General features: G+C 40.7%; 8 protein-coding genes across 10 annotated transcripts; 2 read left to right on the top strand and 6 right to left on the bottom strand.

Annotated features, from left to right (window-relative positions):
- Positions 1-9506: 9506 nt before the first annotated feature.
- apobb.1 (apolipoprotein Bb, tandem duplicate 1) lies at positions 9507-25460 on the bottom strand. The gene is made up of 29 exons (XM_034527831.1): positions 25406-25460; positions 24293-24325; positions 24067-24179; positions 23830-23975; positions 23564-23711; positions 23288-23440; positions 22762-22886; positions 22563-22648; positions 22010-22454; positions 21794-21908; positions 21565-21711; positions 21265-21476; positions 20944-21139; positions 20676-20855; positions 20386-20589; positions 20113-20280; positions 19811-20016; positions 19395-19577; positions 19181-19311; positions 18862-19072; positions 18599-18771; positions 18159-18313; positions 17956-18065; positions 17494-17867; positions 11237-17266; positions 11033-11144; positions 10919-10942; positions 10596-10782; positions 9507-10502 (listed from the first exon to the last, which is right to left on the bottom strand). The coding sequence occupies exons 1-29, from the start codon at positions 25458-25460 to the stop codon at positions 9507-9509; spliced, it is 11418 nt and encodes a 3805-aa protein (XP_034383722.1).
- A 10242-nt stretch (positions 25461-35702) lies between these two features.
- Positions 35703-48347, top strand: hpcal1 (hippocalcin-like 1). 2 transcript variants are annotated; one of them, XM_034527542.1, is made up of 4 exons: positions 35703-36000; positions 41644-42114; positions 46111-46216; positions 47647-48347. In XM_034527542.1, the coding sequence occupies exons 2-4, from the start codon at positions 41737-41739 to the stop codon at positions 47742-47744; spliced, it is 582 nt and encodes a 193-aa protein (XP_034383433.1). In that variant the 5' UTR covers positions 35703-36000; positions 41644-41736; the 3' UTR covers positions 47745-48347. The 2 variants fall into 2 exon arrangements, with proteins under 2 accessions (XP_034383433.1, XP_034383432.1); XM_034527541.1 differs by having other exon boundaries at positions 41641-42114; positions 47647-48158.
- Positions 48283-58171, bottom strand: pdia6 (protein disulfide isomerase family A, member 6). The gene is given in 14 exon segments (XM_034528168.1): positions 48283-48950; positions 49681-49763; positions 49766-49776; positions 49899-50057; positions 51174-51246; positions 51406-51490; positions 51867-52007; positions 52745-52859; positions 53356-53480; positions 53584-53690; positions 53991-54117; positions 54749-54841; positions 55323-55417; positions 58147-58171. Coding segments are annotated over 14 exon segments (1311 nt in total). The 3' UTR covers positions 48283-48878.
- Positions 58172-58215: 44 nt separating this feature from the next.
- On the top strand, positions 58216-59783 carry LOC117727306 (potassium voltage-gated channel subfamily F member 1-like). Its single transcript, XM_034527540.1, is given in 2 exon segments — positions 58216-58266; positions 58268-59783. Coding segments are annotated over 2 exon segments (1491 nt in total). The 3' UTR covers positions 59708-59783.
- A 12456-nt stretch (positions 59784-72239) lies between these two features.
- On the bottom strand, positions 72240-73272 carry LOC117727738 (leucine-rich alpha-2-glycoprotein-like). The gene is given in 5 exon segments (XM_034528167.1): positions 72240-72296; positions 72298-72408; positions 72411-72529; positions 72532-73021; positions 73024-73272. Coding segments are annotated over 5 exon segments (1026 nt in total).
- Positions 73273-74051: 779 nt separating this feature from the next.
- On the bottom strand, positions 74052-75169 carry LOC117727458 (leucine-rich alpha-2-glycoprotein-like; the record flags this gene model as incomplete). Its single annotated transcript, XM_034527788.1, has 1 exon — positions 74052-75169. A coding segment is annotated over one exon (996 nt), but the record flags the coding sequence as incomplete, so codon positions are not given.
- Positions 75170-77517: 2348 nt separating this feature from the next.
- Positions 77518-104868, bottom strand: LOC117727562 (rho-associated protein kinase 2-like). Its single transcript, XM_034527935.1, has 32 exons — positions 104472-104868; positions 99965-100046; positions 99190-99290; positions 98539-98676; positions 97328-97588; positions 96495-96639; positions 96236-96374; positions 94512-94603; positions 91767-91926; positions 90514-90601; positions 90305-90384; positions 89775-89823; positions 89552-89687; positions 89136-89227; positions 88661-88907; positions 87441-87547; positions 87082-87241; positions 86618-86778; positions 86119-86303; positions 85854-85923; positions 85609-85712; positions 84754-84940; positions 84295-84388; positions 83904-83998; positions 83427-83615; positions 83127-83295; positions 81906-81973; positions 81716-81804; positions 81052-81130; positions 80644-80911; positions 80219-80498; positions 77518-78372 (listed from the first exon to the last, which is right to left on the bottom strand). Exons 1-32 carry the CDS (start codon positions 104565-104567, stop codon positions 78369-78371), a joined length of 4215 nt encoding a protein of 1404 aa, XP_034383826.1. The 5' UTR covers positions 104568-104868; the 3' UTR covers positions 77518-78368.
- Positions 104869-106726: 1858 nt separating this feature from the next.
- On the bottom strand, positions 106727-118807 carry LOC117727020 (sine oculis-binding protein homolog). 2 transcript variants are annotated; one of them, XM_034526971.1, is made up of 7 exons: positions 118477-118807; positions 115664-115793; positions 115163-115357; positions 114221-114372; positions 112823-112918; positions 110734-112650; positions 106727-108756 (listed from the first exon to the last, which is right to left on the bottom strand). In XM_034526971.1, the coding sequence occupies exons 1-6, from the start codon at positions 118567-118569 to the stop codon at positions 110743-110745; spliced, it is 2574 nt and encodes an 857-aa protein (XP_034382862.1). In that variant the 5' UTR covers positions 118570-118807; the 3' UTR covers positions 106727-108756; positions 110734-110742. The 2 variants fall into 2 exon arrangements, with proteins under 2 accessions (XP_034382862.1, XP_034382863.1); XM_034526972.1 differs by having other exon boundaries at positions 110734-112629; positions 118477-118716.
- Positions 118808-139983: the final 21176 nt, after the last annotated feature.

Below are 139983 nucleotides of genomic sequence, written 5' to 3'. Positions count from 1 at the left end.
GGTATGGCATGAGCCACCTGGGCCAGTTCAGTGGTCTGGGGGTTCTTCATTAGGACCAGATATGCAGCAATACGCTTTTGCATGGGACTGGCACTGTCCAAAAACACCTGCATGAGAACCTCTCTGCCCTGTGACCAATATACATTATTATAATTAATATACAGTATAAATATTTATTCCGATAGTTTTTCAAACCTTTGAAATAGTTTAACTTACCTCTTCGGGGACGGGAGTCAGCCTGAACACTTGGATGGCAGCCTGCTGCACAGCTAGAGAAGCAGCAGGTTGGTTCACACACTGGATCACAGCAGATCTGAGTGCCGGACCAGCAGATACCAGAGCTGGAGCCATGTTTCCAATAACCTGGAATCAAAGGACACATTGATATTGGGCTCGTTGGTGTTGGCAGTCATTTCTATTTTGACTAATAAGGAAGGTTACCCACTCTCAACGTCAAGAAAGTGTCTTCCTTATCACCAGAACAGTCACCCAAATGGGCAGCCATGGCCTCAGCAACAGAGTAAATCTCGGGGATAAGCTTTCCCTCAGCTTTGTAAAACCTGAAAAAAAGACACTTAGAATCAAAAGCCTGTCTACCTTTTTTACATAAAAAGGGGAAATGTTTGTTATTCAATTGAGACTCGTGATTAACTTCACTAACCTTTTGACGACATTGCTCAGGGCATACATGATGGGCTTGCTGGTCTTGTGTTTGGCCATTTCGAGCATGTCATTGATCAGGAGGGCAGAGGGATTGGACACGAGTCCCATCGCAAAAACACCGGCATCTACCTCGAGTGAGGAGCTGTCAAATGTCCTGAGGATCTGCATGATGGCGCTGCTACACTCAGGTGTTCCACACTGGGCCAGAATCTGGTAGGTCAGGAAACGGCACACAGCGAGAGCCTCAGGAATGGTGGCGCTCAGAGTCTCAGTCGTCATTCCACGGACCATGGTGACAAGCTTGTGGAAGAGGTGGGCCCTCCTCTCACCCTCAATCTCGGGCAGAGTGGCCAGTTCTCTTAGGAGGTTGAGACCTGCATCTTTATCCTGGATAACACTCTTGTCCTCAACAGTGTCCATGTGAAGACCCTTGACAATGTCACCTATGTTACACAAGTAAATGTTTGCATTGAGCTGTTCATATCTTAAATTCCATTTATTATAATTTCCCCTAAATAAACAATAATAAAATAACAGCGGTATGAAGAGTAGCCTACTTCGGTCAAATTCTCTGTCGTTGTGAGCGGAAACCTCAATTAGAGTCAGTTCTTGCTTACCAACATTGGTAACTCCATATTCTCCCCTATGGAGACAACACAATGTCGAAAAGCATCATAAATTCTTTGAACAAGACGTATCAGTTTCTCCACCTACACAATGAAGCACAGTAAAGAGTCCAGTTTGAGGTTGGACTTACTTGTGAGAGTAGGGAATGATGATGTGCTTCTCTGTGCAGGACCCAGAGGTCATGTGTTTTTTCTCATTGTCAAACTTGTAGTTACAAGTCTGGGAGCTTCTGACCATCTGGGCAAGAGGGTAGTGCTGATAGACAAAGAATTAGGTTAATCTGCAAGATTTTTCTTTTATGATTTGAACAATGTTGTCGATGTTAAGGGCACTAATATTAATACATTTGATTTATTAAGTGCTTTTCTGGACCCAAAGCTCCACGAGTACAGTGTCCTTTAGACAGAATTAGTACAGAAATTTGTTTTTTGTTTGTTGTTGAGTCAGTGAAGTTGGACAAATCGGGTCAGCAGTGTTGCTTAATCGAAACAATATAATTTGTCACAATTTCAAACCAGACCACCAGATGTGTTGCTTGGATATCTTACCATGCCAGAGATAAGCGCCAAGGGGCTGGTGTGTTCCCTCATGGGGCTAAACTTGTCACATTTGGACAGGTCCCTGTTGAGGCTGATGTCAGTTGCAATGTCCTCTCTAGCGTTGATGGAATAACTGGTCTTGCAATTTCCATGAATAGTGGGCTGAAGAAAATATTAAAAGAGATATTGATATAATTTACTTGCCATCACCTTATTTGTATTGGGTTGTAGGAAACAGTTCTCACATGAGGACGGGAAAGTTGTTTATTTTTATAGCATACTGTAGTAGGAGACTTACCATATTCTTATTCATGTCTTCTTCTAGCAGAGGCACAGCCAGGGCAGAGATGATACCCCTCTTGATGTTCAGGATTGTGGTTGTCTCACCGTCTTCGGGGTACAGTGTCACATCATACACGTCCTCAACCACAACCTTTAGAGGATACCTACAGAACATGTGTTTCATTTCATAATGTGAGTTCATGCAACTGGATGTCTTGGATTAGAGAAATTGTTGCTATAAAGTACCTTTCCATTTCAGCAGCAAAGGCATCCGAGCTGGCTGCAGGGCCGAACACAAGGTTTTCCTCGGCGTCCATGTCGACCACCTCGTGCGGACGATGAAACTACAAGTCTGAGGTACTTCAATTTCAACCTGTTTTAAAAGATGTTTTTTAGTTGCTAGATAAATGTTAAATGATAATGATGTACATTGAATTAATTAATAAAACATAGAATTATTTAATTTAGCCGTCATAGTGCAGTTTATACCTTTCAAATGGCCTTCGGTCCATTCTTCAGATTTGAAGCACCTTTGATAGAATTCAAGGACTCAGCTTTATACAAGTATTCATACTTGTGGTAGGCTTTGTACCTTTGGTTTACTGGTAGAGAAGATAATTATTTTATATTAGATTTCAGTATGCTGCATGTTCTCTGAGGAAGTACAACTGGTTCGCCTCAACAATTTCGCAATAATTTAAAAAGTCCTGCATGGATAAGATATCATATAGTGTTTTAATAGGGGGAAATTGCAATAGACCACATTCACAGTTGTGAATTTAAACATATACTTTATGTCAAAAGGCTTTTATTGTGAAGGTAAAAACATAACGATTAAAGCGGTATGTTCTGCCATTGTGAATGTGTGTGAATGTATGTGAATAAGCGTATGTTCCCAAATTATTAAATACCATGTACTTAGCGGTTGCTTGCGTTGTGATGTGCTGCTTACCACAAATCTATGCATGAGCTTGTGTCAAAGTTTAATTTGCATATCATCTCAGAATATATAGTCCCAGTTGTAGATTTCTTGAACAGGTGCAATATAATTATGTAATTAACATTTACATTTTGTTCAGATTGTGTAATTAACTTGTGAAAGTACTGTAACTTACTCAGGCAAGTTATCTGCTCTTCTTGGGCATCTGTGAAGACAATCATGGGAACATTAGAAAGTTTCCTAATGCAAGAAAGATATTTCACTTTGTACAATTCATGGCCTCACCATTCTAAAGCATCATGTACATTTAAAAAGACACTTACAAGCCAATGTAAGTGTGGTTAGCAGCAGGGAAAGACAGAGCTTTGAGTACCCCATCATGGGCTCTCTGCAGCTCTCCTTTGGACTCCTTTGGTGAGAACTCAGACGAACCTCCTCATTGGCCTTTTATACCAAAGGTTCTGAGGGGGGGTTGGGGGGGATTTACATACATTACTGTCCTGTCCCAGCTCCAAAGTCCACTCTGTACGCATAGAGGGACAAAGGCAAATAGTTTCATAAGGCTTTCCTCTCCATGAATTGTTCAGTGACAGGTCTAACTATGTATAATAACTACTCATTCTGAAAAGTAACAATATCAGATCATAACATAACACCAATACTATTTTGTACTTTGCTTCTTAGGTGAAACATTAATATATAGTTGTGACTTTATTAATACCTAATATGAAATGCTAAAGAGACACCTTTGTAAAGGTTCATATAAAATCTTCATCAGCACATTTCAATCGACTTCTAAGTTCACCTTTTGCATGAAAGACATCAAATTCTCGTCATGTTATGCCTTTAATAAATAATTTCTTAAGCGGACTTAAACCTCTAATCTTCATGATCAACAGACGATATTAAAGATTTAAAACATTCACTTCATAGTTTAAAAAACATTTGTATTATAATCATACAGTTACAATGCTTATTCATAAGCATAACTGTCGAGTTATGCCCCTTGGCCACTGATAAGGAGCTGTAACACGGAATTCAACAAGTCTTGTATCAAGCATCTTGTGAAAGCAGCTGTGGACTACAGTCTCTGTCCACTGTGTTGGCAGGTTTTACATTCTCTGAACTGGCTATCTTATTTGGATAAACAGAGTAACCAGTGGATGCTATCTCAGTTCACTCGCTGCTAGCTGTGCACTGCTGTGATGCTTAGTTCAGCTTTTTTGTCCATGTTATTAGCTGTTGTGTCTATTTCTGCAGACGTACACAAGAAAAATGAAAAAAATATTCCTACACATAGGAACACATACTTAAACTAAATCAAAATGTATAAATGTGCTAAAACCAGACCACATATTTGATGGTTAATGTAAAATCCAGCATAGTTTACATTCATGTTTACTAGTTTGCGGTCGTATTCTTTGCCGTTGCAGGTGCATCGCTGCATATCTTGCTGTGTTACTGCCAGCAGTAGATCACTGGGCAATTGGTAGGACCTTTGTGTTATCTGTGCACATGTGACCAATATGAGGAAATTAAATAAGAAATACTTTGAGCCACAGTCCATTTTAGAATGTGAACTTTCCCATCACACATCCAACAGACCTAATAACTCCAATTTACATACTACAACTACTTTCCCCATCTGCAGCCCATAATATAAGCTGACTATGGTAACACTCATGTCAATATCGGACTGAGGTTGCATGTAAATATGAAATAATGATGGAGAATTAACCTCTAGCAGCTATAGCCAGCGGATATCTGGGCTGTTACGTGTGTCGTTGCTCCGCTCTCTCTCTCTCTCTCTCTCTCTGTCTCTCTCTCTGTCTCTCTCTCTGTCTCTCTCGCTGTCTCTCTGTCTCTCTCTCTGTCTCTCTCGCTGTCTCTCTGTCTCTCTCTTGCTCCACCCCAATTGACTGATTGGAGCTTCAGGTGAATAAAAGGTTGGGGAAGCCAGCCAGACGACCCTGTGGGCCCAGAGACGACTACAACCTGTGTGTCGGTGCGTCTGTGTGTGGTCGGCCGGGAGCTGTCGTTGTAGGGTTCATAATGTTGTAAATATTTCCTGAGTATCGTCGCTTCCTCACTTTGAGGAAGTAGTTCTTGTTTTGCCTTTTGATTAATAAATCACCTTTTTGTTTATCCCTTTGTTGCCTGTGGGTTATTGTCCCCAGGGTAAAGCTACACTTATTGTTGCTCCCCGTCTCCCCTAGACTTCAGTCGGTGAACGTAACATGGGCAAAGACTGTTTTACAAGTACCCAAGCTCATTTTAAAACAATAAAAAGTAAAATCATCGTCATAAGATAGCATGTGGGTTTTAGAGATTGCAATATGAATGCAAAATCAATTCAAAGAGATTAGTTTGGACTTTAAGCCAGGGTAACTAAAATGAACCTTACATAAACACAGCTTTAGTATCACACCAACTAGTTTGAACGTATCATTGTTGACTTTGCACCCTAACTTAAGAGAACTTGCATATAGGTTCAAAAGGCTGCAGAACGGGAAACAAACATGATAAACAACATATCACTATCGTTTCTACTTTCCCAGCAAAGTGTCCCTACTTTTCAACCGCTGCAACACAGACGGTTTTGTCTTCCACTTTCGAGGGCTCTCATTAAAGATTAATTCAAACACTCTGCTAGTATTGTGTTTATAAACTGACAACATTGGATTTTTATTATTTATTAGAACTCATCTTCTCTCAATTGGCTCACAGGAAATACTCTGCAATGCCAGAAACCTGAAGAATCCATAATAACCATGCATTAACCACTTATTTTTATACTTCCCGTACCTCAGAAAAGAAGAGCTGGTCAAAATCCATTTAAAGAGGTAAAGACTTGTATGCAACTTTATTTTTAGACCAACACGTTCTGGCCCGTGGAGTCCACACCTGGCGGTTGTGGTGGTGCTGATGAGGCTGATGGAATGATGAGTTGGTGAAGCTGATGGACCAGCGAAGACTGGGCGGAGATGGGGAGGTGGAGGGGTGTGTAACAGCAACATGAATGAACTGACAGTCATATTTAAAAGAGACAGCAGCAAGATGATGATTATTGGATAGAGGAGACCAGCTGATTTAAATAGCTGGTGTCACGATTGACAGCCCGAACAATGACAAGTAAATAAGGAGTATAATGTTTGTAAAATGAGAATAATGTTTAAATTTAAATAACTTATTATGTGCCTGAGTGTGTAAATAATTATGTTTGATCGGTTAAACACTTATTTTATTCTTATTTATATACTAAAAGTGGGTTTTCTTGTCTGTTACCTCATGTAGGGCAGTAATATTATAATTATTTTTTAGATTTAGATGTTTTATATGTTTATTTTACGAGGCAGCACACATGTTATGGATATATTGTCAAGGACCTCCAAGCTCACCCCACCCAAAAATAATTAGGGGAAATATTAGTAATCAAGAGCAATGTTTGTATAATGCTAAAAGCACATTGCTCTGAATTCCCATTTATAACATCATAGTGTTTATAATATCATTAATGAAATAGGGTGATAACAAACGTTTTTCTTCACATACTGAGTCAGTGGTAATTTGTATTTCCATGTAAACCGCATGCAAAACTGCAACGCCTGTTCACACACCGTTGCCTTCATTGTGTGCCACAGACAAGACTGACCTCTCGTGGACCCTGAGTAGAGTGCATGAAGACCTTCCATGGACAGAAAAGGGAACAGACAGCTGTTTGCCTTGAAGTGCAGTTTTAGGACTTGAGCATGTTCCCTCTTCACTTGCTACCGACATTTTTTTTGGAGTGACAAAGTGAAAGTGTTGATGATGACGAGGTTTGAGTGGCTGTGTGTGAAATCTAAAGCACTGGCACAAAATACAACATGCAATTGTTTTAGTAATCAGTCCATAAGAGTTGTGCCATTTGATTATTTTTCACTCTTCAAACCAAAAGCACGCACTATACTGACATTTAGAACGTGTTGTGATTAGCTTGAAGGTTCAGCATGCGGTTTTATAAAATCAACCTATTGTTTCACAAACGTAAATTTAAAATCCGCTCTAAAATGGAAGTACGATGCGGTCACATCCTTGTTCAGGCAAAGAATAAGTTAAATAGCACTGAATAAATATAGTTATGAGCATACATATTCATAATATCTGATAACAATAGTCAAAATACATGATATAACATGTAATACTATGGTTAGATATCATATTACTTCCGAATTGCTGGTTACCTGCTGAATTTCTTTGTAGGGTCATAGTGTATTATGATTCCCATATTGTTAACACATGAAATATATGATATTTTTGGGGATGTGTTATAATAACTCTTAAAATGCATTATTATGTGATTATAATATTATAATGTATTACAACTATTGGGATTCATACTTTCCTTGCAAAAAGTGACATCATAATGTGTTACAATTATAGATATAAATCATAATAAATATTCTCGATTGATTATAACTATGATTATACAGTGCTATAAGCACATTATAACAAGTATTATATAGACATAGGAGTCATAGAAAGTGTGTGACACAGGTTCAGAACATGTATGTGCATATTGTTCAGCTCTCAGAGTTCAGGTGATGCAAAGTATGACCAGATGGCCTCTGCCCGGGGTCACGAATAGGCGGACCGGGTCCGAACCGAGACACCGTTGTATCTGGACCCTGGACCTACAACCGATAGATGATTAAAAATTATTACATTTTGATGGAGCACTTCTATTTTAACCGGCACAGCTTTTCCAGCTTTTCCGTTACTCAGCAGTCCAGGAAACAAAATGACTTGCATTGTAAATTACATCACGTGATGATACTCAGCCAATCAAATGTGTGTAGTATGATAAGAATCCTGACTTGAGTGTGATATACACAGATGAGCGAGACTGGAGGAGAGGACCGAACATTAGGAATAGTACGTTAGTCAGAGAACTTATTTTACATGGCGAAATGTAGACAGCGAAACCAGAGCCTTTAACCAAGAATGGATACAGTCTTATAGGTTTATTCTTCCCAAAGGCAGTTAAAAAACAGTGTCTCATATGTTCAGTAACCTTGACAATTATTAAAAGCGCTAATGTGAAACACCACTACGAGAAAAAGCACACATTCTTTGAGCAAACGTACAATACTCAAATCCGAAATGAAGGCACCGAATAATGAACGATCTAAGAGCCCAATACGATCAGAATCCTAACACATTCATTCACTGTCCAACAATGATGTTAACGGAGACAATAGAGATGAAACAAGTGATTTTATTAACCACAGATCATGTCCTTGCATACACAATTTCTATAATCATATAATATCTTGGCTTTTACATCTGAATTCACTGAATTTAAAGCTACAGGGCAAAGTCAATAAGTTAAATTCATTTTTGTGAAATGAAATACTTTACTTTAAGAAACATTTTTCAAAAGCTTTCTGTAATGATTTTTTATTTTTTTTTAATCCAGCCTATATTCTAAATGAAATAAGAGAAGAACATTTTTTATTATTAAAGTATTTATTATTTATAATTCATCCAGTTAAATTTGAAAACTGACGATAAATATTGTTGAGATATTATTCACTTGAACTTTCTTTATTTGATTTGACAGTCAGTTGTTGACTTCATACAGACGTTGATAGAACTGCTAGGCTACTTCAATAGTTATGGGAATGAATCATAGTGCAAGTTAGACATTATTGTGGTTTTCCGGATGACATTTTCTCGAACTGGACCTTGTTGAATATTAATTCAATACGCCTGGCCGTAGCTATTTTAGGTTGGATCGATATGTCTGGGCCCTATTTATTGTAGAGGAATCAATGTGTTGTCTTACCAGCCTGTTTGTATGTAGATGTTACTGCTGTATTCATTTATGTTCATTGTCTGCTCTGATTTTGTTTTTAATTATTTAGTGTTGTATCATTTTTTTAGTGATGGAATTAGCCTCACAGTGTATGTGTATATTGTTATTATGTGAAATGTTGTGTCCGAATTGCTGATATAGACAACTGATTGACCTATTGCCTATTTAGACGAGAATTGTACACATTTGGTTGACAATGACAACATAAGCATATAGAATACTGTCTAATTAGTCAGTTTTGAATATCTCAAAAGTACCACTCAATTCTTGAATCATGGCGCTAAATAAATTTTGTGACATTCATCCAAACTTGTAACATAACAAAGCAGGAAATCAGACATTTACAGATCGCATTAATGTATTTTATTGATGATTTTCACTCTTTGCAGGAAGGTGAGGTAAAATGTTACATTTTCAATGTTTATACACAATAAACCATCTAAATGAAAATGATACAACATGTGCTTCTGTTGAACTCATTCTTATAAATATGCTTGAAGAGCAAATTGTCCATACTCCTTCCAAGTAAGTGTTTTGAACAGATGGTAGTATTTCCTATGTATCTAGTATTTCTTTGACCCTTGTCTGTGAGGAGTTCTCACTGCAGGAATGGAAATGGAAGGTCAATCTCAAGCCTACCGTCACTAACTTTCATGTAGGCTTGAGTCTCATCTGAAGCTTGCTGCAGGAAGCCATAAACAGTGTTATTGAACTGGTCCACTAAGTAAATGCACATGGCCATAATGTACTCAAATGAATTGTTGAGCTGCTCCATATTTAGGGAAGTGATCTGGTCAACAATATTCTTTAATCCTGTGACAAGGTTACGGAAGACAATATTGATGTTAATGAGCACTGCGTCTAAATAGTCAGACTTGATAGAGTCAACAAACCCCTGAGATTTCTCAACAATGGCATTTAGGGTCTCACCCATCTTCACTAGCATTGTGTCAAGACTCTCCATATTTTTCACAAAGTCTACCAGTTCATCAAAGATGTTCTTGATAGCTGATTTGACCTGATCCATGATCTGGGCTCCAGTGATTGCATCACCAACTGGCATGCGCAACTTCACACTGCTGATCTGCTCAACAAAGGAGGTGTAGTAGACCTCCATGTTGGCAGAGATAGTGTGGAGGATCATATCTAGGAAAGCAGCAATGCTGCTGGTCAGCTTTTTCAGCAGCACAGGGAGAGTGGTCATCTCATCAGACCCAGGCAGTTTAAACTGGGTTTCCCTCAAGACCTTGACAACAGCATCTAGCAATACCTGGACAGACTTCTGGTACTGGACAATGATGTTCCTGAAGAAGATTGACAGCTGGCTCATTTGAGTGTCATAGTTGATTGCAGCATTATAGGCCTCGTTGATGCGGTTAACAACAGAGTTCTTCAACTCTTCTATGTTGCTTGTGATCTGGTACTTGTCAGCAAACATTGTGAATTTAGAGAGGATGGAAGGTAGTCTCATCTTGAGTTGATCAAGGATTACTTTGGGTGCCTCCATGTTGTAGGCAATATGCAGGTTCATCTTAGCAGCATCTTTAGAAGATGATCGGATGACCAACATGTCAACATCAACCTCTGGGGCAGACTGTTAAATAGAAGAAAATATTATTTTACCTATATTTTGATTTTGATATTTAGTTTTCCATCGTATCAAAAAGGTAATGTTAGTGATACTCACAGGATAACGCCCATATAATCTTGCAGTCATCTGAGATGGGACTCTGCCATTGAACTGAAGGCCCAGGAAACCAGTTGATGGGGTAGATACTGAGGCAGTGATACCATCTCTGCGAGCAGCATAACGAAGGTTTGCATCAGTGAAAGTAGGACTGGTGATGTCCACATTCAGGGTGTGGCGAGAGTAACTGTTAGAGAAAGAAAGCATTAAAAAAATAAAGCCATGATTAATTATTGACCTGATATTTAATATGAGATAATCTGAATCATACACATTAAGTTAAATGGCCAAGACGAAAATGTTACAAAAAAAAACATATTTACCTGTCATCAGCCTGGCGCTTTCTCCTAAAATGTGAAGAAAAGCAAATCATTACTTTCAACTTTGAATATAAGTAATTAATCAACATATTTTGAAAAACAAATGCATAATATTACCTCAAGGCTTGGGTAATGACATGATTGACATCGATGGTCATGTCAGCGTGTATCAGGGCAACTTTGCTGACCATGTTCAGAGCTTCACTCTCAACGTTTACAGTAGTAGAAGCTATTGAAGCAAATATTTTGTAAGATTTAATGATCAACAATGCTTGCAAAATAAAACAGATAAATGTGTTAAGGGGAATTTGATCAACTCACCATCCATGTCATATTCAAAGAGCACAATGACAGAGGTGGCAGATGACTTTAAGGTGACTTTGAAGACAGGAGCATCACCCTCTACTTCTGCTGCCAGTTTTGTGGTGTACAGTGGGCTGACAAACGTGCCATTGGCAGAGATCTTCTGCTTTGTTGTTGTCACCTCAACAACAGTTTTCTCAAAGATGCTGAAGTCACCCAGGCTGCTTGGCTGAGACATATCAATCTCAATATCAGCAGTCAAGGAAGAGGTTGGGACAAGAGTAATGGTAGCCTGGGCAATATGCTTCCCCATGGTGTTGAAATTGAATAAGTTTGCCTCGTTGTTGCCAGTATATTTCAGCACTGCATACACACGGGTAAGGGAGGCTTCTACAGCAAGATTCTCATTTACATCCATGCCAATAACTTTGGTGGTGCCTTGGTTAAGCTTTGCATCAGCAATAATCTTGGAGGTGACGCGTATTCCATCATTATTCAGATACAGATTAATGTCATTATCCAGGACTCCCAAAAGTAGATAGTCTTCAAGCATTGTACCATCCATGTTGGCCTTAGCAGATGACTCAATGGAAACATACTTAAAGCTTCCCTCCAGCTTCAGACTGTGGTCTGCCTCGGCCTTTCCAACAGCATTGATCAGAGGGAGGTTAAAGTCTCCCTTTATCCTCAAGGTGGAGACAGCATTTGCTTTGGTTTTTGTGTCTGCAACCAAATTTTGGTTTGCCTCCAGGTTGAGTATAGGCAGGGTAATCGTTGCAACAGTAGCCACAGATAGAGCAGTTTCAAAGGTCTCAGTACTCATGCTGAGGGTGCTGTCATGAGTGCCTTCAATGTGAGGATTTTCAAGGGACAGGGAATTGGCCAACTTGATTCCTCTCTTGGTGGTCAGACTGGTGGTACCATCAAGTTTGGCTTTTAGTCCCTCAAACACAGAGGCTGTGGTAGCTCCCAGACGGAACACAAAGTCATCCTCAGCATACAGTCCAGAATTTACATTTAGATTAATGATGGCAGACTTGAAGGACAGCTCTGTGATCAGGTTACCCACAGAGGGAATCTGGATCAGACCCATCATATCAACAAGGGGGGCAGCCTGGCTTTTCTTGTAAACAATCTTGGCATCCATGTCAACAGACTGTTCAGTGGTAGTCAAAATGTTCTTCAATCCAGTCTGCTCATACAAGTTCAGATCACTAATAGCTGGAGTATTGAAGTCAACAAAAGGCAGGTCTATCTCAGGAATGTTGATGGGTGATGTCAGGAAGTCAAGGTTGGCCTCGCTTTCCATTGCAACAAAGATGCCAGCCTCATTTTCATTATTGTCAACAGTGAAGTTGTAGAATATTTTGTACTGATTAAGACGAGCCAGACTTACAGTATTAATATGTTGGCTGTTAGGTTTTATGGTGGCTGAGTAATCATTCTGCAGATCTATCTTTGCAGTCAGAATTTCAAAAATGTCGACCTTGGCATTTCCTTTGTTTTGACATTCAAAGTTAAATTCAACAGGACGGACTAAAAGGTTGATTCCATTGGTCAGGACTCCAGTGACTGCACCATACAGTTCTGTGTCATGGTTTGCTTTCAGTTCAGCCTTCATATCATAAAGGTTGGCATGTCCAGATGCCACAACAAGGCTGTTCTTAATGATTGGTGCCTCTGCCTCATTGCGGATATTAAATTTGAAGTAGGAAAGGGTTCCAGATTCAGCAGTAATTTGCTGTTTCATCTTTAAGAGGGTTGAGTCTGTGTCACCTGAGAAAGTTAGCGTGGAAATGCCGGGAGTGAGTGACAATTGCAAGTTGCTCTTGTGAGTGCCATCCTCAGCATTGAATTTGCCAGTGCCTGAATTGTCAACTGTTAGTGTGAGGGTGTAGCCATCTTGGCGAACAATTGCTTTCTGAGTTACAATGGCTTGACTCCTGACATTGAGAATTGGAAGGGCCGCTACATGTTTGTAAGTTGTATCAAGTGAGGCAGACATTCCCTCTTCCATAGCAATAAAGGCTGTGTTCATGAACTCAGCAGTGTAGGGTGTAGTGATAACCTTAATTGTAGTTTTGCCTTGGGCCTGGGCTGATTGACCATAGAGAGTTAAAGATGCTTGATGATCAACACCAAGAACAAGATGGTTGAACTTTAGAGTCTCAGCAAGGACAACACGACTCATTTTTGGGATTGCAATACGAGCAGTGGAGTCAAGTTTGTAATTAAGAATTTCAAAACTAGGACATGTGGCCTGGGAAGTAAGGAATCCAGTGAATTGAGGTGTCATTTCACTCTCAGTGGAATTCTGGAACTCAGCAGAAGTCTTGATGGTGTAGATGGGTGTTTGGAATTTGACCTCACCATAGAGTTTACCAAAGCATGGGACCATAATCTGATTGGGAATGGTTGGCAGTGTGATATCAGGAACCTGGAGAGACTTGACAAGCTTTTCTACTGGAAATTGTGGGATTGAAGGGAATGAGATATCAGGAAGGCTGATTTCTGGGAAGGACATCTCTGGCATGGAAGGAAGATAAATCATTGTGAGGTCTCCAAAGAAAGCATCTACATCAGGCATTTTGATCTCAAAGTTGACAATGAAATCAAAAAGTTCAATGATTCTCTGCATGATGTCATCAAAAGCAATTGTGGTGGCTTTCACAGTATATAAGCCAAGGATAGTGAACTCAGGGATGTCCAGTTGTGATGGGACTTTAAACGTTTTAAGTTCATCCATGCTGAACTTCACAGAGGGCACAACAAGGTCAGTGAGAGGAATGATGAAGGATGGAGTATTCAACTCACCTTTCTTAAGTTCAATACTAAGGCCTTCAATGATCTGCTGAATCTCGCTGATGATTTTTTGTTTAGGTACCACATGCTTAATCATCTCAACAGTAATAGCGAAGATATCAGTAACAACAGTGATGACTCCAGTGTAGCACTTGCTCACAAAGTCCAGATAAGATGTAATCTCCACTTTGACATCCAGATCTGTAATTTTCTGTTTCATGAATTCAGCAAATGTCTTAACGCTGTCAAGCACAACCCAGTCAATGGTGTCCTTTACAGATTTTAAAATGTCAGCAGCTTTGATTTCTCTCAGCTTTTCCATTAAGCCACTGACAGAAGATAACACAAGGTTGACAAAATCTTTTGTTGCCTCAAGTTTCTGGGGGATTTCAAAAATTCTGATCAGCTCATTCACGTAAATTGTTTCATATGCAATAATATTATTAGCATAATTCACAAATTTATTATAATCCAATTCCCTCAGATTTTGCGCAATAATTTCAATACACATATTCAGGTGTTGAATACTATCCTTAACCTCTGTAGTTTTCAAATAGTTAATAGCATCCCGAAAGACTCCCATGAATATGGCAGGGATGTCTGCGTCCTTCACCATGTTTACCAAGGCCCTGATAGTTTCCTCAATTCTGAACTGCTTGATGAGCTCAACAGCCTTTTCCAAGACAGCCTGAACTTTTTTGTCAGCCTCAAACTTACCAATCAACTCCCTCATCTTGGCATAGAATGTGTTGATCTTACCTACAATGTCAAGGTCCTGAAACATTTTCTTAATATAATCTGTTATGTCGCTGAAAATCTCTGTGGGCATTTGACTCACTAGCTTCTCAATACGAGCGTTCAAGTTGATGGATGAAATTACCTTCTTCAGCTCAACAACACATTTCTGCATGTCAAATTTCTCAATCATGTGTTTAATCTCATGCAGGATACTCACTAGGGTGGCCTTGAAATCATACTTGAAATCAATATCACGTAGGAATTCAATGCTGCTGCCACTGAGCTTGTCCAACTGAATCTCCTCGATAAACTCCCTCACGGTATCAACCACATAAACAACCATTGCCTGGATGTCATACTCCTCATTAATAGCATTCAGCTGTTCCTGGATCTTCTGAATGAGGGTTTCGGGCAGGGTGCCACTAACAATAATCTCTTTTACCAGTCCACCAAGGTGTTGGATATAAAGCGTAAGATTAGCCAACAGGTTTCCAACAGTAACCTTCAGGTTTCTCAAAGATACTTCCACATCCTCCATGGAAATGACATAATCTTGGGTAAAATCATTGAAATACTGCTTCAGCTGAACAGCCTTGCCTTCGATATTCAGGTCAGAAACAAAGTCGCTTACATACTGGGGAAATGCTTCTAGTTTAGCCCTTAGCTCCTCATTGTTGAGGTAGTTTTGCAATACCTCTGCAACATGCACAACAGCACTCTTTATGGTTTCCAAGAAAGCGGGAAGATTTTCCATCATAGGGAACTGAATAATTTGACTGTCTGTGTTCTTGTCATACTTGAGAAAGGAAGAGATGGTGAATGGCTGGTTCTCTGTGGATTCTGCATTGAGCATGTTTGTGAGGATGGTACCAGAAACCTCAATTCCAGTTCTCTCAGCAGTGTTGTAAACACTCATATCCTGATTAAAGGCATGCTCATTCATTTTAGACTTCATTCTAAAACTGGTCTTCTGCTCTTGGAGTGACATAACAGTATCCATCTTGTTATCAAACGTGGTCTCAAGAGCAAAACCGGTGTCTAGCTTCTGGTGTATTGAGGCTCTGCATTCATGTGAGGTAGCAAAAGCCAGGGGTTGTGCTTTAAGGAGGAACTTGCCATAGAGCTGGGCACTGTGCTTTCCATACATGGTCATGTCTCCATCAGCATTGAAAATGGCATCAAGGTTGACATCGAAAGGAACAATGCTGCAACGAATGGTGTGGTCGAAGCGCATTGGCTGTGAGTTGAAGCGGGCATCATTGGTAATTCTGGCAGCAAGACCAATAACTTCAAGCTCGGTGTTGTGACTCATGTGCGTTCCCAAGAGTTTTCCAGTGGTGCTGCACTTTGCGTTTGCCGTCATATCAGCATAATTTACCTGATAGGTGTGCTTGATCTCTTCCTCACCATAGATGGCTTTCAGGCTTCCAGTCAGATCCATCTTGTAAAGCTCTGCCTGCAACTGAGCTTCATTATTGAAGTTGGCTGACAGAAGTTTCAGACTGTTTTTAACATTTGCAGCGGCAGTGTAGGGTTTCATGTCAACGGTGATATCATGAGTGTAAGTGACATACTCACTGGCGGCGGCGTCAGCCTTTGAGTTGAAGTCAAGGCTAGAGGGAGTAATAGTCAGAGTGTTGGCATTATCAACCTTGATGTCAGACATTGCAGCCTTGTTGGTAATGGATAGAGTAGCCATTGAAGCATCAACAGCAGCGTTGAAGGTGTTTTCTAAGGACAGGGGACTCTGGAGGGTGGTGGTTCCGCTTGTCATCAAACCTTCCTCGTTCATTTTCAGAGTAGCCTTATGAGTAGCCTCATTCTCAAGGAGCTTCATGGTGGCATCGCTGTTCATAGCCAGACCATTGACATCAAAAGAGGCAGTCAGCAGAGAATAAACACGGTTTTCAGAGTAGTCTGCATTTGTCTCCATTCTCATGTGGATTTCACCAGCACCAGCAGAGGATTCAGCCTGGTTACGTATCGTCATACCAAGAGCAAGGGCATTTGCATCACATTTCAGTGACAGCTTGCTGTCTTTAAAGGAAAGCTCAGCAACATGGGTCAAGGTGTCTTCAAAGGCATTGGTGTTAGACACAACTGATAATTCACCATCGACAAGAGTTGCTGCAATTTTGTTCTGGGCCTTACCAATTGTGGAGTCAAACTGAATAGTAGAATCAATATTTGCTTCTGGCCTGAATGGGAAGATGGTGAATGACTGGGATGAAATGGTCTTGCCATACATGGGTCCAGCCGTGATCGTTCCCTCAAAGTTGCTTGATGCAGAAATGTCTTCAGTGTTGATTCCAGTCATGCCATTGTGCTGGAGTATAAAATAAAGACCCAATGGGCTTGTGGCTTCAATCTTGCTGCTTGAGTTCAAATTGATTTTATCTGTGATGGTTACGTCCTCAACAATACTAATCAGGACGTCAAGGAATTTATGTTCGAAAGAGCTGTTCAATTGGGCCTTGATGGAATCAGTGGTGGCCAACATCCCAGAGCCTACAAAAAGCACAAAAGAAGAACAGGTGAGTTATAGTTTGATAACAGATATATTTTTCATTGTAATACTATATCCAAAATTATGTCAAATGTTTTCACATCAGTACAAGTTGAAAACTGCAACTGAAAACTGTTGTAAGTAGGGTGAACAACAACATAATTTTAATCGTATTAATAAATCAATTGATCAAATCCTGGTTTTATGAATGATATTTACTATGAAATACCTTTCATCTTTATTGAGAGGATGTCAATTGGTGAGGTTCCTTTTATATCAAACTCAGCTGAGTAGCTTGGTGTTTCCATAACATTTTTCCCAGCAGCCATTGAAGCCTCCATGTCATACAGGTTGCTCTTCATCAGAGTTGAGACCTCAGCTTTTCCAAAAAGAGGAATGGACAAAGTAAAGCTCTCGGGGACAACAAGCTCTGGAATTGGAATTTCCATGGAGACAATCTCCAGTCCAAAGTGAGGTAGAGACACACTAGGTGTGGTCAAAGCTGGTGGGAAGTTAAGCTGTTGTGTTGACTTTCCTCCAAGAAGTAGAGGGATATTAATGGTGAAGTGCTCATTGTTGAAATGGTAGACAGCCGTTGCCTCACTGTTATGAAGACAAAAGTCAAATGAATAAACGTCAGGATAAAAATCCTGTGTCTTTAAACATTCACCTCATAGTTTTTTTCACTTACGTATTCAGGAACAGTGTCTCTGGCAGGGAAATCTCAGGCATATCAGGCACTCTGAAGCGCTGAATGTAAGGGATATCAGCACCGTACTTTTCCATGTAGTTGTTTGCTGCCTAAGAAAACAATAACGAGTATTTTATTCATTCTCAACAAAAAAAATCTGAACTGAACAGAAACTGTGAATGTTTTAAATCAAAGATTCATACCTCCACAAACATTTTGAAGATGTGACGGACTTTCATGTCAGTCTGCCCCACATGCGTGTCAAGAAGTTGGTTGCCATACATCTCAACCACATTTGGCAAGCTGGTGGTGTCAGTGTTCACATCAGACTTAAACGCAACCTCAAATTTGGTGTCATCTGCAACAATAGAAAACAATGAATGGAATCCCTAAACAAGAGGTTATATTCCTCTAATTACCAGGTTATGCTTAATCTGCCAATAAAAGTACTCAATCAAATGTGGCATTTTATCTTGGTACAAAACAGCCCTATATTTTTGGTCCAGAATGTTAACCATAATTCATAAATGCCAAATGTAGCTCCAGTTAGGATGTTACCCAGGTCTAAATGCACTTGTCATAAAAGTAAGCAACTATTAAATGAATTTGTATGTAATATTCTGCAAAATAACTGAAAAATTACCATATTTCATTGCAATTTTCTGCTCAGAGTTTGCAGCCATGATCTTGATTTCACTCTTAAGCTCCAATTCTAATTCCTCATCACGTTTAATGTTGGCTGTGATGGTGGCATCAGCATCTATTGAGGGGACAAGAAGTTGTACTTGCAGCATACCCTCCTTCATGGCCTTCAGACTGAAAAATGTGTCAGTAAGTTACCATACAATCAATTGTGAAGGGAGCATTAATGTTAATGTTAATGAGGATTTATGGTTGATTTCTTACTTGGCACGGCCAACCAGAGAGAGCTGAGGGATGTTCTTGTTTATGAAGTCAAGAGAGATAGAGTGAGTTCCTTTGCCCTTGGTGTTTCCATCAACAACACCCATCCTGAGCCCAGCCTCCACATCGTAGTCAGGGACTTGGACGTCAGCTGTGATGACATTCTTTCTTCTGTTATATTTCATGACTGCTCTGGCTTCGGTGGGCTCTGAACCTGTTGTGGACCAACACATATATTAATATTACTCCATACACCTTGTGTTCTACTTGAGCCACTAAGAAAATGGAAAGGGGTTATTATAGTGTACATATTATACTTTACCTTCAGCCCTCAGAACAAACTTCACAGAGTCAACCTTCTGCCGGCCCTCTTCCCCCTCCTTAAGGAGCTCATAGGCAACAGTGGCTGTGTACTCAGTGACTTCCCCATTGGGGTGGAGTTCTACAGCAAATCTATGTAGATAATTCAGATATTTAGCCAATATTGATGAGTAATTAATTCTTCCGAGAAAATGATGTGCTGGTGGTTTGCTCACTTGCTGTCTCCAGTGATGGGAAAGTATGGGGCGGTGTCGTGAGAGAAAGCATCATTGTACTGTAGAGCAGTGCAGTATTTCATTCCAGCGAAGAAAGAAGTGCACTCTTGAACATCAACCTTGTCCATCACCATTGGGGGGATGGTCTTCACCTCTGATCCAGTCACTGCCACCAGGGTGTTTCTAAATGGTAAAAGTATAAAGGTTAGAATGCAGCTTTAGCTGTTTTAATCTATATGTGATATGAAATGAAATTGTTGCAATCCACGATATAAGATGCCTTAAATTATTTGCATGAGGTCATAATAACCAAAAGAAAAAATGCTGCACTTAAGCTATGAACATGGCTGTATTCAACCTTGTTAAATAACATCATTACTGCAGTTACATTACAACCAAAGGTGTAAAACACTTACGTAATTTTGATGAGCTTAATTGGACTCATTGGAGCAGGGATGGTCAGCTTGACATTGTCACGTTCCATGGAGATCTTGGCCTTGAGCCCACTTTCATGGAAAAAGTTGTTGTGCATCTCTAATCCAGAGTTGACATATTCAGGGATGTAGGACCCAAATTTAGATACAAACTCAATACTGGCGGAGGGCATGAAGGTCACTTCACTCTGTATGGACACATGGGGGAAATGTAAAGAGTTGTGTTGATGCTATTTATTGTAAAGAAATATTGCTGGAATTTAAACACATTTGTGAATATTTACCATGTCACGAGCAACCTGAAGCCCACCCTTGATACCAGGGGCGAAAGTACCAGACATTGTAAACCTCAGAGGCAAACCAGTGGCCGTCGGCAGGAATAATTCATTGTCCATGAAGATGTAGTGGGCAAAGATTGTGTTGTCAGCCTTGGTCATCAGTGCCATCATGATCTGTGGCAAATGAAGATACACATGGGACATTCAAATCATAGACAAAGAATACTAAATGAAATGATTATTTGATTGTCAACAATGCTCTTAAAAAAAGGTCCTTACATCAGTTGGGAACATCTTGAACATACTGTCAATCATCATGGCAGCAGAGTAAGCCATCTCCTCCATTTCGTTGGTCCTCAGATATCCCAGCTCATTTCCCAAAAGTCTCAGATAGACCATTGCTTCGGGAGACTGTGCCGTCTTCAATTCCCTCACGAGTTTGTTGAGATTGCGTCCGATCTCCCTCATCAGGTTCTGGGAGGCCTAAACATGGATGTTCACACTTTCTTATAATATCTTTCCCTCACAGAATAATGTATCATCATGATTACATTTTTTTTAGTCAGTACCTGTCTCTTCATCATGTCCTTCTTCAGAGCAGGGAGCATGTTCTGCAGAATCTTATTGAGTCTGAGTGGCATGTTTTCAGAAACAAAGTACATTGTCTTCAGGGCAGTGTCGGGGAAGAAGCCATTCTTTCCAAACAGTGCATCAACGGTTGGCTCAAATCCTTTTCCTTCCATACCAATCTGTAAAAGTGATACATTTGTCACAACTCAACCTACTAAACATGTTCCTCAAAGCAAAATTTGGATGAAAACAGTTCAAAATATGTACCTCCATCATGTCGATGTCATAGCCAAATGCCTTCAGAGTCATTTCAAGCATGACCTCCTTGGGCAGATAATTAGTACCCTCAAAGATCATGTTGCCCTCCACAGACCCGATCTTGTAGTTGCGAGAAAACTTGGTGGGGTCCATTGTGGGCCCGACCTCATTACCCTGCAGGGCATCTCGAATCTTCTCTCTCAGTCTGTTGGAAAGAATAACATATTACTGTTAAATGTCTGATGGTGATCAAATCAGGACTCATACTCACCATGTTGTAAGACAACACATTTAAGAAATATAATATAAATATAACTTTTTTTGACTTACTCTTGGGTCTCTGGCTCAGTTGAGGACAAAATGTTGGTAGTGTGGGAGATCACAAAACTCTTGACTTGTTGATCCTGCTCATTGGGTATGGCATGAGCCACCTGGGCCAGTTCAGTGGTCTGGGGGTTCTTCATTAGGACCAGATATGCAGCAATACGCTTTTGCATGGGACTGGCACTGTCCAAAAACACCTGCATGAGAACCTCTCTGCCCTGTGACCAATATACATTACTATAATTAATATACAGTATAAATATTTATTCAGATTGTTTTTCAAACCTTTGAAATAGTTTAACTTACCTCTTCGGGGACGGGAGTCAGCCTGAACACTTGGATGGCAGCCTGCTGCACAGCTAGAGAAGCAGCAGGTTGGTTCACACACTGGATCACAGCAGATCTGAGTGCCGGACCAGCAGATACCAGAGCTGGAGCCATGTTTCCAATAACCTGGAATCAAAGGACACATTGATATTGGGCTCGTTGGTGTTGGCAGTCATTTCTATTTTGACTAATAAGGAAGGTTACCCACTCTCAACGTCAAGAAAGTGTCTTCCTTATCACCAGAACAGTCACCCAAATGGGCAGCCATGGCCTCAGCAACAGAGTAAATCTCGGGGATAAGCTTTCCCTCAGCTTTGTAAAACCTGAAAAAAAGACACTTAGAATCAAAAGCCTGTCTACCTTTTTTACATAAAAAGGGGAAATGTTTGTTATTCAATTGAGACTCGTGATTAACTTCACTAACCTTTTGACGACATTGCTCAGGGCATACATGATGGGCTTGCTGGTCTTGTGTTTGGCCATTTCGAGCATGTCATTGATCAGGAGGGCAGAGGGATTGGACACGAGTCCCATCGCAAAAACACCGGCATCTACCTCGAGTGAGGAGCTGTCAAATGTCCTGAGGATCTGCATGATGGCGCTGCTACACTCAGGTGTTCCACACTGGGCCAGAATCTGGTAGGTCAGGAAACGGCACACAGCGAGAGCCTCAGGAATGGTGGCGCTCAGAGTCTCAGTCGTCATTCCACGGACCATGGTGACAAGCTTGTGGAAGAGGTGGGCCCTCCTCTCACCCTCAATCTCGGGCAGAGTGGCCAGTTCTCTTAGGAGGTTGAGACCTGCATCTTTATCCTGGATAACACTCTTGTCCTCAACAGTGTCCATGTGAAGACCCTTGACAATGTCACCTATGATACACAAGCAACATGGTTATAATCATTTAATGTTACCTTTCGTGACCTTATTCAAATAGTTAACTCTTTATCAAAAGAATACAAATTAAACAAAGGGCTTACTGTGTTCAAAGACTCTGTCATTATGAGGAGAGACCTGAACTAAAGTCAATTCTTGGTTTCCAACATTGGTGGTTCCATATTCTCCCCTGCAGAAAAGAAATACACGATTAAAAATACTGTTGATGTCTCGTTTAAAAAACATCAAAATATACAAATATATGATTGAGCATGTTATAATCGAATACAAGGTTGGATTTACTTGTGAGAGTAGGGAATGATGATGTGCTTCTCTGTGCAGGACCCAGAGGTCATGTGTTTCTTCTCATTGTCAAACTTGTAGTTGCAGGTCTGGGAGCTTCTGACCATCTGGGCAAGAGGGTAGTGCTGGAAATAGACAAATACTCATATGAATGCAGTGAATAGAAGTAAAAGAGTAGAATAGTTTGAGCTGCACTTCCCATATACCACTTACATATGCTTTGTGTTGCAGTTGAGTCAGTTTTAGCCCTTTCTAACATTGTTGCTACGACAGCTCAGCCTAACTGATACACAAGTTACTCTTGCTACTTTTACAACCATAAGATTCAATTCAATTCAATTTATTGTGTTTACAAATTTGCCTCAGAGGGCTATACAATCTATCAATATTCCTTCTCGTGCACAATGGGATTTTGATCCAATGCTGGATGTACAGGACAGTAAATGTAAAAGCTTACATGAAGTAGTTATTTATTTAATCAACTTTTTAAAAAATTTCTGAAAGTTCAGACAGTTGGATATCTTACCATGCCAGAGATAAGTGCCAGCGGGCTGGTGTGATCTTTCAATGGGACAAACTTGTCACATCTAGACAGGTCCCTCTTGAGGGTGGTGTCAGTTGCAATGTCCTCTCGAGCGTTGACAGTGTAATAGGTCTTGCACTTGCCGTGTATGGTGGGCTGAAATCGAAGATAAGAAAGAAATATATACATATATTTACTACTGGCAGATTGTTTACTTTGAAGTGGATACTATAAATTGCAGGTGTTAATGCAATTTATTGGCTAATTAAAGTACTGCACCATGTTTTTGTTCTTGTCTTCTTCCAGCAGAGGCACAGCCAGGGCAGAGATGATACCCCTCTTGATGTTCAAAATGGTGGTTGTCTCACCATCCTCCGGGTACAGTTTCACATCGTACACGCCCTCAACCACAACCTTCAGAGGATACCTAAAAAGTAAAAAAAGTATGATATTTGAGCTTGATTATCAGTGCAAATCCTCCAAAATATCAGATTGACAATGCAAATTAGTTTTTTACTTCAGGGATTTTTTATAAAGTAACATACTTCTCCATCTCAGCAGCAAAGGCATCAGAGCTGGCTGCAGGACCGAACACGGGGTTTCCCTCGGCGTCCATGTCGACCACCTCACTCAGGCTACAGCCAGTGGTGCGGACGATGAAACTACAAGTCTGAGGTACCTCAATTTCAACCTATGAGAGAAGGTACATTTTTTTTTAAATCTTAAGATGGAAAGAGTACAATATGATGACCAAAGATGATTGTGAAAGATCTTTCCCGCACCGTGCAAGAGGCCTTGGGTCCGTTCTTGAGCTGTGAGGCTCCATTGATGTAATTCAAAGATTCAGCTTCATATCGGTATTCATACTTGTGTAGGGTATTGTACCTTTGGGCCACTAGAAGAAAAAAGCAAGGTTAAGAAGAGATTTTGTATGCAAAGGCCATTTATTTTGCTCCCTAAAACTGTGTCAACTGTATGTCAACACAAAAATGTAACTTATTAACTTACGCAGGCAGGTCGGCTGATCTTCATCTTGGGCAACTGTTAAGAAAAAAACCCAGATAATGTATTATTAAGTAACTGCAACTGACTACAACTACCATACTACTGTAGCTACACCAATCCATAGGTCCTCGCTCATAATATTATTATAGCATGTCTCCCTCCACACAGGTGGGTAACGTTTCACTGTCATGCCAAATTCTTACACATTATTTTTAAACTTTATATAATATACTCAATAATATATTCAACCATGGCATTCTCCTATCTAAGTTGTCAATATTACATTTTTCTCAACAAGCAGTTGATCGGCCTTCATCATATCTTCACACTCGAGAGCAGTGGGCTCAAGCATCACCATCTACAATCAAATGTCTTTCATCCATAGGACAAAATGCCTGTCCATCACTGTAACATACTAACACAATTAAATCTAATTTACATTTTTGTCAAATTAGTTTTTAAAAATTAACAGTCTAGCCCAATAGCATTTTCCAGACATCCCAGAACAGGACAGTAATTAGGAGCTTGGTGAATGGCAACTGTAAAATACAACATGGTCAAATTTCTCCATAAAGGCTCATTCCAGACATAATATCTTTTGACATAATATCAAATCTCTGGTTTGCCTTTGGCCTTTGGCAAACCAGAGCTACACCCAGTGTTTGCTTATTGCACTGTAACTTAAGTAAAAAGTGTATTTGTGTATGTGTATTGTATTGTTGAATCGTGGTATTTATTTGTATTTCCAAATGTGTAGTGCATTTTATGAACGTGAAATATGTATATTTCACATTTACATTACATGTAAACCCCAACAAAGGTCAAGAGTTGAAAATTAGCAAAAGCCATGAAGTGTCAATAATAATAATCATAATAATAATTATACATCAGTGTAATGCTCTCTATTGGAGCTATGTTAAATGGCATTTTCCTTGTAATATGAAATCAACTCAAATTCAAAAATGTGTTAATTAATGCAATACAATTTAGGATTATTTGCAGCAAAACAGTCATTTATAATTCTACAAAAATATATATAACCATTACAGTGTTAAACTACATGCTCCTTTAAACTATGTGCAATGCTCAAAGAAATGCTTTCTAAGAAGTACTTACAAGCCAAGGCAGATGTGCTCAGGAGCAGCAACAGGCAGAGCTTTGAGTCCCCCATGATGGGTTTGTTGAAGCTCTCTCCCTTGTTATTGGCGAGTACTCAGACGAGACAGATTTCTCAGCTTCAGTTCGGGGCTTTTATACCCTCAGATGGACTCTATCAGGGGACTGGGAGGCACAGACGGAGCTTTGATTGCTCAAAGTCCACCCCACCCTCCTGTGTGGAGGGACAAAGGCAAGAGAAAAAAAAGCACTCAATTCTGTTAAATCTTCAAAATGACCTTTTGGGTGCATCAATGCTGTTTTTTATGGATATTTTAATGCATGTAAGACATTGGAGGAGATATATTGACTGATTAAAGCACATTAAAGCTTAGCCTTATCAGATACCAATGGTTTTATAATACTTCAGTCTAATATAAGTGAGCTTTCCATGAAGAGCAATTGTGTCTTCACAAGGCTTCTACTTTTTTCAGACATATTGAGGCCCATTTTTGGGGATTCATTGATATAAAGAATATTCATTTTCAACCGCCTCTTGCAGGCGGTTGAAAAAGCACATTTATTTAGGATTTCTGTAATTTACTGTTATTCAGTGTGAAGATTCACATGACAAAGGGTTAGATTAAAGTAGCGTGCCTTAACTTAAAAATGGGGGTAACATATTTCACACTTTCAAATTTTCTTGAACTTCTGCGAATATCATTGCAAAGTCAGTCAATGACGTTAACAAGCTAACAGCTGGAGTGCAAATTAGGTCACTGATAAACACTCATTAGTGACCACTGAGTGATCGAGGCGTGCTCCAAACACAAAGTGCCTCTAGATGTGAAAAAGATGATTACCTTATTGTTTGGCTTCTTGATGGTATTGACCCAAAAAAAAATGCATTTGGTCCCTTATGTACATGTTAGATTAGTCCTTCAATGTTTGTTTGGTCATTTTATTTACTGCTTTTACAGGGGAAATGCACATTAATAAACGTTGCTGTTAATACACTAGAGTTATGAAAAACGCTATTTGTAATTTGTATTTATATATTTACTGAATGTACTTTGATTAAACACATACTACACACATTAGAACTATTCTCAGTGTTTAATATAAGAACGTGGCTAATCACAAGTTAAAATAATTGTAGTTATATTACTTACAGTATATGGTAACAGAGTTAGATGCTTGTTGTTCTGCTTCCAATGCCACACGCCAAAATGAAATTTTCTTTTTGCCAAACATCAATATAATTTGGATGACGACCTTTGATCTACAAAGATGAACATGTTTACGTGTAGTTTGATATGGGAGGAGGGCAGGTACAGCAAATGCACTAAATAAACAGCAATAACCTTGAATGTTGCCAGAGTATTTAAAAAAAATTGTTTGAAGTTTTTTTTTGTTCGGTTTATTTTAGACAACGTTGTGTAATGCTATGGTGCAATATATCTCCATCAGGACCTTAAAAATGTTTATCAGATACTGACAGTGTTTACACTGACAGTCATGTACACAGAGAGAGTCCAAAGGGAGCTTTAGTATCTTTATACTTGTGGCTGATGCTTTATTTCAGTATGTTAGATTTTTTTCGAAAGACATGTATGCATTAAAAAATACAGAAGTATCTCGTTCACAGTGTTCATCACTCCATCACTTACAACCTAACTCCACTAAGTGTGTGATGTTACAATTTTGCAATAACTGCAAATGAAAAATATAATAATAAAAATAATAACTTGCTTATACCGAGCACTTTTTTGTAAACAATATTTACTAAGCAGCAAAACCCAAAAGCAGCAACAATAACAGGGTAGACAGATACAACTAAACAGGGATACAATTATGATCAAAACTTTACCAAACTTAAAAGAGCAAAAAGGGAGCGATCACATAAAAGCCTGTTTTAAAAGTGCATTTCTGGTAGGGATTGAAAAGAAAATTAAAACATTTTGCAAGCCTAATTTCCACATGCAGTTTGATCCAAAGAACAGGTGCCCCTTTAGTGGACGCACAATCAGCTGTAGTCCTGTGGCTGGCCAGTGGAACAACCAAAAAGATCTTTGATGATTATCTCAGCGTATCCCAGCATAGATATGTTAAGACGTGGGTGATGTGGTATCTGTTTTAGTGCCAGGTCAAATTCTAGCTATATATATATATATATATATATATATATATATATATATATATATATATATATATATATATATATATATATATATATAATCTGTATATAGTAACAGAAGTCAGTGAAGAAACACACTACCTAAAGTGAGCTGATCACATACATTTTAATCTTGTTCATTTTAGTCAAAAGAAATTATAAAATGGCGCATACCTGTTGAGGCCTGTGAGAGTGATTCTAAACTCTGTGACGCACATCACAGGAGACAGACATGTGCAGGCCCCCAGCAGGGCAACTGAGGCCCTCTTGCCTAATCAATCGTCATAAAGGTCAACTGTTTAATCCACTGACAGCACTGGCTATATTTTATAACTGCCATTCAACCTTATTATTTATCTATTTCCTGTTAAGTTGTCTGAAAAGTACATAAAGACCCCTGAAAGTGCATGATAACTTTAACTCATGAAAGTTAGAAAGAGATGCAGCAGTGCAGATGTTATCAGCTGCATGCTTTGCTGGTTATCTGTTGTCTCCTTAATCACATTTTGCAACCGCACAGTATGGATTGTTGTGCTGAACTCATCACATAAGCTCTGAATGCTGCTTCTTCAAACAAGATAGTAAAAAGGGTTCAATTGGGTCACACATGCTTATTTTTGCCAACCTATAAATCCTGTAGGCCTTCAAATTACAGTTAGAATGGACATTGCATTTATTATATTTTATTTAATCAAGACCGTACAATAACACAATAACTTCTCAAAATGTGAGGAAATTCAGTTTTTTATTACATAAAACTTCAACATTATCAGAAACAATTAAATTCGACTTCAAAAAAGATTTTATTTAAAGGAATAATTATAAACATGTAGTTGTGGGCAGGGCGACACTTTTAAACGGGACGAGAGAAGCAGATGTGATTGGCCATGCTCACTATCATACAACATATAACATATAATCCCTCTCGCACCACCCTGTTCCAGTTTTGCGGAGTGTATCCAGCCAAATGCTCCTGGCACATTGCTTACCTGATAGGGATTTGCACTTTGTGCCTTAGGTTTGATGTTCAAATGCGAAAAAACAGCAAAACACATTATTCCTCTGTCTCTCCCCATGTCTGTCTCTACTGTCTCTATCCATAAAGAAATGCCAAAAATACTTGTGAAACATCTGGAAAGAGAAAACTACTAATATGATTGTAAAAACATTGTCATCGGTAGCATGAATAAGGCAACATTCTTCTGTATGAATCTCCTGTGGAGAGACAAAGAGCTCCATAGGCCCTATTTTACTCTATTTGAAAATACAAATATTGGGTCTCTATGTATCTAAAACAGAACATACAAAGATGATACACTTCTGTCTCTTTCTTGAAACCGAATGTTGCTGGATGGCAAAAAAACAAAAATGCAGCAATGAAACGAGAGCAACACTTGAGTACATTATGCTATTGAACAACATTTTGGGAACAAATGTACAAACAACTCTGTGCTACTCTGCTAAACGTGATGGCATTCCACTTGTAGGTTGTGCTGCAACAACAATATAGATTATTTAATCTAACTCTGTTTTCACGAGTCTGTCTCACTTGAAATTGTGCACAACACAAGGTTGTAATATATAAGCCATACATGATCATATATTCTCTATAGATTTAGATATTCTCTTTATTCTCAAAAAATCAACATTGTTGTCGACCACTATGTTATATTCATGTGTATTGATTATGTATTGGTTCAAATGCAGTCCTGTATTTTAAAATACAATCTGTATAATTTTAGTAAAAGCATTAACATATTAATTCATGTATCGATATTTAATGGAAATAAAAACAAAAAAAGGAAATAATAATTACATAAGATCGAATTATAATTTTATGAATCAAGGGAACTAAGACCTCAGGCGCTGCAGGGGGGGGGGGGGGGGGGGGGGGGGGGGGGGGTGTGCGGTCAAACAGATGGATGGGAAGTTAAATTATAATTAGAACCATAGGAGGTTTAAATGGAGGTTGGATGTAAATGTACGTTAATTTTGTATGCCTATGTTATTACCTTAAGGAATAGATGTTTTATGCAACGTCAACTTGATCTTCACATGTACTGTCTCCTCCATCATGAATGCAAAAAGAGAACAAAACACTAATCTGCATTACTGCTTACTGCATAATACAGCGTGCAGTATATTCTCTGAGAGTTTACTGACCTAAAGTATAAGTAAATCTGGTTCAACAAACATTGGCTGAAAGTCCAGACACAATGAAGTCATGCACAGGCTATCGCTGTGTCGTAAACCACCGTGTTCCTCAGAGTGATATTGTTCTTTTGCTTTATCTGTAACTGACAGATAGCCCTTAAGACCAAACCTGATCAAACTTCACCGATAGAACCATATTCTTTAAGACAGATCAAAGTTTATCACCTAACACGCAGCATAGATAATGCATACTTGCACACATACGTGAACGTTTCACATGCACAACAGTGGTTCAATATTTTCATTATCAGCATAAAGATCTTTATGTTTAAATATTAAGATTTTTGTTAAAAACAAATTGAGTAAGTATTGCGTTAGAGTACCTTATGTTGCACAGCTATTTATTTGATTGCATTTAAGAAAATCACAAAAGAAAGCACTGAATATAGTACACACTCATTAATATGCACAACACATTTGATCAATAAATCATAGGTGGTTTTATGGTCTTCAGTATATATATATATATATATATATATATATATATATATATATTTATAACAAAAGGTAAATGCATTAGAAATCTTTATTTCCATCCCAAAACCATTGTTTATAGCATGCAAACATAAACTTTAGATTTTCAAAATGTGAATAAAGTTTTACATTTACTCGCATTTCAGATGAGTTCAGAAGTAATGAAACGTTTCTTGCCAACACAGAACCTGCCTAGACACACACACACACAGACAGACACATAGACAGACACACACAAAGAAACACACAAACACACGCACACACACACATACACACACACACACACACGCACAAAAAAATTAGCCACCCTCCTAGTTGAAAGTCCCTTTCCGATTGACTGCAGGACACACACCCCGTACTCCACCTGTACAGAATATGCAGTATACTATGCCTGAACATTACATCATAGACATTGCACATTTGGCTTCTTTCCAATAGACACATATACTCATACATGTACACACACACACACACACAAAGACATTGTCAATGGACTTTGAGTGAAAGAATTCTGTTGAATGTAACCTTTGTTCTACTTTATGAAGACCTGATGAACTGGATGCTGCTACAGCAACTATGTAGGTATGAAAATATAAAAACATGTTTTCTACACGCAAACATAAATATGTCCGGCACATTTATGTGTATTTTTTTTTGGTATGGCATGAAGTGTAAATGATAATCTTATTCATTAACAAACACAGATGCACACAAACACTAGCCTTTACAACAGAAGCTTTAGCTTTACCAGGAAGCATAATTCATCACTGCAACAAAGAAAGTGAGACCTCACCTTCATACGTCCGCTCAAAGGTAAACGCTAACATCAGCATGCTAACATGCTCTCAATGGCAATGCTAACATGCAGGTATAATTTAGCAGGTATAGCCTAATGGTTATCGTGTTCACCATATTAGTTTGTGTAAGCATTCTTAGCTATAAATACAAATGAGAATGTCATTATTGTTGTGCAGGTAGGTGGTCATAAACCAAACTATTGGACGATCTGAAATTTGGACCTGATGATGCCGCTAGATGAAGGCTCAAAAATTATTCTAATTAGTGTTCTGAGGACTGTAAAAAATGCAATGGTTGTTGAGATATATTAGTACAAAACTGAAATGTCAACCTAGAGGAAAGTTGATCAGATCACCAAAATAATTTGGTTACATCAGCTGGGTACCATGTGATGAATTGACATGATATTATATCTTGAGGTCATAAGAGATGAGCATTCGGACAAAAAATACTAACCTGAATAATCTTAGACAAACACAGGATTCTTAAAATAATATATTTACGACACATATAATCATGAGGGCCTAAAGGGGACAAGCACAGCAGAGTTTGTAATCTACATCTAGAAACTTCTACATCTAGGAAAGTCTACTCAGCATTGCCACTTTCAACAAAACTCAGTGTAGAGCAAAGTAGCGCAAATATGATAAGCCAGCTGCAGGTTCTACAGCACATGTAGCTTATCGGTAATAATAATAAACTATTTTGAGCTGTCGCTGTACACAATTGTCATAAACAAACAAGAATATCATCAAAATGTCTGATAGCATCTATCTAACGGCACAGTTTCTCCACTAACAGAGTTGACATCTTGGTCAACATGTGAAGACAAAATGAAGATGGAAATAGCTTTGATTATACAAAACCTGTTGATGACAATAATTAAAATGTGAATGCCATCGAATGACTGTTGGTCACAGCTAAAAATGTATGAGGTCATGGCCGCTAACACAAGAGATAATAAATGGGCGTTATTTATAAGCGCAACAGCGCTGCCAACTTTGTTAAAGTTGTTACTCCAGCAAATTGGGACAAAGTCCAATTTGAATACTATTTGAGCGAGAACCAGCTGCAAACATTATATTGACATATTATAAATTCTTTTATGGATATGGCAAACATATTGGTGAACCGTTGCATATTTACACATCCAGCAGATGAGAAGCAACATGTATCTGGAGTTGTGTGTCTGACCACCGGGTAAACCTGTAGTAATGAAGAGATTTGAATTCTGCCTCAATCGAGTTAAACCTTGATTTCAGTAACACGTGTTCCCTTAATATTGACAGAAGAGCATTCAGGCGGCCATTGCCCCTCACTCTGTTTAATGTAAAGACAGGCTGATCAATATGTGAGGAGCGTCTGCAGCTGCAGTGACTGCTCTTCACTGATCATGTGAAAGGTAATACATGTACATGTGTTCCATGGAGGACAGAGGTTCAACAAGTTATTTTATGAAGAAATTCAACACTACATTGCAACACTTGAACTTCACTCAATCTAATCGATTGCCATCAGAACAGTATGACACCGTGCAGGGTCATCCATTACAACACAGTAGTAGTCAAGTCACCAGAAAAAAAATCCGGAGTCTGAAATTATTGTAATTTTCTTGCATATGTAACCTAGTGGGAAAGAGGTTGTCACCCACTAAAGCCACTAGAGGGCACTGTACTTTAGAGGAAGCCAGTAGCAAAGAGCGAAGAAGGAAGTAAACTCCGCTGTATCAAGTGACGAGCTGGTGACGGGTTGGTTGTTTTCCGTTGCTGTATGGGATGAGTGTCTGTAGCCACCGCATGTGCATTTAAGCTAGCACCAAGATAAAACGTAAAGAACTACCTCTACAGTTATTTTTGCACTGTATTTATGCACTGAATGTATGCACTTGAATTATACACAGATTATTTGCACTTTGAGTTAGTTAGGTTTTCAAGTGAGATTATATGTGCACAGTGTAAATGTACTGGACCATCTTTGTTGAATCTATTCTAAATTGAACATTCGAAATTAATTTAATACTACTCTTAATTCCTTAAGAGTAGTCGAGAAATAAAGATCCCTGAAGATAGTGTTGTGTCTGGTGTCTTATCAAGTTTCACCTGCCTACACATAAGTGGTGCAGATAGACCTGCTAATCTGCCGAAAAGTAAGACAAACTCCGACTTAAGGATAAAGATATTGCTCCGGGTTGCATTGTCCCATTATGATCTAAATGTGATTTGCGTGAATTTTTACCTCTGTGTCTGTCCACGGCTAATCTCGCATTCTGCTTAATCAAACATTGCAGCAGTGGTCGCTGCAGACACTCCTGGTGGAAATCTGCACTCTACTGAGTTCAATTCAATTCAGTTTATTTTGTATAGCCCAAAATCACAAATAATAAATTTTCCTCAGAGGGCTTTACAATCTGTACACATACGACATCCCTGTCCCAGGACCTCACATCGGATCAGGAAAAACTCCCCAAAAATAACCTTTCACAAGGAAAAAAGGGAAGAAACCTTCAGGAGAGCAACAGAGGAGGATCCCTCACCCCGGATGGACAGAAGCAACAGATGTCATGTGTACAGAATGAACAGTGTTACAACACATTCAATGAATATGACAGAAATGTATGAATAATTAGTAGTAGGCATGGACCACGATCCAGATTTCCACAATCCATGAAACATAAGGTGGAAGAGAGTTCTAGTTCTGAGTTTGTTTGTAGGTAATGGATCTACTTTTGTTAGCAAATAAATGACCAGCATCGAGCTGATTTGTGTTGTCCAATCTTTTAGTTTGAGAGCAAAAGAAAAAAAAAACATTTTAGAAAACATGAATCCTGCATTTGTGTGTATGTGGTTGTATGTTTATGTGTTTGTGTTTGCATGAACATATCTGTGTGGATAAAAAAGAGCAATATATGTTTTTTGTGGCGATATATTGTCATGATCTATCAAAACTACCAGTAAAGAGAAATGAGGCAACATGGCACCACTACATCCACAGTCAGAATACTCTACCAATTAGCTAGAAGGAGACTCTGTGCATGTGAACACCCTTACGACAAAGTTACAGGCCTGTCTGGTCTAATACAACTCACCCGTCAGCTGAGTAAGCTTTAGGACCCATCTATCAACCTAACAGCCAACAGCAGTGCAGTAGCAGCAGAGCGGAGGGCTGTCAGTGGCCTCTAGTGGAGCATTATGTTTCTGCAGAGCAACACAGAAATTGTCACTGTCAATACAGTTTTGCTACGTTATTAGTTATTAGTCTCATGTTCAATCCCAGCAGCGTTCCTTGTGTGATGTTTTTTGAATCCTTGCTCACTCAATTTAAAGATACAATTACAAGTGGTTTGACTGGCTTCATGAAAAGCGATGTTCTTATTTTTATATGGGGAATTCTCCCCAATAAAAAGAGATCCTTTTTTTCAAATAAAGTCACAACAATGTGTTTGATCTGCATTACTCCAGCAACGACAGGCTGATGACAGTATTACGTTACAAATTGGCAATAGAAACAAAAGCAGCCTCAGACTACTTTATCACTGCCTCAACCACTCCCACCTCCCCCTCCCCACCACCACTGTATTGTACTCACTCTTAGGTAGAGATAAACGTGTGCTCCATGTGCTTATAGAAACAGGTGTCAGGCTTCAGGAAGACACACACACACACACACACACACACACACTCACACACACACACACATACATACACACAGTTAATTATTTATCCACTCAATGAAATGCTGACATACACACCGTCCTGTTTGCAGTGTCACTTTAGCCTACACAAGAGAGGTTACTGTCATGGGCACTGATGGACGAGTGCACATCTTCAGTGAAGCTAAGAGAGAAGTCTGGACAAAGATGTAATTAGGTTGTAACCTTTTTTTTAAAATGTTTTTTAATATGTAATGTTTTGTAATACTAATACTTTCCAGTGCAGCTTGTTACACAACATTAGATGGACGTGTTATGGATGAAATACATTTATTATTCAGAGCTCATGATGATGCTGAGGTGTTTGTAGGTTGTAATTAAAAAAGATTGTACACCAAGGAGTCATGATATCCACAATTGAGCTCCTCCAACTCCTGTATATTTATCTTTTCTCTGGGGGGGTATTCTTTATAATAGGAGTATGTCAATCCAATTTTTGCTCATAGGATGTCATATAAATTGTAAATACTAAAATAGTTCAATCAAAATGGGATTATATAACTGCTGTTTTGTGAGGTTTCGCATTGAAATGAGTATATTAGGTGCATTAGCAGAGTTTTCCTTTTAGTATCAAGATTTTCCCATAAATGTGAACCGTCTATTTTAGATAATGTGCTAATAATAGTCTCCTGTGATAATTTTCCACAGGACCTTGCTGCGACTGTTTCTACGATGGAAGCAGTGAGTGTGGACGGATCCATTCGGTGGACGGAGGGGGGGATTTTAAGTACAGCAAGTCGGCAAACCGTTATAAAATGCATTATAAATAACGACTACGTTTACTTTTGACACGCATGTTCATGACCTATCATTGCAACCTGTGCTTATATCCCTCGCATACGGACCAAGTATGCTAAATCGCCTTCGAAGAGAAAAATAAACCCTTTAGTTGTAAAGTCAGCAAGTCAGATGAAAACCGAGCTCTGTGCCACATCTCCCACTAAATGATAAAGCGGCTACACCGGGAACCGGAGGCAGGACCGAACAACAAGAACCGAGCTTCACATAACACCATTCAGACCCTTCCGACCAGACTCCAGAGATAGTTTTCTTCTGAAAGACTCGGACGGTCGTGAAACTCTCTCGGGCATCTCGAATTGTCCTCGTCTTGGATGTGTACGGAGTCGTCTCAGTGAGGGGAGGTGTTAGGTGTGACTCCTGTAAGTTAACGGGGAAGTTGACGTTTGGCTTTCGGTGACGTGAAGTTGGAAAGTTTAACCAAAGCGACTGTTGCTCCTCAATTAGGTAAGTTAACATGACTTTATTAGAAGGAGTGGTTGAAGCCGTACTGTATTCAAAATGTATCTGTAATTAATTAAGTAGCTTGAAATACACTGTTAACAAATATTGAATGTATTTGATACTCGTGTTGAAAACAAATTAGGGCTCGACAATCAATATGTTTGAAGTTTTAATCACAATTATGAGGGCATTTTCCTGTGCCAATAGTGTGAGGAACTTTCAACCGTTTATGAAACCCAATTTAATACTGATGCCGCTACATGGTCTACATAAGCAAACAAGTCCATGAGGGAATCGATTGGCTATTTCGCCATCATTATTCTCAAAGTGTGTCATTGGTGGCACTGGGTCTGATTCTGCTTGAAATCAGATGGATTCATGCAGGTTCACCAGGAAGTCCTTTAGGTCAGACTCCAGCAGGGCCTCCAGCAGGGCCTCCAGCAGCGACCAGACCACCATCGACACATTACGATTCGCCTTCGACCTGCAGTCGGATGCTCTGGTGGGAGGAGGAGAGCTTGGCGCACAGCAGCAGCGCATCCTCCTCCTCCGGCCAGGAGTTGAGCCATGCCTCGCTGCCCCGCCGGTCCCCACTGGGAGCCAGCATCCACACCAAGCTGCTGGAGGCCCGGGCCATATTGCTGGGCGTGCTGGAGGAAGGGAGGCACGGGAGAACCATGAACCAGGACTGAGCGGAGCGGGATCAGATCCTGAGAGGTTTTTCTAGAGGTTGCTCTGAAACACTACAACTTTCAGGGACCGCCAAAAGGAACACAAGATAAAGTCACTTATAGTAGCTTTAATCTCAATGAGATTTCAACTTTTTAATCATATATTGCTTGAAGCTAAACATATTTGGACATATATTTGTAGAATGGCGGCATGATAAGTTGATATCATCACAATATGATTGTGTTGTCTATTAACGATAATAGAAGAGTCGTTGTCCAGCCCTAAGAGAAAAAACATGGTGTGTGGACTCAGTATTGATGAACAAAGATGTGTCAAGCTCTTTTGTCCTTCCATCCCGTAAAACCTTTTTTTCTTGCCATAATTATGCTTCAACCACTATTCCACACTTTTTAATAACAAGAACAGAGCCACCGTGTGAAGAGTGTATCCAAAATATATAAGCCCACTCACCAGTCTAAAAGAAGCTAACATGCTGCCGTGAACTTTTGAGCAATGAACATGATGCAGAAATTATTGTGGGTGAAGAAATAATGCTGTACTCGATGAAACCAACGGCAAGCATTTGAAACTGGAAATACAAACACACAGAAGTCTCGATACATGTTCTGCCCTGCGTTTGCCCCAGATTGCTAGTTACACCGCCTCCCTCTCATAAGCCTATCCTGTTGCCTTGACTACTGGTGTGTCAGGGGACTTCATCCTGATCCACTGCTTGATTTTCTCTGACACTAGTTCAGAGAGACTGCCATGAAAAGCGAGAATAACTTGAGAGCAAGTGTTTTGTTTTTCTTCCTCTTACACTGAACTAACTCCTCACCCACCTGATGCAGCCTCAGTTAGCACCTCAGACCTCATGCTGCATCGCAGCTCTGCTCATCCACTGCGCAGCAGGCTGCATGCAGCACTAAAATGGTAACTGCTTCCTTTCTGTGCACCGAACCGTCAGTTTGTTTGACTTACGTTCCATTCAAAGAGCCACGACACAGACGGCTTGGACAATATTTTCCTATTGCTGAGTTTAGGATGGGAAAGGTTTATGATTGCAAATGATCCAGCCAATTAACACACTCTGTTTGAGGGCTTCAGCGAACGTTTATTTCCATTGTGATTTTCTTTTTTCAATGAATTGTTTAGTCTTTTAAATGTCATGAGAATGCTGAAAAACGCTCATCACAATTTGAAGGTTAAAGTCTTAAATTTCTTGTTTTTTCAACATAGAGTCCAGACCCCAAAAGGGAAATCTATAATCACACGAGACAACCAGTGAATATTCACAATTTAGAAACAGAGTCCTATGGGGTTTTTTTCTTACAGAATGACTACAGAATCAAAAGATTTTGACTAATTAATTCTGTCCATTGAATATATATTTTATTTTATTTTTTACATTTGGATCTAAACATTGACACCAGTTGATTTTGTTTCGCATACTCATTAACTGACATACTACATCAGCTTTGTGTCATGCTTTATGGATGGATGGACTACTACTACTACTATGTATCTCAATAAACACCCCTCACCTCAAGAGTCAAGAGTGTCTTTGAGATTTATTCTTTGTTATTACAAGACGTAGTGAGTGTGTGTGAAAAAATAACGGAGGATTTCTTCGTTGTGAGAAGCCATTCGCCAGGAAATGAAGTGGGCCTGAGAATGGCAAGCAGCAGTGAACGTTGACTGGTCAGGGGTTTACAAGATCTCCGCTGTAGCCTTGGGCAGGGGGATACTTGCTGCACGGGAGCCCGTGTGAACCAGTCTCATTAGGCTGGGAACCCACTGGAAAAAGTGGACTATACAGAGCACGGGTGGCTATGGGGGTTGGGGACAAGAAGAGAGACCGTCGCAGTGCAATTGAGGGAAGTGCAAACACGGAATCTTGAAATGGCAATGCCGAGTGACTGTTGTGTATCAAACAACGATTCACAGTGTTTGGTCTTACAAACTTATTTTGCAGCTCTCCCAGTCGAGGCAATGAGAGCCTGACTTTCTTTGAGGTCATGTAGATGTCAGAGCAATATCTAGCAGTTATTTCTGACCACATTTCAAGATGTTTTCCACTGCACCAAGTGAAAATGACCTACCCAGTTCCCAGCTGCGAAAACATCTAAAACATCCTGTGACGTATGCATTCCTTGCACGCGCAGGAATCACTTACATTTCATAAGCACTGATGGAGCAGCAATACAGTTGTCCATCGTATAGCGGCAAGCAACAGTCCCTGCAGCAGGAAACAAAGTAAACCACTGCTCACAGGGGTCATTTAAACCGTTTTCTTGCAGCAATTTTTCACATGTGGACAACAGAAACAGTTATGAGGCAACTGTTTTCACTTATCAGTCTTGTGACATTGTCCTCTTTTTTCTCTTTTTCATTCTGAGCATAATAAAAGAGCATATTTCAGAGGCCAAAAAAAGAAATTCGAGAGTGTTTGTACATTCTCCTCTCTTAAGCAAGCTCCTAATTTAGCAGCAAAGGTTATTGAAACCTCATGGCAGCACTTTTCAGCCTTCCAGCCTGGAATATGCTGGGTTTCTTGTGGTTTTGTGTGTATGAGGGAATAAACAACAACGCCCATATTTATGACTGTTCCAGCTCAGCCTACTCACTGAGCGGTCCTGGAAAAGTGCATGTGACCCCGAGCTGAGGAGATGCTGCCACTCCCTCATCCTGTTGTATGTTAGAGAGGAAGACTATGGTCTGGCCTGCAGGGCAGTGTGTGATTTATACCACGGCCCTGTTTAAACGCAGTCAGCTAACAATGGTGTAATATTCTCAAAGTGAACATCACTTTTATTCTGTGTGTGGTTAAGGCACCACAGAATCCTATGATATGATGGTTGTGTTGCTAGTTCCAAATGCAATAGAGGGCTTTCATTTTAGAACAATTTCATTTGTATCACGTTATTCATTCATTGGATGGGATTTCATCATTGTGCAGAAGATTAATCCTGATGACCTTGGGGATTCCCTTACTTTTCTACGAGCACCTCCAGCAGCTCAAATGTTGAATGCAAGTGAAATATCTTATTTACTTGATAGATTGGCACACAATTTCCTACATAATTTGTTTTGCGAACATATTAGCATTATTTTACCATTCAGCCCAAAGCACAGCCTCACAGAGAATGTAGACCCTGACATCTTAAAATATTTCCAACAAATAATGAAATAATCTGGAATCAAATATGTTGGCATTATAATTTAAAAAATTGTAAAAAACATGTTAAGAAAACTGGGGAAAGGGATAAACCGTATTACATGTGTTGTGCATGATGTGTTTTATTGATTCATTTTCCATCTATAAGCCCGGGGGATATTGTTAAGCGTTTAGGTTACTGGCTAGTCCTCAGATCTGCCTGCCTGCCTGCCTGCCTGCCTGCCTCTCATGTTACTCTCTGACTTTGATTCATAAAATTGCAGGAAATTACACCCATGGGACAATTAGGAGAAATAAGAACGCTTGCGTGTTGAAAAGACCTCATCCAAATCCACACAGCTCTCATTTGTTCTACGCCAGATAAAATCATTCTGGTCACAATGACACAGGAGTAATGGGATCTCAATAATCGGAAGAGAGCGAACATGAGGATAATACATCTCTCCCTCCCATACATTTGTTATATGTATCACGGAAGAGTGGATGTGTTATTCAGAAGGATTATTATGTAATTTAACCGCTGGTATTAGCTGGAAATAGTTTTTCTTTTTATGTGTCATACTTTTTCAATTCTTTCTTCCTCCCTGCCCTCGCACATCTCTTTTTATTTCCCTCCCACTCACACTTTACCAGATTCGTGTTGGAAAAGATTTGCTCAGGTTTTGGTAAATTTCTTTTTTTGTTTAAATTAAAATAAAGGAGAATCTAACATGTATTTTTAACTGTTTTTATATATATATTTTTTAACATTCTGACCGTGTTGAAATTCGTCTTATTCTTTTTCTGTTCCTTTCTTTCAAACAAAGATGAAACACAGATTTTAAATGGTTGATACTGAAAATGAGGACAAGCAGGTGGATTCATTTCCTCATGTAAATGACAATAAACGTGTCTTTATACTACCTTTCCCTTGCTGAAAAAATATATGAAACATGAAAAATGTTCTTATCTCGTGTGAAAAAAACAAACAAATGTTGTTCGCAAAAACAATATGCAAGTGACCTTTTTGCTTACTAACACCCCCATGTCTGCTTCATCTGTGGGTTGCATGCACAGAGTGTCCCATTTAATACTTATTGTATTGTTTTGGTTTTGTCCTGGATGTGTTGTTTTTATGCATCCTCACATCCTCAATCATTTATACCCCTGCATACATGAATAAACAGATTATAACCATGGAAACTGAATTTAGAAAAAACAGAAAAACCAGAGGTGAATAGGTCCAGGTGGTTAATGCTTCATTGTTCTTGTTAGCATTGGTATTTGTTCCCCCTTCATCTGTGTTTCTGTTGTTGATCAGTGTATGGACCGTTTAAAATCCATTAGAATATACATTCTCACATAAAGGTGAGGAGTATTGTTGAGGTGAATGTCTGGATTTCTCAGTAACAATAGTCCGTACCAGCCTGACCTTTAAGCAAGTGGATTTATTGAGAATTACAGTGCACTTGTCCCTCCTCCATTCTATTAAAGGTTGATAAATTATCACTGTGCCAGAGGATTAATAGTCTCTCCGCAGAGACACAGACACACACACACACACACACACACACACACACACACGTTGTAACCTCATGAGACCTCAGTTGTAATCTAATCTCTATTTTTCTACTGTGTATGGACATTGTCTCAACTGTCCAGATTTATCCCTCGGCTTGGCTGCCCGAGAAGCATCATCAGCACATGTTTTTTTATGATAAAACACTGCTGCTAGCTGAGAGGAATTATTGAACCGCTGAATCATTTATGATGTTCACACAAGGATGTTAATGAGCGTTGTTGGTCTCCTGCAGCAGCAGAGGAAGCAGAGCCCAGTGAGTGGAGAAGTGAAACGAGAAGGTAGAAACAGCAGCCCGGCTATCTGCCTGCCCACCTGAGAGTGCCGTGTTATGGGGAAACAGAACAGCAAGCTGCGGCCCGAGGTCCTCAACGACCTGAGAGAGAACACCGAGTTCACTGACCACGAGCTCCAGGAGTGGTACCGCGGCTTCCTCAAGGACTGTCCAACCGGCCACCTCACTGTGGAGGAGTTCAAGAAGATCTACGCCAACTTCTTCCCTTACGGAGACGCCTCAAAGTTCGCTGAGCACGTCTTCCGCACGTTTGATACCAACGGAGATGCCACCATTGACTTCAGGGAGTTCATCATCGCCCTGAGCGTGACATCTCGTGGCGGGTTGGAACAGAAGCTGCGCTGGGCCTTCAGCATGTACGACTTGGACGGGAATGGGTACATCAGCCGGGCAGAGATGCTGGAGATAGTTCAGGTGAGGACTGTATGACAGAACAGGGTTTCTTCATTGATGTTTACGCTGGATGTTTCAGTCTCTTGCCTATTTTTGGTCAGGATCAGCCTCATTCTGCAGATATCAATATGACGAGGTTCAAGCAGTGCATCTCATATTATACAATGATTATTCAAGTAGGAGGAATGTAATTTTAAAAGGTTTTACTCAAGTACAAATCTTAACCCAGAAAAGGAAAGGGAAAAGGAAGGCACCTAATCAGATTCCTTTAGCACATATATTATATCCATACATAGTTAACAATGTAATTAGTCAAAAACTAAGGATTAAACTAAATTATTACTTCATACAGATTTTAATTCCAAGTAGGGCTGCAACTAATGATTACTTACATCTATGAATCTGCAATTTATTGTCTTGAATAATTTATAAATGGTGTGGTCCATAAAATGTCAGAAAATATATATTTTACAGCAAATTAAGACTTGTTCATACTTTTGAAAGATAAATTGCTAAAACAACATACATTATCAAAATAGTTGCCAATTATTGATTTGTCCACTAATAGCTAACAGTCTCTGCCTTTGACTGTTTTTAGGCTCAGTAGTAATTTGTGGGTCTGAATTTATAAGATATTTGACTTCATGGATGCCCTTTATGTTTTTCTTATCACTGTGGCTATATTTAGTCTTCCAATATGGCGAGCTCATCCACCTGCAAGGCCATATCAATATTGGCTCAGTTCGTTGTGTTTGTGGATACAAATGAATGTGAAAAGAAACAGGCAAAAGCATCACAGCTTTTGTTCGTGGTGAATGCGTTTCCCCCATCACAGACCTCGACGTGATCTAAAATGTGTGCAGTTGTAGAGGTCGCAGACAGACAAAGAGGGACTGACTGTGAGTGTAACAGCAGGATGAGCTTCATTTGCCAGAGTGCCATCATTACCAGGTAGCATCAGAAAACAGGTCACGGCATTCAGACAAAAGATGTAGCAAATGTGTTCGGATGGAAACTGTACATAGTTTCTCAATACCAATTACGCCAAGTACAGACTTGTGTACTTTTGGAGTTTGGACTTGGGAGTCCAGACTTCAAAGGAGCTGAGGACGCAGGACGGTCTTTCTGCAATTGGAACAGCAGCTGACTTGATGACGTCACCACCTCAGGTGTTGTTGCTCATGAGTTTACTCCGATTATTCATTGTAAAGTATTTTTACAGTCAAACAAAATATGACAACCCTGCTTTTTTCGTTTTCCTTTAAAATTATAATTATTTGAATTGTATATATATACATATATATATATACCCACTCACACACATATACTTACACATTACAGGCTCACTGCATTTCTCATATGGCACAACTCTTTCCTTCTTGCACTGGTTTCACTGCCATAGACATATAATTGTATATATATGGTGGTAAGGGCACATATTAACTATATATGCTGTTTATATTGCTTGTAATTGGGATGAAGTAAACATCTGTTGAGTATTTTAATGCAGCGGGTCCACCAGACTCCCGATTGAATAACAAAAATATGAACACCACACAAGGGTTAATCAGATTGAAGTAAAAACAAAGGATTTTGACTATTCTTTAATATCTGCTAGCGTACTGACTGGAAAATGACGCACCCAGTAATGCGAGACATCGTGGCATCTCACTCCCTCTCTGAATAGAGCGAACACACTCACACCAACTTACCAGATACCAGTTTCTTTCCGCCGTGTGTCCAACACAACACATACACGTTGATATACAATCTGAAAACGCATCAAAAGCAATGATCCTGCTCATGATTTTATGGAGACAGGGAGGTCGTGGGGACGGAACATTTCATGTTTCAAAGGGATCCGTGTCGCAATAAGACACACAAACCCTGAAAGAGGTCCGATAACAGTACCCTGAAAATATTCCTGCTGACTAAAAACGATAACACGAATAAAGGAATTTCACTTTCCTTACAGCTACATGGGCAGAAAGCGTGAAAGGAGTCTACACATGACCTTTGTGCTCCTGCACATCAAACCATGAGCTTTTTCACCGCGCTCAAATTGTCGCTGTTACCTTCATTAACTTTGTTTCTGTCTTGTAAGGCAGTATTTCTGGGCGACTGCATTGTTGTATCTGTGTGTGTGTGTGTGTGCGTGTGTGTGTGTGTGCACACTGCAGGCCGTGTGGATGTAGCGTGTGCTTGATCTTTGCCGGTGGGAGAGCAAATACACTGGGAGAGTGATACCACTGTGCAGTCCTTTAATCCGCTCACTTAGCCCGGGCTTTGGGTCTCAATTCACTCTTCATCATAAACTGCTGGCAGCATTCTTGCAGACTGCATCCCGACTGCCTTTGCGTATATATATATATATATATATATATATATATACCTTTCTCCGCCTCTGCCGTTCCATTTCTCATTCTCCCTCTTTCTCTCCGTCGCTCTTCTTTTATGTCCTGCTCTTGTGGCCCTCTGCTTCAGCTGAGCTATCATAGTGTGTAAGTTTAATCTTGGTAATCATTGTTGAATCCCTTTATTATACTCAAGATAAAGTGCTGTGGGATGAGCCAGAACGCATTTACATCCATCCATCTCTCTCTCTCTCTCTTTCCCTCAGCCGTCTGTGCTTAGCCTGTCTTGACCTTTGCGTACTTACAACCTGTAGAAGCATTACTGCCGTCCAGGTGTGTGTCCTGAGATGTGCACCTTTCCTGACTCCCACACAGGAGACTCTCTTTGTGTGCTCACCTTATGTACTTGTACCTGTTTCCAGTAATAAGAGGATAACACATACAAAATAATTGTGATTGAGTATTGTTCCATCTCAATGACACGACATTGACCAGCACAATTTAGAATTGTGTTATGCTTCTTGCATACTGGGATATAATGGGTTTCATTCTCACAACAACAGCATTAATACGCATTACATTTCTTTGTTAACAACCCCTCAAAGTCAATAACATTTGAGGATGTAACAAGTAACATTTACTAAAACAATAAGGTTATTATTTATTAAGAGTATGTGTACTTTAAGTAATTTCACTTTTACATATGTTTTGGCCCACTTAATTAGATTAGTCTTACTTTCAATATATAATAACGCTCTGCGTTTTAAATGAGCAAGTGCAACTGTCATATAGACATGGCTGGGATTGTCCACGACCAAGTGTTGCGTGTATAGTCTGTAATGCTTTAGTAGACGCCCCTTTGTGGCAGACAAAGACTTGCAGAACATACACTGCCATCCCATAGGCCAAACCCTAAGGTTACAAGCAAAACAAGTTATTATTGTTTAGTATTAGTTGATTATTAGTGTCATTGTAATACAATTCACGTAAATACGGTAACTTATGCTGGATTATGACAAACCATGGCCGTTTCCCCGACTCCCTGGGATGGGGAGGGGGACGCAGGAAGGTTTACAAACCTGACAACACCATGGTAGCAGCCTGTCAATCACAAGGTAGCCACGCCATTAAGCATACCCTGCTTTATTGTATTTATTTATGACTTATACCCTGCTTTATTGTATTTATGTATGACTTATACCCTGCTTTATTGTATATACCCTGCTTTATTGTATTTATGTATGACTTATACCCTGCTTTATTGTATTTATTTATGACTTATACCCTGCTTTATCTGTTTCCCTTTATTCTAAATGGGACCGTCATTTACAAAATGAATATCATGCTTTGTTTGAAGAAGACTTGAGAGTAGTGATCAAGACCATAAAGTCACGTTAGCAATGTTTACTGAGGTAATAAAGTGAGAAGTGGGCTAATCTTCTCATTGACTTCTTCGATACAAGCTGAATTTGTTTTGCATCCAGCACACCCTTCTGGCTATTAGAACGAATGCACGTTTAAGGCACATTGGCTTCACTTTTGAACCCCAAGTTGCTGCAGATTGAAACAGTTATTTTTCACCTTAACTGCATAAAAGCCTCACAGACGACAAACATAATTTGATATGCAAACAACAGCAATTTGTTCTCTCTTTCCTTTGTAGGCAATTTATAAGATGGTATCCTCAGTAATGAAGATGCCTGAGGACGAATCAACACCAGAGAAAAGGACAGACAAGATCTTCAGACAGATGGACATTGACAATGATGGTAAGACTGTTGTTTCATTTTGATGTGCTTAATATGTTTCGTGAGGAGATATCACAACCAGCTGTCACTATCAGTTGTGCAAGCACATAAATAAAACTGGCGTCCTACTTCTCACCGTACACAAAAAGGTATATAAGCTTTTATATATCATTCCAAGTGGAGGCTGGTGTATAAACATAGAAAGTCAATTTAGTAAAACAGTTGAAATAATATAAAATATCTATTATTAACATGTCATATATCTGCATACAACGTCCTGTTAGTGTGTTATAAACCATTTATTAAATGACTATGTTGCTTATTAATGCTAAATATATTACTTAAAATAAATATATTATACAAAATGTGGTATATAATGTCCTTGACATTATCCAATTGCCACCACAGAGCAGTTGAACGTCACATGAAGCTTGACGACTGACAGAAAGACAGAGAAATAGGACGTCATATAACAACACGACATAACATGAACATAACTCACAAGATAATTAACAGAGTGTATCTCTTTCTGCTGAGCCACCTCGATGTCAGTGGTTTGACATTTAGGTGATGCTACATTCACGGATACACACAACCAAACCCATTCACACAATATTTATTCATTTAAAGAACATCATAATGCCATTTTACTGGCGACCCTCTGCCACACCCACCTCCAGTACCTGCAAGGAAATCAGCCACACAGGCTTTCTGACATGTCACATCTCAGTTAGATATTTAGTGGGCAGCTACACGTGTTTTGGAGCAGAAGGTTCTGAAAGTCTGGAGGTCAAGATGTGTGTTTGATAACATCACGTGGTACAACAGACCAGGCCCACGGCGACAGCTGCAGCCGACCCTCCTTTCTAATGCAATTTATACAGATGCTGTTTGACTGAAAGTGGTAGTTAATTCAAACAAAGTGTGGTGTGCTGTTGTACAAATCCAAATAGTACAATATTCAAACAGTGCAAAGATGCATTCTGTTAGGGATGGCTAAACAACAACTTAAAGCTTTCATCATTTTAAATACTTTTGCAGGTATAAAATCCAAAGTATATGTAGCTGTCCCGTTTAGACAAGAATCCCAGAAACCCACACAATAGAAATGTTTATAGTAGTCATTTTTATAAACCAACAGACACTATACTGCGTTGACATAAATACATACATTGTAATTAGCCTGTTCCTACTTTTTGACATCTAAAGATTTCCTGACTTATATGAAAACAGCAAAACTGTTATTAGCTATAAATGACTCGATCAGTCATAGAACGGAAGTTCTTTGTAATGTATTTAGAAGTTGTGTACTTTGCCTAAACCATGTTGTCGGCACATGAGCTCAAAAAGAACATCAGAGACTCGTCTGTTTAGTGGGTGGTTGCTGTATGATTCACCCCTCACATGCTCAACCGCTGAATGTGAATCTTTTTTTGATCTGTGCTTCACAGGTAAATTGTCTTTGGAGGAGTTCATTAAAGGTGCCAAGAGTGACCCGTCCATTGTCAGACTGCTGCAGTCGGATCAGGGAGCCTCTCGTCAGTTCTGAGGACAGTGACAATAACAGACACACACACTCTCCAAAACACAATCACAAACCCACAAATCGGTCGGGTCAGCATCAAAACTCACTCACCAGACAATCCTTTCATTTTAAACGCAGTCATTGTCTTATTGTTTACATTAATGGGCAATTCTCTCGTCAATGTGGCTCCTTTCCTGTGGACTATGACGTGCTTTCAGTTGAGGTATTTTCTGTATATGCTTTTCCAAAGCTCTCTTGCCTTGAAATGGTGTTTACCTGTTCTCCATAAGTGAAGTGCCATATATTTATACTGACTGGACGATGTGCTCCCAAGTATTATGAATCCCATTATGTTACACCAGGAGAAAACTAATTACATCACTTCTTATAATTTGATTCACCTTAACTGTGCTGAAAAGTGGCTTATGTGGTTCAGGATGTCAACTGTAGTTAACAAGTTGCTCTTCTGAACAAGTTCGATATGCCTTTGTTATTGCATGCACCCGGTGATATAAGTTTTCTGATATTGTTACAGTTTATGTGAATAATGAGACCGTGATTGTTTTTATTCCTTTTTATTTTTGTAACAAAAATGTTGTTTTCACACAATTGAAATAAAAGTCGTGTAAAAAAAAATCTACACAAGTCCCACAGTATCTCCTTGTGGACAGACATGAAAACCCAGCAAGATTCTCACTTACTGGTTTAAAAAGAGAAACAAAAATATCAAGAGTCACATAAGGTTGGACATTCGTGTATTACTTTGCCCAAATATTTAAATTTGTGCTTGAGGGTGACTGAAAAGGGGAGAGGGGAACAATGTTCAAAAATGACTTGAATGAACAACTGAAATGCCACATTCATAGACTCCTCCCCCTCAGCTGGCGGCCACCTATAAATATGCAAATTCTAATGTTCAGCAGGTATGTGAGGCAGAGTTCAGTCCATAGACACGACACATAGCCAGCCCCCCCCCTCCCCCCCCCCCCCGTTACTGACAAAGAAGATGAGAGAAACTGCAGGTGTCTCTCATGTGTCTTTTCTGGAATATTTTAATTAACTGGGCGACCCGGCCTCCCATTCGTCCACGGGAGAGGGGAGGCGGGTCGCACAGGACCAGACCAGATTGACCCTAGTCAGTTCCAACCCCGTTTGGGCTCATAACTCAATTTTATCAAAGTTATCATCCAGGTCTACATCACTGAGGTCATAGTCCTCCTCCACAGGAAGCTGCATTGAAAACAAAGAAATAAAGACAAACTGTTACCAAAGATGGGGACAAAGATGAAAACTTTCACTTTAACCAATTTATAGATTACAAATACCACATTTGTGGAGCTTAAAAAACCCATTAATTCACAAATAAGTACTATATTACTGGACTGCCTGTAAGACATAAAAGTCTTTAAACTCAGAAATAACTATAGATGGACTTTTCACTCCGTGAGAAAAGAAACATTATCTGACATTATCTGAGCGCCTAAACTTCCACTGCAGTGTTTCTTGATATATTCATCTGTGTACATGATTGTAATAGTCTGTAGTCGTTCCAAATGATCAAAGATTTGGCTGTAAGGTCACTCGGACTCGGGCATTATATGTGCTCCATCTTAAAGCCATATTTAGCTTTAGCTTTTTTCTGATCATTGTACATATTTACAAAATGCTGTATTTTGTTCTTTCTGTTAACATTGTTGTGGATTAGGTAGTCTATTTTAAAATTAACTTTAGTAGAGTTCTCAAGACCCACGTCAACACCGGGACAATTGATCCGTACAACGTGGGATTTGGCTTCGTAGAAAGGTAGAGTAAAATGTCCAATGCGTGTTAACTTAACTTAGAAAATTAATACAAAATCTAATTTCTACCTAGCAGGGCCTTCAACCCATTTGGCTGAAGGACAATAACTTATCTGTACATATGGTCAGAGATTTGAGACCACTGTGATGCTCCCACTCACCTGTCCATCTTTGCCGTCCCAGGGTTCAACAGTGTGAATCTTGGGCAGGGCTCCACCTCCCAATGTGGCAGTTGAGCCACGGCTACAGAGAGCTCCCTGAGGAAGAGATGAACCACGTGAGCGCCTTCGTTCAGTTTACTCTGAAGCATATTTTTACATTGGTTCTGTTGTACAACGGTTCTTGTAATGGTGACATTTTTTAAAATGTTTTTAAATACCTGAGGAACTCATGAATGCCAGTCTCGCTGAAGGAGCCCCTGAGCAGAGCAAATTTCATTTTGCGTGCGTTGATGGCCGCCATCGCAGGATAGCCAAATCCACCAATACCAAGAGAAGCCTCCAGCTCCATCTGAGCTCCAGCTTCAGTCCACAGCCAGCTGACAAAGTGAGAGCAGGACATTAGTTATTACTCTGACGTTAACTGCTGGATGGCTCAATTTTCTTCAGCTCAATAACTCCAAATCAGAAGTCATATTATTCAGTTCCCCAAACAATAACACCAGTCTCATCAAGAGTCAACTAGGTCCCCTGGCTGCTTATTTAAAACCTGTTGCCAGAAATTTGTGTTTAATGTTTGACTCAATTAAATTTTGAATCACAGATAAAAAAAAAAAAATTGTCCTGCTTCTTTCAATTAAGAATAATCTCAAAAGTCAAACCCATATTGTCACGCTCAGATCTGGAAAAAGTCATTCATGCACTCATTTTCTCTCGACTCGACTACTGCAACTCCCTCCTTTCCGGTCATAAACCAAAAATCCATCTCCTGCCTCCAACTAGTCCAGAATGCAGCAGTTCGGCTTCTGACTGGTTCTAACAGACGGCATCACATGACTCCAGTCCTGGCCTCTCTCCACTGGCTCCCTGTTAGTTTTAGAATTGATTTTAAGATTTTGCTGATCACTTTTAAAGCACGCCTGGGTCTGGCCCCATGCTACATCGTTGAAATGTTAGCCCCATATGAGCCAGCTCACAGCCTTAGTTCCTCCGGTGGGGCCCTTCAAGGCCCTTCAAGTTCCTTCAAGGCCATTCAGTTCCTTCAAGGCCCTTCTGGCCGTTCCAAAGTCAAGGCTTAAATCAAGGGTGACCGTGCTTTTGCCATCAGAGCCCCTCGACTTTCAGGTAACAACTTACCTGAGGGGATAAGGCTCGCAGAATCAGTAGCTTCTTTTAAATCACTTCTTAAAACCCATTTTTATAGAACTGCTTTTAAGTGATGTCGTCCTTTTATGCAGTTTTCCCCTATTTTAGTTTGTCTGTTCTGCTTTATTTTGTATTTGTAATTTTCTATTCCTCTATTGTGTTCATTGCCTCATGTATTTTCTGAAATGTTTACTTGTATTGATGTTATGTTTTTACCTTGCATATATGTAGAGCACTTTGTAAACTCTGTTTTTAAAAAGGTGCTATATAAATAAATGTATTATTATTATTATTAGTCAGTCCGAATTAGCAATTGGTATCATAACCCAGGACAGGTCTGTCATCCTTACCCCCACATCTTCTTCTTGTACTTCTCAGACATCTGCATCATCACCTTCAAATAGTCGTTTCTACATGCTGCGCCTGTTGAGAGACAAGGACAGTTTATGGTGAGTGATTCAAGGATCACTAGTTGCCTGCAGTTCTGCTGCATTTGATACAATATTGAATAATCAATTACAATTGTGTTTCCTTCTCTGTTCTTTAAGGTTACATTTCTGAGCTATTGAACATGAGTCTCACCTGTGTCCAGGATGTGTGGCAGAAAACCGATAACACACAACTGACTGTCCTCACAGGTCTTCATCAAGATGTCTTTATTGAGGATCTGTGAGACAAACATTTCCAATACACACACATTTTATGTTTTGTGAATTTACATAATTATATAAACGTATAAAGTTCAGGGTTTAGCTGTGATCAATGAGATCATTTTGGGACAAATTTTGGACCGTTGATTTAGCAAAGTTCTTTTGTTTGTCTTGTCGCACACAAACAGACAATATTTAAATTAGATTATGAATTTAATCACAATCGTGTTCATTAACATAGAAAACATATCTTAAAAAAGGTGATAATTTTGTGCTTTATGACTTTTAGATTTCGAAAAAGCATAATCTCCAGATTTTTACGGCCCCTTTTATTTTAGTCCAATACCAGCACTATAAACTTTCATACATGAAGTATGATGCAAATACACTGACCTCCAGCAGTTCAGGAGGAGCAGCGTGGTCAGAGAACATATCCAAAGCCCTCTCGATGATGTCTCCACGGGTGCGGCCTCCTTGGTAGTCTTCGGGCTCCTCGCCTTTGCGGAAAATCTTGATGGTGGGAAATCCACGGATCTAAAACACATAAAACACATATTGTTCCAGTTCTGCAAATCATTTTGACTTGAAGACATATTTCCTGAGAACTGATTGAATTAGTATGTTCTGACTTACTCCATTCTAACGAGATAGTCTCATAGCTTTGGTCGGACAGTAACACTATATTCTGGTAAAATCTGCAGAGACTTCATTAAATGTCCAAGAAGAGCAAAAAGCCCACACTCAGGTTTGAGACACTTATACAAAACTACGTATGCAAAGCAACTTTTGTCTCATGGCTCGGTAGCCATTGAATCATCATGTGTACTGACTAATTTGGATATGTACTTAGTTACTAATTAGTGGTTAAAAGTGCAAAATACAAGTTTAGCAGCTTTGGCAAAACTTCTAGTATCGTATGGAGGAGTGGTGTCCAGTAAATGGACTTGACCAGCGCTTTTCTAGTCTTCCGACCACTGTCAAAGCGCATTAACGCTACATGACATCATTAACCCATTCACACACTGATGGAAGGGTTTAAGGTTCCACCTGCCCATCAGGAGTAACATTCACACACCGTAGGCACAAGCAATTTCGGGGTTAAGTTAAGTGTCTTGCCCAATGACACATCGACATGGGCTAGCGCAGCCGGGGATCGAACCGCCAATCCTCTGATTGAAAGACGACCCTGCTCACCACTGAGTCACAGTCACCTAGTGCAATTATTTGTACCAGAATTGTGTACCAATGCACTACTTTGACCTCTCACTCACCCCGTAGCGGCCGGACACAGCCTGGTGCACAGTAGCATCCATAGCTCCGAGGCGAACTTTGCCCTTGGTCTGCTCGTTGACAGCCGAGGCTGCAGCTGCCCACTCAGGCTCCAGGCTGTCAACAACAGACAAAAGTGATGGTTAAAAAAAAAAAAAGAGAAGAAAAACAGAATTCATTCCATAGTAGATAATTCACAATTCATAATAAGATGTATTCATTCTTTCCCAAACAAATATCGGTTTCTGAAATACTAGATGAAAATGTAGAAAAAGTTGCAAACTGGAAAATAAGATGCTCAGATTGCACTAAACAGTTTTAATAGAGATTACCGTCTCCTGAATAAAAGTTTCAATTACGTGTTTTCAGTCTGTCTGTGGATTATCCAGATTTACTGGGACATTGCATCCAGCAAAAAAAACAACAGTTTTATTCTTTCAAACCACGCTTTTCAGTGCTTTGTGCAGCAGAAACAAAATTCAAACAAACAGCCACTGTTGTATTCGGGTGGCAGATATCTCAGAGATGGCCATCTTGTCTTTCATTTACTAGTGAAGGGGGTGTATCACTCTATCATATAGCTGGGGTGGACTGTGCCAGGTATCAAACTCACCTTTTGCAGTGTCCACACCAGGGGGCGAAGAACTCCACTAGCCACACCCCATCACTCTCCAACACCAGCTTGTCAAAGTTGTCATCAGTGAGCTCGACCACATCCTGCTTACTGCCGCCGCCACTCTGCTGGAAGGAAGTTGAGTATTACTTAACAATGTTCACTTATGTGTTTGATCTTCCAATTTCAAATAATTACAACAAACTACTGCACTAATAATGTAGCTACCTGTTTGTTGTAGCCAGAGCTGCCAGACTTGCCGCTCATCCGATCCTTCACCAGAGTGCGCAAAACGTTCATGGCTCCATCCACAATGGCTTGGCTACTGCGTCCACCTGAAGGACGAAGGGGATCCAAAAGTAGGTCATTGCATCCAAAGACATTAATTTAGTCTCAAGTCTTCCCAACAATAATTTCTATGGACAGAAAGCAACTTGATTAACTGAGAAAGGATGTGGTTAGTTGCCTCTGACACCTACATTCCCATTGCTCTGAACTGATCGAATTATTACTTAACTTTTCAGAACATTTTGGCAGGGCTTGATGAGGTCACCATCAAGGAAAATGTCAAACTCACAAAGCTGCCTATTGAGCAAACAAAAAGCTATTTGTTTGGTCAGTGGCTTTGGCTGTACCTTGGTAGTCCTCTGGCTTGTTCTTATTGGCTCCAAAGATCTTGATGGTGGGGAAACCTTTGACGCCATACTGGCCTCCCAGTGACTTGTGCTGGTCTGCATCTACTGCACCAACCTTCACAATACCCTGCGGGATTTCAGAAAAAAAGACAAAAGGAAACCAAGCCTCTTATTCATTTCTTCACAGAACATTTGTGAGCCGTTTCACAAATCTGGAAGTCAGCATGTCAATAAACAAATGCAACAGTTACTTATGTATGCAGGATATCTCCACACACACGCTGTTGAGAAAACACATTAGAGGTGATAGCTATGTGTGGAAAAATACTTTCAATAAAAAAACAAAAACAATGTTATATTACCAGTTCAAGATAAAAACAAGACTCACTAATATTTGACTACAGTCCCATGTCTGCCCACGTCACACGCCTGCGTTTGCTGTTATTCTCACTATTGAATTGCAAACGTGTAAAACACTAGTAGGTGGAACAAAGCTGTGAGCTGCCGAGTATACCTGCTTAGTCATATCTGCCTGATTATTCAGTAATTGTTTCATATATCTAGTGAAGGCACATCATCAATAATCCAACTGTCATATTGACACTATCAGCATTCACTAACAATATTCTGGTATTGGATTGTTGTCATCATTGCCCTGGTAGAACTAGTAGATACTAGTAGAACTGGTAGATACTGTAGAACTAGTAGAACTAGTAGATACTGGTAGATAAAAAAAGTCGAGAGGGCGTTTTGTTTACCTTGAGGGCAGTTGCTGCTTTTTTCCAATCAGGAGTTAAAGTTTGACTAGTGGCCACGACCTGTAGTGATGAATAAGAGAAGGGATGAACGATCTAATAGATGGTCAATTAGAAAAGATGAGTCGTTCTCTAGTAAATATAGCAATAGACACACTTCATGAGCTATTTTTGTTTGCTCTATTGGGTGTGTGAGTATATACCGTACACAGTATGTTGTTTATCAGAATATATGCTAAAATATATAGCATATATATATATATTTTTTTTAAATCATGTATCCTTATCCTGCACATTGAGATACTATTGTATGCCAACTTTGCATCCAAGTCTCCCGAGTCCTTTCTTTCAGATCCTAAGGTGAATGTTTCTGTGAGTGAGGGCAACGACAAGCAGACGACTCAAACATCACTGAGTCGATGGAAGATGCTTTCATTTAAACTTGGGTCACTGTGTCACCACTCGGCTCATCCGAGGACAGTTGTTGCCTTTATTTAACTAATGGCCACCAAAAGGAAATGGACCTCACCAGGGAGCGTAGAACTCAATCAGCCACAGACTGTCACTCTGGAGGCACCTCCTTGTTGAAGTTGGAGGGGGTGAGCTCAACAACATCATCACTTGGGGAGTAAAAGGCTCGGACAGACAGGACCAGGGAGCAGCCCAGCACACCTGTTGGGAGAAGATACAAAGGGTTTACTCTCAACCTTATGCTAACGTGGATTGAACTCTACGTGTTCAGTAGAGTCAGAGCTGAAAGGACACCACAAGCCTATTCAAATAGAGATTATATGCAGAGTTATGTTACGAACACGTCTGTTTTATTAATGCATTGATTCAACGATAACGGAGGCCTGGCAGTGTTCTCTGCACCTCGACTTAGCTATTCAAGCTAGCAACAGAACGACAAAACACAGCTAGCATTACCAATACACAGACAGGACTATTTCACAAGCAGAACGGCTGTTGCTGTTGTTACCTACCAAGTAAAAGGCAGTCTCATGGTTGTTGCTGCTCGCTCTCTGTGACCGTCTCCTCTGTTAGCCGACACACGCAGACTACTTCCGCCGCTGCTTCTCCCACGAAAAGTAATACGGGAAAAACCTCACCGTGGCCCACGCTGATTGGTCCACCTGGATCGGCGCTGCGTCTCAGCCAATCAGCGTGCGCCGGTGTAGTTAGAGAGCCGATACAGTGAAGACAAGTGGATCCGTCTCGAGTTAGTTCATTTGCATAACTGCATAAAAGGAGGATATGTAAAAAGAAGAAACTGGAAATACAGACAAAATGCAGACAGATAGTATTATCAGTAGTATTTGTTAAGTATCGAAAGTTAAAGTAACGTTAGTTATTATACAGGATACTTGCTTATTATTACTGATGCAATACGTTGTAACCATTATTGTAATGTTGCAGTTAGTTGAAGTTAAACTAATGAATGCCTTTATAGAGGTATGGGTTAGTTTAATTCTTAACAATGCATATTATTTTACAAACTCAGTTATTTTACAAACTTAATCTACAAAGTCACTTCAGCAGTCGAATAATTATATTGGAGTATAATTTACCTCTGAAATGTAGCAACGTAGAAGTACAAACTAGCAGCCTGTACTAGAAACACTCATGTAAAGTAGGGTACAAGTACCTCAAACTTGAAACGGAAACGGAAATTTCAAGCTGCCACTGATAACTTTTACATGTAAAAATACTTTACTACTTTTATTTAAATCCAACAGTGAAAGCCTATGTTTTTCCATTATAATTTTGTAAGAAAATTAAAACACTCCAAAGGCACTTAATGTTCACCAAAGTTTAACTTGCACCTCTGCATTGTAGGCTTTATTTTAGTTTTTTTTTACGGGGTTACGAATTTGCAGTAGTCAATAACCCTGGACTTTATTATACAGTACATTGTTGTTGTTGTTGTTGTTGTTGTTGTTGTTGTTGTTTTTATTACTTATTTATAGATTCCTAATGTGCACCATTGTTTGCAATGAGAAGAATTAAAGCATTTCGGCTGTATTGTGAAGTTTGTGTCACTAGGTGGAGACAAACAACAAGACAAAATACTGGCCTGCGAGATGATGACCTGTCAGACTGCCAATCAATAATTCAGTGTACGCTATAGCAGAATTGATCAGTTGATAAAGTTAAAGTTGTCCATAAATCTTATTTTGCAGGATTTATATTTGAAAATAGCCTCAGAAACCAAATAGATTAATTGCAATGCTTCCACTGATGGCACAAGTACTAATCCCGAACCATCGCTATCATTTATCGCCTCACTAAACAGCCATATAATGTACAGTATCTTAATAGTTATTGAGCCAATAATCTCTCCCACATTAAGTTATTACAATTAATTAATATTTAGCTTTAATCTTTTTCGTCTGGGGAAATTGGTTATAGCCTATAATACATTCAAAATGGATGATGGATAATGCGTCTTGGTCTGGGGTATACTAAAAGGATTTTACAGGCTATATAAAAACGAAACAAACGGGATGATTCAGGTTTCTTATGTGTTACCTGTTAATCGATTACCTTGAACTAATTGTGTTTTTTCAAGTGCGTGTCTCTGATTTCCCTGTTGCTACTTCACAATTCATTACAAGTGGAGATTTATGATGTGCGGCGCCCGTCTGCACTGCGCTGTGTCAATGCAACTACAGAGAGAGCGCGCGACCGGAAACACGGATATAGCCTAAACAATAAATGCATATATTTTTGTATGTGATTTTCTTCATTTGTTTAATCTCTAGTTATTTGTGAGTGTTATATATCCTGATCCTTGGGCATTATTTTGAACCTTTTGCTAATATGACTGAATGAACCTAAATAGATGTACATAATTAGTGTGTGTTTGTGTAAATACTTGCACATACATTTTGTTATAGACAAAAAAGTTATGGAAGAAAGATTTGCAAAGCGTTGTAAGAAGACATCTTTGGAGGACATGGATTGATTATTAACTGCTGGATCATCTGAATATGCACAATATATATATATATATATATATATATATATATATATATATATATATATAGTATATTCAAAAATATACAATATATATATATATGTCATTATAATTTTTTTAAATAATTGGCTCAAATTGCATTCAGGAGTGTTTGGTGGTGTAGCAAAAATAACAATAGTGAGGACTTAGTTTGAATATTATCACCGGAAGTCAAGGGGTTTGATTGTGTCTCACTTGACGTTACGCGCACTTCAATACCAACTTTCTTAGAGCGCACACGAGTGTTGTGTCGAGCTGAGGAGACTTCACGCGGGCGGCAGTCACCTCTGAGCAAACATATATATGTTTTCAACTGAAACACAGATATAAGAAGACAGTTGAGGTTGTATGCACCGCGTCGGGGCTTCTGGTGACTCGTGTTTACTTGGACGGTTACAATTGTTGAACATCTCGGTCACTCGGGCTGTTTTGTGACAGACTTGTTGACACCATCATGTGGGGGATCCAGCGGAGTCGATATGAAGACGGCAACGGCTCTGAAGCCAGGCGAAGAGACCGAGATTGTTGTGAACATCGGCGGCGTGAAACAGGTGTTGTTTGGGGACGTGTTGAATCGCTACCCGGACACTCGGCTGGCAGAACTGGTCGACTGTTCACTCAAGTCTTCCGAAGAAATATCCTCACTATGTGACGACTACGACCCTGACACGGGAGAATTTTACTTTGACAGAGACCCCGAAGCATTTAAGTGTATAACGGAGCTGTATTTGTATGGAGAGATTCACATGAAGCGAGGCATCTGTCCAATTTGTTTCATGAAGGAGATGGAGTTCTGGAAGATCGACTCGGATTTTCTGGACGACTGTTGTAAATGCCACCTGAAGGAGGTAGAGGATGAACTCGCAGAGATCGCAGAGAAAGTGAAAACTATCCTAGTGGACCGAGATGGAGATCCGTCTGCAGGAGGCTGGCAGCGCTTCCAGATGTGCCTCTGGAGGCTGATGGAGAAGCCGGAGTCCTCGTTGCCTGCGCGCACAATCGCCATCGTCTCTTTCATTTTTATCCTCGTCTCCTCTGTGGTGATGTGCATCGGGACAATCCCCGACCTGCAGGTGGAGGACTCGGAGGGTAACCTCACGGAGAACCCAACTCTGGAGGTCATCGAGACGGTGTGCATCGGCTGGTTTACTATTGAATACATCCTGCGTTTGATCTCCTCCCCAAATAAAATGAAATTCGTCCTGGCTTTCATGAACATCGTCGACTTCATGGCGATCATGCCCTTCTTCGTTGTGCTAATTCTGACCTCCTTGGGTACAGGAGTTATGGAGCTGGCTAACGTGCAGCAGGCGGTGCAGGCTTTACGCATAATGCGCATTGCGCGCATTTTCAAACTGGCTCGCCATTCCGCTGGACTCCAGACCCTCACATCTGCCCTGAAGAGCAGCTTTAAAGAGCTCGGACTGCTCCTCATGTATATGGGCGTGGGGGTCTTCCTTTTCTCCGCATTGGGCTACACCATGGAGCAGAGCCACCCGGAAACCCTGTTCACCAGCATCCCGCAGTCGTTCTGGTGGGCTGTGATCACCATGACCACGGTGGGCTATGGAGACGTCTACCCCAAGACCACTTTAGGTCGGTGTAACGCGGCCCTCAGCTTTCTGTGCGGGGTGATCGCCATAGCGCTGCCTATACACCCCATTATCAACAATTTCGTCTTGTTCTACAACAAGCAACAGGTGCTGGAGACCGCTGCCCAGCATGAGATTGAACTGATGGCACTGCGCTCAGGTGAGCTGGAGGCTGCGCCCGGCGCGCAGACACACGCGTGTATCGCAGGTGTCTGGGACAACGCCATGCACTCCTGTCACAGCGACACCTTCATCCCCTTACTGAAAGATCACAGAAGAGGGGCCGGGATTCAGACCCCCAGCATGGACACAAGCTTTGAAAGCACAGCCGAGGCCAATGAATATTTCATCTGATAAACACTGAAGACTCATGCGAAAAGATTCTGCAACAAAACAACAAAGGAATCATTAATTGCGGTCTTCTTTCAACTTAAACCTGCACACTTCAGGGTTAATGATATACCACAGTGACTGGGAACATTTTTTGTAAATAGCCCGAGGACCGTTAACGCTTTTGAGGAATCGCGTCCATTAAAGGGATATATGTGTGAGATGTTGACTTGAAGAGTGCATATGCGCAGTGACTCTCTGTAGGGCTGAGGGCTTCTGTTTGAACAGCCAGTGTAGGCTTCTTATATAACAACCCCATCCCCAATGCTCACACTACTGCACTGTAGCATATTCCCGTGTACAGACATATACAATATATCCCAATGAATGTTTAAAGAAAAAAGAAGAACGATTGGCAGCTCCTCCAGGATTAAAGAGGACAAATATATGTCATCCTGTGATAGGTTTACGAAGGGTTGTACAGGCATGATAACAAAATAAAAAGGAAAACACTCAGTGATAGAGACTTATAGTGCGATAAATTACAATAAAGACACATAAAGTACATCAGAGACTATGAGTAGGGCAGGGATTATAAACGCATCATCAAGGCAGTTTATATCGGTTTCTGCTGGTGATCTTCTGTAAGTGAAACTGCATGGTTGTGAAGCAATATATCAGATACAAAACCCATCTACTGTGCAGAAGTGGGGAGAGCAGTGAATGTGAAGGTCCAATGGAATAACTTGACCACCAGGTTATGGGTGAGGGGAAATAATAACAGGCTGAGGGTTAAACTGAAAAAAATCCCAAAGGCTAAATTATTAAACTTTAAAGTAAATTTTTCAAAGCGCAAGCTAAGCTGACAATCTGAGTGAAGATTTCTGATGAAAATATATATAAAAGTATCAATGATGGGGACAGCTTTTCATTAATTCGTCAAAACAGCATGCATCATCAGAGCAGCAGGTCCTCAAAAGACGGAGTGAAAGTATAATTGGAGTATCAACAGGACGTGGCTGCCTGTAAAATGTGTCTTAGTGCATTACTTCTCTTGTTTTGATGAAACTTGAAAGGAAGACATTTTCACACTGTGTCCATGTTTTAAAAATGCACTCCGAATTGGCTTAATGGGCTTAATGGGCACTATATTTAAAGGTTAAAGTTTCACAGTTTGAAAGGTCTCTACTCTGACACCAGTAGTCTGAGTGACTTGAAATTTGCTGCGCAAATAGAACAATCCTTACTTTACACAGGAGCTATTATTAAGATTTTAAATAAATGTCATGTCTCATTATGTCAGTGTTTTGATCTTGTTGCAACCTGGAGGGCTGCTCGATGTCAAGATTGTGTTATTGTGCCCAATCTTATTTTGTGAAATCTTCATGAAATAAGCTTAACATCTTGCATGTGATTGTCCCGCTAAAATGGAGCATATGAAGAAGAACGAGCTGAGGACACGGAGAGCAGCAGGTAGCCTGGAAGTGGAATGATGCAGAAGAAAAGGCTTTGGTTGGTTACCGTGGAATATGTTCCCCCTCAACTCTGGAATGTAGTCTACATATTTATAACCAGAAGTCTGCATCATGTCCCAAATAGGTTGATTGTAATAAACTGATGTTGTTTGACACTATTCATTTTATAAAAGTGGATATTGTTTTAATCATAATTTCTTTTTGGGTTTCTGTTTTTTGGTTAATTTAGAAGTTTGCATTAGTGCTGCTACCTGCGGAAGATGGACATTTCAACCATTCATTATTACTTATTTATTACTGTTTGTGATTTATTGCTGTAGAGTAAAAGCTGCCGAACACTAACTGTAACCTTCATGTCACCCTTAGAAAAATACCATTTCAAAAGTATTTTTGAAAAGATTAAAATGGCAAATATTTTAATATGTTTTGAAAGGACGTGAACATGCAGATGGTATGTTGGTTTGGAGAGTATTTAAAAACAACTTCACTGTTTGGCCTGATTGGGACCTCAAAGTACAATTCCAAAAAGTCCATTTTGAAGTACTGTGATTACTACATCACCAGTCATATTTAATTAAAATAATTATCTATCCCTTTGTCATGTAAAGATTGTAGTGGAGCAATAAGTAAATAATGAAGTCACTTTCCCTGTGTGTGGGCTGTAATCCCAAGCTTCCCTGTGCTTTGGTCCACATAGTCGGGCCTGAGCAGGGCCCGGGACAGCTGATCCGGTGTTGCCCCTCTGATTTTTAGCTGCTAGCCCTCGGCTCAACAGTCACCATGTTCAGGAGAGTTGGGAGACACTAAATATGGTATGAATTTCGAATTCAGCACCTTTAATGAAGAAGAAGAGTAATATATCTTACTGACAGAGCGTCATCAATCATTGGACACGGTGGCAGTTTGTTTGATTGGTTAGATGGCACTGATTCAGTATTAGCTGCCTCTTTAGTGACATTTTCCACTCAGCTTCAGTCTAAGTTATGCAGCTGTGAAAAAGAAAGACCATGTAGGAGGTCAGGATGGACTTTGCAGGCTGTCCGCCCACACGTGGCCTATACAGGAGCGCTATCTCTCCGGGCCAGCAGCCCATTCACACATGACAAAGTGCAAGAGAAAGGCCTGAGTACACCTGACAGGTGGAGCTGGAATGTCAAAGGCGGGTATTGTGTAATGGAACAATGTTCCTCCAGCAGACGCACATGCAAATACACATGCAACTTCAGGTTCAAGTTTAGATTTACAAGCGCACACACACAGGCGTATACAAACATCCCCGCTCCTCTCCACCGCCTACCTGCAATTACACACACATAAGTGCACAAACGCACACTTGTGCGCCCGTGTACCCACGGCCATGTGTGGTCTACTCTGCAGTGACCTGCTGGGATCTGCTGGCTAATCACCAATTTGTACACCCACATGTTGGTCATCTGTGGCATTCAGTGGGTGTTTAGATTAGAGGTTTTCCTCAGCATTTACTGAAAATTGGGCTCATTATCCCTTCGCTAAAAACACGTCACAATTATTGTGAGAATTGTGGTTGTTGCTCCTAAATCAATAAAAAAAAATGTTAGATGCCCCAAGTTGTTAAATCCTGAGACAGGGTTTTTTGAGTGAAGATGGATCTATTTTTCAAACCTTCTGAAGATATGGTGGGCAAAGTGTTTGACTCACGCCTTTAAATAAAAAGATGTCTGATGCATATGTATGAGCAACTCAGATTGGTCTAAATCCTCAGAACAGACTTAAAGGATCACAATCCGTGTCGGTGCGTTTGAGGAAAGTTCTCTTTCAAATTGTCCATCTGGTGACTTCATTACTTTAATTGATGCTGATATGGATAATGGTGTTTCCATTATCATGCTATTATTCCACAACTACACCAATATGCTGTGACGGTAAAGAGGAATAATCAACAAAGCATGTTATGTTTGTTTTAATATCACACTTCAATATTTCATTAAATCTAGTGTTGGATCATGGAACGGCTTGTAGGGTGCTGTAAATAAAAATAAAAATATGAGATTTGGCCTGAACCCTCAGACAAATCCATACTGTAATTTAACCAGCAAGGGAATCAAAGTTATTCCTTAAACTCATCCCATTGTCGTCCCATTGACTCCCAGTGCCGACTGTTTTCTGATGACCTGTCATATTGGTATTGAGTTACAACCAACTATTTTAGATGACAGCATGACTCACAGAGGCCCTATTTGTCTCCCTACTCAACCTTTGGGATGGGGATCTTGTTCTACTCACGTCTAAAAATAGAGAAATCCCTCTAGGTACTGCAACAAGTGGTACAGACAAATGGTACAGTACAATACAAACTCAGGCTAATTATGTTGTGCATGTATCTCCCTACACAGAAGTTTGGTGTGAAGTTCTTTATTGTTATTACATGTTTTACAACTGTTTACAACCTATTACAGCCACTAAAAGAGAGTTGTCCATTCAAATTTAAGTCACAAAATTAGATATTACTATCAAGCAAAGTTGTAGATTGACATATCAAACATATTGGAAGGCCAAATGCTGAGACGTCAGACTACAAGTAAGTTAGAAATAGTACATGAGAAAAGAAAAGAAAAGGACGAAACTGAGATAAAAGTGATTCAAATACATTTATAAGATGTTGCTCTCAAGACCAAACTAAAAGCAAATCATGTCTAAAATGGTACACATGGGATATGCTAATAGATTTACATCTTGCAGAAGATGGTCAAACACATTAATGTGTGTGCATAATGTTATTGCTTAACGGCCTCAGAGCACTATCTCTGGTTCAGAGATATATTCAAATGCAGGAGAGGGAAAAGGTAATTTCCCGGATGTCAGTGAAAAACATGTTTCAGGAGTGGACGAGTTTCATTCTTTTCGACACGAATGTTTAAAACGCTGCGTAGGTGCACCCTGGAGGACTTTGATTGTGGCAGACAGCGGCATTCAATTGCATGACAATAATTGCATAGATTAAATATGACCTTCAACAAACTAGTAGAAAAGGATGGTGCTCTGAACAAGCTCAACCCATCTGAATTTATCTTTTTAAACGTATCACTCTTTCCACTTCTTTTTATCAAACCATCACATCTGCACTTGTGGGTTTATATTGAAAAATTCATAGAGCCAGCCGAAGATAATACGATTTCATTTGAAAAATCAACCTACATACTGAAGGGTTTGGTTGTACATTACCCTGGACTCATAAAAAAAGAAAAGGAACGTGGAACTGCAAATCCAATTGGAGGTGATTAGCCTGTAAAAGAGTTCTCAGTCAGAGGGAATAATAGAGACGTCTGAGGCAAAGCTTTTGCTCCTGCAGAGAAATGAATGAGGGTTTGCAAACACTACGTTTCTGCTCCAAGACAGCTGCACACAAGAATACTTATGTGTTTACTGATACTGTGTGTGTGTGTGTGTGTGTGTGTGTGTGTGTGTGTGAATTCACCATTTATTATACACCGGCAGTGGATATCCTACTGGGTACTAGCTTATTACATTTCACCATCTTTGTATGGAAATAAAGTAGTATTTGCTAAATTGTGATAGATGTTCCCAAAGTACGGTCTCAGGAGCCATAATAACCTTATCTATAATTTTGCTGCAGCATTCACTTTAAAATAATATAGAAGAAAAAGAAACTTGGACATTGCCTGAGCTCAGTAACTCGAGATTCAGCAGGCAAGTTATAGCCTTGTTTTTTCACGTTGTTATCTGAGTTTTTTTTACGATGCCTTTTATGTGAAAAAATAAGGTGGTGATGTGGCCTTAATTAACTCATTAAAACATCTGCCTTTGCTCCTACTTCATACAGTACTTGCCCTCTACCAGTTCTCTGCCCCCAAGAACAAGCCTGTGAATAAAGACTCTGGGAAAGTTAGCCCACATCAGATCCTTCTGGAAAATACATGATTATATTTAACCAAAGAGAACATCACCAATGTTTATTAACTCAATATATTAGTTTAATCTATTCTCTCATTATATTGTATTGGTTTTAGTTGTTTTTCCATGAACATATTATTTAGTGATTAGACTGCACAGTGGCTGTGTTATCTTAAGTTGAAACTTCAAACTTTACAGTAGATTACAGTTGTGGAGTAAATAATCACAGACGTGACCTTCGTGGCTATCTATATCTAATATATATTAGATATATCTAATAGATATATTAAACATCCAACTCTCACTGCCAAATAAGTCATTTGCTGTTGAAGCAATAAAGTAATGGTTTAACTTTTTTTTTAGTGGCAAATGTCCAACGCTTGAAAATCACCAGCACAAGCTCTTCTAAAGCTAGCTTATTAACACACACTGGTTTGTTCCATACACAGAAATAAAAAAGATAACAACTTGGCTCGCTGTTTCCCCCTGCTGCCTGTCTTATGCTAAGCTAGGCTCATCGTCCCTTATGCCATGTACTAATGATATAGAGACCTGAGAGCTGTATTGAACCTATGATTTAAATCAAATGTTGGAAATATTCCTCTGAAAGTTGAAAGTTCAATTCAAAAATATTACTGAGAAAAAAAACTTTTGATTTAGCTGTTTCTGAAGCACGATATCCCTCAGGCTTTGTTTGAGACAACAAATATTGTAAAAGCCCTTCTTTACATTTCACTGTAAGTATTTCAGGATGAGTCCCCCCAGTGTAAACTGAACCCTCATTTGGCAAACATGAATATGTAAATTAAAAAGTCAGAATCCTGATGTATTTATTCAGGTTCTTACCATGTAATGAATAGTGTTGTGTTGTTTGAATTGTCTGGCAGAGTGTATTGTGTTGCACTGCTTCACACATTACTGTTGTGCTTTGATGCGTCCTTGGCCGTCTGAAATAACACCCTAATCGTATTTCTGCCAAGCGCAGTCTCCAGATGAACTTGGGCTTTGAAAGCTGTGTCCACAAACGGCTTCAAATAACTTGTCAAAAATCAAAGCTTGTTAAAGCCGCCTCAGTTTATTAAAGAAATCGATCCATCCGTTGCATGGCTTTTTCAGCAAATTAATTTAATTAGGTTATAAATAACACATGAAATAAATAAATGATTCTCTGCCTGCATACTAAAGAGCTACGACTGGGCGTGCTGTCTGGTGCAAGTTTTTTTTTTTTCCTCTACTAGTTCATGCCTGTTCGCCCCTACTTGACCTAAAAAATGTCTTAGAAAGGGCAAATTTCACTGCATCAGACATGTTGTAGTGGCCCTGTGTCACTTCTGCTGATAAATGTATGGGCATATAATTAAGGAAATTGGCCTGAAGAGACCAAAGCCGGACTGATTGATCTGGCCTGCTTGCCGATACACTTGCCACTGCTGATTATCTCATTCAGAGACAATGATGTTTTATGGAGTGGAACGTCCTTGTCCCGCAGTGGCTTGCTACAATGATTACATTTAATTCAGGTCTGCTGGTCATAAAAACAATATTTAGAGAGGGTCCCATCAGACTCACAATGTAACTCCCGGGATGAAGGAGTCATCTCTGTCACAGAATGACTGACTCAAACATGCACCTTCCATATGTCAAATTGTGGCAGCCTCTCATTGGCTAATGTGACATTCCAAGCGAAGTATAATTAAAAAAGCCACAAAACAGCCACCTCGTGAAAAAGGTCACAGTGCAGCTATACAAGTAAAATTATCTTTTGAGTCATCATCTATATTAAGGTTTTTGCTTTCAAAACAGCAACACATAAGAGATGTGATTATATCTGCAGGAAATTAGGTGCAAGAAATAGGTTAGTTATCGCACCTTACTCACTTTCAAACTTCAATGTGTCATCTTATTAAATGTTATCTTGTTCATGGGTTAAACAAATTAAGTACTTAGTGAGGTGCTAGGAAACATATTTTTGTATTTATATTTATTGGAATCAGACTAGCTAGCTATTTCTGGCAAAGAAAACTGCTTATAGTCTTTATGCTAAGTCATTTGCTTTTGGCTTCAGCCCCCTGATTAATGCACAGACATTCCTCAATAATTGATTACTAAAACAGATACATTTAAAGAAGCTTGTCAAATGCACTAATCAATAACTTATTCAATCTATACCTTCATCTCAGTCGATCTGTCTCATTCCATCTTCATCAGTGACATACGGTCTCACTCAGTAGCCGTGACCTTGTTTTTACATGCTGTAAACAAGTTTCGATGGCTGCAGGCAGCTCTGTGTAGCTCCACGCCGACCACCCCAACAACACGAAGGTCTGTTAAAGGCACAGTATTAACAGCCCCCGAGGACACATGGAGTCAGATAATAATCCATATGAGGTCAGTGTGAAAGGATGTCAGGGAGCCAACATAAAAACGTATTGCAAAGGATATGACAAGTCATTGAGGAGATTCAAACATCCAACAATGATCAAATGTCTTGTTCTCGTCTTTTGTGCTCGGAGGTAATTAAACTCCCTCAGACCTGTGTGTCCCCTGCGTGGGTCGCTGTGGGGGATTACAATTGGATGGCAGTGTGGAGATCAATCTGCCATCCCTGGAAAGACAAATTACAGAGTAAGGCAGAAAAGAAATAGTGTCGATCGGAGTATCCGCTAGGAAGATTTTTCATCTCACAGCAGTCTCAGATCAAAGTTGTATGAATAGTACAATGTGCATCTCTGCAGTGGAATATTTACATAGTCATTAGAGAGAATGGAGGTGTACAGTCAGATGAGAATGGCAAGTCGGGGGTGCAGTTAAAGATCTGTCAGTACTTTTTTTCAAAAGGGGCTATCAGCATGTCAATGGGATATTAGAGCTGTATGTTCCATACAAGTAGACAGTTCCTGTCTACTTGTATGTGTATCTTAAAAAAAATATTCATGCGTGATTAAATACCCTCTTGTTCAAATCAACACACTTTGAGGGGTTTTGCTCATACAGCTTAAGTTGGTATGACCAGTGGTTTACAGCTAATGTTAGGGGACTAGCATAAGCTGTATCACAAAGATCATTAAGTCAGTTCACTGAATTTATGAAACTTCTTTTTATTAAATGTTGTTACAAAAAAGCCCTGCTTTACAAATTTCACTTTACTAAAAGTAGTATTTAAATATACTTAAAAAAGCAAAGGTTTACTGGAGTAAAAGTATAAAGTGGCAGAGAGTGGAAATACTCAAGGACTTAAGTGCAGTACTTGCGTAAAGATACTATTACTTCCACCACCACTGCAGACAAATGCTGTATCAGCATGACTGGACACTAGTAAGTCAGAAAATACTGTTTTTGTCATTTGTTAAACAGAAGCTTGAGCCGTGTCCATCCTCCTTGCAATTTGTCGTGCCTCTCATCAACAGTCATCCGTTTTTTCCCAGTCCTAAGCCATAAAACAGGCTGAGCAAATAGAGCAACATCCATTAACTGATGCTTTGTCCCTCTTAACATGCATCATCTGAACATTGTCGTCTTGAAGATTATTGGTTGATACATAGCAATTTCTCCCACCTCTGCCTGCATTTTTCATCTCATATTGATGGAGCTGCTATATTTCTTCGAGGGTTAAAGTGTTATTGCTGTCTGTATTTGTTGGGATATCGAAGGATTCTCCATCAAAACATTTACTCCCGCTATAAGTCAGGCCTGTTTTGTTGCAGAGTGTTAAACACGGTGACCATATAACGTATACTAATTGCTCATTTCCCTTGAGAGCGGGGCCATTTACAACAACCAATCATACATTCTGTAAAGGGGCCTCAATTCCCTTCACAAATAATGAGATAATGCACAAGGGCAACAGCAGATTTATTTCCCCATATTTATGTTGTCAGGTAGAGTGATGATTTGTGAGCAGAACAGGATTAATAAAATGCATGCACGTAGAATTGTGATAAATGAAAATGCAGGCTAATGCACAAATCATGCATTATGCATGCTGGTCCTGAACATGCAAAGGTTTGAGACATATGCTGTCATTTCCGATTAAAACCACGGATTATGAAAAGCTCAGTGAGGGTGTTTTACCGTTGTTAAGTGCTTGCATGGTAATGTCCTTACACCACTTAAGGCAGCCACTCCTCTCATATTCCCAGCTTTTAATAAGTCTAACAACCTCTATTCTTATTTCAGCCTGAGCTCAAACACACATAATGTAAGGTGACCTGTGAAATATCAAGGTATGAAGAACAAAGGTGCACTGTTGCAGATGTGTCCCTCAATGAATGTGTGTCTTGTTAGAGTGGATATTTTGTCTTAAGATTTCCTTTCTTTGTGATTAATTGTTCTTATGCCCACAATCTTTGCTTTGACTGTCCAGTAGTGACACATATTCAAGAGTGAGGCAGCTAGGCATGATGATTGGCTAGTTTTTCAGTTGTGGAGGACACAACTAGATCCTTAAGCCAGCGGAGCAATACTACAATACAAACACAATTTCAAGACTTACATTTAAAGGTGAACGTTTGGCATTTTATGAAATATGCTTATTTGATTTCTTGGTGGAGAATTTGATACCACTCTCACATCTGTTTATTGAATACGGCATATGGCTATAGCCAGCAGCCGGTTAGCTTAGCTTAGCATAATGATTGGAAACAGAGAGAACCAGCTAGCCTGCCTCTGTCCAAATATAACATCATGTTATATCTTGCTTATTTAATCCGTACAAAAGACAAAGTGTAAGAACATATATTTGCTGTTTATGTGATATTGCTTGACTGGTAGAAGCTCCAGGATGTTACTGCAAAAAATAAATACAAAATGTGTCAAATTGTATTTTACACTTGGTGTATTCAACTTCAAGGCTCTAGTTAAACTGAGCATGGGTCACACACGATAGCTCAAGACCGTGTCCTGTGCTTTTTTCAACAGCCCTGAGCAGCCCAAGGGTTCGTTTCCCCTCTTTTCCAATCAGGGTATGATGACGCTCTTTTATGAGGGCTGGAGAGAGGTGGGGAATTGCAGACCCAGGTTGTGGTATGCAAAGCAGTTCTTTTCAGTGTAATGAATCAATACAATTTAAAGATTCACAGAATCGTTCAGTGCATGACCGGAGCTTTGACTGCTTGTAGTCCCACGTAAACATTTAGTTCAGCCAACGCTTTGAAAATTGAGAGCTGAAGTCCTACCCTATCATGTACAGCACATATTTTTTTCGTGACACGTAATTCCAATTAAAATATTTTATAGTACTTTGATCCTAGCGCGACTCACTCAGGGCTCATGTTCACTGTTAAGCGCCAGTGAACAGGCATCGTTCCCTCGTAGTGCTTGACCTGACCGACTGTATAGTTTAAGCGTTAATTAAGTTAAGTCTCGAACCAGTGAACCGGGAATTGTTATTGTTATTTGTGCACCCAGTCCACGCTGTTATTGGGGGTCAGCTGTAGCTCAGTGGGGAGAGTGGTCGCCCCGTAACCACAAGGTACCCAGTTCTATCCCCACTGCACGTCGAAGTGTTCTTGAGCAAGACACTGCAGCCCACTGCTCCTTAATAACTAAGGATGGGTCAAATGCAGAGAAGAATTTACCCACAGGGATCAATAAAGGATATATTATTATTATGACAGGCCCTTGTGCACCCAGTCCACACAATTATGACAGGCCACGTTGTTATGACGGGTCTTTCTGCAGCGTTTTACGCTGCATGCTATAATGACGAGCCCCAGTGCTTCCAGTGCATACTAGAATGACCAGACCCACACACTATTATGACGCCCAGCGCACCTCATCATGACGGGTCCCAGTGCACCCAGTTCAGGCCATTATGAAAATCCCCAGTGCACACTTTTATGAAGGGTCCACATGCACACTGTTCGGATGGGCCGTAGTAGACCTAGTGCACACTATAATGAAGGGGACAGTGCACGCTATTATGTCGGGCCCCAATGCACCCAGTGCATGATTTTATGAAGGGTCGTATAGTGCACACTATTATGACTATTATTAGTGCATTCTGAATGTAAGGCAGGGAACACAATGAACATAATTCAATTAATATGATAAATACAAAGCCTATACTGAGTTTAATACTTTAAAGTAAAAGCTAATAATGACTGACTGACAAAAATACTTTTTGTCAGTCAGTCATTATTAGCCAACAATATGGCAGAGAGCAGCCTCCATTCCTCCACACTTATAGGGAGAGTAGCCTCATCCTCATTTATCTCAGGAACAACCTGCATGACATTACACACTGACAAACATTAGAACCTTGACCTCAACCGTTAACCTCCAGGATACAATTCAGACAGGTAGAATGAAAGACAAACACCACACCTCTGAAAATATCCCTCTTCCTCTTTGGGGAGCATTTACACACAGTTTAATTTTCACAAGTAACAGCCTCTAAAGGAGGCAGTGTGTTATATTTTATAGCGGTAATAAATTCCCTTTAGGGCTGCACTTACTGTGATCAAGGCTTGAGGACATGGGTGTGTGTGGGCACACAGAAGATATACACACACTTAGAGAGAGACCTAAGGAAACAAAGATATTTAAACACACCCAGAAGAGTTCAGGAAGACTCAGCCATTGCACTGCCCACACACTCCTACATGCTCAACATCATTAAAAACAAACGGGCACGACTGAAACAATGCTGCAATCTGCGATGCAACCAACACCCGAGTGAGGCAGATCTGTTGGAGTACGAATTCACCGCAAGAATATCAGAAAGGAAGGAGCCCTTTGATTCCTTGTGATTCTGTGACACCACTTTTGGACTCTGATCTAAAGAGAGTATGATACCAAATAAAAAAATGTAATTTGCCCATACTTTGAATTATACCAATATACTTTGAGATTATGTGGCTCACATATCAATATCAACAGAATATATTACCATCCAATCACACTTTTTTATTTGATAGATGTTTGGCTGAGATCTGTTAAGTAAATTAGTTCTTAAATATCCTGCACTGTCTGTTTCAGGTCATTGCTTTGAAAAAGTATTGAGTGTCTTACGCCACCCAGTGGGCTGGACAAAATCCAAACAATGGGGGATTAAGGAGACATAAGAAGTAGTGCACGATAACAGGATGAATCAAAACGTTTTTATTTCAGCATTTATTTCATTTATCGTTTGACATCTGATTTTAATGGAATGTAGAGACCAGAGTTTTAAACTCTTACCGCCTCCACCATCACTGATTTTGAATTGTGTGAAGTCCAAGTTCACCGCTAGTTAAAGAGACCACTTGTCCTGTGTTTAAGAGCTCCAGGCCGTGCACATGTCACCTCCTCCAAGAAGAGGACATTTTGAGGATGGACAGCTAGCCACTTCCACAGATACTCCATCTTCTCGTCGCACACACCCAGGGATTTCCTCCTAAAACAATCCGGAAAGAGGATTTTCTGTCATCCAGTAGCCCCAAGGGCGAACGCTGCAGCTGATTCTGGTTGAGCAGCAGAAGTTCGAGATGTTGAAGACCTGGAGGAGGGTCCCTGGCAGCTCTTGGAGCTGATTATCTTGCAAAAACAGTTGAGATAGTTTCAGGTTGTGGCTGAAGATTGTCGGTTTCAAGGAGCTTAAGTTGTTACTGGCGAGATTCAGCGTCTCCAGGCGGCGCAGGTTCCTTAGGGAGGCGGGTTGTAGATCTCGCAGATTGTTATCACTAAAGTCTAGATTCTCCAGCCTGGGCAGCTTCTGGAGAAGAGCGGCGGGTACAACAGTTAAACGGTTTCCAGACAAATCCAACCAGGTGATGCTGCTGTTGCCAGAAAACCACTCAGCGTCGGCTGTTTCGATCAGATTATCCTTCAGCACAAGACTACAAAGTGAGTCATGGCGGAAGACATTAGGAGGAAGATGAACCAGCTGATTTCCTGTGAGATCCAACACGGTCAAGTGAGGCACGTTCTTCAGGAGATCTGAAGGAAGGCTTTTTAGGTTGGTGTGATACAGCTGGAGGTTGTTTAAAAAGGGGCCACGGCACTCAAGTGGCTGGCTGTAATGCTGCTGAGGTTGGTGGATTGGATGGATAGGCGAGTGGTGTTGGAGGTCAAACCATCGACAGGGAAATGTGTAAGGGCGCTTTGGCTGCACACCACCTCTACACTAGAAGGTGTAAAGGAACAGGAGCACAGATCGGGGCAAGAGTGGGCACATTCAGCCAGCGCAGTGAAAGTCAGGAGCATCCACACGTTCATCTTTAAAGCTCTGCGCGAAGGAAACATACACAGTGTGAGAGACAGGACAAGAAAATGTAGTAATCTCGAAAGTTATATCAACGTTTCTGTAAATATGATATGAAATGCCGAATCCTACCTGAAAAGCACTGCAGAATTGCTTCTGTTTCGATACTGCGGCTTGGTTTCATAGACTGTTGAGTGTTTTTGTTCCCAGCAGTGAGTCAGGACAAAATGTGGAAATAAGCAAACAAAAGCAAGCAAACAAACCAGCTCATCAACCGGAGAGTGGTTACTTCTTTCTGCACTTTCCAAATATAAAAGACACGGAAATCAATATTTCCTGTTTTCATTCCTGCAAAAAACGGTTTTATGCGGTGGTAAAATGCTGTTTAAAGTGATTTGTAAATATTTGATTTGTAAAATATCCTATCTCCAAAAATGAATCACGTCTTTGATTTAACAAATTTTCATTCTTGGTGTTTAGATTTCTTTTTTTTTAAACATTTGAAGGAAAAGTTTGACATTCTGGAAAATGTGCTTATTTGCATTCTTGCTGAGTTAGATAATTATAGATATTGATAGCACTCTCATGTCTGTCAATTCGAGATGACGCTTCAGACTGCAGCCAATTAGCTTCATTGTCTGGTTCTGTCTAAAAAGCTGCGCGCACCTCTGAGCCTCAATAATTATAAGATATTTATATTATATCTCATTTGTGATAAAAGATGATACGTTTTGGTTAAGCTGGTAGATGGATTAGCTACCTTTTGGACAGAGCCACATTATATCTGCAATTAAAGTAAAGACAAAGAAGACAGACATTCTTGTATAACCTCTTTACTCATATCATATTTTAATCATACGTTCACATTACATTAACAAAAGAGAATGTTTCAGTGATTGAAACATATGACACCATGTCAGATAATAACCAGGATGGAGAAGATTAAGACTGAAGGTTGAGCTCACTTTCTGTCAGTGACATTAGTGAGCGCCCCACCAGAGACAGCGGGCTGGCACATATTATGGTCTCTGGCAGGAAAACCTTCTTCTTGTTCTTCTGAAGCCACCTCCAGAGGTACTCCACCTTCCCGTCACACAGCCAGGGGTTGGAGGTCAGGTCCAGCCCCTCCTCCTCCAGGGAGCTCAGAGGGTCCAGCAGACCTGTGGGGATGTGGCTCAGCTGGTTTTCCTCCAGACTCAAGTGTTTGAGCTGAGTGAGCTCCTGAAAAAGGTTTTGGGGGAGTTTGCTGAGGTTATTCCTAGAGAGGAACAGATGGGTGAGGCTACGGCTGCTCTGAAGTACAGATGCATCCAGGGTCTCTAGCTTGTTGTTACGCAGGTTTAACCTCTCGAGTTTGTTCAGCGGGTCCAGAGAATTTGGAAAGATCTGCTCCAGACGGTTATTGGCAAGGTCCAGATTCTCCAGGTGGGGCAGCTTCTGAAGCAGAGCCGTTGGGATCTTCCTTAAACTGTTCCCAGATAGGTCCAACCAGGTGATGCTGCTGTTATCAGGCAGCCACTCGGCGTCAGCTTTTTCAATCACATTATTCTTCAGCACCAAGTTGCGGAGTGGGGCGTGGTTGAAGACATCTGCAGGCAGGTCAGACAGTCGGTTCCCCGTGAGATCCAAAGTGTCGAGGTGAGGAACGCCCCTGAGGAGATGAGCAGAAAGGCTCTGCAGGTGGTTGCTGTACAGGTGGAGCCCCTTCAGCAGGGGCGTGGCGTTCAGCTGCTGCTCGGAGAGGGAGGTGATGTTCGTGAACTGGATGGTCAGCAAGGTGGTGCTCCTGGAGAGACCCTCGGAGGGGAACTCTGTCAGAGGGACCTCATTGCAGACCACCTCAGCTCTTCCGCGGTAGCATTTGCAAAGTGGCGGGCAGGACAGAGCGCCATGGCAAAGATATGCCAACGAGAGGAAAGCAAGGGCACACCAGGACCTTCATTACTAGAAGAAGAAGAGGTTGAGTTAAAGATGAGGAAAAGATAGAAATGACTTGCAAAACAGCACAAATCAATTCCAGTTTGAAAGCATTATGATCAGTAAGAACACACAATGCATGTTCATGCACCTGAAGTTTAAGTTACAAAATAAAACTTACTGTTGTTTCCTAGTTGGACGAGTAGCAGCCAGACTGATCCTTATGTCAGACTCATCAGTGGTCATTACTGAGTCATTTGGGGAGCAGAATGATCTAATCATTACTTATTGAGTAAACAGTCATGCGTCAAGGACAGTCTGTTGCAACAGACTGTGACTCTGAGCTGCAGGGAAAGTACAGACCTTTGAAACCTCGAAATGATATGCGTTTTGTTATATTTAATACAGGTTTATTGTTCTAATAGAAGCTGCTGATTCTGAAATATGTTAAGGTCTTAATCATGTGAGTTTATGAATTTTACGTCACTGATTGACAAACTAAGTTAGACGTTTACATTATTTTGCACTTTTAGATAGTAAAATGGATAATAATCAATTGAAAATTAGATGGATTTTATTTATTGTTCCTGAAAATGTCATTAATGTTCAGAAAAGCTCCCTCTCCACAGAATGTTATAGAAACTATTACCAGAAATGGATTTATTTGTTTAAGTTGCGTAGTTTTAAGTTATATAGAAATAAGCACTGAACACTAGTTCAATAAATGCATTATTTCATATAATTTAGCCACTTAATGTATTCCACTAATACATAGAGTAAAATGTGCTTACTTCTCTGAAAGTTTCCATAATAATGTTAAAATACTCCATTTCAATATATGCGTCCATAATGTAATAAGTACAGTATTCCAGGTAGTATTGAAAGTAAAATCAACTCTTATTTAAGTAGCAATTTACTGTTGTAGCGGGCTAAGTTTGAGCTAACTTTACCCATAATACTGGGTGAAAACATTTCTCAATAACATATTCTGATCATGTTTTGTATGTAAAGCCGGGGATCGAGCCGCTCTCCCACTGAGACACAGAAAAATAAATGCACTAATTTGCATCCGCCACTTGCAACAAGTGAATGAAACAAACAAACATCCAATCATGCAAAATGTTACGGTGCTTTAAAAATAACTGTCTTTCGTGACCTTTGACCAGATAAGACTTTGAACATGTTATCTGACGCTTCAGTCCTTATTTTATTTGCCAATGCTTAAAATCTATTGCAATAACCAGTATGAGGATGAAATTAAATTAATAACCCACTTACCAACATGTAATTCAATCCATCCGCACATCCACAGACACGATAAGAACAGTGATGACAGAGGGACGTTTAAACTTGTTAATTAGTTATTGGTTATAGTCATCAGTGCACCATGTTCTTGATACATCGTTTAGCACATCAGGTACATACTACAATATGTGAGGGAACATGTTTCTTTTCTTTACCCTTATTATTTGAGGTAAACAGTGTGGGAGGAAACATTCAGTTCCTGTAAAAAATACACTGCAATATTCTATTACAATTACAAGTCATGTATTGGAAATATGCCTGAAGTCAAATGTATGTAATAGTACAGATGCTGCAGAAAATGTCCCTGTGAGTGTGATACTACTATAGAGTATATTATATTATTATTGATGCATTAATAAGTAAGTAGTGACACAACTCTAAAATAAAGAATAGTTCTATCTGAATTGTGGTGGGGTAGAAGCATAAAGAAATACTCAAATCACGTAGAAGTACCTCAAATGTATCTACGACACACTGAACCCACTACAGCAAGAAGCGCACCCTTTTTTAGAAATATAAATCAAAAGGAAAAGACGACAAATTAATGTTGAATCACGATGAGAAGGAAGGCTGCGTGCCACCTGAGGTCGGTACAGCAGGTTTCATGGTTATTCTACCGGAACATACAGCCACACAGCTGATAGACGGATTGGATACGACCCGCAGTATGAAATACAAATTTAGCAGATGGGCAACATGATGAACCACTACATTATGTATGATGAGTGCCAGTTAGCTTTAGGCTGTTCTGAAAGATTTATTTCAGTCAAGCCCACTCACTCCACATGCACGCTGGAGATATAGACAGACTTATTCTGGCATAGTTCAAATAGTCTCCCGAAATACACGACAGTCAGATGTAACACCTCTGAAGCACCACTACAATGATCCTGGAACATATTTGTGTTCATAATGTCGATGTTGTGACATCACTTCGGTATTATTATTATAAGGATCTTTAATGTGTATATTTTAAGACCGTTAACATCTCACTGATATCACACTAATAATTCAGTTCAATAGATTAAACAGACGTTATAAAACATGTTTATTGGTGAGCCTTAGAGGTGCTGGTAAACAAACCCAATTCTTCCTGACAAAACCATTGAACTGGATTTTATCTGTCTAGATTTCATTCAATGCCCGTTTACTGCTCCATGCACCGTCTAGGGCGTGAAATTCAGACTGAACGGTTACAAATGAGACATCAAGGCACATTATACATCATCGTCATGCTTTCTTTTTTTTTTGTATTGATACAATTCCAACATTTTGAATTTATATAAACAATAAATGAAACGTGAATTAACATTTTTCTGGGTCAGAGAATTTATTTTAAGTTCTCATAAATGGCAAGAAAACACATTGTTTATGTTCAATTCACATTATTCTGTCTTATGTGGTAACATATCTACTTTGTGTAATGAAAACTGTATTCATTTAAAAGACACACATATACTGTTAAATGTGCTGCTGACTTCTAACCATAAAAATAGAACAAATCATATACTATAAGCTACACTTTCTGTGTTACAATACACAGACAGACCTCTTGATCTATATACAAATGTTCACACACACATGCCAAACACCTCAAACAAATCCATGTGAGTCACTGCCTCTGACAGAATAAAAAGTCCATGTTTTCCTCATGATGGTTATAAAATAAGGCAGTTTTAAAATCACAGTGTTTTTTTTCTTTTTACTAATATGAATGCTCATTTTCTTCTTTTAAATGTGACAGAGCCAGCCCCAGTTCTCATGACAACTGCCAGTTTCTATGAATGTTTCTGTCCATGATTAGTATTGTTTCTTTCAGTCTACTTCCCTGAAGAAATAACACATGCAGGCACTGCTTCCAGACTGCGGTCATTAATCCACAATGATGAAAAGACACATCTTTGATCAGCCAGGGTTAACTGTGAAGAGAGAGAGAGAGAGAGAGAGAGAGAGAGAGAGAGAGAGAGACACACACAAATAGAGAGAGAGAGAAAATGATGTGAAAATCTGGGATGCTACCAACCGAATGGCTGGACTTCAAAGGCACGCCCACACAAAATCCACACGTATTAAACGAGGAAGCTATCCGGTAACCACACAATGCAGTAAGATGAGTAAAATGCAAAAACAACAAAAGAACAGACAGATATGGGAATATTCTTAGACTGTATAAGGTTGCAAGAGGTGAAATATGAAAGTGCATTATACGCTTGTTTTATTTTTATTTTATTACTCTAGTTTAAAGAAAAGATTGATAGCACACATGTCTGTACATTATACAGTATATGAAGCTTACAGCGAGCAGATGGTTAGCTTAGCATAAAGCGTGGAAGGGGGAGGGGAGCTACCATTACAATTCTGGATATTCGTTTTTGTTCATTTCGAACAGAACCAGGTTTATGCTAAGTTAACTGACTGCAGCTTCATATTAAATGTACAGACGTGAGTTTTGTATAGTCACGTAACTCTCTTCCGGAAATCTAATATGTGCATTTCACAATCTGACAAGCTATTGCTTTAATATTGTGCTTCTAGCAAACCAAGATCACCCCCATATCAATCTGCAGTAAGCATACCTCCCAAACTATCAAACTATTCTTGTAGCAACAATGTTGTTCAAACACTGAATTTCCATTCAACTGAACATTTTAATATCACACAAAAACACATGCCACCTAGTAACTCCAAACACACATGTAGAGATCCAGTTACCCTCCGTACCCCCTCTTTCACTTCCTTCAGAAGAACAAATCATCATCAATATCGACATCATCCAACGGCCAACTCCAGTCTTTGAGGCCAAACTCAAGCAATCTGAAACAGTATCAAGTATGAGGTTCATCTCGGGGTCAAAGGCTTTTCGTGCTTCATAACCTTTGGGGCAATATAGGCCAAGTTCAGCAGGGGGCAGTGTCGAGCAGCGAGTAGTTAATTGAATGCTGCTTGTTAGGATGATGCTAGTGTTAATGGACATGGCGTAATGGGCATGGCTGACAGGCGCAGTAAGTTCGGCTACTTACAGTCTCCCAGCATGAGAGACATTAGAATGGTGGGGTCAAAGGTCAGTGGAGGATGATACGGAGCATGGGGCCAGTGCTAAGGGATGAGAGCCAGTTAGATTGTGACTGAGAGGACAAACTCAACTGAATGTCTGTGGCAGAAAACAAGGCAGTTACAGTTAGTGACTAATCATTGTTTCCTACTCAATGAGGTGGCTGCTGACGCTCTGTGAGAAGCCATGTCGGAGCATTAATGCAGCATACACCGACACTGCATTAATGCAGCATTAATGCAGCATTAACCCTGTTTAAATCCTGTCAGCCACGGCTTTAGGCCCCTTTTCAACTGCATGATTGAGAACCATCAGCAGAAACAACAAAGTAAGCAGTAAAGTTGTTTTGGTTATGATTTAGTTGTTTTTTTTAAACCAAAATTAACTGAAATTTAAAATTCACATTTTTTTTTTTTACTATACACCCAAAAGTAATGTTTAAAACTGCAAAAACGACACAGATTATTGAACAATAAATTCAGTTCTCTAGTGACACAGACAAGATCAGGTGAGAGAAAATTAGGAGAAGACACAAATGAGCTGTTGATTAGCACCACAGTATTTTGTCCCCCCCCCCCCTTTTTAAATGAAAAAATCAAAAGTTTTAATATAAAAAAAAAATTAAAAAAACAGCAACAGAAACCAGCCGAGCTTTAATATGGTTAACAAATGTATAATATTTTTCGTATACAGTCAAATCTTCCCAGTATTACCTTGTTTTCCCTGATGGTTGTTGCGGTCTGTTTGACTGGATCTTGATGGCCCCGCGGTGGGTGGACATATGAGGCGAACCCCTGGGGGAAGGTCGCGGGGAGCCTCGCGGAGAGGAGCGTACCGTTGCTTCGGGAAGGTTGCTTTGCGCCGCAGAGGGAGGACTCATTGTTGGGTGTTTCCGGGGGATGCGTTTGAGCAGGTGGCTGACCCAGCGCCGCTGCTCCTCCTGAGAGTTGGTCAGCAGAAGCAGCTCTTTGGCAGTGGACATGTCGTAGTTCACTGTACGAGAAAGGGATTCAAACTGATTACAAACAGCATTTTTACAGTTATAAAATCTACGTCATATTTCATTATGATCAAATTCATCACACACAGTGGTTGATGGTCCTAAGTTCTACACTAACTCTTGACTCAGTGTACTGACCCTTGCATGGCACAATGACTTCCTCCTTTCGGTCCAGGTGATCTTTGTGGCACTTGGTGTGGCAGCGGCGGCACTCGAGGGCCGGCGGGGGCCTGAAAACGTTCCACAGGGGCCGAGTGCAGGCCTCACAGCTGGAGGGGAAGTGGTACAGAGTGAGGATGAACTCATGACCCTTGTGGCTGATGTAGGAGGGACGATCACTGTACGTCACGGGATCCAGGACAAGCTCCTGTTCACGCTTAATCTCGCCTTCATTGGCATACAGGATCTGGGGAAGGAAAAAGGAAACGGGAAGTTAATTGAAGATTTATTGAGGTAGACAGTTGAATTGAGAACATGATTCATACCGTCTGTAGGAGGGAGAGGGAAACGAAAGAGGCGTCAAAAGGAAGTGTCCTAGCTCATTACCTGGAATATCCTTGGAATTTCTTTGGCATCTGCACGGTACACATCAGTATGAGTGACAGGTCGGACATGAAACAGCTTACTGTGGGAGGGAGAGCGAGGGCAGAGTTAAGAGCAGTTCCAGGATAACAAGGGTAATTAATAAGTGAGAGTTTTAACTGCTGTATTAACGTCTGTCTTTTGTTCTTATTCTGTATATTTAAATCTACGGCAGGAGAATAATGCCATCACTTACATGTGTGCATGAGTGAGAGAGTGTGCACCTCGGTCTGTCCACGGCTACTTTCACATTCTGCTGCAGCAAACTACACAATACTTTGTATGGCTGCACATTCAAGGAGCTTTCGTGATTGTAGTGACAAACACTTTATTATAGATTTGATGAAATTGACGGCCTGCTGACAATACTCTTAACCTAGTGATCATGCAGCAAAGGACACACACACACACACACGCACACGCACGCACGCACACACGCACCTCTACTATTGGCTGGATTGCAATAAGATGTGGATCATATTTTCATATCTTCCTTCAGGATGAATGAAAATGACTTTGGCAAAGCCCTTAACCTTTCATATTGCACCAAAATCAAATTCCCTTTCTTCATACCATTATCAATAATTGTTGGGTATTGCATGTTCAAACCATGTGTAAAATCACTCACTCGATGTCCAGGGTCATGAAAGGGTTGGCCTGCTCTCGGTCCAGCTCGCTGTTATAGAACAGGATCTTCCTGCTGCTCACAACTATATACTTTAAAAGAAAGGGAACACAGGCCAAACAGTTAGAGGGGGACATTATGGTGATTACAAAGAAAACTAATCTGTAGATATGAGATAATAGTGGTACATTACTTTTTTGTCCCAGCCAAACCGCTTTGTGTTCTTGCTCGGAAGTGAAATCCAGCCCTCGAGCCTCGAGTCTAGTTTGCAGAGAAGAAAACGGAAGATGTTAACAAAGAGGAGAGCTGCCTTTAATATTCTTAAAAGAACACCTTGACATTTTGAAATGACGGCACTGACAGACCCTCATCAATTGGAGAGGAAATGATTCACCGCTATGACAAAAGGGCAAGTGGTGCAAAGCTTTGCAACTTCATTTCTACAACAGACTCTTCAGTGGGAGCTACACGAATTATAAGGAAGATCCAGCACGAAACATGGCAGGTGTCTTTGTGGGGAGAATTACATTTAAATGGAGAGCACTTTATTTTTATGTGAGGAAAAACTCTACACACCAACTCCACTCATGGAAAACAAAATCCCCACATCTTTTGCAGTGGGATACATTTAACCAAAGCAGGCCAGCAGCGTCAGGCTGCGAGTATTTACATGTCCAGTGAGCGCTAAAAAGGATTAATGCACAGCAGAGACAGAGTCAACAGAGTAGAGGGATTATCAGGAACGTTGCAGGGTTGAACCAGAATTTGGGCTATTTCTTTCTCAATTCAAGAAAAAAAAAATATATATATATATATATATATATATATATATATTTATTTTTGATAGATTAATGTTATGAACATTTGTTAGGTCAATTGCACTTTTCATTTGCATCCCCATGCAGGGTCACCTGCAGGTTCAGCCTCAGGGGGCTGCTCGTAAGTGAGGGCCAGGGGACGGTGGCCCCGTTCCACCTGCCCGTCATATTCTTCCTCATCCTCATCCTCATCCTCAGAGTCGAAGAGAGTGTGAGCAGAGTGAAGTCTGGGCCGGGTGTCGACGCAGACAGATTTGTGTGTGCGCTGATAGGTGAAGGACATTGATTCGGAGGTGTGAGAGTGAGTAATGCGCACTGTGCCGGACCATGAAGAGGGAATTTGAAGTGAAATGAGGTGGGGGGGGGGGAAGGAAAGAGGGGGTTGGGGGGAGAGGAAGAAGCATAAAGAGGAAAAAAGGTCAAAAACAAATTGGCCTGGAAGGGGCTCAAAGTGAAAACAAAGGACAAAGCACAAACTCAGGAAGAGAGACTGCAGGAAGAGGAACGCAGGAAGTGCATGCAGAAGAGTTCTCGCTCACTAGCTCTCGGCATTGGAGTGCTCATGTTGGTGCCAAATTATAGTACGGTTTGTCTACCTGGGTACCCTTCACCCATGTCCAGGTCGTTGCCACTGCTGATGCTAGTCGAGTCCAGAGAGTGAACGCTGAGGGAAGTGATCTGGCATCGAAGCTGCTCGATGTCACTGTCTTTGCTGGACAACGTCATCTGAAGATCCAGACGCACCTGGTTCTCTTCTGCAATCAGCTGAATAACACAAGTGAGCGGGTTTTTAAGTGCAGTTCAATGTGTTTTCTTGAATTTGCAGCTATAGTAACACACGTGTATGTATTCGTGCCATTTGTTGACATGCTGGTGTGCAGTGGCGGCCTACTAACCGCCTGCATATCCGTCAGCTCTCTCTGGTACTTGATGATGGTGCTGTTGAGCTTCTCCTTCTCCGTTCTCAGCTGCAGCTGCAGCTTCCTGTTCTCCTTCTCCTTCCTGTGCACCTCCGTGTCGATGCTTCGGTGGCCTCCTCGCACCGTCTCCCTCCTATTCATTACCTCGGCCAACTTGTTAATGGCCTTGGGGAGGGAAAAAAACACGGCAATATAGCGGGTCGGAGATATATTCGTGAATTCAGTAAATACACAGGGAGGTCTGCATAAATATCAATGTTGCAAGATATATTTTTTAGAAACTTGTTTCAGATCTCAGAGATTGCCCAGAGTTCAACACAAGCCTGCAGCTGAACATTATTCTTAACAACAAATGATGTGTCATAACAGTCGTAAAAAGTCAGACAATAAAAGTAGGAAAGTATAGAAAATATTCCACGCTTTGCAGACCTGTGTAGGCGCCCAGACACACACCTGAATTTTTAGTGTCCTTTCATTCTGCAGCAGTTTCTCAAAGGACAGTTTAAGCGAGTTCATCTGCTTCTCCTCCTCCTTGGCTTTCTGGAGCTCTGTATGAATAGCAGAGAAGAATATTAATTCAGGACTCATACATTTTACTTACTTGGCTTTCTTAGAGAAGTAGCACATTAATTATAGTGCAAGTTTGAAGACCGATATTCTGCCGTTCTACAGTCACTTGGGTTCCCGGATAAAGAGATTAATGGCTACTGTTCGTGACATTTTAAGAGCACCTCACCCCATAAATCATCTGCATATGTAAGACAGCTTTTCAACACATTTTCCAGACCCGAGGGAAATGTCATTCCTGTAGAAATGTCCTTCATTAACTCCAAATGACACTCACGTTGCTGCATGTTTTTCAGCTGATTGTTGAGCTCCTCTTTCTCGCTGGCCAGGTTGGCCACGTCCACCGTCAGAGTGCGATTGGACTCTTCCAGCTGTAGAGATGGTTAGAGTAGCAAACAAACCAAGATAACTATATTCATTCGAAAACAGTATGTTAGTAGTATTCACGTTTTGTAATCTGTTTGATCCAAACTACTGTGATTGTCATTGCTGGTCTTCAAATTGAATCCAACTGCCACTAGCTAGAGACAATTAACTGGATTGTTAATCATCTAATTAAAAGGCCTATCAAGATTCTGACCGCTGGATGATACAGGCGAGAACTAAAATTCTACATTAGGTATAAAACAACCAAAAAAGTCCTTCATTATGGCTGAAAAAAGAAACACCCAATATTGCAATTTTACATATATCGATAATCAACTAAAAATGGTGACGAACCCAACTCTAATCTCACCGAGTTGATGGTGGCCTCCTTGTCGCGGAGCTCCTGTTTGTGTCTTGCCATCATGTCTTTGATCTCCAGCTCCTTCATGATCTTCTCCTTCTCCAGATCGGAGTACTGCTCCTCGGCGATGGAGCGAGCCAGCTGCTCTGAGTCAGCTTTGGTCAAACTGGCTTCCAGCTGGGCCGTCATGGAATCCCTGCAGAGGGAGGATGGGAAGGAACAGTTATTACCATGTTATTAAACTGCTAGACCTGGATACATATTTTACTGCAGACCCATGCCACGAGAAGCAGGCTGCCTATTGAGTGGACACACAATCTTCAATATTGACTTTTTTGTCAATGCAGGATTTTCCAACCCTAGTTACACTAGATTATAGTTTTAACTGTTGGTCTCCACTAATATGTGTCTGTAGTGCATATGGGGGACGCTGCTAATCTAGTTAAATCATTCAGTTCAAATGCAGGTCCTCCATTTTGCCTGAGATGAATTCACAGAGGGCAAATAACACTAATCTGGGTGTTTGTTGCATTCTTTAAAAAACAGATCAGTGTTATCTTTGTAGTGTTGTCTTTGGGTGCCACGAACCATTCACTCTAATTCACTTTTCTAATCATGCTTTAATTACATGTATAACACCTTGTTTGTGTTCCATGCTTTATACTTTTATTTTATATCATTTAACATGTTCTGTCTTTGCATATTTGTGTTGGATTGAATCTGTACCTTTAGTTTTGGTTCCAACTTTTTTTTCTTGTGTTGTTGATAAGTTGTATTTTAAGCTAATGCGATGTTTAAAACCGAATAGAAACATCCGGTCATTTTAGTGTTGCCGGGCCTCTGGTGATGCTGTTGACTGGATACCTCTCATCGTGATATTCTGCCAGTCGTAGCTGCACCTCTGTGAACAGCTTATTCCTCTCATCACACTCGTCCTTGAGCTCACGGATCTGCGTCTTGTAAAGGGTCTGTAAAGGGAAAACAGACGGAGATCACAGATTGATAATATCTTCCCATTCAAGCCCCATATTATAGATCGATTTAGATTTATTTTGCTATTGTGAAACACATGGCGATCAAAAGAAGAAAAAATGGATGGTTAGAATTACTGTGAAATACTGCTCAGCCTCCAGTTGGTCTTTCAGTTCCTTCAGCTGGCCACCAGCCTCCTGCTTCTCCCTGGAACAGGACCAGCAATCTGTCAATCACTGCTCCTGGCCAACCAACCACCAGAGCCAAAGCACTTTCCTCAAACCACATTTGATGAATGAGATTCTCCACAACAATTTGCCAACGGCATTACAACAAACTCAGCTGCATTGTCGTTTATGTTTAATGTTCATTGTGCTCAAAAGGCCATTATGTGTGTTTGACCTGCGTAGCTCCTGGTTGTGTTTCTCCAGGACCTGCTTCATGTCCAGCAGGTGGTTGAGCTCCTGTTTGAGCTGTTTCTCTGAGGAGCCGAGCACCAACACCTGCTGGTTCTGCATCTTAAGATCGCTCTGGCTCATGCTCCGCTTGTGGATCTCCTGCTCCAGACGCAAGCTCAGGCTCTTTACCTGCACACACACACACGCACACGCACACGTATTAGTGGTGGCACTAATTTGTTATGGGGAACAATAAGCTGCAGAACAAAGAGTTAGGGAATGCTTATTTTCATTATGGATTACTTTATCAAATTGTCGAGCCTTAAAAAAATAAGGACAAAATTCCCATCACAAGTCGTCATTTCCCCATTGCTTATTTCGTCTGAACATCAGTTAAAAACTGCAAATAAAAATGTTATGGTGGACCTTTCTATTTTATAAGACTTAGAATTATTACATTGAATTCTGATACATTTCATTCATTGATTAGGAGTAGGAAGCACCTCTTCACGAAGTTTCTCCTTCTGTGCATGCAGCTCGTCCAGTTTGTGCTGCGCCTGCTTGTAGTCGCAGTCCAGCATGGAGTGGTCCTTCTCTTGCTGCAGCAGCTTTCCCTCTATCTGCAGCTTCATGCTGCGCTCCTCCTGCAGGCTGCTCTCCATCTCTGGAGCAAACAAGACAAGCAGGGAAACTCTCAGGAGGATGGTCTACCCTGTGCTCAATGTGCCACAGGAAGGCCAGCGAGTTATAGATTTCTGTCTTTCATTTCTTCTCTGGTTCTTCCTCAAATCACTGAAGACACTTTTTCCACTTTCATAATGGATGGTATTCGTGCTCTTTTGTGTTTATAATTACATTTGTGTGAAGTGGGTCAAGTAAAGCACAATTAAAAACTATGGAGCATCTGTTGAAGCACTTTATCCATCCTAAAATCATCTTGCAGACTTTTGTCCTCCCACTTGCTCACCTTTTAAGGCCTCAGACTTAGCCTCCTCGATGGTCTGGTAGGTTTTGTTTTTATCTGCGAGCTTGGCTTTGGTGGCCTTGTGTTCTGCCTCTTCTTGCTCCAGACTCTGCTGGAGCGACTTCAGCTTGAACGTCAAGTCAATCTCTTGGTTGCTCTTCTCCTATAGAATTAAAAGGGGATATCGGGTTGTCTTATTGGCTGGGGGTGGTTTTGTGTGTAAGGTACATTTTCAAAATGCCGGAAAACAATAACAACATAATCTAGAACTGTAAAACTGAGGTTTGCAGCAGGGATATCTCTTGGAATACCCTCGACTCTATATTCACACTGGAAATCAGCAATTAGAAATGACAACCAACCTTCTCGAGGTCATTGAGCTTTTCATGGAGCTGCTTCTTTTCAGCCTGGAACTGGGAGAGACATGACTTCACCTCCTTCACCTCCTCTTCCAGGCTAGAGATACGTCCTAAGGTGGATTGATTGTAAAAGGGATGAGGAAATAATGACAAATAAATTGTAAAAGGAATATAGGAGGACCTGGAGTGCAGTGAATGGAAAAAAAACACAAGAAAATGGACTTGGACATTGTTCAGTTTAAAACAAATCCAAGGTGAGACATTACATAATGCTCCTGCTCACTCCAATGTATGAGGAACAACACACTTAATGTTCATTTTCCATTTAACTAAGTCCACCCACATGGAGGGTTTTACCAGGGGAAAAAAAGCACCAGCCATCGCAGCAAACAGGCAACACTCAGCGACTGGCCTCCTCTCTGCATGGACTGAGCAAGTTGAAGTTTCCAAACAGCACAAGAGGTGCTGGCTCTGGCCCCTTTGCTTCACATGAGCATTTTGAACAGATGTTTCCACCTATGATCAGATATTTCCCAAGGACTGGTCCAAAAAAACGATCTAATAACCATGTCCAGCTTCCAGCTCCAAGTTGTGTAATGGCTTTTTCCTGCTACTGAGGACATGTGGAGTGACTGAGCCCATGAAGATCACAGTTTGATTACCTGCACTTCCGTCAGTGAATAAACCTTTTCGACTGGTACACTCCACCTCTGCTAAAATTGCAACATTTCAATAGACAAATTAAAGTTTGGAATATGAAAAGCTTTAAAATAAGGATTGTCGAAGGTTGACACTGTTTTCCTTTGCTTATTGTTCATTTTCAACCACTGTGTGTATAAACAGACTAATAAAGTGAGACTATGTAACAATTGCTGAACAGCAGCCTCTGTAACGCCAACTGACAATTATGGTATCATGTTTAGTAGTTAGCTAAAATGCTGAGCTATGATAGAGCTATGATAAAAAGCTTATAACGGACCCCTTTAATGTCTGTATACAGCTTGCTAACATTAGCTCCCAAACGGGTCATATCAGAACAAATAAAGCTGTGGCAACAACACTGAACTGAACTGAAACACTTTCACTTTTCAATTAAACTTTGAATTTGTAAGATGAAGTGACATATTTCTTCTCTCAAAAGTTCCGTAGTCTGGCGTTTAAACTACGCGGAACAACCTTTATTGTATTGCTTGTTCAAAGTGTATTAGACAGCCATGCCTCACCTTGCAGGTCAGTAATAGTTTCTGTCCGGACGTCGCGGTCTCTTCTCTCCTCCTCCAGCTCGGCCTGCAGCCCCATCAGCTGCTTCTCCAGCTCCATCTTGCTGTTTTCGAGCTGGCTGCACTTTTCCTGCATCTTCCTGAGGCCGACCTCCAGGCTCTGAGCCTGTTTCTGTGCCTCCGCCTGACTCTTCTTCAGCCGCGCTGCCGCCTCCTGCTCAGCCTGCAGCACGGCGTTGGCCTCCTCGAGCTACAGATGAGGAACAGACAGGATGAATCTTTTCCCCTGCAGGCTCTTTTAGCGCTGCAGCACATTTAAAAAGGATTGAATTAGGCAAAAGCAAAGGAATAATGAAAACGGCAGTCACAGTTGCTTGCTTGAATATGCATTATTAAATTAGCACGTTTGATTTACATAAGTATGAAAACTACAGTGAAGCATAATACATGTTAGTGAATTTAATAAGCTTCCCCTCACTTGTCTCTGTAGCTGGATGTTCTTCTCATTGGAGATCTGGGAATTATGGTTCTTCTTCCTAAGATCCTCGAGCTGGTCCCTCAGATTGTTCACTTAAGATACAGAGAAATAAAAGAGTTAATGCAGTATGTGATGAACCACATTCAGTGGACCCTGGAAAATACCACTATCCACCCACTGATAGCATATACAAAAATATAGAATATATACTGAGATATAAACAGTGGGATGCAAAGCTCCCAGACATCCTTGTGGTTTATTACAATGTTTTAATGAGTTAACAGTCAGACGGATGGAACAATTTTGCAAGTAAAATATATGAAAATGACCTACAGAAATAAACAGTTGGTTGATTAATCTGCTTCACATGAAATCAGATGCATTGTGGATCCTATTCGTAAATTACAGGTGCTCACATTCGTTCTCCAGGCTGCGCTTTCTGTCGGATTCAATGTCCACCTTGCGCAGGTTCTCGGCGCTCTGGTGCTGCATGAGAGCTCTCTCTCTCTCCAGCTGCCTCAGTGAGGCCTCCACCTTCTGCCTGCTACTCATCTAATCAGAAAGGAAAACACAAAAGAAGATGAGTGGAGGGATTACCTACTCCATCACATGAGGTACATGGTTGGAAAGGGACCTTACCTCCTTGTCTAATTCTTTGACCAGCTTGTCTAAACGGTTGGTGGCATTTCTGGAGGAGAGAAGAGTTTTATTCTTCACACAAATCATTGAACTACGACCAGACACCAGGTCACGAACAGAATGTTTACTTTACTGGTGGAACATGTTGGAAGGGATTTTATTTTCCTTTCTTTTTCTTCATCTCATCAGAAACTCTGAAAGCATCGGCTTTATAGGATGGCTTCCAATCTTCACAGAGATGGTGTTTTTTCTTTTTTAGTACTAATTATACCAATGTCTCACAATGTACGTACTAATGATCAACATTAAAATGCCTCATTCACAAGCTTTAACATGCTGGATATAAATTGGATGGTCAGCTGTTCAGTTCAGGACATTCTTACACCTCCTTAACTCAAAGTTGTGGCAATTTAATATTGTAATGGGATGCTTTATCATAATAGAAAAGGTAACAAAGTTTTGCATTAAATGGTAACATTTTTGTAGTGTCGAAAGATGTTGCTCAGCCAGTGTTATTTGTTTAGTCGTACTTGCACTTGTGATCCAGCTCATCTTTAGCCTGCATCTCATGGTCGACCTGCTCCTCCAGCTGATGAAGCTTTTTCTGCAGCTGCTCAGATGGACAAAGGCCAGAAAAGAAATGTGCTATTATCTAATGGGCATTTACATCTTTTATTCTATGCCTTTTATCTCTCCTCTGTTACCATAATATCAAGACCACATGCACAAAAACACCTACCTCTTTCTTACTCTCCGAGCAATCCTCCTTCTCCTCAGACTTTTCCTTACTCTCCTCCACAGAGCGGTTGTTACTTCCCTTCAGCAGCCTGACGGAGGGAGAAGGGACAGAGGAGAACCATGAAAGTCTGTCACTTTCTTTACCTGCAGAGGCTTTCCAGCTCTGACAACACCCAACACTTTCCAGATCCATAATGCCACCTGGGTGGTCGAGAGGGAGGTGAATGTTCACCACGGCACACTTCAGAACCATAAAGAAAACACTCGTACTTCAGACCAACATAGTACAACTGTGGCATTGTAGAAAAAAAGCTGAAGATCTTTCAAGCTTCTTACATCCTTTGGAGAATGTCTCCAACCCACACTGTCGGTTGCCAACTGTTAACCAATATGGATATGGACTTTTGATGATGGGCAACTATCTCTGGGAACCATTAAAAGACTCTGCCACATAGCTGCAAAATGGCGGAGAAATCTGCAGCTATTTTAAGAATAATTTTAAAACAATTTAAGCCTTTAAGCTTAAACTGTTTTTGCAGTGTTCACAAGTCTAAAAATGGAAATGCAAAGAAATGTGGATTATTTCAGAAAAGTTATATTCTAAAATGGACAGTTAAGGATGCATTGTATCTGACATCAAAGAAAGACTGATCTGACGCAATCTTTTTCATTTATTATTACAAATTTAAGCTACACTCTGCATACACTTGTTCACTGGATTGATTGCAATTTCTTAACTCAAATGGCATTGTTTTGGCCTTGACTCAGATGTAAATAAATAAATAATAAATTGCTTAGACGCAAGTAGTTGAACCTTAAAAAGAAACATTACTAATTAAAGTGCAATACATGTTTTCTACTCCTTCTCCTACCGATCGAAAACCAGGTAAAAAAAAAAAACTAGACTCCATCATAAGCAAAGAGGGCTTTTAAAAGGGGGAACAAGGTCACAGTGTGGAGCTTGAACAGGCATACAGTGTCTGACTGGTGGAAGGCTGAATTAAAGGTACGAGTGTAAAGCTCTTTTTCTACCTCTTGCATTTTAGGCACGGCGCTGCCCTTAAACCCATTTCCTGAGCCTAGAAGCCCTTGTGAAAGTTCCCACACATGGGAGCTACATTCTTTTCATTAAAATAATCCAAGTACAGTAAAGTAAAAATAATATATGAACAGCAAATGCAGACACACTTTCTATGCACAACAGCAGAGTAGAAGCCAATAACGCAAATAAGACGTCAGAATAAAAACACTTACTGGTCCTCCTTGAAGTAAGTGAAGCCGACGAATGGTAGCTGGTTGCCCACAAAGGCTTTGGGTGGAGGAAAGGTCTCCGCATCTCCTTTATCCTCCTCTATGTCGTCAAAGTTAGTGGTGTCTATGTCACCGTTCAGCTCCGGCACAACTGGAGCTACAGCTGGACGACAGAAACAGAGTCGTGATGGAGCAAAAGGGGAAGAGGTGCAAACCGTGAGGGGGTTAAGAGGGAACAATGGTGTTTTACATTAACTGAGACTATCACAGATTAAAACCTGGTGTTGGAGCTATTTAAAATTAGAGGACATCCTCAACAAACTCTTAGCATTTTCTCAGGTGTGTTCCTGAGTAAATTCTATGCCAACTTGGGCACTGCTTGTAGGAGTGGTCGCTCTGCAGGTTGGCGTGAGGCTGACGCCACTCCTTTTCTCGTACAGTGCTTGCTTTGTGCCCCACACACACACAGTGCCTTTCACAAACCAAGACTAAACGGCTGCTCCTTTGAGAAGCTGTAAAAGTCTGCATAACACAACAGGCTGACAAGAATGTATAAAAGGGCCAATCAGATAAAACTAAGCTGGTCCTTTAACCTATAAATAGTTCCTAATTTGAGAAAAAAAAGCCGCCATTATGGATCGAGTTCCTCAGACCAGTGAAATGTTGTCTCTGAGCAAAGAGCTCATTACAGTCGGGTCAAGTCACAACCCTCAGCGTGACAATCGTGACTAATGTGACTGAACGACGGTGGAGAAAAGTACAGGCAGTGATCGAGCACAGGAAAGAAACAAATGAGGGGAAGTAAAGAGGCAGAAGAAGAAGAAAAAGCCAAAGATGTGGTCAGGCGGAAAGAGACTGCTCCATTGAAGCCCTTGTGGCACGACTTCCCAGAATGCTCTCTGATACCGGGCGGCTAATGACAGGCAGCCGAGGCCACAGTGAAAGTGAGCGAGCGGGAGCAACCCTCCACACTGGGGCGCCCCTCTCATTAGAGCGGTCCACACAGGCCGCACTGCCAGCCCCACCCGCCGTTACGGGGGGCGCTGCTGCCCGCCCCAGCATCCATGGGGGGCGACTGTGGTTCAGTGGTGAACTGGGTCATCCTTCAAATCAGAGGATCGGCGGTTCGATCCCAGGCTTCGTTAGGCCATGTCGATGTGTCCTTGAGGAAGACACTTCACCCCAAATTGCTCACGTAGCTGTGCCTACGGTGTGTGAATGTGTGTGAATGTTAGTTACTGCTGATGTGCAGGTGGAGCCGTAGCTCCTCCCATCAGTGTATGAATGGGTGTGAACGGATGAATGATGTCATGTAGCGTTAAAACGCTTTGTGTGATCGGAAGACTAGAAAAGCGCTGTACAAGTACAGGTCCATTTACCATCCATCCATCCATAGTGATGGCTTCTTGTTATCACCATCCCAATGCTTAATAAGCTTGATAACCATAACCATGATACTGGGAGAATCCAAACGTGAGTCATCGTGGACACACTCAGCAGGGAGTAAAGTCATCCGTAAAGAGACACAAGAGGGTGTGTGTGACTGGACATGCATGTGCAAACATGAAGAGAGCTGAGCAGCACAGTAATGGTTTTATGCTCCAGACTGCCAGTCAGAAGTTGTCTGTTCCTAATCAGAGCCAGGTGAAGCAGAGCAGGGCCAGAAGAAAGAGGCTGCATGTGATTATATACAGACACTGAGGTCCTGTTCATATTCCTCATAGATCACTTTCCCTATTTTCTTAAGTTTGAACGTATTAACACAACAACCAATGGATATCATAACAGTTTTAACAGAAATATATAAAAAGCTGAGAACATTTTACACCATTTAAGGTGATTTGTTTTTTTATGTCGCCTTTGCCTTTCTTTGTTTTGATTTGTAACACATCTATAATAAATTAACTTAAAAGGAATACATGAACTCTTTTTCTAAATCCAAGAAGCAGATTTTGCATTGATGATTTAATGTTGAATTATATTTCTCCGTATTGTAACATTGTAAATGGAAATGAAACCACAAAGTTTATGCCATACTTGGATAATGTCAATCAAGCATTACAGTCTTACATTAAATAGCAATCATCATTTCCTGGCAAATGTAACATTTTGTCTGCTCACTTACCAAGAGATAACGCAATAATGTAATATCTCCACCTATAATATATTACTTATTCTTTAAGTTTGCATTTAACCAATATAAAATACTTAAAAAGTCTAAATGTATTGTCACAGTTATTATAACATCTTAAACTAGGTTGTGCTGCTCCACACAACATTCTTCTCTTGGTGGCCTTTCAGTTTCATCAGAGTGTTGCTGGTATGTTATTATCTAGTATAGAATCTCCATACTTTCTCCATTTCCGTCTCTTAAATCTATTCTTTTGTAGTGGCACCCATATGCAGCTGGTTATCTTTCAGGTGTCATGCATCATGTGCTCTGCACAGTATCCAGTCACATAATGTTAAAGGATATGGACATATGGAGAGCATGTGTATCATATTTACAGGCTTAATGGCTCAGGAGATGGAAATAAACTATGAACCAGAGCTGAAAGGAAGCAGACCCACTGAGGAACGGGCTGGGAATGATAAGAAGTGGGCCAAAGCAACAAAATAAAAAGGAGGAATGGCCACGAGAGGTAGGAAAAGAACCAAGACACACATTACCAGAGATGCAAAAGGAGAAATCTGCAGCAGCATTGTGGGGATATATTCAAAAACATGCACATGCACACACACACTTACTCTCTCGGATGTTATCAAAGGTCCACTGGTCGTTCTTGAAGAAAGGGTGGCATTTGATCTCATCCACTCCAGTGCGGCCCAGACGAACCTTCCTGCACACAGCAACAGGACCAAGACTGTGAGCAGAGCCTGAACACAAAACACCCCCCCTCCACCCACCATCACCATCAACATGTCATGCCAAACACACAGCCAGGCGGAGCGACCACAAGGGACTGACCACACTGACCAGCATGGAGTGCCGCATGACCAGTGGAGGACACTGAAACCTCCTCCAACAGGACAGATAATGTAGATCCAGGAGGAGAACGGGAGTGTAGACAGCAGGATAAGAGTGCAGGAGCCAACATCAACAACTGTGACGGACTCAAACCTGAGTGCTAGAGCTGCCGCTGCCTTCCCTCCTTCTTCTCCTCTCCCCCTCTAAAACTCTGCATGCTCTTTCTCTCCCTTTCTCGTCCCCATTCCCTCCCTCCTCCACCGCTGGGTACAGGGATGGAGGGGTGCGGCAGTTTGGGCTTGCCACGTGTGGGACATTCCAGACTCAGCCAAGAGCAAGAGGGGGCAGGGGCGGGGAGGAAGAAAGAGTTTTTAAACCCCCGCAAAAAAAAATCTGACATGCAACCAAGCCTGGCTTACAACGGGCCGTGTCTCAGTGCCCGGAAAACTGCAGGAGTGCAGAGTAGAAAGTTATGCCGGAAATGGGTGAGCATTGAGAAATGGAAAGTGGAACCAAGAAAAGGTGGAAGAAGAACATTATAAACGAGGGGGGGGATGAGGAAAAGGAGGAAAGGAGGAAAGGAGGAGGAGTAAATGGTGATAGTGGTTACTTGGAGGATTCAGCAAGACAGTGACAAAGCATATGGGTTAGGTTGTGAATGAATGCATTGGTCAGTGTGTGTGTGTGTGTGTGCGTGCGCATGGGTGTGGCTGGGCAGCCGCACACATGTGAAATTCTGTCTGTGGTGAGAGAATAGTGAGCGAGAAGGTAAATAAACTGAGTGAGAAACTGAAAGGCTGCTCTGTATTGAAGCAGAAAGGGCCTGTGTTTAAGCCCTATTTGGGGGCGGGGTTACTAATGTAAACAGGAAGTGGTTTCTTCCAGGGGGATGGGCCACTAACCAAGTACATGACCCACACCGTCATGTCATTTCTTTCTACCTTTAATACTAATAGTATGTTATTACGCACGTAAAAACTGCGCTTTTTGTATTTAGATGGTAGCTGGGATCAACACTGCTGTACGCTCAGGTTTAGAGTCATGGATAGATATGGGTTTTAAGCAAACTAATTCAAGATAGAATATTAGTTTTATTAAAGGATATGTCTGTTGATACTGTTTAGGCTTTTTTTAATTAAACATAACATATTTATTTGTCACCCGTTCTTAAAGATCTATATTTTCAGTAGAAACCAATAAGAGGGGCATGGAGCCACAGACAAGGTGGGGAGGTTGTAACGTAACACATCTAGATGATGTTTGTCAACATTGACCCGTTTAATCTTTGGCAGAATTCTTACACTTTTTCACATCTGTTAATTGCTTTTACGAACAGTTACATAATAATAATAATAATAACAATAATAATACTAATAGCACACACAGTAGCATAGAACATGTAAATGTGTTTGCACATGACAAGTAGCCAGAAATTGTGAAATGCTCTGAAATCTTGTAAAAGTAGGATGTATTAGTTTATATGATTTAGAATTTTTTTGTGTACCTGTCAGTAAGAAAGCCACAGATGAGGTCTTTGGCACTCTGAGACATCTCCACGTCATCTGGGAAGATGAGCGTGTTCTTGTGGTTCATGATCTTCCCATAAGTTCCAACAAGGGACTCAGTATAGAAGGGAGTTTCACCTGCAAAAAATAATAAAAATGAATTATGTACCGTGACCGATTTTTAGGATGGAAATGTTTAGGATTTTAACTACCAGACAGCACAACAAATGATCATGATGTATATGGTGGGTCACTTACCGACCAGCAACTCATAGATAAAGACTCCTACGGACCACCAGTCGCACTCCCGGCCGTAGTACCCATCACCACCCTGAGACTGAAGCACCTCAGGGGAGATGTAGTCTGGTGTGCCGACAGCCGTGTCACAATGCACCATGCCCGTCTGCAAACAGAGAAACACACACGATGTACTGGAGAGAGAAAGCAGGAGAGTAAAAGCTTGGTAGAGTTTGGGGAGAAACAGAATCAATAAAACATTTATTTCCACTGCAGGGACTGTGGCGGCAAAGTACATTTCTATTTTTTTTTTGTCTATATTTTTGTATAAAAATACAACTGAACTTTTAACAACGCTCCAGATATTCTGAGACAACTGGAAAAAGATCTCGGCTGGACTGTTTTGGCCGTGTTTATAAGACACTTTCTGTCTCCTGGTGGACTTTCAGAAAGCCTAAATGTGTGGAGCCGCTTGTTCAACCGGCTATTTAGAAATTGCTGTGGTAAAAACAAAAAGGCTGACAAACACTCACACAGGAGGCGTGACCTCAACCGTACTCTAGATTGATTGTTTAGCGCAATTACTTCTGGGGCCTTTTCAACAACCTGATGCACGAGTGCTGCATTCAGCTTCACTTTGCATTCTGACCACTTGGTGGTGCTCTCGCGCACGGAGCACAAGCACTCGTCTCTAGACAGAAAAGTCCATTCACTCTCTATTCAACTGACTATTTCCTTCAAAATTAAAAAGGAGTAAGATCTTCTAATGTAAAACATTCCAAATTCCCTATCTTGATCCATCCAGGTCCAACACATTGGAAAACAACAACGACATGATGATAACATTAATTTACCGAGTCCATCTTCATGCATGTGCCAAAGTCTGCCAGTTTGAGGTGGCCGTGTTGGTCCAGCAGCATGTTGTCGGGTTTGACGTCCCGATGGATGAAGCCCATGGAGTGGATGGTGTTCAGCGCGAGCACGACTTCAGCGATGTAGAAGCGAGCCCACTTCTCCGGTATGTCGTAGTTCATGGTGAGCGTGACCAGGTCGCCTCCAGGCATGAACTCCATCACCATGTACAGGTGGCGGTCGTCTTGGAAAGCACAGCACAGCTAGGAAACGACACACGCGGTCATTTAAAGCCCGACACGGGATGTTATCGAACACTGTGATACGAATGAAATCATCACGTGGGTTATCTATATGCTTTTTAATGTATGTTAAATATTGTCTTTCTAGCTCTTTATGGAAACATTACACTTAAATAATGTGACATTTCTGAGTCTATCTGTGCGTCATTTGGACATCATTCTCATATTTCTAATTAATGTGTTGCCTACAATACTTTATTGCACTTTACTTTGAATTATTACATACGTTCCTACTGGACATAAGCATAGTTATGAATAACATATATTAGCTTCATTCATTAACATATATTAGCTTCATTCATTTGTACTGTGTATTGTTTTTTGTTTATCTTGTGTACATAACAGTAGCACCCATTGTTATTATCACCACCCCATTCATTTGATGTGCATTACTTTAACTACATAGATATTGTTATGCACTTTTCTATTGTTTGTCTGATGCTCAATGGTATTCTGTTTTTACTGGTATTACTACTAATAGTGATCCCCACATTATCAGAATGTTTTCACATTGATATTGATTAAAAAAATATCAGCATATTTGAGTTTATCTATTTCCCATATTGATAGTTTATTTACAAACCGTTTCTACAGTTAATTTTTAAAAGCTGTATAATATATTGATATTGTGACATAAAATGACACATTACATGACAGAATATTTTAGTTATATTGTCCATCCCTGCACATGAGAAGTCTAAATAATCTCAGGACGGGAGACGAGAAGCAATCAGACTAAGCATTATAAAAAGTGTCTGATGTGCGTGTTCAGAAACAACCTCTTTAGTCTCCGTAGCGGAGAGAGGTTGGGTCTGAGAGTTAAGCTTCTTTCTCTCTTGTTTAAATGTGAAATCCTTCCACTATGTTACATAATGTGTTTTCAATCAAATAAAAGCGGTGTATTTTCACACCTGGACGATCCAAGGACTGTTGGAAAAGGCCATGATGTGCCTCTCCTCCCAGAAGAAGGCGGAGTCGGACCGCTTGATCATCTCAAACTTGGTGAGCTGCTTCATGGCGTAAACCTTCTGAGAGGCCCTGTGGCGGACCTACAGCAGAGGGGGGGGACCAAAGAGGAGACGCTGGCGTGTGAATAGTGATGACTGCACAATAGGTAGGAACAGGATAGTAAGAATGTCACAAGGACCAAGATAACATGAGAAAGAGAGACAGAGAGGGGAGCTCGTAACTGGAGGCACACACCCATAGAAAGACATGCTTACACAAGATTTCAAGCACAAACATACGAAGCGTCCCCTCCACACCCCCACACCAGACTTCACACTCATCTCCCACACACTGAGCCTGTCCAGACTTGTTCAGATTCAAGCTTCCACCAGCACGAGAGAGACAAACTTCTGGGAAAACTGGGAGTTTGGAAGGAATGCCTGCTTGAACTCATAACATTTTAAAACTTAAAGTTGCTCATGATGAGGAGAAAGATGCCAATGATATTTGAAACAATTTGCACATTTTAGCAACATCTGTAGAACATATCTATCTGCCCTGCAGCAGCATAATCACAGGAATAACACACTTCTTTACAGACAGAAACACCTCACCAGGTGCACTTCCCCGTAGGCTCCTCTCCCGATCAACTTCACTTTTTCAAAGTCTTCCAGCTTCACCTGCAGGTCTCGCAGCTGACTCGCCGTTTTTTCATCTGCAGGATGGACAAAAGACGTTACCACGGCAACACACAGGTCAAAGCTCCAGACAATTAGGTTCAAAAGGAAAGAGTCAGTAGTTAACTGCTGGATCACAAGTCACAGAGTTAACACGTTGCACAGGCCAGCAATATTCATTGGCTAGCCAGTGAAAGTTAAAGTCAGACTAGTCTCATGTATTAAAGCCACAGAAACAGATTTGAAGTACAGTGAGTGGTGTGAATTTAGAGCTTTTTAGAAGGCGTGCTGCGGCATAAAGCACATTCTTTGTATAGGGCATCAAGTCTAAACAAAGATAAAGAGCAAAAGGTTTTACAAAATATGGATTAGAAGGCAAAGCTTTCTGTACAAGTGACACAAATCTAACTTGTCTGTAGAATCTGTCAGGGCCAAATAGTATCTGATTTGAATACCAGAATCAGACCTCAGAGGTGTTTATTCTTACATTTGGTATCTCTCATGTGACCGTTTGCTTACAACTGCTTTATATAGTCTGTAGAAGAAGGATTCTCTTAAAAAAAAAAAGAAGTTGTTAAAGATCTACTATACAAACATGAATCATACTCAATCCCTCATGAGAGCGCTTTGGTTTGTAGTTAACAACTTTATAGGGATTTTTAAAGCAAAACACAAGAATCTTGACCTTCACCAAACACACGATCGGTCTTACATCGATTCAGAAAGGCCTCAATGTTTTTGTTTTTCCGCAGGGCCGGATAGTTCAAATCATGAGCCAGCGCGTTCATGGAATCCTGAAAGACAGAAAAGACCAAATATTCAATCAACCTCTGAAACAAAATAATGAACAGTGTGTGAATTAAAATAAATAACACAACTTCGAGGTTCACCCCTGGTGTATAGAACAAACTAATTGGGATTATATTGCTCGGTCTCGGCTGAATGATTGAACGCGTTTCTTGTTTCTAACAAATAGAGAATCATGAAAACAATGTGTTTCAAGCATCATTTTTGTTGGGAGGAAGAAATATCCATTTCTTTAGTTTTTTTACACGTCTCTTGTTAATCTGTTTGGACAAGTCTTATAAGACAACCCTGGCCTCCTGCCAGCTGATAAAAGATGGAGGAAGACAGGAAGGAAGGAAAGAAATAATTACATTCTTGTGAGCTGTGAGCTCCTAAATGCAACATTACAGGAAGAGAAAAGGAGACTGCTAATTTGCAGCATAACAAAACAATGACAAGTAGACAATGGAGGCTGGATGTAAAGACATAACAGGTCATACATACAACAATAGCTAGTCACATGATGTTGTTTCGGCCCCCTGCTCAAACACAGACCCACCAACACCCGCTCCATCCAAACCAACACAAAGCCCTCGGAGCACCGAGGGCCAGTGGCAGCTTCAGACTAAAAGTCGAGACCTCAGTAGTGTCATCGGTGCTAAAATCAGCGGTGTTGAGTTCCACTTAGAACCAAAATGTCTGCGGGATCCAAACACACAAGGCTGGTAGGGCAGCTGGGCAGGTGGGAGGGGGTGTAGCATGACCCTCTGTTCCCCAGAAACAAGGGTCAAATGGAGTCATCCAGTGAGTGTGTGTGTGTGTGTGTGTGGGGGCGGGTAGCATGGTTGAGCCACAGCGGTGTCTACCCGACTGTTTGTTCGGGGATATGTGAGTGGGTGGGCATGGGCATGTGGAACAATTCTGCACCTTTAAATAGCAGCGGAGCAGAGAGATCTCCCCCACCGCAGACGGGTGTAAATAGACGGAAAGGCTCAGAAGCTATTGTGGGACAAACAGCTTATGGTGCAGTTCGAGCGTGCTAGGATCTGTGATCATTTTACACAGTTTGTGTGCGTGTGTGTGTGTGTGTGTGTGTGTGTGGTCTCGTCTCTAGGGCTGGATGATGTAGAGAAAATCAAAAACCTTGATTTTAGAGCAAATAGCTCAATATTGATATTGCTCTGAGGTTGTATGGTTGGTTTTTGGTGCTTTCCCCATAAGATTTACACATCCATCCATCCATCCATCCATTTTCAATACCGCTTATCCTCATTAGGGTCGCGGGGCGCTGGAGCCTATCCCAGCTGACATAGGGCGAAGGCAGGGGACACCCTGGACAGGCCGCCAGTCCATCGAGGGCACATGTAGGGACATACAACCATTCACTCTCACATTCACACCTATGGGCAATTTAGAGATCAATTAACCTGCAGCATGTCTTTGGACTGTGGGAGGAAGCCGGAGAGAACCCACGCTGCCACGGGGAGAACATGCAAACTCCACACAGAAGGACCGCTCCGACCGGGAATTGAACCCGCGGCCCTCTTGCTGTGAGGCGACAGTGCTAGCCACTACACCACCGTGCAGCCCAAGATTTACACAATGAGACTTTTTTTATAAATAATCATCAGTTATGTGGATAAAATGTTAAAGTTGGGTAAAAGCAATTATTAATACAGACAGCTAGAACAGTGGTTAATTACACCACTCCGCCGCCAGCCTTTAAAAAGCAGCAAACGACAACACTTGTGCCATATTACGATATATATGAGACAATATCTCCTCTCAAATGAAGCTGTCCAAATAATATTATGTAGCCCAGCCCTAATAGTAACAGCCATGGTTACTGCAGTAGAGAGGCAACTCAACAGTCTGTGAGAATGTTGAACTTTATGTACATATGCAAATATAATTATTATTAAGTGTGTGTGTGTGTGTGTGTCTAGTCCATTGGAATGAGACTAATATCATGAAGCTTTTAGGCAGCTACATCCTGTTTTACATCAATGTCTCTGAAACCACTTTTTAAACATAAAAGTTGAACCTGCACATTTTGTTATGCAATCACCTGCCTTCTGTAAATGTGCAGTTAGAAATTACGTCTTTATACACACACACACACACACACACACACACACACACACACACACACACACACACACACACACACACACACACACACACACACACACACACACACACACACACACACACACACACACACACACACACACACACACACACACACACACACACACACACACACACACACACACACACACACACACACACACACGATCTGCAGCGTGACACCACAAGACAAAGGGACTTAATTGAGAGTCACTGAGACCTGCAGTCTTTTTAAGTAACAAGATGTAAATGTCAAAATTGCATTACACTACATAAAAAAGAGGCCTTTTATTCTTTATCAAAATAGTATCATTATTCTACCATGACTGTTGTTGTCTCCATTATGTACATAGGACAGTCAGCACGCGTTATCTTGTCGTGTGAAGGGTTCAGGATTCAAATTTCTTGCCTCCCAATTGAGCCGAGGACCACCAGCCAGAAACGAGCAAAATTAGATGAAACTGGTTTTAATTTTCTCTTCTGGAATCTGGACAAATCTGAACACGATCCTGCAGTTTATGCATGGTAGTGTGTCCTCACCTCCCACCTACTCCTTGTGAGCCGACACTGCCTGAGCATAGTCGGCAACAATCAAAATGTAAACTGTGTCCTGCCGACGCAGACCAAGTCCTGACCGGTCCAAAGGAGATAAGATACAGAAATAAAAACATCAACAAAAGCTTATCTCTGAAAAAGCTTCATCGACTGGGTCCAAAATCCTTTTCTTCTACAGATTGGAGAAAAATAAAAAATAAAAAATTCAGAACACATCTTTTGTGCAAACACAACACAAATGATTGCGGACAAACAGGAAATAGTGATGTGAGGTCACAGCAAAGTGAACTCCATCTCAATTCCAGGAAGTGACTTCAACTTCCTGTGTGCATTAGGCGACCCGGTGGCTGTAGCCAGGTCGACAACAGAGCTGCTTGGAACCAGACTCAGCTGACTGGAGAGATAAAACCGGAAATAATTGACCGGCATTCAACGTGTCCTTAAATGGAATGACTTCACTTTGTTGTCTGATTATATCACGATACAGACTTGGCTTTACTGGACTGGAATTGTGACTCAGCAGCACTGGGAATGCGTTCCTCCAACAGGACATTTTGCAGATGAAAGAGTTGTTTGAGTGACAGCCTGTACATACAACATCAAATCTCCTTCAACTATCTTGTCTATTCATCAGGTTGACATATTAAACTCCAAGCATGATTTTCCGGGTTCATGTCACCAGGATAACCCGACTGACCACCATGAATGGTCGTGTTCCGTTGATATCAAACCTGTAATGAAGCAGCGGAATAATAATAAGAAGCAAATATTTGCCCCATTACATTATCGTGTTTTACGAAGCCAAACCATGTAAAATAACAAGTTAATCCAGTCTTGGCATATCCTCAGGTATCTCTGGATTGTCTGAAAGAGAGGCCTTAACATACTTTAAAATGGAATTACAGTGCTGGAAAGATTGGTTGTGCATTGTGTGGACCTACAAAAGTAAAGTTTTAGGCTGTGGGCTGGTGGGAGATCCTGTTAAGACAGAGAGCCGGGACAAAAGCTACTCCATATCAGCAAAAGAAAACTGTATTTGTTGTCAGAGAAGCATAGCAATAGAAGTAGTTTATCAACGTTTGCTAAGTGCATTCTTCTTAGGACAGGTCAGAGAGGACATGTCAATTAGAGGCCTCACCAAGAGACTAATCAGGTTTTAAGGAAGGCACTGATGAGCTCTTTTGTCTATGTCCTTGTTCAGTTAAATGCTCCTGTGGTCAAACTCAATTTCCTATCATATATTTCCTTTAAAAATGTACAAATTAGGATTAAACTGTATTCAAAAAAGGAAAATAAGGCACCACGTAGGTGGGGTTTCCCTCTGCTGCATCCCTGATTAAAAGCCAAAGTAATGATAAACAAATGCCAACGAAGCCTTTCACAAGCAGAGTGTTTTAAGTTGACTCTTTCCTCTAAGAAAACAGACATGTCTCTTCAGGTGATCTATGATCATGACAAAATAACAACTCAGAGCATTGCTATGTGAGTGTGTGTGTGTGTGTGTGTGTGTGTGTGTGTGTGTGTGTGTGTGTGTGTGTGTGTGTGTGTGTGTGTGTGTGTGTGTGTGTGTGTGTGTGTGTGTGTGTGTGTGTGTGTGTGTGTGTGTGTGTGTGTGTGTGTGTGTGTGTGTGTGTGTGTGTGCGTGCGTGCGTGCGTGCGTGTGTGTGCGTGTGTGTTACTCATTATGATCCAGTCAAAGCTTAGCCACAACTACCTGTTTTAGACCAAGAGGGTAAAGAACAACTCACCAGCAGGGTTTCCAAGTTCAGTGCCGACTGTGGGTTCCTCATCAGGGACTCCAGCTTGTTCAACCGGCTTTCTAGTCTGCTCTCCGCACCGAGCATGATTACGGTGCACTGGTTCCCAGGTCCAATGACAAAAAAATAGCAACAATTAAAAAAAAAAACACCTGTAGGCGCCCTTTTGTCTCGGGACAGAGGCGCACTCCGCTCCTGCTCGGCTCAGCTCTCCATGTCAGCTCTTCTGTAAAATGCCGCTTCAGTTGTCAGTTTAATTATTCATCCGCTGCTTCACTCTTTTATCATTAATATGTAACAACAAAGTGGGAACTGAGAGACTCAACGTCCAAGTGCGTCCCGTCGGCTCCCAGGTAGAATCAACAAAATCTGATCCGACCACAACGTGTCCAACCCGAAGGACAGACCACCGTCAAGATGCACAGTCCGGCATCCGGCTACACCTGTCAAACTAAAACTCTCCTCACACACCTCAAAAGCAGCTTATAATGTTAACTAACGCGGGGGGTGAAAAGGGAAGTCTAAATTATAAATAATATTAATATTGAATATCATATATCAATATATGAATGTATAAATGTGTGTTTATATTTAATAAATAACATTTCAATATTTTGTAAATTCGTAAAATAACTCATTTAAATGAAAAAAAAATTCTAAACACATTTACACTAATACATTTACATATACACGGATTATTATGTAAATGTAAGATGTTGATGAATATAATTTAAAACATTTAGAACTACTAGTTCTTTTGACCGCGAGTTGAGAGTACACTTTCAAGCCCAAATTAATTAGTTTTTTTTAACTATTTTTTAAAATTAAAATATCATGTTAAATAAATAAATAAATAAATAATAACAAAACACAGAGCTATCACAAGACAGTATTTGTTATTGGTAAGTTTGATTGGTGCTTTTATTTCGAAGGCAACAACGTGCATCCGGTTTTATGCTGCCTAATTGTATCCTAGAGCCTAGGTGACTTGCCAAACATGAGTCCCATATCGGTTCCACTTCCTTCTTTTCCTACTGATAAGGGGTTTGAGGACTCCTCGAGGAGTTTGCTCTCTATCTTCTGGAACAGTTGCCCCAGGATTCCGCTGGCCCTCTAGCTCCCTCCAATCACTGCTCCCAGTGAGCTCTCTCCAAGCCGAGATTCCTGCTCTCTTATCTCATTCATCGGTTTTACCGTCACAGCTCAGGGCCTTGACCAACTTCAAGTATTCCAGGAATGCTGATGCGCTGCTTTGCAGACGCACTGGCACTAAAAATAGAAATGTACAGGGATCGCAGTTTTCCTACAACTAATATATGGATAGGTGTTATATATTTAGGTGTGTAACTCAGAATAAAAAGTTTAGGCTATAAGCAATATATATATGTATATACATATACATATATATACACACTACCGTTCAGAAGTTTGGGGTCACCCAGACAATTCCGTGTTTTCCATGAAAACTCACACTTTTATTTATCAAATGAGTTGCAAAATGAATAGAAAATATAGTCAAGACATTGAAAAGGTTAGAAATAAAGATTTTTATTTGAAATATTAATTTTGTTCTTCAAACTTTGCTTTCATCAAAGAATGCCCCATTTGCAACAGTTGTATAGCTTCTCTCACTAGCATAACTTTTTTCAGCTGTGCTAACATAATTGCACAATGGTTTTCAAGGGTTTTCTAATCATCCATTAGTCTTCTAAGAACACAATGTACCATTAGAACTCTGGAGTGATAGTTGCTGGAAATGGGCCTCTATACACCTATGTAGATATTTAATTAAAAGCCGGACGTTTCCACCTAGAATAGTCATTTACCACATTAACAATGTAGAGTGTATTTCTGATGAATTTAATGTTATCTTCATTGAAAATGTATATATATATATATATATATATATATAAAGATATGTTCAAAAAACCGTTAAAGCACACCACATTTTTTTCCTCTTAGAATAACTTTTTATTTATTTTACAAATAGGTCTCCACCAAAGCTCTCAGTTACTGAATCAATATTCAAATACAAACAATCTGTGAATAATCTATTTAGACAGTGGGCTAAATGTTTGACAGGGGAGGTCAGAAAGTACCAATGATTCTCAGGCAATAATAACATTTTCTTTGTCCAAACATTGGATTAACACACAGACTGTATCAGGTCATAAATGGCAATGATTAAAATGTGCAATACAACCAATAACGGCAGTCTTTAAAAATGTCTTTTTTTGTCCTCTGCCGTCAGAGTAGAGGAACACTTGTTGACACCACAGCTATTTGTACGGAGTGATGTCATCTCTGCCAAAGTCCCCTGGCCAGCCGAGGATGACACTAACATAATGGCATGACCTGTGGTGAAGATGTAGGCTGGAATGAGTGGGGGAAATGTGTTGCTGCCGTAGGCACACACACACACACACACACACACACACAAACACACACAAACTGAGTTTTGGAATGATGGCAGGGCCGGGTCACATTTGTAGTTATTCTAGGAGTAGGCCATGATGACTTTCTTATCCCAGGGGACTGTTGAACTGTTCATTAAGAAGAGGCTTTGAAGGGCCTTCTTGACACTACTGTAATGGTGGGTAAAGAGAAAATAATGGTAGCAAGATGTGGCGGACAAGCTATCTACTTGGCATTGGATATCAGTCCGCTGGCACTGATTGCAGTGTTATGTTCCGTGTACTCATATGGGTTTCAGCAGGCTGCTTATGGGCCTCCTGGTGCTTTCTTGTCAACTATGAGCAGGTGCAAATGTACGAAGGCCAACACTGCTCTCTAGTGGGGATACAGTATATATAGACAAAGGGCATTTAAGAGCTTCGGCACTCACAAAATACAATCATCAAAGAAAAAACATGAAGAAATATAGAACTTTTTTGTGAAAATCTACAGATGCATCATCCATAAGTTAATATAACATCAAACAGTATCTGTGTAGAGCCCGATGAGAAAAACTGAAATATTACAATGGGACAAGTGTTGACAAAGCCTCGAAGTGATCTGGATTAAATCTCATCGGGCATCCCCAACAGCGGGAACTGTAATACTGATCGCTGCATACTACAGCATTTGACGGTTGAGTATAATACCACATTTGGTAATATTACCAGCCTGATATTTTTTTTAATTGTCTGATCAGAACCGGTGACATTAAAAATAGTCAGTTAAACTGTCATGTGCCATGAAGGTTCAGGGTTTTAAACGTGCATGGCACTTGGTGCTAAAAGTGATTCAAATTCAGATTTTCTATCAAAGTTTTGGCAGATCAGGTGAAGGGTGAGGGACCGACGTCATCAGGACATTCACAGACCATCTCAGCTACTGTCTATCAGTAGGTGTCCACTCGTATATTCTATGTAGTTTTACTTTGTTTTAGAAGAGGCAGAGGGAGCATCCTTTCTCCTCAGAGATTGAGTTATTCTGCTCAGTTGTCTGTCTTGACAGCACAGCCAGGCTCTCTCTACAGTGTATAAACTGCCCAATGATGAAGTCTTAACCTCAGCAGAATTCTCTCCTCCCTTGAAAGAAGTGAGCAGAAGAGGGAATCACAGGCAATCAGTTGTGAAGAATTGAGCCTTAGAACAAGTGTGTTAAAGAGTACCATATTTAGATTGGGCAGCGAGGTGGAGAAGGGTATACCCATATTCCTGGCCGCCGGTCAAAAAAAAAAAAGAAACTCCTGAAGTCTGAACCCCCGTCGGCCAGGTAACCCAAAACCTGGAGTGGGGAGTCAGCGTGGGATATGGGGAGAGGAACAATGTGGCTCTTTGTGCAAGCCGGGCAGGGAAAACAAACCGTTTCCCCTGGAAAGAGATCATGTTCAGGCTCCATCTGAGAAGACCACACAAGGCTGATCAGAGGCCTGTCTGCTGTGCGGAGCAAGCAGAAGAGGAGGAGGAGGAGGAGGAGGAGGAGAAGGAGCGCATCTGGGCAGCCACACAATACACACACAGACACACTTGAGGGCAATGTCAGACTATATCTGAGATGCTCAAGCGCTCACTGAACACAACATAACACACTAGCCAGCAATACTCTTTGGTCCAAGACAAAATGTGTGACTGAGTTGTGTTCTTCCTCCATGGTGACTTGTGGTAATATGGCCATCTGGGCTGCTTCCTGGGTTGACACCCTGCTGGTCTACCGGCAGAGCATCACTCTGCTGGGCTGAGGGAAAGGCTGGAGGTTGTTAGCACTGGTGTTGTCCACAAGAGGGCGTGGCACTGAATCTGGCACCGCCGTACAGTGTTAAACAGGGCGTCTGTTCATTCGGTAAAGAGAGAGGATGAGAGATTGGTGAAATGCTATATATTCTGGGCTGATTCTAATTTCCATACCATGGATATCTGATATCAACCCCTCCTGCTCTGGACACTCATTCCTTAATCCACCTAGTCTAATTGAACACTGAAAATGAGGCTTTTAGTTGTGTCGACACTCAGATACGGGGCACAATCAAACCAAGAACATCTGGCCTCTCTCTCTCTCACACACTAACGCAGACTTTCATTCAAACACACACATATTAAATGTAAACAGACGCACACACACTCTCATGTAAGGGCCAAACCAGGGTTCTGTACTCCCTCTGTCCCATTGCGTTTTAGTTTCAAACACTCAGCGAATACCCATGTGGTGGGATCGGATTACACGAGGCTATAATATATCCCAAATAAAGACAAGGAAAACTGAGACGAAAAAACGGGCTGTTTCCTGAGGTGAAATCCTCCACTTGGCTGCTGATTCTGTCAGAGTGGGATATGTTTTTAAAGACTTTTAGCAGTGGAGACAATGGAACAGGACAGCAATGTTCAGCACAGAGGTGGCAAGATAAAGTCATTCGCATACGGCAGCCAGCTCCCATTACACATAACACAGGGCCATAAATCCGTCTGCACGACACAAGCAGCATGCTGTGATTTCATATGTATTAGTTACTAAGGGGACTCATGAAACCACAACAAATGAAAAAATAGGTAAGGTGGGAACTCATTTTGCGAAAGGGAATCTTGTAACTGAAACATCTGCGGTGTAAGAAAAAGATTTATGTTGTGACTTCTCTTTCATCAGCCACCATTTTTAAACAGAAATATTACGCTTTGAATTAAAACATTTTAGAAAAAAAGCAGGCCAGTTGAAATCCAAACCATTTCTGTCATATCAGCAGATTAATCTCAGGACATATAGTAAAATGGTAACAGTATCTCGAAATGGTGAGATACCGGCAGATGAGGACCACAGGTGGTGTTACAGCCATTTGGACTACCAACCGGGCAAGTGAAATCAAGAAGCCCTTTGATTGGTCCAAAGTAAAGAGGATTTTCTGCTGTACTCTAACATCAACATCTGGTTGGCAGGGGACAGCGGTGTTGAATGAAGAGAAGGGAAAGGATTGAAAGGGGATAGATGGGAGTGCACTCGAGCCGAGACGAGCCGAAGCCAGAACACGGTGTCATTATGACATGAGTAATCGAAACACTATGGTTCTGCCCCTGTGTTTTCCAGTGAAGCCCCAGAGCTCTATCGCAGCTGAGAGCCGGCTCTCATATTCACAGCGCCTTATAGTCTGCCTGACAATCACCTCTGTCTCTACAGTGACCTCAGAAACAAGTCTGCACTGCCTCACCGTTCATAGTGCAAGACGCCAGAGTTGGACTTTGGGGTCACACTTAATCAACCTCACTTAATCTGTCTCTGTCTAGGTGTCAGACTGGCCAGAGCATCCCATAACCTCAAAGTCACGGTTTTGATTTAGCAGAAGCCATCTGTCCTTCACCTACTATCTTCTCATACATTGCAATCTGCTCTGGATGCATCAGCTAATTGGTAAACATTTAAATTTCTCCCTCCCTCTTAAACAGACACATACTCACATGTCTTGGTAAAACTGAGCCTACAATACAGGCTGCATTGATAACAAAGCATTGTGACTGTCAGGTTGTGGTGAAGTGATTGCCTTTCAAAGTGACTCTCACTGCCTGTGCCCTCCACCTCCTTCCCCTGTTGTAACCTTAGAGCCCAAAGGAGTGCCAGGTTACTGGGATTCTCTCCCTTTGGCGCCATGCTGTTGAGTGACCAGGGCCATACTTTGAGACCTGTTATTAAGCTTGCCCTGTGTACGTGTGAATGTGTGTATGCACACATTTTACAATCCCTCGTCAAAATTGCATTTTAATGTGATTGCTTTGTTTAATTTGACCAACTTGCCATCATCATCAACCATCATAGAATATCTCACCTCCATCCTCTACTTATTCTGATCACGGATCCGTAGGCATCGCCTCTTCAGAGCTGGCTCCATGTCTCCAGTACTGGGCGTATTAGCAGGGCTCCGCAGGCTACCCTTGTCTCTGAGTTTGGGTAAGAGCAGTGGGGTGGTGGTCCCACCTGTCTTTGGCGCTGTGGGCAGAGCATAGGCATGATCCTCATCAGGAACATGGGGGTCCTCTCCTACCTCCCCCACTACTGCTAAGGGCTCTTCTGACTGGCTAACTGGGCCCTCAACCCGCACTGGGCCAACAGCAGAGCATTTGTTCTCTTTGATGGCCTCCAGCTCACTGAGCGCAGGGTCAGTGGGTGGTGCCGGTACTCGATGGGGTAGTGAGGAGTCCGGACTGGCAGGGGCGGGTGAGGAGGACATCGCATTTGGACTGTAGTCCTGAAATTTCAGGGCAGAGGGTGTGGCATCGTATGGATGGCTGCTACCCGTGGGGCTGGGTGTGTTGTGTAAAGGTGGTGTGTGGCAGTCCCGGTGGTGGTAGACAGTGTCATGTGAAGGGGACTGTGGTAGATAAAGGGTGGGTCTGATGATGTTGTGGAGCCCTGATCTGGTACCCTGCCCAGTTTCTGACTCTCCCAGCCCTGATAGGTCCACCACTCCATTGGCACTGGGTTTCACTTGGGTCCTTTGAAGAACCCTTTGGATGACTTGTCTCTCTGGCTGCTGCTGCTTATAGTCTGTCAGCCCCTCTGACCCTGAGGCTGAGCAGGGCGATTTGTTGTACTGTACTCTGGGGGAGGATGCTCCACTGTGGGGTGTGGATATTGGGGATGGGAATGGTCTCTCCGATTTAACCCAATCTGTGCTGGGGTCACATGTTGAGGGGAGACATTGAGGCAAGGTTCCACTCAATTTGTTGGCTAGCAATCTGCTGTCCCCTTCAGGGATCCCTGGAGTTGGTGGCCTTGTTGCCCTGGCTCTACTCCTGTCTAACCCCTCTGGCACAGGCTGTATAACACCACTGTGACTTGGAGTTTCTATGTTTGATTGAGAAGGGAATGGAAAGGGGATAGGAATGGGGATAGGGACAGGTATGGGAACAATAACAGGATAAGGTACCAGGACAGTGGGATGGGGCAGGAGAGGACTAAAGGAAGGAATACCATAGTTCATGATCGAAGGCATTGGGACAGGGCCTCTTTGCATCATGTTCAGAGTAGGGGAGTGCAAGCCAGGGAAGTAGGCTCCTGGGAAGGGATGCATCATTCCAGGGGGATTCATGGAAGAGGTTGGGGGCTGCAGGTGAGGAGAGTGAGGAGGTCTGTGGATAGGGCTTGAAGATGGGCCTGGGTGTCTGGGAGGGTGGGAAAGGGGGTTTCTCAGACCCTGAGCATGAAGAGGTGGTCTGATGAAGGACATGGGGATTTGAGGCTGATGTTCAAAAGCGAGGCGAGGATGAGGTGGAGGATGAAGGGGAGTATGGTGGGGGGACACCTCCAGAGAAGGGGGAGAAGGCTGGATGGGCCTCTCCAGGGTCCTCAGCCCAGGTATAGGGATCTTGGAATTAGAAGAGGATGCCTCTGAGGGGGACATGGAGGTGGATTCTGCTGATCCATGGTTTGGCGTAGGCCCTCTAGGGGAAAGGTTTCGATGACGAGCTTCTCCTGCACTGGTGCAGCTGCTCCAGGACTCAGGAGTGAGTAGCTTTTGCCCAGCCACAATGGTGTCCGCCCTCCCTTCCTGGCTGGTTCTGCTTGGGCTGGAGCTGGTGAGAGCTGCACGGGCTTCCCGATAGAAAACATCCATCTTGTATTGATTCAGACACTTGGTGCTGCAGAACTGGAGTCGTTCCTCGCCAGATCCGAAGTCCAGGTATTCTTTAGTGTGACGGATATGCTTGCACCAATCACATACCTGTGGCACAGGAGAGAGAGACTGTGGAGGGTCATTGAAGTGACATATCCTAGCTGAAAACGTTGTACAAATATACAGTCATGGGAGAAAAAGAATGCAAGCTACATTATAAAGCAGTTTACTCTTGTAATTTTATAACTTACAAATTATACGTGACATTTGAAAACAAAAAACATTGATAGTATCCTCTTACTCTGACATTGCTGTTTATCTTTAACACCAGTCTGGGCGAGTCCTCTGTATGGGGGTGTTGAGGTGATCTCTCACCATGGAGATCTTCATCTCGTGCCTGACAGGGAAAAACCACAGTGTGACTTAAACCACTGGGAATCAGTTTGGATTCACTTTCCAATTGTATGATGATGAAGCAGCAGTTGCTTTAAATCAATATGCTACACTGGAATCATCCCGTGGTCATTTAACCAAATTTGAGTTTCCTACATAACAAGTGCAGAAAATAGCTTCTAATGAACCATCTTGTCATCAAGGATACGAGCAGTTTGAACTTCATGTATGCCACCAAACCCTAAAGGTCAACAAAGGGAAATCACTGTGTTGTGAAATGGATATTTTTCTACAACCGAGTATGGAGATAATACAGGTGATGTATCGTCATATAATTAATGGCCTTGCCAGTATTAATATAGAAAATTCCTCTTGATTCATGTAAGCTGATCTGCTGCCGATCTGAGTGCTCCCCCATCTCTGTAACCCATTGAGTCGTGTTGAGTTACGAAACATGAGGCAGCTGAAGGTAAGGTATGCACTGAAAGTGGACACCTCGCCCCAGGCCTCCTGGCCTTCCTCTCAGACAAGCAGCAACAAGCCAACGGCAATGATTTTCTCCCCGCCTCCAAAGAACTAGAGGGCTTGTTGCAGTCAGTTCAGCTCTCCATTTTGCCTCTGTTGTCGGTTGAATGAACCTACCACAGTATTAACAACAGTAGGGTGAAAGGCGATATAGCTGCTTGTCACACCGCACCACTAAAGAGGGTATATCCATGTCGTAATGGAAAGTGAAAAATCACGGCAATGGGCATTAGAGCGGTTCTCCATAGTTGTAGCTTTCTTGTCTTCCAGAACAAAAGCCACTTAATGGTCAGCTCCTCCTCCATTAACGCAAAACTGATACTAAGTGTCCTCTACCAACTTTGACCTCGCTACCTCCCTTCCTATACTGGGTCCTCTATAATAACTAGAAAGTGTGTTCTCAGCGGTCAGCCCTTTTAAAATTCCTGTAAATGAATCCATCAGTTATGACCTCACAGGATCAGGAGTATCTGTTTCTTAAGGTCTGTTTACCTGCCAGAAAACACTTGATGCCTTGGTCTCCTGTGTATGGAGAGTGACACACCTGGCACAAACTCTGTCCATATAAAGTATGGACAGAGTGTGTGAGTGTATTTATGTGTGAGAATCTACTGCACACAACATTCAAATATATAAAATCAGATCTACAGATCATTCACAATATGGATGTTGGGATTTCCAACATCTCACAAACAAGGTACAACAAGCCCCACTTAAATGTTTATGACCACTAAACTGTGATGCTGATATGTATTTCATACATTTTAATTTGACCACTTACCTTATTGCGTTTGAAGTAGGCCCGCCTGCAGGCGGCAAAACATTTCTCACTGCAGAAGCTCTTGAGCTCTGATCCCATACATAGAGAGTAGCGTTTTACCCCTTCCTTCTGGCACCAAACGCACACTATCTGCACATTCTGTACATCTTCCACTGTAGGGAAAAAGCACAAGAAAAGTATGAGGAATAAATGAGCATGGTTTGCAAATGTCTCACTAAACGTTTTTTCTAAAACAGCTCAGTTCTAATATTATTTTAAGAGAGCCAGAGATCCTGTTGCACTCGTGTTATTTCTTATTATCTGCACCACTGCTTTGTGCGGTTCGTAAGGTGTACGAACCCCGAGACAGACATAATGTTTGTTTTGAGTCTGTACTATGGCTAATTGAAACAAAACCATGACTGAATCATTTTGGACCCAATAGGCTCAAGTACACTGTCCAAACAACAGAAAAATACATTACTGTTTAGTATTTTAAGGTAAGGCTATAGAGCATCAAAATCAACTTATTGAGCTGCAACTGACTTTTAGTGTGAAAGTGATATATTTGCAAAGTAATTTAAATTATTTTTTTATATAGAGCAATACTAACTTGACTGAAAACTCAACAGATACATTAATGTATCTATGTAATGTAAATGTAGGCTTTTTCCCAGCCTTTTATATTCAGTAATTTGCTTAGGTTATGTAATATAATAATACTATATTTAATGAATCACTGGGGGGACAATACATAAAATATAATGATCCTTTTGACTGTTTACATGGCTCCTATGAATGCTCATATTCCAGAAACCATAACCACATTGCTGGCCCTGCACTCTGACTTTTCACATATAAACATTATACAAGTCACAGATTATGTGTGCATGTGTGAATCTGGAGGCAGCATTGCAGCAACATTCAATTATAACACTCATTGCAAAGTTTGGTAGCCTATACCTGCTGATGGCTTTATGAGGGGTACAATGACAGGAGCAGTCTTGTGCTCCTTAGATGTGATCAGGGATGAACTTGTTGAGGAAGAGGAGGGTGAAGAAGAGGGGACGCTGGAGGACTCTCTCTCTCCACCTTTCATGGCGAGGACCGAGTGATCGACTTTGGTGTCCAGGCTCTTGAGTTTTGGCAATGAGTTCTCTGAAAGACATGAACATAATACAATGTTCATGATTTGTCACCTAATACAATAGTATAGTATAGCTTTCATGATACTGTAATAACTGTTGCACCCATAACAATGCCCCACACAGATCATCAGTACAGTTGTGTTGAGAAACAATAGATGTATCTAAAGCGATGAAACTTGAGACGTTGCAACTAAAGGAGAGTGTGTCTAGCAAATGTGAACAGTGACTCAATGTCTGCATTGAAACCTGCACAACATGTGTGTGTGTAAATTCAAAAAGATTCTTCTGTTCTTGAACGGTCGACACCTGCCCTCACCTTTGAGCACGGACACGTGCTGACGTCTCTCTCTGTAGTTTCTGATCTCGTTGGCCTCCGAGTCTCTGAGGTCTACCTTGTCGTAGCCGTACCATCCCAGCAGCTCGTTCATGGTGCTTTCTGCAAACGTCTGCATGAGAAAAAGAGGAAAAGAAATCCCTGATTAACCTTCTATGTAAAGGGATAGGGTAACTGAGCCATGGCCTGCCTGCAAATGGGAAATTGTGACCGTACATCTTAAGGTTGTTAGTGGAACTTTTTATCCTATGTTAAACATAATCAGACCTTCCCACTCTGAATCAATGCGAGGGATTCTTTCTCAGCCTCGGCCCAGTTGGGGAAACGAATATGGGCACAGTGGAGTACAGTATGACGCTTTTTCCATGATGTATTCAAGTTGTTTACTCTCGCTAAATCTGAGACGGAAAGGTCTAAAAACCTAACACCGGTGTGAAATCTATGAATCATCCTTTGTTTATCTCTTTTAATTGGAAAAAAAAGGTAGAAAAGAAAACTGTCCCCCACAGATGGGATGTATGGTCTCCCTTTTTTTTTTGTTTTATTACGTCCAGATGAAGAAAAAAAAAAAAAAAAGGAACCACAAAGGTCTCTCTCTTTATCCACCCACCTCTCTCTGTGGCTTTGGGAGAACCGGATTGGAGGAGAAACCTGATCTGGAATGGGAAGAAATCAGAGCGGGACACCCTACACCACAGCGAGGTCCCACGGTTCTCGGAAATGCCCCACTCCTCTCTCCCTTCGTCTCCCTCCAGTGTCCACCACTCTTGCTCTCTCTCGTCTCCCCAGCTTTCCCTGTCCCTCCCCTCTCTTTCCCTCCTCTGCCCCCCCCCTCACCTCCCATCTTCACCATCCTCCCCTGCACCCCAGCACCTTCCAGCCCTGACACCCGACACAGCGCCGCCTCTCAGGTTTCACCCTTTTCCAGCACAGCCAGTCTGCTGTGGTGGTGTTGTAGTGCTGTGGTACTGACTGCACATTCTTTCCCCTGCTTTCCTCACTCCGACCTCTGCTCTGCTCTCGGGCCTCAGAGAAATGGATCTCTCCCTTGCTTGCTCACTTTCTGCTGTGTATGTGTGTATGGGAGAGTGTGTGTGGTGAGTGCAAGCAGTGGTATCATATCCAGCTAAATATGCCTAACGATGATTAAAGTTAAGTATCCGGTGTCTGGTGCTGCGCTTGGGTCTGACGTGGAGGGAGTCGGTCCGAATGTGGTGTTGAAACAGATGTATTACAGAGACAACACTCGGCTGGACTTCAGCTGAGCTTGAAATCAGATTGCCTGCCTTCCTGTCTGTCTTTTTTTCCTCGCCCTTTCATCATTTGAGTGATTTCAAATGGTGGACAATGGTTTTACGTTACAATTTAAGTCTTGTATGTTTCACATCACAATTTAGATATTTTCTCCTCTCGTTATTTGCTGTTTCCTGTTAATGAAAGACGACTACCCCCCCCCCCCCCCCCCACCCCCCCCCCCCCCCCCCCCCCCCCCCCCCCCCCCCCCCCCCCCCCCCCCCCCCCCCCCCCCCCCCCCCCCCCCCCCCCCCCCCCCCCCCCCCTCACCCCTCCACTTCCCACAATGTTATTTTTGTTTCTTTTTGGCAGTTCTGACACACATCTGCTTTGTGAGAGTGACAAGCCATATCCCAAACCACTGAGAGAGTTTCAGCCAAAGGCAACAAACCGGGGCCGACCCTGAGCTTCAGCCCAGGCAGGCTCACATCAAGCAGGGATAGCATTTCACATGTTTTGATTAAAATTAGTTAAGTTGTAACACTACACCTCCCCTGGATATCAAACGCTACAATCCAAACCACTTACACAAAAAGAGCACATTTCCTCTCTCACAAAGGGCCAACATCTCCCCCTGAAACAACTTGCTTGTCTTTTTAGATTTCTGACCTCCTGCTTGAAGGAACTTCAGGTATCCCTTACACCACAGTCAACACTCTCAAATAGACTCTGTACAAACCCAAATAAAGCAGACAATCCATGGATTAGTTTCCATGTGGTAGTAGGCTCATAATGTTGGGTGGGGGGGTGGGGGGGGTGGGGGGGGGGGTATGTCTGTTACTCTGTTACTGTTATTTAACCGTGACTGTCCTTTAAAGCGAGAGAAAGAGGAGAGATTATCAAGGGGCATTCCCAAATAAACATTGTCTCTAAACAGGAACTTTATTTTGGTGAAATGTACATCTTTTAAAATGGTGTGATAACACTTTACCCCAGTGTAGGCTGAGGTAGGCTATTTACATATACATGCACTCTCTTTTTGAAGGCATAAGGGCGAGCCTCTGTGCGCACAGCGGGGAAGAGGTGACGCACATCTGGATCTCCGCTGGACATTACCGTGTGCGCGTCCGGCCACAGCTGGCCGGACATGGCGTCCCCAGAAGGCAAAGGCCAACCGACTCGTATTCACAGCGAACATCTATAATTGTCTCTGTGTGTGTGTAATATTTTTAGTTTATTTTCATATGATATGATTCGTTATTGTCCTCCAAGGAGTGCAAACTTCGAAGATGTTTTTTCTTCTTCTAAAATCTGTAAAGGATCTTCATGACGTCTGATAGCTTGAATAGACGTCGAGGAGAGCATTCACAGAACCCAAACACAGTTTGTGTCTGATCACATTTATCTGTGCACATTGCGTCTCTCTCTCTCTCTCTCTCTCTCTCTCTCTCTCTCTCTCTCTCTCTCTGCCCTGCGTACGAAGACGTCGTGCACGTACAGAAGTTATTGCTCGGTCAATAACACTTGATAAAAACTACAGTGAGACACAAACTCACTCTCACCTTCATCTCCTGGTTGATCTCCCTCTTTACTGGGTGCGCAGGTTTCCTGCTGCGTTTATTTTCCGGTGGTCTCCCTTTCTCCATCTCTGGCATAGTCCTGGTCGGGCTGGATCCGACCCGGATCACTGTTGGGTGTCAGCTGGAGGGTTTTAGTGGAGTAGCTTAGAATGAAAGCTGTCACTCCCAGTGACAGCGGCTGTCATTCCCGGACGCCTGAGTCCCTCATCTGGGGCTTCACACCATTCGAGTCAACTGAACATGCGTGCGCTCCGGGCTGGAGGCTCCTCCGGCGAACAATCCTGTCTCTCTCTTCTCCAACACTGTCAAGCATATGCAGGTAACGAAGATAGGGCTTCCGGGTTTACCTTTCAGAGTAAATTCTTGATTAAGACCTGAAGTATCGTGTTTGCCAACCAAGAATGATAATCAATAACTTAATAATGGCATGCTGACTCAAACCAAATTGAAAGGCTTTAAGGACGTACGGTCAACATGCAACAATACGTAAAAGTTTAGAAGAAAACAAACAGATAAAAGCTGAATCCCAGGTCAAGTACAATTGAATATTAACAGCATTGTAAATTAGCCACTAACAAGTCTCTGATCACGAATTAAACAGAATAATCTCGTTTTCATATCACTTGGATGTTGCAACATTTATAAAAGGCTAATGCAAAAATAAATTACTAAACTATACACAATTTATACAAGGAATTACCAGAAACAACAACACGCTCCATCGAAACAAGTAGCCTGCCAATGAAAGAAAAAATGCTCCATTTGATTGTGTTTGACTGAAACAAAGTCACATCTTAGATAGCTCTATAACCAAGTGCATATGGTTAGCTACACCACAAAGTAATGCACAGGAGTAGCTCCTTTATTTGTGTCTCAATACAGTCGACTTCGCCGTGATGTCCTTTTTGAACGCGATACACATTGTCTGCTTTTCTTTTGAAAACCAATTCGCCTAGCTTCCGGTATAATTCGTGCTATTTCTGTGTAACTTGATGCTGCCCTCTCGCCCTCTCCGGTTAAGGAAGGGAGGGCCCTGTGATTTGATGTAACCCAACACCTGGCGCTCCCCCCTCCAAAATCTCCACAGATAGGTTTCATAAGGAATGCAAAGACTGTGCTTTATCTGAGGGGACACAGAGCAAACACTGTCTGTATACTCCTGTCTTAAAATAAAGACTGTGATGATACCATGGCAGCATGTATGGGGCTTTTTCAAATGGCATCCGTTTGATCAGCGACTGTGTGAGACATTGTGTGTGTATATGTGCGCACTGCATACAAAAAAAACAGATCTAAAACATCCACATTCCGCCACCGTGACCATAGAAAAAGTATTCACATTACATTACATTACATGTCATTTAGCTGACGCTTTTATCCAAAGCGACTTACAATAAGTGCATTAAACCTTGAGTCCAAACTCAGAACAACAAGAATCAAGCAAGTACAATTTCTTCAATAACGTTAAACTACAGAGTACTATCCGTAAGTGCCATTTAAGTGCTACTAAAGTGCCAAACTACAAAGTGCTATCGGTAAGGGACATTTAAGTGCTACTAGAGTGCTACTACGGCTCTACCTTCCCTATTCAAAGTATAGTCGAAAAAGATGTGTTTTTAGTTTGCGACATTAAAGTTTGAGCGCATGCACATGTTGACCCATAAAAGCCAGAGAATGCACTACAATATCCGGTCATGGTTCCCAGCTAGTGTTGAAAACACGAGGATCGAGTTGCATTCAGCTTTATAAACAAACATCACTTATTTCAGACGTGTTGGACACATTGAATTAGCATACCACAATTTCCCTACTATATGTTTGTTTTTCAAGCGGCCACTTATTATCTTATCTTTTGCAGAACTTTCACTTGGTCCCAAAAGCAACACGCAGAGAGACAGACAGGTAGAAAGACAGACAGACAGACAGGCGGGGACGTCAGAGCCGCTGTCCCCGCTGTCTCCAGCCGTCCTCGGTCTCCTCTGGTTGGAGGAATCCAGGGACCACGGCTCGTGTAAACAGAAACCCGATCCAGCGCGCCGGGCTTGGGTTTCGCCCCTTCGTACACTCGCTGATGATACTCGATCCGGCCCGGCTTTGGGAACAGGGCTTATCTGATGCCTCACAAAAGGCCCCTCTCTCCGGCTCTCAATAACAGCGCACATCTGGTGCCTCTGCGGGGGGCGCTGTCCCTTCAGGTTCCTCTGGGGGGGGGGAAGACCATCTCACTGTTCCCTTAGAAATCCACTTACATAAATGACACAAGAAAAGAGAAAATATTCACAAGTCTATGGTTACAATGCTCAACATCTGGACCGAATCATGAAGATGTGCCACTTTGTGTTTAATTACCTGCATGGCTGTCTCTGTGATGACAGCGAAATATGTCGTGTCCTCTTTGAGGATTGTTGAACATGTTGTCGTCTGATCTTCACACAGGGGTACACCGTGTGAGCCACTGTGGTTTACAGTAACAGATGTTCATCGTTAGGGGGCAGTGTCTACCTATTTTGCATAATCGTGCCAATGAATATAGCCTGGTGCTTTCCCTTCATCAAATTACATGCAAATAGAGTCATGATGAGTCATGTGATTCTGTGACCAAATAAATTGACCTGTAGCATATGCAACAGTTTTAACTGCAATTTATATTCACATCTGATTACAATATTGACAACATTGGTATTTTACTAAACCGTACTGTAACTTATACACAAATTGAATCATATATAATAATTAAAACAAGCTTTAATCGCAGTGGCACCCCTTCTCTAACTTTGTTATGTTTATTTAATTTAAATTAAAAATGTTCCTTTTAAATCTTTATCTTTTATTTAATTCATGGATGATCTTACAATTGTAAATATTAAACAAAGGGTTACTTGTTATGACAAATGGATAAGCAATAGCACACAAACTACTTGTTGTTAAATATTAACATCAACTGACTGCCAGAACTGTTGGAATAAGTCAAGTGGAAAACAATATATCTGATCTGAATCGTGATCAATACTGTTTCATAATGTCAATTTCATCTTTACACACTTACATACACTGTATATACTTTTTACACACTTATATACACTGTATATACTTTGCTTTTTTCCCCTTCATTTTCTTTATTATTTAATTTTCTTATATTTATGATGTCCTGCTCTGGTATTTTATTGTATTGTATATATTGTAACCATGCTTGCTGCTACAAACAAATGGATGAATAAAGTATCTATCTATCTATCTATCTATCTATCTATCTATCTATCTATCTATCTATCTATCTATCTATCTATCTATCTATCTATCTATCTATCTATCTATCTATCTATCTATCTATCTATCTATATATAAATCAACTTTAAACAGCTATACAAACTGGTGTAATCTAATGCTGACCACCAGGCGTCGCTGTTTCCACACTTATAGCTGCAGCTCGAGCTGGTTCAACAGGTTGAATTCACTTTTCAGTTTCATGTCTTTCATTCGATTTATGTATTTTTCTTGCCAATTAAAGACAAAGTGAGGTAACACATTCATAGTTGTCACCATACAATTAGGTATTTACATCTTATTAATCATAAACCCAATGGCAAGCAGCCTAAGGAGCAGTATCACCTTGGCAACACGCCGTTGGAAGTAGTGTGCAAGTGTAAATGGATGAAGTTGGACATCATTTGAATGGCGGTGGAAGTGGACTCTCCTCAACAGGCATTTAAACATATGGCAGGAAATGGAACAATGTGTGACTTCTTGATGGATCATGCGCGCTCAGATGACTTCCCACATCTTTTAGTACCAAATACAATTAGCCTTACGTGACTAATGGTGTCCGCAATTGAGGTTCCTGCGGTCATACCAGTTTATTTTATAATATTAAAACTCTTCTCTCCAGCACCTCCGGGACCCTACGTCACAGACCGAGCTGGTATAAAAGCCTCAGTCCGACGCAGCATCCTCATTAAAGGGATCGAAGCAGCGTCTGTGGGCAGCCTCCTCCTCCTCCTCCTCTTCCTCCTTCTGGCCAAATTACTGCAAACAAGAAGAACATGTCCAAAATGACGATCGTTCAGCTTGGAGTGATTTTGTTCGCCATATGTTTATCAACCCAGGTATGCTGACACATATTCTGTAGCCATTGTTTTTAGCTTGATTTTACTCTTTAGGGTGGAATTTATGTTGCTGTGAGAGAGGGGGGTATCTTTATTGAAATTGTTATTTGACTTTAAAGGTGTTTCTAGACGGGGTTTACACACGGTCTGGATTACAGCAGGCTAGACTTGGATGCTCTCTTGGGAAATTAATATCCATGATTCCTGTCACTCGATTTCTAAATTGCTGTTTGTGTGTGTGTCTTTAATTCTTAAAGACATAAACCTTAATTCCTAGTCATATGTATTTTTCACATTTAGAATTTACCTCATGATTAGCGTGCACTCGGTTGAATGAATGATTCAGGGTCAGTGGATTGTCTGACTCTGCAAAGGTGGGGAGAGAATCTAAAGTTTCTTTTCGCTGTGCTCAAGGAAACCTGATACGCACGCGCAGAAATTTAGGTCTCTCTTATCTTTTTGCTTTTCTTATCTAAGTATAGATAGTCAGAAATAACAGTGGCAATAATTTAAAATGTGGTAAATGTTGAGTAATATTTTAGTTCATTTTTGGTGTATTGGGATATGTGTTTCCATGTCTTTGCATTGTCATTGTTACAGAAACAGTTTGACAAGTATCCATTCTCCTCCTCCTTCTCCTCTCCTTCCACCAATAGGTGGTTTCCCAGACCAGCACGAAGACCACAGAACTGGGAAACGCCACCTCCAACCCCAACACTACCACCATGGCCACAGAGACCCACAGCAGTTCGGCCAACACCACCAGCCCTGCCGGATCAGGCCTCTCGCTGCATGCAGGCACCGCCTCCTTCCTGGTCCCCGTCATCACGGCCGCCTCTCTCCTGCAGCACTACTGTTGAAGGCCCGGACCCCACAGCCCCTTCTTCTTGGCCTTAACACTCCTCCTCACCTCTCATCTTATCATCCCACCCACTCCAACCTCACTCTTCTCCCCTTCACCCCACTGCACAGAGACCACAAGACTAACATGGATGGACTCCACAACCTTTTTTTGTCCTGCTTAAATTCATGATAAAAATATATGTATAATTCAAGACATTTCTTTCAATAAGGGGGGGAGGGGGTTTAACCGTCACATCAAGATCATCACCTAGATCCCTTCAGCGCCTTGCATGGAATCAAAAGGAATGGCGATTGCCCCAGCTTCCCTTTTGGCTTGCGTTTCCATAGTTACATCATCACATTTTGGAGATGCTCAGGGCTGCAGTTGTCATGTCACATGTCTTGATTGAAATGCGGACCACTTGAGTGTACAGAGGCTCTATTTGTGGCTTTGAATCCATCTGGTAATCAATATCAGAATGCCTTTTGTCTGTTAAGTTAAGTTTGGCACATAGGAGTAAAATAAAATTTAAAAAGTACGAGCCAGATGGCACATTTCAGTTGGGTTCTTTCATTATTTTGGCTCTTCGGTCTTTTTATTAGAATTGTCAAAGAGATGTATTTAGCATATAAATTGTCACAAGACTTGTAAGTTTTGCCTTGTGAGTTGCGGTCTTTTACAATGAGGGTTTGATTGACACCTTTCCCCGCTTCATCCATGGGTTAGACCCAGGGAGTGACTGTATGTATATTATAACCATGTTGGAAGGGTTGATGTTAGATTTATATTTCCCCCTTATAGTTTATATTTTGTATAAATGGAAATGTTGTACTGTTTAATAGTTTGGGTATAATGTAATGAAATAAATTACAATGTACAATAAATTATGAAACATTATGACAACTGTAATTGTGTCTTTGATTCTAGTCAGTTTAACTTTTGCTTAAATGTTCATCTTTCCCTTGAATGCAGCACTTAAACCAATATTTCATCTATGCTGTATGTCTGATAGTCTTGTTCTTCCGTTCTCAAACTTTGCATAAAATCCTCCTGAGGTTCTTCATCTAAAGGGTGTGGCGTGTTGTATTCATCGTTACTGAGCTGCCCGGCAGTCTAGACGGGCAACTGCTGCGCTGCAGGCCAGAGATGGACTCACATTCCCTGATGCCCCCACTGATCTCCTCTGGATTAGGGCCCGAGCACCAGCCTCGATGGTATTCTAGTGATGTACAACGTCTAAACAAGCATGCTTGCATTCAGGTTATGATCCTTCATTTTGATTCCACCAAGAGGAGAGAAGCGGTTAGCATGAAGGAACCTGTTACTTCAGTTAGAAGTTTCAATATCATTATTTATGTCTTTCATTTACTGTGAAGCCTTAAAATGAGGTAAAGAGCCCCCGAGGGAATATTTGATGAGGTTCAAAAGTTTGGCTTTTTGCCGTTGCTCAAACACGTTCTAGTCCAAACTTTGTCTTCAATTCTCCAACAGCTGCAGAGCATGGAACATATCAGTATAAACACAAATGCCAATTAGATTTAATATGGGTCTTAAATATAATTATGAAATATATGTTATGGGAGAAGAGTTTATCTTAAAACAGAATTTACACTATAGGTAAAATGTTGTAGTAATTTGCCAGTATTAGAGTACAATTTGTTATCATTTTAGTTCATTTAGGATTTCTACATGTAGAATAATACAGACAAAATAGAGCAGTGCTGTCTATTCAATAGAACGTGCAGCATTTTGGAGCAAATCACTTTCAGTTTAAACCTTCATAGTACATTTATGTGCTTTCTTTTTACGATTGTCTTTGACAATACTTTGTTTTGTTTGAATTTGATTAGTTCTTTTAGGCAAGCAGGTAATTAAAAGTATTAAAACTGATCAACCGAAGCAAAACTACCCAAAAGCAGGACTGTATGTGTGTTTTAGGTGATTGCTATGATGTCAGAGCGAGTGGCGTGCAGCACCAGTAAAGCCAGCCTCATGACTCATCAGCCCACATCATTGTCTCTCAATCCTCTCTGCACTGTTAACCTCTCCCCACGTCTAGCCTCCCTTTTAACATCCCTTTTCCGGATCTATCCATTTACTGTCCTCCACCAGTCTGGTCTGCAGGGACTGTATAGATGTGGGTTCTCAAAACATTACTGAAGGCTTCTTCTTGTTTGTTTCAACTGGACTATCTGACTTCTTAGGGATAACAATTCACCCAACAGTTGGTTTAATACACATTGAGAATAAAGAGGATAAACACAAATACAACATGCATGACCGAAAAAACACAGTTCGATCTGCAATTCAAAATAATGAATTCTTACATTAGGTTATGCAGCCTCTGGTTATGATGTACTCCAGGTATAGAGAACACAACCTTTACATCCTGGGAGGAGTCTGGTGCGCTTTAATTCCATGAACAAAATCAATAAAAAAATAAAAATAAAAAAACCTTTCTTTAAAGGCCTACTATTATTGCATAAATAGAAGTGGTCAGCCAACTAATTATTTGGTATGAAATGGATTGGCAATGCAATAGGCATTTCTGGTAGCCTTCAAATAAACAACGTGCCATCTGGACATGGGGTTTACGATTGCATCGCACTATACGTGTGTCCATGGTCACGGTTACCTGTAAATGAGTTTGGACTACAATGTTTCAATCTATATCATTAAATAAAAGCATATAGCTTATTTTCCATGTTGTGACTATTTGCATGTGAGCAGCAAACGTGTTTCACTAAATCTTAAATATGAACTTGGGGTTTGGCAAAAGACAAGATTGTTTACTGAATCATAGACATTGAAAATAGTATTCCCATGGCCTTTTTTCACTCCCTGAAAAAGCCAATTTCCAATCTCTACAGCGAAAAAAAATGTTTTGACTTCAAAAACATATTACTAGTGTATATTAGTAGCATTAAGAAGAGTAACACTTCAACACACCTCAGCACAGTACTTGGCCAAGTCATTTATATGGCGATGGGTCTCAAGTGTCTCAATGTGTTCTCCATGGTTGCTCCTTTCCTCTCTTTTATTGATGTTCAGAGCCAAAATGAGAAGTTAAACGTCTCATAAATTCAGCTCTTTCCCCGACAATATTCTTGGTTTATTACTTTTGACCACAGAGGGTTGAAACGTTCATGTAAAGCCCTTCCCATCAGTCAAAAAGTTGCTATATATTTCCCATCAACGAAGTTCTGGAGGGCTTGGTAGTCTGTTTAATGTGTCTAGTCCCTTCTTATTATTCTGAATAAGCTAGAGTTGCTGCTTCCAGTAACATCAGAAGCATGACTTCCTGTGTCGTCCCCCCTCCCCCCCTGCAAAGAGCCATTAGAGACAGGCCGTTCGCAACAGCAATTGTGTAAGCTGTCATCACTACGTATGGATTAAGTCGCTATTATGTTACTCCAATTGGAAATATAAAAAGTCTCAAAATATTAAAATAGAAGCTGTGTCCAAACAATAAGTGGAATATTGTATAAAACCACATTCTGTAATCAATGATTTAATTTAAACTCACTTTTAGTAATTTCTCTCTAAGTTTTACTTCCCTTCTTGATTGACTTTCAGTTCACCTCAACATCCGTACCACCTCCATAACCATGAATGACATACAGCGACCTCTCTTCTGGTGTTAGCTATGACACCCAGCAGACTTTTAATCATTGATTGGCTTCATGAATTATTCAGATGGCCGCCAGTGTTACAGGGACAATGTCACACACACACACACACACACACACACACACACATACACACACCCATACACACGCGCACACAAGCAAGTGGTGGCATCACATGGTCATTATTCGTACATTGTGTTACGATATAGAAGAGAGGCGTGTGCATATTCACCATCGCTCTGTGAATACTCTTATGAGTGTATATGTTTCTGTGTTTGAGTGGCAATAAAGTAACAGATATTAGATACAGTTATCACGTTCCTGTCATTAAGGGCCTCCTGAATGGTGTCATGTTTCAAACTGTAAGACGATTCACAACCGGCTTGCTTTAGAGTAGCATTTTAGATAACTCATCGGTATATTTCATGAACATATAACTTATGTGCTTTAAAATCCAGTGTTACATTTAAAATGTTGTTGTTTTAACCTCAAGCTGTGTTGTAGTTTTTTTCGCTTCCACTTGATCCAAGAATTGTTTGGGGCTCATAAATAATCCAGTTCACACCTCAGACAAACGTGAGGCTCGGTGTCACACCTGTTCACCCCTTGTTGCCTAGTGCCCTAAACCCCTCTCTCCACTGGCTGGTTCATAGATGGGAGATGACTGAAGTCAACACTGTATTGACTTGAGAAACTAACAGCAGCTGCTCACACACTGTTCTCACATTACAGTCCATACAACTCCTGGTTTCCCAGAGAACAACAACTAGCCTTTAATTTGCTTGCTACACAGAAACAATAGTGGCAGCTGCAGTGAGCTGCAATCTATTATTGGGGACATATTAATGGGAAATAGGAGCTGTAGTGAGAGTATTTCCTGCTCACCACTAGGGTAGCTGCTGTGCTTCTGTGATCTTGTGGTTGGCAATTCTATCCAACAATAATCTGAGGAATCCTACCTAGAACTAAAAATCTCAGCACTAGACCGAACTAAGAAATCTACAAACAACCTTTTACAGCAAAACTGTGGACATTATTGCTGTCTTGTGAAGGTTTCTGGCTTCATTCTGCTGATCTTTCAGGCCTGGTAGGCCGTGAAGCCTAAGGACGGTGCCATGCCACCCAAAGCTTCTAACAATGCCACTGAGGAATATGTCACCATGGCTAAAATGGGTGAATTGTTGGATCAGCAAAAAGACAGGAAAAAAAGCTTCAAAACATGCGTACAGATCATAGTTGATTCTTCAAACAGGAGGGTTGATGGTCTGTCGAAACAAGCCTATGATCTTAAAGTGAGTCTAGAAATGACTCAAAAAGATTTTGATGATTTCAAAATGTCATGTAAAACTGGTTTCAAAAATGTTAATGAAACCAAGACAGATTTGGACACAATCTGCAAAAGTTTGATCTCCATCTCAGACAAATCAGACTATCTGGAGGGCCAGTCCAGACGCCACCATATTGTAGAGTCTGGTAAAGAAGACCTGACTGACTGTGAAGAAAAGGTGAGAAAACTCTTCAGTGAAACTAGATCATCTGAAAATAGAGTTGGATGGGACCCATCTGGTTGGAAAGCAGATTCCATCTGCACATTGGCCCCGACTCTTTGTGGTCAGATTTCTAAGGCTGCAGGATAACTCTGTTCTACACAAAGCTAAACATCTGAAGGGCTCAGGCATCTTTATCAGCGAGGACTTCCCTGAATCCATCCGCCAAAGAAGAAAAGAACTACTCCCAGCAATGAAGGCAGCTTGAGAAAGAGGTGACTTTGTATATTTGAGATACTACAAACTTATTGTCCATCCACCTACTCAAAGCCCACATCAACAAAGAAATGTTCAGAGTCAGGCTCCTTAGTCTCCAACCGTAGGAATATATGAAGTACTTTTTATTTTGTTTTTATCTGTATACATGATTTTTACATACACTATGATCTACACATCTGATCTGGAAGGCCAGACCTTTACACCTTTTGATTCCTTTACCAGTGACTCTTGTAATTTTGATGTTTTAATGTTGATGAAACTCAGTTTAATGACTTATGTGTTTCTCTGCCACGGAATACATTCTCTACTTTTTATATGAATATAAGAAGTCTTCCGAGCAATTATGACAAATTAATTCATTATTTATCTTTACTGAAGCATGATTTCTCAGTTATTGTCAGTTATAGTCAGAAACATGGCTTACTGAGGACTCAAGAGACTTCTTTAAAATACCAAAATACAACTCAGTTCATCATGTAAAAGGAAATAGATCTGGAGGTGGAGTATCTCTGTTTATTCATAGTGACTATGATTTCAAAATTAGAGATTATCTCACCTTGAAGTCAGAAGGATGAGGTGGAATCTGTTTTAGAGTTTTAGAGTTCTCTGGTGGAAATAATGTTATTGTGGGTGCTATTCAATGACAGTCTGGGCTGTTCTCTTGACCTGATAGACAATGAGGATAAACTTTGTTACATTTTAGGCGATTTCAATATATGACTTCTAAAAAATCGACTACATACTCCTACTGGGGATTTTCTTAATATCCTTTACTATCGTTACTTTTTCCCTCATTCGTAAAGCAACACGAGTTACAGAAAATAACATCTTAACCAATTCTTTGAGTGAAGGAACAACATCTGGAGTCTTGTATTCCGATCATTTTCCTATTTTTCAATACTCTTTGATCGAGATTAAGAGAGCTAAACATACTAAGAAAATGATGCAGAATAAAAATAACGCTGATTTGGAAGTTTATGAAAGTTCTTAACCTTAGTTTCAATGATTGTTTTCCAATTTGTAGTTCCACCAAGAAAAGCAATACATTTAGTAAACCCTGGTTCACAATACATTTACTGAAGCTATTGAAGACGAAAAATAAACTGTACAGAAAATATCATTCAACTCCTACTCCTCTTACTCATGGTGCTTATAAATCCCGTAGAAATAATTATACCCATAGCCTACCATTAGATCTGCAAAAAAGAAATATTTCAGTAAAACATTTCTGAAGTGTTCAAATGATATAAAAAAACACGTGGAAAGTAATAAATCAAGTACTTCAAAGAGAAAAGATTACCAGAGAGCTTTCTTTTTGGATGGTGACACTTCTCTTGACAAACATTGGTCAGGATTTAGCTAACAATATTCCGGCTTGTCATGAGAATCCACTGGATTTTATTCCAACAAATATCCCTATTATCTCTAATTTTATGCCCCCAGATATTCAAGAAATAAGTGATATAATTGATAATTTCAAAACCTCTTCGGCTGGCCACGACAACATTTCTGCATTTCTTGTCAAACAGGTGAAACAGTCATTACTGCAGCCACTTGTTCACATCTTCACCTTGTCTTTGAACACAGGTGTTGTGCCAGAAGATTTAAAAATTGCGAAAGTTATTCATTTGTTTAAAGCAGAAAACCCATGTTGTTTTAACAACTATAGACCCATATCTACATTGCCTTGTTTTTCAAAAATACTAGAAAAGATTGTACAAAAAGGATATTGTTTCATATAGAGTCTAATTCAATTGAAATGCCCTCAAAGCCTTAAAACTGCCACTGTCCATCTGCCTCTGAGTCGTGCTTGTGAGTTCCAGTACCAAAACAAGTGTTTTCCAAAAAACCTGAGCCATTCAAATCCCTGTGAGTCCTGCTGCTGAACAACCAAATGATTTAGCAGCCAACATCTGTCACGTGCACAAGAAAGGGACTTTGTGAATGTTTACTTGAGGACCAAGACAATTTACACACATTTACATTCTTGCAAACCTCCTCTCAGATTTGCGAGGTGTCCATTTCAAGAAGATGTACTTTAACAACTTATGGTGCATCTCAAACTTCTCATTTAAATTAGATGCTTATTAGTGATCTCCTCATCAGCCACTATGTTCTTTTATGTAAACTTCAAAAGTAAGATCATACTAGTGATTACTCTTTGAGAATGGAAAACAACGCTGCATATTAAAATAATATTTTAATGAATTAAATCTAATACATTAATACAATTTATAATTAGGATTACTGTAAAAGCTGTAAATAAATGAAGTTAAATATTTACTGTGAGTATTCGGGTATTTACATGCCTACCCACATTACTACACATACTATTCAACAATCAATTATTACATTTGATCTAAAGACATTTAATGTCAAGGCTCTGTGGTATTCAGGGCTGTAACTGTGATGCATTTTGCGGGGATTAGCTCCGATTATCCTTGTGTCTCAGTTTACCACTGTTCCACCCTGTTTATGCAAATCATCTGTTCCTGTCAGCATTTGACTGTCACGATCGGAACAAGCTGCTGATGTACTTGTCTGCGGAAACATCTTCCTCATTTTCCTCATCTGTCTAGGACACTTTCAGCCAGCGAAGGCTGTTTACAGCCAGTGAGACGAAAGAGTGGACATGATTAGGATTTCTCGTCCTTTACTAATAAAATATATAAACAAACAAATTTGGTTTTTTTGTGGTAATTCCTGTTCACATGTACTAGGTTAGGTTGTTAACCTACCATTAACAAAAAAAAATATTTTTTGATTTTGTGATTGTCTTGCTGTTGTCTTTTCCTTGATTTCAAGAAAGGCTTAAAAACCCAGATTGACAATACACTATCATATAAAGACATTATTATTATTATTATTACTAATCCAATCCAACACAATTAATTGTCACAGCATTCATCCATACGAACCAACGTTAGTTGATGGCAAGCACTTAATAGCTGGATAGAGAGTAATATAAGTTATTTCATCACTGCAAAATACACAGCTTTTGCCGAGGCATAAATGAGATTTTTTAATTGCATTTTTTGCAGCAGCATCAGACTCCTCCCTGACCATGGATGACATAAACTGCTGCTTCCTTCTTCACTGCCTCTGTTGAAGATTCTGCTTTTCTTCTCTCCCCAGAGTGAGTTCTTCAATTCTGTTGTTATCGATTGAGCAAAGGCCCTTTCAGTATAAAACTCTAATCAAACAAGGTTGCTGTTTGTAAAAAGGTTTGAATGCAGCTTTTAACAATTTAGAATCGGTTGCCACATGTTGTCTGGTTTTTGTGTCCAGTCATTAATGGCTGCAGGATATTTATTTGATTTAAGCTGATTACTTGGAAACCAAGCTGTGTACACAACATACACATTCCAAAAAAAACAAAACTGCAGAAAACATTACCCTCAACATATGTTTTCTTTGATATGTAAAATGAAATCAATTGTAAATTAATCTTCAAAAGGGCGACAGGAACATTATGCCTTTTAATGATGAGAATAGAGGAAGGAAAAAGGAAAAAGGCAGACAAAAGGCTGTTAATCAGAAAGGTCCTTCCTGCCAGATGGTCAGCGGTACATTTGTTTCTGCCCTACCCCTGTTGGGAAGCTTGTTGCTTTTTAGACTCAATGGGGCTCTCCTGTGCTGTATCAACAGACAACTGAAGTGGATCGATTAGCATGGATGGAGGCAGACCTCTAGAAGGCTGTTTGGTTGCTCTCATTTTCACTAATACCATGTAGCTCATCAATTAGGTGCATAAATGGATCCTCCGATCCTGTATGCAATTTCAGTGATTCATGTCCAGAGGCTGCGGTTGCCATGGAAACCAACCATTATAAAAGATGTTTGACACCCATCCTGATAAACCGCTCCTGGGTAAATGTGCTCCTGCTAAGTCAGATCCAGATGAAGAGCATTTGTGGACGATTGCTCTTCGCTTTATCGATGGTCTCTGTGTGACCAGGGTGGGGTTTTAATGGTGCAGGCTGTACACTTCACAGGCAATCTGATGGCATACATTAATATTTATGCTGCTGTCATTGAAAGTCTCATCATTGTGTGGGCCTTGTGTGACCTGTTTAACATGACATGAGTGAGCGGCTCTCATAGCTGCATATAGGACACACCATGCTCCCCTCTCTGTGTAACCTTTGGAAAGACCTGTGAAGCCACATTATGGCACCTGTGAGCTGGGAATAGCTTCCACCCACTCTGTGTCGAAAGAAGCCCCCGTCAGAAACCTACAGGGTACATGTCCTAGTCCTGCGCACAATGACTGTTGAATACATCGAAGCGTGAGAGAGTCTGCGTGTCTCAGTGCCATCTGCTCAACGAGGCAACAGAGAATCAATGTTTCTTTCTACGAGCTGCACTCGCTTGTCAGAAACAACTGACAAGCTGCACAGACTTAAAACTGGTTTTCTTGGGGATCTCATTCAAAGTAACTACAAATCAGACACGTTATTTATTATGCAATGCATGTCCAATTGAGCAAAACGCTGTTTGAATTTCAGCTGTGCAGCTCAGCTGACCACCACATATTTTTGTATTATTAATTTGTGACCAAAGCTCAAAGTTTAGAGCTATTCAATTCTGTCATGTTGGCAACATCTCAGACTCAAAATGTGCAGCAATGTTTGGACAGCACAGTTTTTATGAAAGTCACAACAGTGATGATTTATTTGCGTCAAAGATATATATTTTTATGTTAATCTGCTATCCACTGAGTCCGGTTCATCCACTTTTCTTCATTATTATTATCCCTTTCACTCAGCGCTGACCCACCTCGTGATATCTGAATTGAGCTGTTGATGACATCCCTTGTACAGGAAACAAAAGGAATGTGTCCCACAGCCTCAACGTCCAAAGCAGAGAGGCCAGCGAGAAACTTTGGCAAAAGAGCTGCTGACTCTGCTGCTGTTAATTGAAGTGGAGATTTTCACTTCAAACTAACCTTGTTTATTTGATATTGAACATTCATGAACTAGAGTCTAAATTGACTCTAGTTCATTTTAAATCTCAACGCCACAAACCAGAGTTTATCCCGGGAATGTTTAACCTACGTCAGTGGATCTTTTAACAGCCGAAACTACTGAGCTAGTATTTTTCTTCTTTTCTTTTTCTCCTCAGCAGCTACATTTGATGTAATGGCACAGCATTAATAATTGGATTTCATGGGTTTAAAAGAATAGTTTTGGGAAAATAGACTTTAAATAGATAGTCAAACGTTACACGAGAAGACCAATACCACTGTTGTGTTTGTCTGTTCACTTTAGCTTAGCATAGCAGCTGGAAACAGGGGGAATCAGTTAGCCTGGCTCTGTCCAAAGGTAACACAATACCAGCACATTATGAAATATCCATTAACAGCAACACACATTTAATAGTACACATTATATCTTGTTTGTTTAGTATTCCTGTTGCCCAATAAATAGTTCAGCACATAACCCTCCATATGACCATAACTTTTAACTCAAGGCATGTTAATTAGTGAGCTTTACGGGCGCATCTTCCTCTCTGTATATTTAAGTATTCTATCTATATTTGCAAAATATCAATTTCCATTGGATTTATCAAAAGAGTAAAAAAGTCTGAACACATATAGTTGAGGATTACAGCATATGAGCTATGATTGTGAAGTGGCATGCGGCGAATGTGTTGTGCTTTTAGCAAATAGGTTTTTCCGTGGTTTACACAACACTATTGATTTACATATCATATTTAAATATATTCTTTGCAGTTTTGGAGAAAAACATTTGGTTCCATTGCTCTATTGTTCATCAGCTTGAATGGATATCAGATAGGGCCTTACATATGACACATACTGCTGCATTGTGAACAACAAATGTGATGAGTGAATTAAAAAAGCAAAAGGGTTATCAGACAAAGAGCGAAAATATTGATACATTATTGAAGTGTTTTGTGGACTTAAAAAAAAGAAAAGAAAAGTTAAAGGTCGACCTTGTTAAAAATAAAAACTGGTGAAAACATGTAATGATGGTCATGGAAATGGTTTCCACAGTGTGCCTCATTATATCATACACCCAACTACAATGATCAAAATGGTGCCTCTTGAAGGGACTGAGGAGGCTTTTTTCTTGATGCTATCTCATTAGCAGCCTGTCGGCTCGACTCCTTGTCCTTTCTCTTTCCTTCACTTCACCAGCAGGGGCGGACATTTGTATAACGAATGTGGTTCATTTATCAGACGGCTGTCAGGCGGCTGCCCGAATAGGTACTCTGGGCTGTGGAGAAATTGTGTAACTGCAATTTTATCTAGAAAAAAACATTCAATCCATACAGGTACAGAGTTTGGAAAGATGCTTTATCTGGAAACCAGACAGAATGAATGTGCAATTTAACAGAAAACAAACAAGCATTGTCTCCATATTGTGAAAGTATTAAGCAAGTGTTGCAAGACTTTGGATGTTTTGGTAATTTCAAGCGGGCTGCAGGTAAAGATAAGAATCCAAAGGAAGCATTACCTGTCTAAGTTATACAGAATCAGCTGCTATGCTCTCTGACTGCTTGTGAAGGAATGCAGACTACTTGTTTTTATCTTTAGCAGTTTGGGAAATGTCCCTAAATTGGCAGTCAGGGTTTCTAAATGGTAGTTATGCCAACGATGAGGCTCTAAGGAGCTGTTAGTTATGCAGTTATTGTCATTTGCTGCATTTTTAGGACACCCTGCAGTTTGCACTCTTGGTGGAACAACAGTAGAAACACAATAAATCACGCAGTTTACATTGGAGCTTTGTATTAGTCATTGTTTATGTTCTAGCATTTATTATTTATGGGAACATGAAATTGCAATAAAATAAGCCGGTATTTTGTGTGTGTGTGTGTGTGTGTTTGTATGTGTGCATTTTCTACATCGTTGCTCGGATCAATTTCAGTTTTAAATTGGAAGAATGAGGATGTTAGGTTTGCTCTCACTTGTTCAGAGGGTTTTTAAATGCTTGGTTTTAGAGTTAAAGTAATAATCAGATTTAGGGTTAGATTACAGCGTGGGTTGAGCTTGCATATGGTGTTTATGTTAAAAGGTTGAGTCTTAGAGGCTGTCAGTGTTATTGTGGGTCAACTTAAGAATAGTAGTACAAATGTGTGTTTTGTGTATTTATGTCTCAGAGTGTTGTGTGCAAACATGAATGTGTAAATTAAAGCTTAAGCACAGCTTACATTTGTGTTGATAGAATTTGGTGTGTGTAATAGAATATGTTTACATGCACTGTCAGTACACCAAATGTTGACTATACAAGGGCACAAGCTGAAACAAGCTTTTAATTAACAACAGTTTTAAGGCATTTCTGTGGGGGTTTTCTAAGTACATTTAATTCAGGTCACCTGTCTTGTAGTTCCTGTCCAACTATTCAGATATCATCTTGCTCAGAGTATGTGCTTATTTTCAACTACATTTGACAATTTAAAAAATAAGAAATCTCAAAGAAAATAAATAAAGAAACTATAGAGAAAAGTGGTTCATCGTGTCTTAATATATGAACAATTTGGGAACATACACGCATACTTGTTTCTGTCAATCCTCCTGCCACATTTAGTTTTCCATCTTTGTGTAAGTGTGTGTGTGTAAGCCAAAGTTTTAAAATGACAGAAATAACTCAGCATGACGTCAGCGTATACAGTACAGTTCCTCCTAATCCTCAGGACAAACAGAGACTGAGCAGTGCATTATATTTCTACTGCTGTCCTTGCAGAGTGGAGGAAGCCTGTAGATAAGATGCTATCTGAGATGAACAGCAGAGCACATTTGGTTTCCTGTGTCTCTGCTGTGCACTGGCAAGGGTGTGTGTGTGTATGTGTGTGTGTGTGTGTGTGTGTGTGTGTATGCCTGTGATCGAATACAGCATACTATATGTTGCATCATCATTTTGTTTATGTGCAGCCAATGACCTGATAATATCCCCAAAGTGTTCATGAAATATGTAATCACTAAAAGGTGGAAAACATAAACATGCAATCATTATTTCTTAAATAAATTATTAGCATTAATTTCACAATGTGTTTTTCAGAATTCCTTTGGTGAACATCAATCTAGACTCTATTCATGTTGATATGCATCTTTTTAGTCATTGGCATTGTAAAATGCGAGTAAAACATTTCAAAATATCTTCATGAATTTCTTAATTCTTTTCTATCCTCCATTTAATTGTCTGTCTGTGTAATGAATATGCCAATAGTGTACATACTGTGGCCAGTGTATTTGTTAACATCTTGTATTATGGATGTTTTAGTAATGTGTTTTTTAAAATAAATGTCATGTATAAATGAGCTAAACAGATTTAATTTCAATGTATTAAAATATAAGTGTGTAGTTAGCATATCAGACGTGTTTTTCACTCACCGAATGACGCAACAGATATGCTCTCATTTTAATCTATGCAGCCAAACTGCAGTTCACTGTGCAACACTTGGACAGAGACGGTCCGGCCTGCTATCTTATCTTATCTCTTATCTTAGTTATGTTGTCTGTATTAGTCCTGTTAGCTGTTAGCTTATTTAGCCAAACACACTGCAGGAATCTGCTGCCCACCGGATGCTAACAGCTAACTAGCTCTCTTCCTACGTACAGAGAACTGTTGTAGTCTGTTCTCTGTTCATTTTGCCATTTGCTCAGTAGGCACATAGGCCTACAGAGACTAGCCGTAGACAGACAAACATACACAGGGATGCACACGCAAGCATGCACGCACGCACACACGCACACACACACACACACACACACACACACACACACACACACACACACACACACACGACTGAATACATGATCTTGTGGCGAGATCAACAAACAGAGTTTACAAACTTGGAGGCCTATGGGTTTCTTGCTCTTCAAGTTGTATATTTATCCCTGTCCTACTGCATGATAACCAGCCTGTGTGCTCCAGGTGTGTGGTTTAACCCCTGTTGTAAATGCATGCTCACTGTGCATTAAATGTTTACACCAGCAACCCCATCCAGTTACACTATATGGCCACTATAGTGACCATACAAAATCTAATACGAATGTTGTGGTTCACCTGTGTCACCTGCAAGTCTACCTCATTAAACACATATTATTCTATTAACACACGGCGAGGATGAGTTTATCTCACAGGCAGTTCATTTTACACCATTTAGATCAAGTGAAAACCAAGCGTGACATAGATAAAGAAGCATAGAGAAGCGTTTGGGTTTCCTCTAGATGTCTCTAAACCACAGTCAGTATCCACTGTAGGCTACTTGTGTCTGACCTATTCAAGAAAAAGTGGGTCAGTTACCAAGGAGAGAAACCAATCGCTTATTCTAAAAATATAATCTCAGAGCCCAGCAAATGAGAGGTGTCCAGTCAACCTCTCAGTCTCTCTGTCATGGCTCAGAAGAAGTTGTATGTTATAAACAAGGCTTGTGTGATCATTTTCCAAGCAGTGTGTGGCCATTCATGCCCAACCTCACTGCAGGCTCACTGTTAAGATGTGGTGTGCCAAGCATCTGGAGATTTGACTGCTAATTGGTTTGTTTGACCTTAAAGGAAGAAGGATGCAATAAAAATGAATGCATGGAACAGCAGATGAGAAAGATGCGAATGCAAAAAAAACTATCACTTTGCTGTGATATATTTGAAATATTCCTTGCACATGATAGATAGGTGACCGGAGGGGTACTTAAAGTCTCCTGGGTCACATTGCACTGCCCTGTCTACATGACCACTAAATTAAATTAGATCAAAGCTGTATGTTTTTAGAGCTGCCGTGTGATTTGGGCCACAGGTCCCAAGATGGAAGGGAGGCCTAGAAAAGCAACACATGGTGTTTTCTGGGAAAGAATGACCCTTTTAATAAAACAATTCAAGACAGATGCTGCTCTCATAGTCTGACCCATTCTTGTCTTGGCAAGCAGGTCAACAAGACATTTTCAATCATGGTTATTTTAGTCAGTGTACTGCCTGAAAGATGACAACCTCTAATCATAGTAACATAGAGGATTTTGGAGCAGCAGCCAGGAGTATAATTCATTAGACAGAGCCACTGTAATGAACCAGCATGGACAAAGAACCCACTTTTCAGTGTGCCCTCTTCCCCCTGGGAGTTGTGATCATAATGGCAGCACTGTTTGTTGCCTGGTTTCATGCTGAATCATGATCACACAGCCACAGGGCCCACGTTCTTATTATTTTCACACCTCTCTCCCTTCTTGCAGATTGTCATTTGCATGGGACAAGTGTGATTTATTTTAATTTTATTATTTCACCAGCCTATAATAGGATAACATGAGGTAACTGAGTTGCTTCTTTGTCTTGCTTTTCATGCCTCAGGAGAACTCCTAATTGGAGCCCTTGTAGCTTTTGTAGAAGTGATCTATAATGGTCAACAACAGGGCCGCTGTGTTGCTTTCAGCCCACTTTCAATGTGAGTAACTATCTTAAAGTGATGTAACTCTCAGTTTAAGAATTAAAAGGCAAAAGAGATAAGCTGTGTCTAAGCATAGGGCATTTTTGTGTGTGACTACATTGCCCAGATTTAAACTTTAAGACATAATACACTAATGCCATGTTATAATTGTGAAGTATCATGGAAACATTAATGAACCCCAATGGACATAAACAGATAATGTTTTTTGCATTTGCCTTGGGTTTTCTTTGCTGATCTGTGCTCCGTCCATTAGTCTTTGCTATACTGGCATGTATTCCACCCATTTGTCTCGAGCCGATGGAGCACTCAGTAGTCACGTTACTGTTGAGTGGACCTCTCAAGTATATTGGGTTATAATTTTTTCATGTACACATGCATTTTTATGATAATAGATTATTATTGCTACATAATGTGTTTTTGTGTTTGAGAATTAATGGAGCCAGTGCAATACAATTATTTATTGTCTATTAGGGTTTAGGTTTGATTATGTTTTTGGTTGGAATTTCATTGTCAAGATGTTTATTTTAGTATGCTTATTATATTATTATGTTATACTGTATATCAAACATGATATTGCTACTTAATAATACTATAACACAAAACAATACAAGCATGTATGATTAATTTCAATACACCAATGCACTAGAGGTCTCTTCTACTTACAATAAAAATATATAACATACATTATTTAGGCTTTACAAATAGAAAGTATAGGGTTTACATACAATATGTAATACAGTTTTGATT

The sequence above is a fragment of the Cyclopterus lumpus genome, chromosome 24 (assembly GCF_009769545.1).
Source record: "Cyclopterus lumpus isolate fCycLum1 chromosome 24, fCycLum1.pri, whole genome shotgun sequence".
Taxonomy (NCBI): Eukaryota; Metazoa; Chordata; class Actinopteri; order Perciformes; family Cyclopteridae; genus Cyclopterus; species Cyclopterus lumpus.
The sequence above is the reverse complement of the archived record's forward strand: the minus strand, read 5'-3'. Positions and strand labels throughout refer to the sequence as shown.

Bases quoted from the DNA above. Each gene is read 5' to 3' on its own strand.
- apobb.1 (XM_034527831.1), bottom strand. From the start codon at position 25,460: ATGGGGGACTCAAAGCTCTGCCTGTTGCTGCTCCTGAGCACATCTGCC. The intron at 20,856-20,943 runs GTACATATTTTG...TCACTTTTACAG, and splicing joins ATGACATCGACATGATGGAG to ATTGGTATGGAAGGAAAAGG. The intron at 19,312-19,394 runs GTGAGCAAACCA...TTATCTACATAG, and splicing joins CCCATCACTGGAGACAGCAA to ATTTGCTGTAGAACTCCACC.
- hpcal1 (XM_034527542.1), top strand. From the start codon at position 41,737: ATGGGGAAACAGAACAGCAAGCTGCGGCCCGAGGTCCTCAACGACCTG. The intron at 42,115-46,110 runs GTGAGGACTGTA...TTTCCTTTGTAG, and splicing joins AGATGCTGGAGATAGTTCAG to GCAATTTATAAGATGGTATC. The intron at 46,217-47,646 runs GTAAGACTGTTG...TGTGCTTCACAG, and splicing joins GATGGACATTGACAATGATG to GTAAATTGTCTTTGGAGGAG.
- LOC117727562 (XM_034527935.1), bottom strand. From the start codon at position 104,567: ATGCTCGGTGCGGAGAGCAGACTAGAAAGCCGGTTGAACAAGCTGGAG. The intron at 99,291-99,964 runs GTAAGACCGATC...TCCATCCTGCAG, and splicing joins TGAGGCCTTTCTGAATCGAT to ATGAAAAAACGGCGAGTCAG. The intron at 83,999-84,294 runs GTGAGTGTCATT...CTATTCATACAG, and splicing joins GCTGAAAAACATGCAGCAAC to AGCTCCAGAAAGCCAAGGAG.
- LOC117727020 (XM_034526971.1), bottom strand. From the start codon at position 118,569: ATGCCAGAGATGGAGAAAGGGAGACCACCGGAAAATAAACGCAGCAGG. The intron at 112,919-114,220 runs GTAAGTGGTCAA...TTTCCCTGTCAG, and splicing joins CCTACTTCAAACGCAATAAG to GCACGAGATGAAGATCTCCA. The intron at 112,651-112,822 runs GTAAGAGGATAC...GACCCTCCACAG, and splicing joins AGATAAACAGCAATGTCAGA to TCTCTCTCTCCTGTGCCACA.